Raw genomic sequence first — 133,024 nt, forward strand, 5'->3', positions numbered from 1 at the left:
CAAAGAGCACAAAACTTTGCAGTTGAATGTGGTTCACTGTTTTTCAGTAACTAACGTGGTCATTACAGCTCAAATTTACACACTTCTTTTCCCATTGGAATGACAGAAGTTTCTCTGAATTGGGACCTTATTCTTAGAGAAAGTAGATGCTGAAAGGCTCCATCTACCACACAAGCTGTCAGAAAACTACCAATGCAAAGCACCTTATTAATTCCTGCCAATGTAGCCACATTTGCACAAGGGTGCAATCAGAAGACCACAACTTAAAATATACATTTAAAGTATGTCCCTACTTATCTCACCTCATTCTTTACTTTTTTTTAACGCCCTATAGACAGAAAAGTTCTACCAAACAAAATTTTCTTCCTTTCCTATTTACTTATTAGCACATTTCCCCCTCACCCAGCCCTGCTTGGCCTATAAATTGTTTACTTTCTTAATTATTTGAGTCACATTCAGTGTTTTATAATTCTTATTATATCACTTTAGATTTTTTGGTTTTAAATTTTAATTCAGGTTTATTATATCATGTAAAATAACATGTCCAAAACTTATTGGTACAAAAAGTTAATATTGCTCAGTTAGGGAAATTGATTACTGATGATAGCTTTATGCAATCTGTTCTTCACTTTAATTGATCTAATACCAGAGTCCATACACCCATACCATAGTTGAAAGACTTGAGAAATATTTTCTTAACTACTTAAACAACCAAAACAAACCTTCTAAAGCCATTGTCTATTTTCATGTCTATAATTTAAGAGCATATTATAATACGGTGTAAAGGCTGGGGTCTGAAATGTCCCTCAGAGGCTTCTATGTTGAAAACTTGGTTCTCAACACAGTAATGTTCAGAGGTGGGGCCCCAGGGAAATGATTGTACTGATTGAGAGCTGATTGTACTGATTGTAATGATTGAGAGCTCTAACCTCATCAATGGATTGATTTATTGATAGGGTAATAGCTGTGGGCATTATTGAGAGGTGCGGAAACTAGGAGGCAGGACCTAGTTGAGGAAATAAGTCACAGGGGACCTACACTAAAGTATTTTTGTACCCAGCCCCTTTCTTGCTTTTTATCTCTCTGCTTCCCAGCTTCCATGAGGTTGAGCAGCTTCGCATCTCCACACCTTTTTGCCATGATGTTCTGCATCCTCTGAAGCCCAAAGCAATGGAACCAGCTGAATATGGACTGAAACCTCTGAAACTGAGTCAAACTAAATTTTTCTTCCTTCGAAATTGATTTTTATCATGCATTTTGTCACAGCAACAAAAAGCTAACTAATAGATATTGCATGGAGGCATGGATTCATTACTTTCTCCAAGGAAATTTTTTTTTCTTTTAAAATATAAGTACTGAGAGTATCATGAATAACCTAAATAAAAAATTGTTTCTAATATTTTTATTTTAACCACATCTGTAATGCTTTTAGTAGTTATCTGGAAAATAGAAATGTAATTAAGATTTTCAAATGTCAAAATAAAAATTTATGTTTCGTTTCAGAGAAGGATTTTCAATTCTAATAGCAATATATTTATGAATGTATGCTTAAGTATGAAATGTTGAAGTACAATGTTCTTACCATTAAGCTAGTGAATTAAGGATATTTACATACATATATGTACATAGACAGATCAAAACATTAGGAAGAAATCCTAATATCACTTCTAGTATCAAAACATTAGGAAGAAATCTTTTTAACTATAGTGAAAATATTTTATCTTGATCCTTAAGATTTTTATAGATATCATAATAAAAATATATTTCTATTAATTTTAGAAGTATATTTTTCATGTTACAAAAGTTTTAAAAGCTTTAAATGAAAGTGGTTTTTATTAACATCTTTCATATTAATTTTTAATTTTTTTCTCAGTAAAAAAATGGGCAAAAACGAGATGTAATATTGATATAAAAATACTCATTTACTACAATCTATATTATCTTTGGAGGTTTGATTTGGCAAGATTTCTTTGTATTTTTTTTAATGCAAAAATCATTTAGAATGTACATCCGGACACCACCATCTCCACTTAGAGAAATACAAACAAGTGACCACCAGAGTGATCCTCTGTGTGTTCTGACTTTGGTGGCAAAAGTTCAAAAGCAGCAGGACTCTCCCATCTGTTTGCAAGCTGTCCTGGACCATTTGATTCACAGAAATACCATTTTTATTCAAAAACGGGCATGTTTCTCTAAGGTTTGAAGAGAAATTTCAGGGGTGGTCAGAAAGAGAATGGGTACAAAATATAAACCTAGGAATACTTAATTTGTTAATAATAAGAATATGCTGAAAACAAATACAAACATTGCTATATAGTAAGTAATTTATCCAAGACCCCAGAGTAAAGAAATAAAAAAGAAAGAATTTGCAATTATTTGAAAGCAGAGCATCCACATGAGGAAATGTATTACAAAATGTATAGAGGATTCAATCAATCATTGACAAATATTGCATGTGTGTGCACACATGCGCGCACGCGCGCGCGCGCACACACACACACACACACACACACACACACATTTCCCGTTCACAATGGAAACATTGCTCTTGTATTTAGTACCCAGTTTTATCCCATTGTTTTTGAAGACCAGGATGTGATTCACTCTAAAAATAGCTTTCTCCAGTATAAAGTGTCTGAACAAAAATAGTTTGTTGTTGCACTATTCAGGAAAGTCTAAAGACCTTGTATTTGTGTATGTGTGTGTGCGTGTGTGCCCACATACATGTGTTATCATTTAGCAACCTCATAGCATTTCTACAGGATTACAGTGTAGTTGAGTTCCATACATTGCTTTGTTAGTGTCTGAAATATTGAGAACATAAAAGAATATATTTATTTTTAGATATAATGATCATCTAACTTAAAGAACATTCTTTTAACAAATATTTTCATCATTTTATAGAATTTATTTTAACCATTTATCACATATTTAGGTAAACTTTTTAAAATTCCTAATTTTCCTCTTTTGCTATACACTACATTCTGTATATTTTAGGTGAGCCAACATCTCATCTCTTTTTTAATGAAAAAGAACTATGACTTTATGACAAAAAAGACTAGTAAAATAAGAACTTGCTTCTTTGTAAATACTTGGGTTTGGTTTTTGTTATACTTGTTTATTTGGTTTTAAATGAGATTATATTTAATTTTATATAACATCAACAGTTTGTTTGGGAGTTGTTTTCTGTTCGTTTGTTTTTGTTTCTTTGCTATTTTGTGTGTTTATAGCTTTCTTTTTCTGAATTCGACAGTACTGTTACCCCAAAGCTCAATGACTTTAGGTACTATACCCATGCAGCAGGAATTTTTTAAAAGCTTACCATCTCACACAGTAATCATAATCTATCTGGAGACTCTTCAGCAGAGAAAATGAAAACATTAATGTCATTTAGATCTGGGGTGTTGAAAATGAAGCACATCCTAATTTCAATAAATAAGACTATACTATTCTAACAGTTTCTTCTGCTAAAGTTCAAAGTGAACATTCCTGTAGTCCATTTCAGAAACCTTCAAGATAAATGTTTTTAAGATAAATGCAAACTAATCTGAATGTGATATGCTGTTTTATGAGTCACATGCAATTCCAGAATAAACAAAATATTCTTTGACACTATATAATATATTAAATTGAATTCTTAAGTCACTTTTAAAATTATACCAGTTTATGCCTCTTTAACCAATTTTTCTTCCTCCCCTTTGCCGGGGAGTTTTCTTTCATTAATTCCCTACAAGTATAATTAAATGTTTAAAAACAGGAAGCTATCATTAGGAGTGAGACAAACTCTGTTATGTATTGAAAGAACTGAGAGTTTTTCTTGTCATCCTATCTTTGCAAATGGTGATGAATATTCATTAAGCTAAGAAAAGATCTGCCAGCTGCAAATCTTTGCAAGGTGCCTCAGTTCTTCATGTCAAAAGGAAACAAAATAAAGCCTCTATTTATGTTCGTCATGATAGATGAAGAAAATAAACTAGTGAAAGTATTCCTAGGAGAAAAAATGTTCTATTTCATACACTTTAGAGGAATATGTGCATTAAAAAAACCTGATTTTCAGATGTTTCCAAAATTATTTAAAAATGATTAAAAGTAAAAATATTTCATAATTATACAAATTATAAATTTTATTTCCTTTCTGCTGCACTATAGATATCTGAATAAAGACAAAAGAATTCACCACACTGCTTTCCAGAGTGGCTGCAACAATTTGCAACTCCACCAGCAATATACAAGTGTGCCTTTTCCCTCACATCCACACCAACATCTATTATTGTTCGTGTTCTTGATAATAGTCATTCTAATTGGAGTAAGATGAAATCTTAAGAGTTGTTTTAATTTGCATTTCTCTAATTATGCAGTCTGTAAAAAAATTAAAAAATAAATAAATTAAAAAAAAAAAAAAAGACTAAAGGATAGGAGGGAAACATCAGAGACAGTGTTCGGGAAGACTGTTCTGAAAGTATGACATTTGCCCTAGACCATGGTGTGTCAGTCAATGAATTGTGTGGGTAACAAAAATCCAGCTTTCTCCTGAGGTCTTGAAGAAAATTATTAACCATTTAAAACACACCTGTATATTTTCCTCAAAAAATAAAAATAAACACACCTGAAGGATATGTTTTAATTATCATTCAGTTATCTCACATATTATGATGTGTCAATAAACCCTAATAGTCATAAATAATAAATTTAGAAGTATTAATTTATTAAATAAGAGGTGAAAATATTTTCATTTCTTCAGAATTGTTGCAGAGAATGTAAGAGATCTTCTTGGCATTGGTCTGAAAATGATACCGACAAGAGATAAGCTCCATACAACTGTAGATTTTAGGAGATAGAAATGGATGAGAGGTGAAAGAGAGAAAGAATTACTCTTCACATAAAGCACAGATACTGTTATCAGCTTCTTGATGACTCCCCTTCCCTTCCCTTCCTTTCCCTTCTCTTCCTCCCATTTTTGGTGTTTCCCTGATAGCCATGTTAACATTCATAGAAAAAAATACATTTTCTTGGATGTGGAGAGCTAAGAAAAAAGGATGCTGTCATCATCATTTCCAGAATACACTTTGCATAATGGTCATGTGGAAAGTCTAGGAGACAGAAAGACTAGTAACTGCCACAAGTGGAATAACTTTAATTGAAGTACATGGAATTAATGTTATGAACAAAACTTGTCACAATGCCTAAGTCCAGGAAGAATTGAATGGTGTGAGCTGTTGCTTTGTCCAGTATTTGCACCCTAAGTATTAACACTAGATAAAAGTCTGAATTTTATCCAGGAGGTGTCCACTCTATCAGTCTATTTTCATCAGAAAATTTTTTATGAGGTCTGTGTCACTTTTTGGTTTTATTTTATTGATGGGGGATAGGTATAACCAGAAATGTGGCTCCTTGTCTTGTTTTTATTTTTCAGTTTCTTAACATGGGGAATATCATCTCTGCTCTGACCTTGGAAGGTTTCTAAAATCATGGTGGGTTTGCCAGTTAGTATGTGAACTTGTTCAAGTTAGTGCAGTGTCCTGACTAGGAGGACAGGCTCTCAGAGGCGAAATGCCTCCCTGTATCCTGTGTCCCTGCTACTCATCTCAGTAACCTTCTGGAAATTGCCTTTTTTCACTCATCAAATTTATTTTTTTCACTTATCAGTCAAATGAAGACCATATTATGACATCTCTTCATAGTGTCACTGGCAGAATGGACTGAGTTGGTGTATGTGATATACTCAGAATAGTCCTGGCATATACATGCCTTACTCAAAGTAGCAGTCATTAGTGTTGTCACTTTGCTTCATCTAAAGGGGAAAAAAAAAAAAAAACCCTACACTTCGTATCCGACTTTTGGTTTTGAGATCCTGGGTAATATAAAGACAAGCGTGGGAGTGAAATTATAACATCAGAGAAGTCAGGAAGATTGAATGGCAAAGGATTTTGGTAAGTACCTGAGATATAGAACCTATTAAATATATCTACTCACCTAACTTTATCTTTTCCTCAGTTCATAGAATTCATACATTATTTTATTCATTTATTTTTTAACAGGATATAGTGCTACATGCAAATTGAGTGACTACGGAATTTGAGTTTTGTCACTGCTTCAGAAAGTTTCCTTAGCTATTATTGAGGTAGACCCTTTTAATAAATGAAGTGGTTCTATCCTGCTATGTTTGAGATGAATGCTAGTTCTGTTGTTTCCCAACTGTGTGATCTTGGGCAGGTTTCAAAAGCTCTGTGAGTCTCAGTTTTCTTATTTGCACAATGGAAACAAAACATCCTGTCTGAAAAAAAAATATTGTAAAGATTTAAAAAAAAAAATAGAAAATATAGCATCCAGAGCATAAAGTAGCACTAAATAAACTACATTAAGATGGTCACTATTTTTTTTAAAGGTATATATTATAATTTACTACTTGGTTGACCTCAGCATTTCTTCTTCTTAAATCTCTGTACCTCTTCCCTATCAAGCCAAATGGGGCATCATGTACAGGAAAACAGAGGAGACAGAAAATGCATGATATACATGTTATGATTGTCTAAGGAGCATTAATAACCTGTAACTGTGGCATATTTGACCTTAGCCCATCTGTTTTCCTTTAAATGTTCTCACACTCTCCCTTTTCTTGTATGATTTCAACTATCATCTTTCCAGGCCCTTAGGCATGAAATTTCAGTCTTCCCTGTCTCCTCCTCTTTTCACTCTTTTCAGAATCAAAATCTTGCAAAATATTCCTTAGTATTCCTTTGAGAGAAAATTGATTTCATTTGTCCCCTCTTATCTGCCCTGTTAGATGATTCCCTGGCGAAAGCATTAGTCACATTATGCAGTTTTTTTTTTCACATGGATGCTCCTTTAATTAAAAAATAAATCCTCCACCTAAACTCTGTATTCTCTTGTACTTGAAACTTGAAATTCCTTGCTGAAGACTCAAGTTCCTCGTATTTCTTCTTATATGTATGGTTTTTCTATTTTTCTCTGTTTTAGCATACAACCTCTTTTTTTTATTTTCTCCCTTTTATAGATTGAATAATTTTAATATACATTGAAGTTATTGACCATTTTGGACAGTAACATTATGTAAATATGATTTAAATTCATATTATTGAATTAAAAATATTGTTTCAAAATAGGCCAATAAAAAGCAATCTTTTGTATTTGTTCAATCTAGGAAAATTCTAACTTACACAAAATTATTATAATCTTACTTAAACATGTCCTTGAAATTCCTATCCAGTATAGGTATACATATATATGTATAATAACACAATAACCACAGTGTTTAAGCAAAAAAAAAAAAAAAATCACATTATTTTAATACAGATGAAATGCCACATATACAAAAGAAAAGATGTTTTCTAGCTACATATGTGTTTGTTTAACTCACTGGACAAACAGTGGCTGGGAAAGTACAATTCTCTCTCTGATTTCTTTAAAGTTGGGAGTGAATCCAATTTGATGAAACAAGAAAGGGGGATGGGCAAAAAGGAAGGATTTGAAAGGAATGCATTTGTCTTCATTGTTCATCTTATGCTTTACTCTAACAGATCTATAAACTTATAAAATCCTAAGTTGGATTGAATTCAGCTGTTTAGAGGAGAGTAATTATAATTATTGTCCCCAAGCCAAGATAACAACACACCAATTGTGACGAGCCAAGAAGCTTGGAATTCACAAACCGCCTTATATTTATTTATTTCTTCATGTTGGCTGTTTATCAGGAAGTGACTTCAGTAAAGAAGAGCTGTAATTCTTGCTAAGTAAACTCTGAAGCCCCTAAATGGTAGTGAATAGGCTATATTCAAAAATTACTCCTTCGAAATATTTCTGTGCAAACATTCATTATATTTAATTTGACTAACACTATTTCTGATTATTTGCGGAAATAAGGTCATGAAAATGGGTGAATTTGGTTTTTAATTTATTGGATTTTTTTTAATGAAGCACAGCATTGATCTGTGTATAGTATCTAAGAGCAAGGTGTGTGTGTGTGTGTGTATGTGTGTGTGTTGTATAATTTTTAAAAGTAATTTTTCCTCAATTGTAAATTCAATGATACACAGAGTACAAATGACAGTTTTAGGCATCCTAAAAGAAGAATTCAATGCAAAGTGTATAAAAATAAATATAAGGCTACTCCTGATTTAGATGATTTTGATAGGTGTATCTTTAGAAATTCTTTTCCCAAAATAGTTGGTAGCAACTGTTAGAATATCTAAATTAGAAACATTCTCTGTTTCAATTACCCTAATTCAAAACACTAAACAAAATACTTAGCAATATTTTTGAGAGCTATTTAAGTTTTTAAACGTACTGTTTTGTTTTATACCTTTTCTGTTTTTTAAAACTTGGACCCTCAAAAATACTCTTCATTATTGCCATGGAGTTATTTCATTTTTCATCTCATTCATTCTCATTCTCCCTCCTCTTCCACCTGCCCCCTTCCACACACACCTACTCCCTGCTTTTTGGATTCTTAAATGTAAGGGATTTTGGGTTCTTTTGAAAAAACTTGATGATTGTTATTTATTCTCTCAGCACTTAAAAAATGTTGCAAATCATTTCATGTCTTAAAGTCCATTCATGATGCACACATTAAGAACCTTGCTTTTCTATCCCATTCTTGGTTCTTTTTCTAGACACTTAAAGACATTATATGTTAGAGACAAAGTCAATTAATCATAGGAAACACAGGATTAAGAGGCATGATGATCATGCTCATTGGAATTGACCTGAAAACCATGCTTTTTGTTTGTTTTTTGTTTTTTGTTAAGGGCTTCATGTCACAGAACTTTTATTGTTTTTGGTTAAAGAATAAGAAAAAGCCCCTTTTCTGCATTTCAAAAAAGTTTCTTGAATTTGTGAAATGTTCACTTACTTCAGGATAGATCTTCTGGTAACAAAATTGTGTAAATAATATTTTTCAAATTTGTATACTCTTTAAAATCTTTTAACCACACTTATTAATTAACTAATTAATTAATTTCCTTTTCTTCATGATACTCAGTATCAGGATTTCTCTTTCACTTAAAATATAATTTGTTTATTATTGTAATTTATTTACAATGTGTTTGTAGTAACTTTTTGCTTTACAGATTTCTTGCCCAATATAGACTTGTATTAGAAAAGTAAATTTTGTGAAAGCAAGTGAACTTCCTCTTCACTAGCATGTATAATCTTATTCATTTGAAGAATCTAAAAAAGGTTGAGTTCATAGAAGCTCAGAGTAGAGTAACAGTAGCTAGATATTGGGGAGTGTAGGAGAGGAGCCAGGGGTGATGTTGAGTAACAGGTGTAGGGTTACAGTTAGACAGGAGAAATAGGTTCTGGTGTTCTATTGCACAACAGGGTAAAGATAGTTGGTAAAAATGCATTGTGCACCTCAAAAGATCTAGGAGAGATTTTGAATGTACTCACCATAAAGAAATGATAAAGATTAAGGTGACAGACATACTAATTACTCAGAGTTGATCATTACCCAATGCATACATGAATAAAAACATCACATTATGCCTCATAAATATGTACACTATTTTGTGTCAATCAAAAAAACTAATTTTTAAAAAGAAAGACTAGAATGCAAATTGTAATTCTGGCATATTCTACAATAGCCTAGTTACTTAACTTAGGTTTTGTTTCTTTAATGCTTCAGGAATGAGTCAATAATGTTTAGGATTATTTTTTATTTTTGAGATGTGTCACCCAGGGTGGTATCAATTCCCAGGCTCAAGCCATTCACCAGTTTCAGCTTTTCTAATAGCTGCTGGCTGCAGGCAGGCTTCACCATTGCCCAACTCTTTTAGGACTTTTTTATGAACTGAGTTAGTTTAGGTAATTATAACACTTTGAAGGATATTAAGAACTGAAGGACATTTCAATGAAAACTTTAAGATGAGGTGTATTAAATAGCTGCTTTGTATTTCTTTATCTTCATAGGTACTTTATCTTGTATTAAATAATCACTATCAAAAGTTTTTTTGTTTTTTGTTTTTTTTTTTTGCCACTCTCCTTCTTAACTAATTCTTAGCTATCAGTTCATTTCCTCTTAATTCATAACTCTTCAAGGAAGGTATTATAATTGCTGTTTACTTATGTAACCTACATTAAAGTCTCTAGGAGTCACATAGCCAAAGTGAAAATGTGAGATTATATCTGAGGCTAGAGTTTTGCATTGAAAATTATTGGATATGTCATTTGTTTTTTAAGAGTTACTAATTAAAATATTCAGGAAGTGTTTTTTTGAAACTGACAGATTTAAAAGTTCATTTGCACAATTCCTGTTGAATCCAAGGTTTTTAGATAATGATGTGTGGCTGTTTATAATGTGTGGGGAGTGGGGATAATTGGCAAATTTTTCAGTAGACATTTCACTAACTGAATATTCACTAGCTAAATAGTTAGTAAATATTTTGACAAAGATCCATATTTGGTACTTGTCTTTGATTTATTAAAGGGAGGACCAGAAAGTGATAGATGCCTTGGGAAAGGTATCCTTGATAGAAACATAATTCTTAGGAGAAGATTGCAGTGGAAAGGCTGAATGTAACCCACAGTCTTTCCATAATGCACTATTTTCTAGCAAAACTTTGAGTACATTTGACTTTATTTTACTGCAGCATACATAATGATATTCATTGTTTATATTTCTCTCATAAGGCAAAGCACAAGGACAACATTTATAACGCTTGCTGAATAAATAAATTAATGAATTAATTCAAATCTTTCACATTTACTTCACGTACCAACGCCACCAATGTTCCCTTACTTTTAAGTCTATGCAAAAATTTGCAAAGTTAAACAACTTGACATTTTTTTCCTTTTGATAGTTCTGGGCATTGTATGCAGGGCCTTGTACATGCTAGTCAAGTGCTCTTCCACTGGGCCACAGTACCAGCCCACAACTTAACTTCTTTAAACCCTTCTCCTTAACTTCCATGACACACTGAATGATTTTTCCGTTTTCTACTCTTAAACTTTTTTTATTTGTTCTTTTTTAGATATATATGATGATAGAGTGTATTTTGACATATTATACATATATGGTGTTTTAGTCAGTTTTTTCACTACTGTGACTAAAAGACCCAGGCAGAACAATTGTAGAGGAGGAAAAGTTTATTTATTTAAGGGCTCATGGTTTCAGAGGTCTTAGTCCATAGAAAGTCAGCTCCATTCCTCAGTGCTTAGGGTGAGGCAGAATATCAGGGCTGGAAGCAGCTCACACGGTGATCAGGAAGCAGAGAGAAAGACTTCACTCTCCAGATACAAAATATATACCCCATAGCCACACCCCCAATGAACTACTTCCTCCAGCCACAAGGAAGCCATCTGCTTCCAGTTACCTCTCAGTTAATCCCATGAGGGATTAATTCACTGATTAGGTTAAGGCTATAGTTCCAAAATTTCTCCTCCAAACCTTCTTGCATTGTCTCACGCAGGAACTTTTGCGGGACATCACATCTAGACCATAACACATGGAGTATCATTTGCTCTAATTAGGATACCATTCTTGTGATGCATGATGTGGAGTTTTGCTAATGATCTCCTGTAAGAATGGCAGTTTTCAAGAATACAAGTAACAATGTTTGGGAGGATGTGGGGGAAGTTTCACTCATACATTGCTGGTGGGAATGCAAATTCCTTTTCTACTTTTATAATAATTTTGTCTTTGTCATCTTATTGACTGTTTTTGTTTGTTTGTTTGTTTGTTTGTTTTTTAAAATTATTTCCTAAGTTCAAGTTATTTGCTGGATGCCCTTGGTCCCCTCCTCAAATATAGTCACTCTCTCTGGGTGATCTCAATCAGTGTCAAGGCCTCAGTTATCACTTATGTTGAGGAAAAAGAAAGGTGGGAGAGTTGAGGAAGAGGAAGGAAGGAAGGGAAAAAGGATGAGAAAATTGGCTACTGGAAATAACAAGTTAATATCACAGTATCATCATATTAATATGTCTAATGTAGAATAATCCTGATCTTCCCCTGCATTCTCTATTTAATGAGAGTCGCCATCTTCCATCTTTGCTTATGCCCAAACTTTAGGAATCCTTTTGTACACCTCCCTTTTTGACACTACCTGTGTTCACTCTTCATCCCGTATTATTAACACAACTGTGCACTGCATGACCCAGCCTGCTTCTCCTTTGAAACTTCTGCTTACCTCCCCCCATCCTCCACATTCTGATACATTTTTTTCTTGTCTTTTGCATATCCCATAAATTGTTACCAGGCATCCAGAAAAGCAATTGGTGTTTTTGAAACTCCTTTAGGACGTACTTGTTCCCAAAATCAGTTACTTGAGAAGTCTTAGCTTATAGCTGCACATTGAGAAAGTGCACTATAAAATCTCTCCAGGGGTATCAAAATCTCTGTTAGATTTCTTAGGACTTGATATCTATCAGTTCAAAATATTTTCACTAACATGAAGATTTTCTTCCTTCGTGAAAAGATACAATGAGGTTATTGTTGTTGTTGTTGTTGTTTAACTTCATTGAAAGTAATCACTCTAAAAAGTAGATCTAATGGGCAGGAAAATGAGGGGAAAATTATAATTAAAACAACTGTTAATGTACATTTCATAGCAACATTGTCATCTTCTGACCTTTCATGTAAAAGAGAACAGTATCAAATTAAGCAAGTTATGGATGTTATTGGTTAACTATTTAATAACTGTTTATCCTCCTGTGTACACTTGAAAGGGTAGCAATAACAAACATTCAACTAGTACCTTCCAAACAACTTATTTTCTAAGCTAGAATAAATCTTGGAATGTCTTAACGATCTTGGATGCTAATAAAAGTTTTAATTTATTTTTATGCAAAAACTAAGAAGTTTATAATTTCTTTATATGCTTTAGAGTTTAGCATCTGTATTTCAGTTATTCTCCCTGCTCTTTCTTTTGTCAGTTAAAAAATAAGTTTTAACCGTGAGATGATCCAGACCTTATCCTTTGAGAAATCAAAGTGGCTTTTTATTTGGATTCTCAAATTCTAAAAGCCTGCAGTCAAATTTGGCAGGACTAACTTGAACTTCATGAACCTGTTTTGATTGCTGATTTTCCCATATACTTAAAAACGTAGCTGCCCTCTGACCTCTGGCAGCTGTCCACTATCCTGGGAATATTTTTTGAGTATCAAAATTTCCTTTTACCTAGCACAAATTAATGCTTGTTCCTCAAAATTTTTTCACTTTCATGCCCTCTGTGTTCAGAAAAATATTCCTTCTTCGTGGAACATGTCCAATGAGCCTGAGAGGAATGGAAAAGAAAATGTGTACATTCATCCAGAAGAATGGAATGTTTAGGATTCTGAGCTGGACATAAATTTTAGAACTGAACATGCAAAGATCATCACATATATTTGATCGATATTCACACCAACTCTTTCTTTAAACTTTATGCTTTGTCTCTTCCTTTTACTAGAAGAGTTACTAAATATGTAATCAAATCCATTAACACTCACAAATATAATTCAAGAACTAATAGTAATTAAAACCCCACATTCACAGGAAGGAAAGTCTATAAAACAAGGGTTTATCACCACACAACTTTTTTTTTTTTTTATATCCTTTTCTGAGAAGAAATAAATACGCTCAAGAGGAGATGAAAGATCCCAGAGGCAGCTAATCTAATTTGGAGCAGAACTAATGAAATTATGAATGTGAAGTCAGTCCTCAGAATTTAAATCAATTATGGATGTAAAGAGTCACTGTTTACCAATTCACATTAAGATCTCAACAAGAGAATTTAAAATTTTTTTCTACCTTGGGCAGGTTTCTGAAGAGTGTCCTGGGTAGGAATAAAAGGAATAGAATGAGTTCTCTAATATACCTGCACACTTACAGGGAGTGAGTTTTGAAGACACATTTACTCAGGTTTGATTTCTTGAATATAGTCCCCTAACTCCTTGCAAATTTCTCTCCTTGATCAATGTAAAATTGTGTTTATACTCAATAAACACAATTTTGTTTTTTTATCAATTTCTATTGTTACCATTATGAGAAGAGAACATACTTTTGAGATATAAATCTTTCTACAATGAATATGTCTCTCTGATAATAAAAAGAAAAAGAATCATTTGATCATTTTTTATTGCATATGATCTCCAAATTTTTCTAAATGAATTCTTGGCTTGCTGATTCCATAATATTTTAAACAATTCTAGGTCTCGATTTTAAGAACTGCCCATTCTTTTTGTCAAACAATGCTGTTGCAGTCGTTTTCAAGGTATAGGCCCTAGACCATCGAGACGAATTAGGATAATCTAGGAATCTTTGAAATCCCAGTTCCCAAGTCCTCCCAAGACTGACAGAATCAGAACCTCTGGAGATGGGCTCACTAATCAGTTTCCTAAAAGTTCTCCAGGAGATACTGATGAGTGTTCAAGTTTGAGAACCAATACTCTTCTGAACTGTGGCTCTTACTATTTTGTATATATTGGTCCCCTCTGGCAATATGATGAAGCCTCTGTACTTTTATCAAAATAATGTTTAAATATCTAAAATAACAAAGATATATTACTAAGGAAATGGTTTATATTAAAATTCTAAATAAAAACAAATTCATGTACAGTAATATATGAGCTTTATTGAAAGACATGTAATGAACAAGATGAATGAGTGAGTCTAATACCTGTCAGTTTTGAAGTATTAATTAGAGGATCAAAAAGTTAATTTCCAGATACCTTCAACCATCCCAATGTGATATGACTATATCTAATTACAATGCTCACTATTCAGATATTACTAATATTATTGTGGGGTTTTTTTCTGTATTTATAATGAAGGGGATACTAGATTTCAGTTAATAGGTAATGAAAATAAAGGTATGAAGTTTCTTTGCGTCAGGTTCATGGATGCCCTGAATTCTATCCACAGACCCCTAAGGGAAAAGAATCTTACAAGATCAGTGGCTTGCAGCTCATATATAAAAATGCTTATCTTGTAATCTGATATGTATGAGATACTGTAGAACAACGTGAGCGACAGGATGTGAATCAAATGTGTTCTGGAAGACAGAATGAATTGTTCTTCCCCAGGGTCTCATCGTCTAACACCTATGACAGTTAAGGCACAGTTGATCCAGTCGTTTACTGGAAATTACTAACAGCACTACATATTTTCCTGCGTCAGCATATAAAACCTTTGAGTTCACTGTATTTTAAATCTTTTTCTGTATGCTTTATGACTGTTTAATTCTTAATGTATTAATTGACACTGTTAAATTCTTTAGAACTCCAGAAATGGCAACGTTTACAGGCGTTCTATTCATGTAGTCACTGCCAGCCCCATTTTAGGAAAGGGATATTCAAAGTTCTAAAAAACAAATCCAGGTCATGGAGCATAGTCAGGGCAGTGGCTTCCATTCAGTTCCATGTTTTTGGTTCTGAGTTCTGACCTTGTTGCCCATGGCTAAAGACTCGGGGAGCCAATGAGACCTGGCTGCCATTTGAGAAATCCATGTCATGATATCAGTTGAATGGAAAGGACACAGAAAGGGTTCTTTCAATTTCAATCACTGTGGACAGACTATTCAACTAGGAAATAATCAGAATACAAAAGGATGAGCTACTTTCATCACATGATAAAAGAGACAATAGACTCAGAAGAGGAGCATATTCATATTTCGTAGAAGGAATTCACACAATAAGAATTTTTGCTAATTCCTTCCTTAAGAAGTCATTATTTTAAAATGATGCTTTAGCTTTACGGTTCTTTTATTTGCTGGTCTCTTTCCTAAGACTCTGATTATCAAGGGACAATAGAAAGTCCTTTGCAGAGCTTTATTATATATTATTCTTTATTCTCTCTTGTTGGTATGTATAGTGTGATAACCTCAAGTGGACACTAATTTCAATCTTAATTTTATAACTTGGTAACAGTGTGACAGAGTTTTGTTATTTATCATTTGAGGATTACATTTGTCCTATTGATTCGAATATCTTATTTTTGACAGATAAGAGGAATAGATGTTCATTGAGTGCCTACTATGTGTAAAGCTCTCATCAAACAGCGAAGAGGAAGGAAACACAACTATTTGGGCAGGAAGAGCTAGAGGAAAGGAAAATAAGCCTTGAAAGATCTTATAGCTGTCCAGGAACAACATGCCACAGTGAGCAGGAGCAGAACAATGAGATTATAATACAGGAAGAATCTGTGAGTCTCTTGGTGGGGTGTAAGTATCTAAAAAAAAAAAAAATCAATGGTTGCAGGAATCAACAAAAACTTCTGTTATGCAGAGAGTCGAGTATTCCCTGTTAGCTTTTGCTGGGGGCATAAACATGTTTGTAGGCAGCTGCAGATAGAAAATTTATGAAAGATGGAAGACAAGGCAAATCTGTCTAATATGGAACAGAACTGACTGCATTTTTATAGGAGAAAGTAAGGACACTTGTGGTTTCTGTTAGAATCTGTATATCATGCATAATGTCTGCAGTTGGATAGCAAGACAAAGGCAGAGAGAAAAAGAGCTTACATAGATTCTGTGCAGAAGGGAGTAAGAGGACCCTTTGAGTGAGGGGATTCTACATGAGAATCAGTGTCTCCAGAGGAAGAAATACTGTCCAACAAAATCTGATATTTAATTCAATATTTAAGGATGCAACTAATATTTATTATTATTTTAATGTCAGTAAATAAGGGATTTGAAGTGATCTTTAGAACAACAGTGAAATTGGACTTTAAAATATCTCAGTGGAAGAAGCTTATGACTTCTGGAGGAGCTTCAGTATGATTTCATTTAACAAATCCAACGTTATTAGTTACTTTAAGGAATACTCCATATATCACAGACCATGAAGACCATAATATATAGAATATAGAGAATATAATATAGAATATAGATAATTTTATATTATATATAATTCTATATTATATAAGATATATATTTGTTTGAATAATGTGGGTAGAATACTTGGTGTTTTCAAAATCACTGATAAGATTATTAAATTGTGACCTGTTAAAAATAGCAGGTGTGAGGTTTAATATGCATAATGAAAGCATGAAATAGAAATATGATAAAGAAAGAAAAAAGAAAGAAAGAAAGAAAGAAGACTTAACTATTTAACATGTATTTTTTTCAATAAGGAACCAGAAAGGATTAGATACTAATACAGGAACACGTCTATTATCCAAAGCAAGATGCATTTAGGTAGCACAAATATTTGGGCTCTTCCCCAATATTTTGGGGGTCTATTTTCAGAGTCCAAGTGGGAACTTGTATATTTGACATAGTTCATGTATATAAAGGAAGCCATAAAACAATTACTCTCTGTGTTTGTCAAATAATTATATAAGAACAATTGGTTTCAAATTCTGACAAATCTCATAATTCTTGGAGATTTGGTCATAAACATGCTTGTATTGGATGAAATGGTGTTTTGGATCCATTCCCAGCTTCTCCTTGCACTGGTGGGGCCCTTGTATATATACTTAAATACACATGTCAGCCTGTACTTCTGAGTTCTCTCCACCTACCTGTATAAACAGCTATCCCACGGCCACTCATTAATGCTAATGTACACAGAAGTGCTATGGTCCATCATTGGGAAGGGGAATCCAGAGAAGAAAACAAACAAATAAGCAAAAGATCATAAAGTTCCTGGATATATGGATAAACCATTTACTTTGGAAGTTCCAGGGACCTAGATGCCCAGGATAAGGTTATAAGAGTAGGCTTAAGTTCTAGGTGGACATTTTTCTTGGCTCAAATAGCTCCTCATCATAGGACAGGAGGTCAAGCTAGAATAAGGCCAGAGCTGAAATGTCTAGTGCAGAGATAAAAAGAGGTCCCTTTTCATGGATCTGAGGCTATTATTGCAAATAGCGAATAGTGAGTTGGAATTCATGCCAGGACAGCAAGAAACACACCTAGACTTTTGAGCAAACTGAATGAATGATCATCCTGAGTTCATGGAACACTTGCTGGAGTGTAAATTGCAATCTTGGAAGTGTCTTGGGTGTGTAGACCTGGATCAAGTAGGATTTTGTGTGTTTGTTTTTTGTTGTTGTCATTATTTTTAAATAAAGAGAAGATGTTTTATGTACTCAGAGGTGATGATCATCTCAATATTAATTGGGTTCAGGCAAGGTTGTTCATTATCTCACCACACTTAAAAAAAAAAAATAAGAATAAAAGAAAAAAATGCCTGGTGTTTGAATTGCTTGTTCACTAGATGTTTCTTGCCTTCGTGTAGCTTGGATGTGTAGCCAGAAGTATGGAGTCCTGAAACACTCTGGAATTGGCAGACATGTGCTCCTCTATGAGTTTCACAGTGCTCTGGCCACACAGTACATATGGGGACAAGCTGACACAGAAGTGACTTTCTCTCTTGCTATTCTGTTTTCATCCTTTGTTCCTTGCGTGCTGTAAGCTGAGGTAAATGTTTCAAGCTAGTTAGCAGACTGTTTACAACACTTTTGGAAAATTAACCATGGTAATTTTGATCCAAGGGAAGAGTTGTCTCTGGGTCAACTCAGATTTTCTTTTATGTAATCTCCAGTTGAAACATAGAAAAATCTCATTTTGTAATTGGGAGCAATGATATCCAATTTAATTCAACAATTTTTATAACCACATCTGTTTCTGTGTTGTAAGATTATTTGCGTAGTTTTGAATTGTAGTTTGCATAGATTCAAAACAAAATTGCAGTCTGTCTTGGTGGCATACACCTGTAATACCGCTACTTGGGAGGCTGAGGCAGAAGTTTCACAAAATTAAGGTCAGACCGTGCAACTTAGTGAGACCCTGTTGAAAATAAAACTTAAAAAGGGATAGGGATGTAGCTCAGAGACAGTGCTCCTGGGTTCATGCCCACTGTCACAAAATTTAAAAAAAAATGTTGCTTAAAGGATTAAATCCTTAAAGGATTTAGTTCAGAAATGTTGTTTTGAAAGTAAACTGGAATGTGTTACAAATACCATTTTAAATTGTAAAATATGTATGGAGGAACTTCATTTTATACTATGATATTCTCCATGTTATGCTTTTTGAAGACTACACGTTTTATAACCTAACATCTATTTCAAGATAACATCATTAGCTCAATATTGTGAATTTATCTGTGTTTTTAAATATATACCACACTCAGTGATTTTTGACAAAATGACATAGCTTAAGGGCTAACTGTCTGAAAACACAGTGGGAGCATGTGTTCTGCCTTGTTGGTATACAATATTATTAAATATTTTTACTTTTCACCTCTGAATGACTTGAAATTTTTGTGTTTTGTGTTGGTTTCTTTATTTCCCTGGTTTAGTTTTATTGTTTTTGGAGTTTTAAAAATAACTATAAGTACTTTGTTTTTAAAACTGTTTCCCTGATGTTGTTTTTATTATATATCCATATTAGCATAGCATGTTAATATTATTCTTGTCTCATCCAAATGCATAAAGTCTAGCTATAATTATATTTAATTCCTTGCTCATTTTATAGAGATGTGTGTTTACCATTCTTGAAGACAGTGCAGGCTAAATTTTTCCTGAATATTGAAAATTCTAATTATCTTGATATAACCATGGTGTTTATCTTAAAAATTAATGTCCAAATTCATTTTCATAGATCATTATGATATTCACATTATTTTCTGCTGTTTTTCCAAATTAACATTGAAGGCAGTATTTTTTCAGATTTATTTCTTTAGTTTTTTAAAAAAAATATTTTTAGTTATAGATGAACACAATACCTTTATTTTATTTATTTATTTTTATGTGGTGCTGACGATTGAACCCAGTGCCTCACATGTGCTAGGCAAGCACTCTGCCACTAAGGCACAAGCCCAGCCCTTCTTCAGTTTTTGATATTATGACATCACATGACTCTCTTTTTAACTAGATGATGTTGTATTTTAGGAGTTATCTTTAAAGGAAAAAAAGGACATCAATCATAGCAGATATGAATAACTCAAAGTGGACCAATGACTTAACTATAAATGCAAAAACTATAAATCCCTTAGAAGCAATTGCAGGGATATGTCTTCGTGACCTTGAGTTTGGTAAAAGACTTTCAGATATGATACCAATAGATGGATTGTACTTCATAGACATTGTAAACTTGTGTGCTACAAAGGACAGTCAAGAAAGTGAAAAACCACAGAATGAGAGAAATATTTATTGGATAAGGGAACTGTATCAGTCATATATAAAAAAAATTAAGATTCAGTAATAAAAAGGCAACCAGATTAAAAATGCACAAGCATTTGAATAGGCATTTCTTCATTATTTGACTAGATAAAGAAGATATGCAAATGGCCAATAAACACATTAAAAGAGGTTCCAAATTTTTAGCTATCAGGAAGATGCAAATCAAAACCACAGGATACCATTTCCCATACATTAAACTGACAGGTAATAAAATGTACTGGAAAGCATGTGGAATAATCAAAATCCTGCTGTGATACACACTGCTCTAGGAATATAAAATTGTGTAGCTGTATGAGAAAACAGTCTGGCAGTTGCTCAAAAAATTCAGTTCAGTTATCAGATGCCCCAGAATTTCTACTCCTAGATAAATGCTCAAGAGCAATAAAACTTTATGTCCAAAGAAAAACTTTAACATAAATGTTTATAACAGCATTATTGCTAATAACCAAATTTGGAAACAACACAGATGTCAATCAACAATCAATTGGATAAATAAAATATGGTATAGCCATACAGTGGAATAATATTCAGACACAAAAATAAAATATGGATGCAAAAAATATAAATGGATGCTAAAATATGGATGAACTTTGGAAGAAGTCAGTCAAAAAGATACATGATATGGTTTTATTTCCAGAGGAGGGAAGTCTATTGAGGCAGAAAGATTTGTGGTGCATCAGGGCTGATGTAGAAGTAGGAATAGAGGAACAGATAAGGACTAGATAAAGAATATGTTTTTTTCTGGAGGTCATAAAAATCTAATAGAATTTTGGTGGTGGTAACATGTATCTGTGACTATACTAAAACCTACTAATACACTAATAACCACTCTATATGGATGAGTTATGTGGTTTGTGACCAATATTTCAATGAAGCTGTTAAAAATGCAGTGTAGTTCTGGATTTATGAAACAAACTTAGAAAGTCTGTATTAACATAGACTTTACATAACTCAGTTATGTAAATAATCAAGTCAACTCCTATGAAATTAGCAGTATTTTGAATCAAGAATATTGTTTCTTTGAGATTATTGAAAACACAGGGAGGGGAGATTATAAGACAAAAATTCAGAAGTGTTTGAAGTGGATGTTCATGTATACATGTACATAAGCTCTCTATCTCTCTGTCTCTCTGTCTCTCTGTCTCTCTGTCTCTCTCTCTCTCTCTCTCTCACACACACACACACACACACACAAATTAAATCCAGATTTATCAAGTGATCCAGAAATTATGATTTTCTTATATATGAGTTAATAGAGTGTCTTTTCTAGTGCTTACTGGTGTGCATTCCTGAGTTATATCCAACTTTGATAATTTTGAGCTATTAATAAAAAAGCTCAAACATGTTACTTACAGAAAACTGATAAAATGGATATTATTCTCGATCACAGAAATAGAAATTTTTCAGTAAAAAGCAACTGCTAGAGCAGTTTTGCATTTATTTGTAAATTCATTGCAGCATTTAAAAATTCTCAAATACATATGATAATTTGAATTGTTCTTCAGATGATTGTAACTTGTTACTAGTTTCATCATTTATTAATGAGTTGAGCAAAAGCTCTCATACATTTTCTAGTCCATTTGTGAGAATTATGATTATGCCTTCTTAAGTTGAAAAATCTTTTAATAGTTCTTTTCCTTTTCTTCTTTTCTAGTATTAAATACAAAGTCACATGGTGAAATATAGTGGAGAAAGGAGAATAATTCCCTACACATTTTCCTGTTTCTGGGCATCTTACTCCTTCCTATGGCATAAGAACGAATTTGAATAAATCGTAGTTCGTTTGCCACTTCTTAACTTGAATATAAATTCATATTTCTTTCTGAATTGGTTTATTAAGTTCACTTACTGGTTTATTGAAGACTTTAAGGAGCCATAATAGAGATACATCTGTTGATTTGAAGAAGTATTCCACAAATCGCTCTGAAAAGTATTTTTCTAAATTGGATTATTTAGCACTCCATTATATATAAGTGGAAGTCAACTTTAACTGATAATGTTAATATTTTCATAAGGTCAAGGTAGAGACATTTTAAGTTGGTATAACATGAGTTGTTTTAATTGATCATTATACCTTGAATATTTTTACAGATAATGTTTCTATTAGCAGATTAAAACCAAGAGAAAATTAAAATAAATTCACATTAGAAATTATGATCAATACATACAGCACTACAGTCAGAATTTCCATGTACATTGCATTACATTTGAAAAAATATTAAATTCCAGACTGGATATTTTGTTAATAAGTTCACTACAAAATAACTTTTGAAAAAAATGACAAAATAGAATTTTTAGAAAATTAAAATATGACTTTCACAATTGCAGAAAAATTTCAGATCTATTTTTTAAAAGCTAGAAATTCCCGACATTAGTTATTAGATACCAAAAAAGTTTGCATCTAAAAAGTATCAGATTCATTTTTCTTTACAAATAAGATACAAAGATCTTAACAGTTCAGTTCAGCTTTAGAGAAATCTATCATTTAAAAATATTACTCTTAAAATATTTGAGTATAAAACTAATACTGATTAATCACAGATTGAATGGTACACCTGAGGACTGTATATCAGATGAACCTTGGCAATAAAAGAAATCTCATCCACACTCAACAAGATCAAAGCACAATAAAAATACTCCAAAATTACAATATTGTTTTAACATACTCTCTGACAATTCAACATTTTCCACTGCCATTTATGCCTGAAACTGACAGATTGTCTAGAAGATTGCTGAAATACACGAACACTGTCAGCAAAGGATATGAATCTGTGTCTTTGACAATAAATAGCTAAAATTGAATTTATTAAGAGGAAATTTTTTTATAATTTAGGCAGTTGAAAGTTCAGAACAGCCTGCGTTCCTTTTTATGACAGCTTACTATGAAATCCATAAATCTGAAACTAACTTAATGATACCTTTACATGTATAGATAAATTATAAATGCATTTACCAGACCATTTAATATGTAAATTCTTACTAATTTATAAAATTTTCCTTGATAATTTCAAATGACATCTGAACTCAACATTATTGATGACTTAAGAAATAACTTATGATGATTATTTCAATTCATCTTAAGCTGACACTTCAAAAACACATGTATGCAATGACTTCTAAAATTGATGTTCACTAATTGAAGTCATTCTTGTTCTTTGGAGATTTTAGTGAAAAATAACATTAGAAAAACCAAATCCTATTTAAATGTCAGTTTAATTCATTAGCAAGGTTTTTACCATCTTAATTATTGAAAAAATGTCTGACAATTGTTCCTCAATGATATATTCAAGTCTCTCACTGACTTGTACTATCATACACAGTAGTCCTCTAAAATATTAAAACATTGTAATATATATATGCATACATTTATATTTTCCCTCTAGTTTCTTTTTTTTTCTTTAATAATCTGGGACATATTATCAGCCACATATAATCAGCCACATATCATCATATAGTAAAAGTCGGTAAAGTAGTACTTTAATGTGGTAAAACCCATATGAATAGTAGATAGGCATTTATTACAGAAGTTGTTGAAAATTTCTAGATTAGAATGTGAGTTCATCATCGAAATGGAAGGAAAATTATGTCAAGCACACCTACTATTAGGGTATGAATTATTGAAGCTAATATGTCAAAAAGATAATGGCCTTGCATTTTTCAAATAAATATTTTATATTTTATCATAGATGTTTCTGTTTTATTTTTTAGCTCTCAAACTTCTGATGCAGGTATCTGGTTGTCCTTAAAATATTTACCAAATATAGAATACCAGACTCTATTTTATTATAAAGTCAGCCCAGACACAGTATCAGATATTAACATGTATACATTGTTGCAGTTTTTGTTTTTTTAAAAAGAATTAACCTAGGCTGTGTGCATTTGAGACTATAAAATAAAATACTGACGTATTTACAAGCACATTTTTCACAATTCTTTTTTTTTTTTTTTTTACAAACTTCCAAGATAATAAGAAATCCTTCATTGATTTCCTTCATCTAAAATGATTGCTAATTTGTCTACACAGTAGAAATGGAAGGGGCAAAGTTTTCTATTTACAGATTCAGGGAAACTGATTCCCTCCTACTTGTATAGCAAGACGGGAAAGTAGCTGCTAGGTGTTTTGTAGAGTCAACCAGGATGTCTCCCTGATAATACAGAAGTAGGAGCACATATCATATAGCCTGTTCACCAAGTCTCAGAAAAGGACATGTCATGGACTATAACGGTGATGTGTCAGCAAACGAGTAGCTCACAGAAATTCTGCTGTTACTTTTTTAGGGCATAGAGGGTAAGCCAACAGGGATAATTAACTCTGTCTGGTCTGTTTGAAAAGGTATTATAAAAAAAAAAAGAGAGTGCTTTCTGGGCAAGTAAACATCAACTGCACCTGTGACACTGGGGTAAAGATTTTTCCCAGCCAACATGTAAAAAAATAACTTTTTCTTCAACATGTAAAAAACTTAGCTAGGTCTCGTTAGGTGACAAGAGTAGAGTTATACCCATTCTGTATGTGAACCTTTGGTCTTATTCATCTGTAGGTTCTTGCAGTGTTGTGCTGCAGCTGACCCACATCAGCTCATGAAAGTTGATTGTGCTTATCATTTTTCCCAGTTCCACCTTCAGTGATGTCAAGTTGGTAGTTTAAAATCTGCCACAGGGAGAGTATTTACTGGCAAATAGTATAAATCAGGGCTTTCTTCCCCACATAGAGCTATTTGTAAAACATTTATCAACACAATTCTCCTTTAAGTTGAAGACTGTCTTTATGGCATTTGAGAAATTCATTTAATATTGAAGTTTTCTGCTACAAAACCACAGGTCCAAATCCTTGAGTTAAGATTGGCATGAAGCAGGTGATGACGCCTCCATTTTCATATAACTATATCACTTAATTTTTCTGGTTTCAAGACAACATTTTCAATATCATGGATGCTTTTTCCATTTAAGTGTTCACTAGGACATTCATGAGTATCACTGATAGTGGACACTGTGTAAGATGCACTACGGAGAGCATCTGAGTGGGAAAAGCTGTTTCCAAACTGGATTTTGTATTGATTCCAGTTTCTTCTCAGAATTGCTTGAACCTATCAATCAAAAAGAAATGAGGAATCCATTAATTGAAATGAAGATATTGCTTTTAAAACACAGTGAAATAAGCTGTAGAAAAGTTGTTTTTGAAAAAACCTTGATGTTAGTAAATAATATTGCTTCATTTTCTTATTTATTTAAAAATTAAATAAATTGTGTTTACATCAGGAAACATTGTTATGCTTTAACACTCTTCTAATTTTTTTATTTCATGCCTTGTCTTTGCATCATTAATAATGTATATGTGTGTATTGGCTATCAAATAAAAAATAAATTATAATAAATTAAATATAAAAATAAAAACAGCAATCTTTTATTGAATGATACCAGATGCCAGAAATTGGACTATATTCTGAAAGTGAAAGAGCAGGGTATTCATTCCACATAAAGCTTACTTCTTAGAGGCATAAAAAGTATTAAACAAATAGTTGTAGAAGGGATGAATATTTTTGAAAAAAGTATTTAAGAATTTTACATCTCCACTCCCATGTATTTGGATCCTCCTTTCCCTGAATGAATTTTTAATTTAGTGATCTTTCTTTTCTGATTTGAGTTAGAGATTGGGTCTGGATAAGTCATACACAGTGATTTTGTGTTTTAATTAATATTAAGGCCCTAAAAGTCTATACTTTATTTATTTATTTATTTTGTACTGGGGTTGGACCTGGGGATGCTTTACTACTGAACTACATACCCAGTTCTTTTTTATTGATTTATTTTAAGACAAGGTCTCAATAAGTTGCTGAGGAAGGCCTTCAACTTGCTTCTGCCTCAGACTCCTGAGTCTCTGGGATTACAGGAATGTACCACCAAGCTTGGCCAGTAATTTTCATATTGAGTCAGTGAGCCCAAAGGAGAATATTAAAATACACCTTGAACTCAATGAGTTTGACATTCCAGGCCTGATATGTGTGTAGATTGGCTTGGGGCAGCCAGCTTTTAGGTTAGGAGCCCATTCCCTGTGTCCCTGTGTACTTTTGCCTTAAGTGCGCATTGTTTGATCTTCCCCAAGCTCTCTACGGTCCTTTAACCCTGTGATTATTTCCCCAGAGGAACTGTGAGCATCTTAAAGTAATTTTCCAGTAATGTACTATTAATATGCTTATTCAGTAATTATTTAATCCAATTTTCTTTATATATAGTTCTTCAATTTGCTATTCACTACATTCATATATAAAAATCATAATTAAATCTTTATAAAGGTATTTCTTATTTCTTTGTATTTCCTTCTCCAAGTTACATTCTGTAACAAATAGGGATCACCAGGATGTCTTCAAAGTCCTATTAAAGTCTCCTATATTGTCACTTAAAAGGAACACAAAGTTTTTCTGTCCTGTTATGTTTTAGCATGTAGAAAATAAAAAGTAAAAGTCAAATACAGAGTGAACAATTAATGAATCAATGCTATAACTTGGTTTAAAAAATCATATTATTATGAAGCTCAGTAACTGTAGGACTTTTAAGGTCATTTCTTTCTATATGATAAACAAAAATGAGGAAGTAATTTATTTTCATATAAATGTGCTTGGAAAATAAAAGCATTTTAGACAATAAATGTATTCATCTTGCAGAAAAAATACTTTGTTCTAGGTTTAAGTTATTCTAAATCCTCCAAAGAAAATATTCAAATAAATTTTAAAAATAATATCCATTTTATTCAATATCTTCAAAAACATAATCAAATGACAAATGGGATAGTTTTAGATTGTGAATTTTTAGATAAGTATTCAGAGATTTAAAACAAAAAATACTTTCATCTCTCTAAATATTCTGATGATGTTTTAGTCAGCTTTTTTGATGTTCTAACCAAAAAGCCTGACAAGAATAATGTAGAGGATGAAAAGTTTATTTGGGCTCATGGTTTCAGAAGTCTCAGTCCATTGCTTTGGACAGAAGGTAAGGCAGCATATCATGGCAGAAGGGAGTAGTATAGGAGAGCAGGTCTGGAAATAGCATCAGGAAGCAGAGAAGCATACTGGGCTCACCAAGGACAAAATATATACCCCAAAGCCATGCCCTCAGTGATCTACCCTGCCTATGGTTCCCACCCAGTTAATCCATTCAACTGGATTAATGCACTGATTAGGTTATGGCTCTCATAACCCAATTGGTCAATCTCTGAATGTTCTAGTATTGTTTAACACATGAACTTTTGGGAGATGCCTCATATCTAAACAATAACAGACAAAAATTTTTTATCATGATTCTTTTTATACTTAATAAATTCCTCCTCACTTTATTGCTATTGTTGGACCGACTGAATACAGAAACATAACTTCAGGTGGAAAGGATATAGAGCACACCTTTGCCAAAAAGATTCCACATAAATGTGAGAAGCAGCTGACCACAAGAAATATATTAGCTGCGAGCCTATTACTTATAACCCTTAACAGGAAAGCTTAAATTCAATTCTAAAAGACAAAATAGCTTTTGAAATATTTGCCTGTTTCCCCTTGAAATGTATTTGATAAAGGCCATCCTTTTATTTCTTCTTTGCAACTAAATTATCACAAAAACCATGGGAGGTCAGTGTCTTGGAGTATGAGTTCTTATTTACTGAAGTTAAAAATAAACCTAATTAGAGACCCACAGGCCTTGTAGTCTTCTGGTTGTTTATATTATTCTGTATGAGGATGTTACATTTTTATCTACTTCCTCTAACATGAGATCACACTGGCTCAATGGAACATTAAAGTGGTCACTCCATAAATTTAAATTAAGTAAAGATGACCTGGTGTTATTAAATATTTGAGTATGTTTTTCATTGTTTTACTTATTAGCTTTATGCAAATAGTATGGTTAAATATTTAGAATATAACATTACAATCTTATATGCTTGTTAATACCTGATAAGGATCTAAGTCTCTACTCCTTAATCTAATCAACTAAAAAATTTAATAGAGGTTCACACAGAAATTCTACTTGTTCTCATTATAAAATGTGAGTTCAGTTATTGTCAGAAAATGTTTTTGTTCACTTTATAAAAATATCTACCTTCCATTGTCTGATGGCCAGAGTCTCTCATTTATGTTAGCAGTGCATGTTTTTGTCTGTGTGGATTAAGGATGAGAGGAAAGAGACCAGAGCACCTCTAAAGCCACTGCTGTTAACTATTGAGAAATAGCAATAGGAAGATGTTGGCTAAAAATAAGTTAAGGTGGAAGAAAAAAAACAAACCAGCAATATTAGGCTAAAGGCAAGCCACTTGACCTAATGTGGAAAGCAAGGAGGGAACTAAGCCTGAGTAAATGATTTTATGAACATGACATAGTTGGAACTAGACAAAGCAGATTTGGCACTGTTTCTTCATGCTATGAAAGTGGGAAAAACTAAGAGGCAAAGAGATAAAAAGGAGGGATTATAGTATTTCTTAAGATGAGAGATGAATCATATGCAACAGGGTTTGTATCTCCAGAGATAAAGAAAAGGGGACAGATATTACAGATGTTGTGAAGAACCAAAGGATTTGGCAAGAACCTGGTTCAAAGGCTTATTATTATTGTAATTTTCCAATGCCAAAATGTTCTCAGTTTTAGGATATGGCAGAAGATCAAGGGCCTGTGTCTCTTTTGCTTATACAGATAAAGTGTAACAGGAGTGTCAGGCATTAGTTTGATATTCTCTGGGCACCCTTTTTAAATAAAAGAGCCAATTTGAGAGTCTGATTCCAATATGATTAATGTTACCACTTTGTACATGTATTTTTGAAAAATAAGTTGTTTGACAAAATTAAGGGATCTATAATAGACTAACAATTTAGTGAGGGTGGAATATTGCACAAAAATCTTTACATTCCTTAGTTTACATTAATCCTTGTGAAATTAATGTATAAAGGACTTGTTTTTACTTCCCTTTAATAAAGATAGGCACATACTCTCAAACTCTGAGCATTTCCTAAAATAGAGCAACCATCAGGTTTTTAATGCATTGTTGTGTTTATTCTATGTTGTCGCCTATCACAGAACATTTTGCTAGTGATTATTTCAAATTTTAAAAATTACACATTATAAAAATAAAATCTGCTTCTGTAGATACAGAGGTATACCTTTTATGTTTTAAGCACATTCATTGGCATTGTCCCTATCACTCTCATCTCTATCTAAATGTAACATCCTATATTGACAGCATATAGGATTGTCTAAATCCATGTGTACTGTAGTACATTTACAGATGTACCTAACAAAGACTTTTTGAATTTTATTATCAAAACAAATCATGTATCTGTTCCTCCTAATAGTGCTCCATCTATACTTCTCATTGACTTAGAGAAAATAGCAACATCTTGTTTTCCATGTAGAAGAATCATAAATACTACTTAATATGTGTTGATAATTCCACACACAATTATTAGTAAGTGGATGTACACAATAAATATGTATATTTTAAAATTAAATATATTTTAATTTTTAATCTATAAGCAATGAATTGCATTATATACCAAGAGAAAGATATAAAATATTATTTAAGCCAGGAAAAACAATATTTCATGGTTTTATATGACATGTACCGTGAGTTCCAATGTTGTGTTTTAGGACTGATTCCCATAAGGTTAATGCCATTTGGTTTCCCATTCAAAGCTTTATGATAAGCTTTTCAGTTATCAATTTTCGTGTCTCACTCAGTTACTGTCTGGATTTCTAAACTTTGCTCAATTTTGCCAAAATCTTCCAGGTTAAAATTTGTCAAGTAAATTAGAAACATATGAAAAACTAAGTCAATATAGCTCAAACCACTGAGTTACAACAATATCCATATGTATAAGTAATATAGCAACAGATTTTAAATTCTTCAAACCTCCCAAGTAGGAAAGCCTTGGATAAAAATCTAGAGGAATTCAGAACACATTGCCATGTTATGAACTACAGCAATTATAGCATTCTATTCTAAATTTCTCAACCACTGCACCTTTCCCCTGTATAACTGAGAGTTTAGTTTGTTTACATCTTTTTGTATTCACTGTAAAGCTTTTTCCAAAAGCTACATTGTGAAATGGGGCAGGCAGAGTGGGGGGTTGGGGAATGTGCAGATTCTATTTCTTGTTACAATCCATGTTCTATGAAGGTAAGAATCACCTAGTGTCATGCCTGGGGTAAAGTCCAGAATTAATAGGATCCAGTGGTAGGTCAAAAGACTAGATGAATAAAAGTCACTGATGGAATATTTTAAAGTGTGGCTGATTTTCCCCTAACCCTTAAACTCCAATATGACTTGAGCTTTAGAGAAGGAAATTTTCACTTATGAAAAGAGATGTTATGACTCTTTTCTGTGATAGAAATGGAATTTGGAATGATTGTTCCAAGGGAATTTATAACTCAATCTCACTTTTAAGGGAAAAATAAATATCAAATGATAACAGGAATAAAATCAACTGACATACCTCTCCATTGAAAAAGCAGAAAATTGTAGAGACCAAAAGACCCTGTAAGAGAAAAATAGAACTCTACTTGAATCCCAATGAAAAAGATACATGTATTTATAACCAACTTGACCCATCAGTAGTCAAGAATGAAACCAAAGCTATATTCAAATTTCATACCAAATTTCTCAAGCTGCCTTACTGATGTCAAGAATGCCATACCTGGAAGTGCATCAGGATGTGAATGATGTAGTCAAATACTTCTTCTGCAATCCTTCCTTCAGGTCTCCAAGGAATAAGCACGAATTCAATGCCAAGCAATGGCACCAGGATAAGAGTAGCTCTCACAGCTTTCATGTAGAGATTGGACTCTGCCTGGTGTGTGACTTTTAACTTGGTGATGAGCACACGTACAATATTTAATAGGAAGAAAAGATTCACCTAAAAAAACCAAAATGACACATAAAAACCACTTCATATTTAGCATAAAGAAGCATTATTGGAGCTCCAGTTTTATAAATGTTACAATATTTACAATATTAGCTGGGTGTGGTGGCATGTCTGTAACCCCAGCTCCCTCGGAGGCTAAGGAAGGAAGATGGCAGTTTCAAGGCCAGCCTGGGCAATGTAGCAAGACCCTGTCTTAAAATGAAAGAAAAAATAAAAAATAAAAAGAGCTGGGATTTTAGCTCAGTGTTAGAGCACCCCTTGGTTCAATTCCTAGTACTGCAAAAAAAAAAAAAAAAAAAAAAAATTTACAACATAGGAAAAGATCTGCTATTTGTCTAAGATATTAATTTGTGATTTCTCAAGATGTGACTTACAAGCACATCAATTTCAATCAATTAAACGTTAAAGCTAAAGCACATGATTGAATCATTGTGGAACACATTCAGTTGTGAAATATTTGAGTGTTTTATCTTAGTTTTTCTAATGCAGTGTTTTTTGAATTTTTTCTGTGGTCCAAAAACTAAAGATTTTTAACATTTCAAATTAAATGAGAAATTATTTTTAACAGATGTTGATTTTTTTTTTGTACTGGTGACTGAACCCAGGGGACTTAACTCCTGAGCGACAGCCCCAGTCCTTTTTAACAATTTTTTTTTTTTTTTTGAGATAGGGTCACACTAAGTTGTTTAGGGCCTTGCTAATTTGCTGGGGCTGGCTTTAAACTTGCGATCCCTCTGCCTCAGCCTCCTGAGTCTCTGGGATCACATGTGTGTGCCACCATACCTGGCATAAATGTTAATTTTTAAAAGAATCACCTATTTGTCAGTGTCCATGTTACCTATTTTCCAAATAAACACCATAATAATGATCTTCAGATTTTTAGGTTTTTTTTCCTTTCTTTTTGTCATAATAATCTTTATAATATCCTTTTGTGACAATAATTATTAAAACAACTCTCCAAGGTAGTACTATTGTCTTCTCTATCCTTATGAGGAGGCTGAGTCATGCAGGTGGACCAGCTGCTATGAGCCCCAGATCATCCTAGAAATAAGAGCAGTTGGCATCCCCTGGGACCTTCTAATAATTACTATCTCTAGTTGCATATTTACTGTCTCCTATGCCTCAATAACTTCCCCAAGAGATAACACTCCCTTTGAAAGGGAGACATAAAACTTTGAGAATATAAGGTGAATCAGGAAAGAATCTTGGGAAACACAACCCTCCTCCAATTCCACTTTTCTCTTTGTTTTATTCATGCAAGTCAATATTGTTTACTTTTGTCCTTTTGCTCTAGTCCCATCCTTTATGCTTTTCATAGGATTATGAATATTAACTTTGGAAAAGCCTCATAGGGGCTAATTTCTTTTCTCTTTCCTTTTTTCCTCACCCTGATTTCAATCATCTCCCCTTTGTTTTACAATCTTAAACTTTCAAACTACAGACCAGTATATAATTTATATCCATGTACCTTAATTTTTAAAATTTGAAAAATAAAGGTAGTATTTCATTTAGTGTGGAAAAGAATAACATAACAATTACTAATTTAAGACAACGGTTACAAAAATAATCAGGCATAAAAATATTCTACTACTATTAGAGAATTCAATGTAATATGTACTTTGAAAATGCACAACTCACTAGAATCCTGATGATGACACATCTATGAAAAAGAACGTGTTTGGAGACACAGGAAAAGACAAAAGGCAGAATAAAGACAAAAGCAGGATAAGCCAATTGAACAGGTGTAACAATGAAACATGACAAATTGGCAAGCCAGCTGCCCCTCTGCTCCTCCTCCTACAGTCTCTTCCAAGCATCCATTGGTGTTTAAAAGTTTTCACTAAATAGAAATCACTATCAGTTCGAAGAAGAAAAGAAAACAATGTTTTTTAAATCTACTTATATATTATAGACTTTTAAAATCTTAATATATAAATTCATAAATTACAAATAAAACATGGAAGAACGGTTGCAATTTAGATCCATGTTACATGAAAGCTCTTTAAACACCAAGACTTGTCTAACGTGGCAAGTCTGATTTAAAACATGAAATTAGAAACAAGAATTGACAGTGGAGTTAATCTTTACGTTAGAAAGAATAGTTATCTTTCTTGAATAGTTATCTTACAGTGAATTAGACACTTCTCCACACCATTTTCCACATAATTATCATATCCTATTTTATTTTCTGGAAATATTTCCATATTTCCATTGTTAACAAAAATGGAACAAGAATTTCAAATTTAAGATGAACTGTTTCTGAATTTTACCCAACTTGGAATCAACCTAGTTATAAAGAGAAGCCTGTTTCTGTTTTGATAACCATAAAGTTCAAGAGTTGATAAGGACAAGACATTTTCATATTGGCAAACCACCCTAGGGTCATGAAAGAAAGCAGGGTGAATCTTCACAGTATCTATAGAAAGGTTCCTGGAAGCCATTCTCATACAAGGATGGTCAGCAATTCCTCAACCATGCCCTGAAGTGACCTAAATATCTCCTACTGAACTCAAATTAAATGTATCCTCTCTCAGCTTCCCCTTGGCAGGATCTAAAAGTGTTGCAATCACTCCAATACCACCCTGCTCAAGGGAAATGTGATAGAGGAAGTCTGAGTGGAAAGAAAATGATTGTGGTTAAAATATCTTATTTTTAAAAGTTGTACAAAGACATTCAGCCATATGAACAGTTACTAAAGCCCCGCCCAGGACCTTGGAATTGGCAGGAGCAGTGGGGGCCCTGCAGTTTAAACAAGGGCAGAATAATTTAAACTGGTAGAAAAACAGGCTCCCAGTCTTGTCTTCGGCCAACAAGATGGAAAAATTTTATACAAATAGAGTGGATTTTCACTTCCTCTCTTGCTGAGCAGCTTGATAGGCTAAATCCTTATATTTACTGTGGCTATGCTATCTATTCTCTCCTGGAGTTGATGTGAACAGGCTTTTCTGAGGATTGGGTTAGCTGTTATCACATTTTGCATTTGCTAGGTATTTTTACTTCTTGAAAATCTCTCTGGTTTAGGAGTTTGGATCACATAATTCTCTGTACAGTCAGATCTTTGGAATAAAATGTTTCCTTGTATTTGTTCTGGAAGCTCATGGGTGGCCCTAACAACCCATTTAATTTCTTTGAGCTCTGCTCAGAACAGAATGATGATAACATGCAGAAATTACAAACGAAGAAACTTTGTGAAGAGTTTTTCCTGTTTATTGTATTTGGGGCATTGTGCTAATCACTTATCAGAAAGTGTCTTATTTAATCCTTGCAAGACCCTGTGAAGCATGCTTCTTATTCCCTCAGTATAGATGAGAAAATAGTCACCGAGAGGTTAAAAACGAAACAAAGCAGAACTTGCCCTGAGATACACGGCCAGCAGGGATAGTCAGGAATGGAGAGCTGGCTGTTTGAGTTCAAAGCATACAAAGCCAGGCAGCCTCAGAGTACACTTCAACTCAGTGAGCACGCATGTCCCCAGCATGTGGGGGGTGCAAGAAACAGAAGTGCACCTTTCCTTGAGATTTTCATTAGAATCTATATTGTCATGTTAAAATTTTCATAAAGAACATTAAAATAATGTGTTGGTTTTTGAACGGGCTGTCTTGTGGGACGAGGCACAAACACGGAACTTGACACTTGCTATGTGCTCTCTACATACCAGGCTAAGCATATTTTATACACAAACACATTTAATACTTACTTCTAAAAACTTTAAAAATCACTGCTTATTAATATTTTAAAATTGATAAGTAACATTTTTACATTAATTGTGGTACATTATCATAATTTGAAAACATGTAATGATCAAATCAGAGTGATTAACAGTTCCAGTTTCTGAAATATCATCATTTCTGTGTGCTGGGAACCTCCAAACTCTTCTCTATTTTTTTTTAAGTCTATAATTAATCTATACAGACTCTTGATATCCTGCAGTGCATAGAACATGGGAACTACTTTCCTTCCTCTATATTTCAATGTTCATAATCCACTCTCTCACTATTCCCCCTACTCACCCCTCCTAACCATTCTACTCTCTCCTTCTGTGGGATCAACTTTTTATTTCCCACTAATGAGTGAGAACATGCAGTATTTGTTTTCCTGTGCCTGGCTGATTTCACTTAGCATAATGTCCTCTGTGCCATCCAAGTTGCAGCGAATGACAGGATTTCATCATCTTTCTATGGTGAATAATATTCTATTGTGAATATAAGCCACATTATTTTTCATCCATTCATCTTTGGGTGAACACTTTGATTAATTTTTTAGATTATTTTTTATTTTTACAGACTGCATTTTGATTCATTGTACACAAATGGGGTACATCTTTTCATTCTATGGTTGTGCATGATGTAGATACAAACCATTCATGTAATCATACATGTAGATAGGATAATGATGTCTGTCTCATTCCACCATTTTTCATACCCCCCTGATTTCCCTCTATGTAATCTAAAGTTCCTCCATTCTTCTTTCATCCCCCCACCACATGAATGCAAATACCGTGTGAGTGCAGGTGTAGCCCACTGATTTCATTCTCTTTGGATATATGCCCAAAATTACAACTGCCAAATGAAATGAGAATTCTTCCTCAGTTTTTGAGAAATCTCCATATTCTTTTCCACATGGTACCAATGGTGTATGAGATTCCCTTTCTCTACATCCTTATCAGCATTTGTAATTTTTTGTCTTTTTGATGATAGTCATTCTTACTAGGGTAAGATGATGTCTCATGTCGTTTTGATTTTCATTTCCCTGATGATTAGTGATGTTGAATTTTTTTCATTCATATGCCCACTGGTCATTTGTATATCTTCTTTAGAGGAATATCTATTCAGATAATTTGCCCTCGATTAGACTTTTATTTTTTTTCTGCTGAGTTAATAGTTCCTTATCTATCCTGGATATTAATCTTTATCAAATGAATGTTTGCAAGTATTTTCTTCCATTCTGTAGGTTGTTTTTAAATTCATCAACTGCTCTATTTGACATGCAGAAACTTCTTAGATGTAATTCTATGTGTAGTTTGCTTTTGTTGCTTATTCTTTAGTGGAAATATGTATTTACCTATGCCAATATCTTTAAGTGTTTCCCCCATTTTTTTCCTGATCTTTCAAAGCTTTGGGTTTTACAAGAGGTCTTCAATATATTTTTAGTTGATTTATGCCTATGGTGAGAGGTAGGGGTCTAGTTTCATTCTTCTGCATTTGTTTATCCTCTTTCCTCAGCTCTGTTTATTGATAAAATTGTCATTTCTCCAACTTATACTCCTGGCAGCTTTGTAGAAAATAATTTGACTGTAAAAATTAAGGGTTAAAACCTGGATTCCATTCTGTTCCATTGGTCTTTGTGTCTGTTTTTATGCCATTAACATCTGTTTCAATTGTTATAACTTTGTATTGCTTTAAAGTTCAGAATTATTATGCCTCCAAATATTGTTCTTTTTTGCTTAGAATTGCTTTATCTATTATTTGTGTGTGTGTATGTGTGAGGGTTTGTATGAATTTTGTGATCATATTCTAGGTTTGTTAAGAATGTTGTTTTTATTTTGATGAGGAATGCAATGAATCTGTAGGTTACTTTAGGAAGAATGGACATTTTAACAACATTAATTCTTCCAATCCATGAACATGGGGTATCTTTCAATTGTGTGTGTGTGTGTCCTCTATGCTTTATTTCTTTTATCAGTTTTATAATTTTCATTAGAGAATATTGAACTTCCTTCATTAAATTTATTCCTAGGTATTTATGTGTATGTGTGCTTATACACATCACAAACTGGATATTAACTGTCCTTTTCAGATAGTTAACCATTGGTATAAAAGTCACCACTTTTTCAGTTCTTATAATGACAGACTTGAGGTACAGAATAATTAGTTTAATTGCCTTAGGTCACACAGCAAATAGAGGTGCAAGTGGAATTTAAATCCAGGCAATCAGTTACCCTCTTAATTAAGATACACTTTTGAGAATGCCTTTTTCTTGGTTGCCCTCCTCATTTATCAGATCCATCCTCCTTCTTGTTCTGTGTCCCAGGATGTGACATCTGAGGATGACATCCTCATTCAGACTTTCTTGCCCTCTGACATTTGCTATATTTGGCCAAAGGAAGATCAGACTATAGGAAGAGGGAGAAGCTTGAGTATTTCTTCTATTGCTGCTTCTCAGGAACCTGTGGTTTTATGCTGTTTTTTTTCCTGTACTCACATGAGTTCCTCTGTCTTTTCTGCCCACACCTCAAAGAGAAGGCCTCCAGTGGAGCCTAGTCAGTTAAGCATTGCAAGAACATCATTTCCATTCCGACAATGGAGACACTGAAGAATGTAACACAGCCAGAAGATTCACAAATATGAGCAATGTCAAGAAAAAGAAAATTTTAATTACCTACCAGTAAGGCAGCACAAATCGGACCATGAATAATGTAGAGGAGATGTGTATCAGAACTGATCCAGCAACTAAGGGAAAAAATAAAGATGTTATGTTGAAGATTTATTTTCTACTTAATTCTAATAGAAATTGTAAAGAGAGAGACTCTCTTACTTGTCATTGTAATATAAACTTCTGGCAATGGCATGTATGCAGGCAGGAATCAGTGGAAATCCTATAGACACAAGAGAACAAAATTTAAAATATGCAGTTTTCTTTGTAGATGCAACTCCTAAAATAGTCATAAAGTATGAAAGTCAGAGATATTTTAGGAGCTAAAAAAACTGGTCAGCATATGTTTATTGAGTAAATAGTACCTGTATGGTCAAGCAATAAGTATGATAAACTTTTATGTATTTTTATTTTTGTGTTTGTGTGTATGTAAGTGTAAATTTTCTTCTCATATAAGTCATTTTGAACTAGGGGACCCCAGAGCTAAGACCATAAATGTGCTGTCTGAGAGCCAAAGTCTAGAAGAAATTCAGCATTTATACACTTTTTGTTTTTACTTTCATACTGTTTGTTAGATGGAATTGGCTAATATTTTGTAGACAATCAAAAATGGGAAATTGACAACAATTTCTACTATGAGAGACAAAATAACAGTAAGCCATTTTCTGATGAAGACAAGGAAGAGAAAGAAGTGTTTTTGCACCAGAAGTTTAGCATATTTTTAACTTTCTAAATCATATCTTTACAAAATTAGACAAAGAAATGCTGATAAAGGTATCTAGCTGTTCTAAAAATTGTTTATGTACATACATATCTCTTTATAACTACATCTATTATATACCTTGATCTAGACAGATGATAAGTAAAATTATAGCTTCATTTTTGAAAACTAGTCTTGTTGAATTCAGTTTGTGCATTTTATACATTTTGCATTATTTCAATTGCTTTTAAAAATACACCAGAGGATGTCAGTGTTTTGTTTTGTGAATAATACCACATCAAGAGTTCATGTGGGAAACAAATAGATTTTTTTTTTTTGCATGACTTTATTCAATTACTGACACTAAGCAAAGACTAGATCCCTAATTCATAATTCATTTTATTTTTTAGTCACTACCTATCCCATCAACCTAAACTATTTGTTGGCATATTAAATATAAAAAAGACACTGAATTATTATTCAACCTGTGAGTACTGAAAACAATGGGCCAGTGATCCTTTGGTTTAAACATTTCAATATACAGCAACAAGGAAAAGTTAATCACCTGACATTCTTTAAAAATAATTAAAATAATTATATTTTTATTGCAAAAATGCCTCACATCTCTCAAACCTTTGTTAAAGAGTTGAATCAGCAGAGGTATGTAGGGGCACTTACCCCAGCCAAGAAAATAATACCACATCAAATGCTGCTTCTCAGCAAACACGGCCACCACGATGAGTGTGTGCAGGTAAATGCCTTCACAGAGCATCCAGAAGTAGTTACAGCCCATCAGGTAAAGATGGATGAACTGTGACACCTTACAACTAATCTGTGGGAAAAGAAAATGATCTTCTGTCTTTATTCACGATTCCACTCTATGCAAAATTTTATATGTTAATGACTAAGATTTGTAAATGGCTAGTCTTCATATTTTATGGTGCCTCTAAAATTTTTATCCACAGACTCTGAAGACAGGTAATGGTATGTCTCCCAGAAAATTCTGTAAACTCCATTTGACTTTATTTAGAGGATTTGTGTTTGTCTAGTGCACTCTGGTCATTATGTAATTAAAAGTACAAGCATTTCACCCACACATAACTTTACATCTATTTTAATCATGAATATCTTGATTGTTGCAATTTGTCAGAAAAATATTTAAGAATTTTAAAAACATAAAAAATATTTATAAATTTTGCATATTACCAGTGAAAATACTTAGTAAATAATACTATAATGAGGTCATTGGCGACCCTATAAATACAAAACATGAGAGCTTTGTGTGGGCATAAAGAAGAAAAAACTATGGTTTCTCTTCCTCTTTTCCTGAAGTTTCCACTTTCTCTTCTCTACTTTTACAGAGACAGGAAAAGGGAGGTTCAAGTATTGGATAATGAAAACACAAAAGAGTAAGAGAGAGTTTACTCCCTTGATGAAGGAAATAAACAAATGTCTCTCAGAAATATATGGCAAATTAATTACCCCTATCAACTCTGATTTCCAATCTGAAAGTCAATAAATATTAAGAGGCAACTATCATAATTTTTGAAATAAACATCTTTCTTTAAAAAGAAAATTAGAATTAAAAGCAGTGGAAAATAAATATTGAGTATCATAGAACAGTATTAATAACATTTACATAGGAATTATCTTAAAATATTTTACATATTTTGTTTTATTTAATCTTTGTAACAATTTTGTGAGGTATACATTATCCTTAGGCATATTTTTATTGATAAAAGACTGAGTACAGGAAAATTAAAATGATTTGCTAATATTCATATAACCTCAATCAAAACTACATACAAAATACAATTCTTATAATTGCAATTTTACTTTGACTATTGTATACAATTCACCTGTTACATGAATTTATAAAACCCATTTCTTTATTAAGTATATGTGCAGAATGCATGACATCACATTTTAAATAATGCAACTTTTTGTGAAATACTATACTATGTAAAATTCTCAAAGTAAAAATGAGTTATTCAACTATATCTATAGAATGATGTACCTCAACTTCAAATTTTTATCTTTATGGTTTTTAGATATTCATTTTAAATTGAGTTTCTTGATTTCAACAAAATGTTAATCTATAAACTATTTTTAATGAAAATAATTTAGAATATGCTTCAGAAAAATATATTTCTACACAGGGCATTGGTGATATAAGCAAATAATACATCCTCCCAAGAAGGTATTAAAATAATTATACTGTACTTTATGTTTCATGGATTAAAAAAAAAACATTCTTGTAAAAAAAAATACAAGATTTAGAAACTTGCTTTACAACTTTGTGACAAAACTCTGAATCTCCTTGTCCTAGAAAAATGCACTCTAAAATGACAGGATGTTAGCCAGTTTTTCATATTGCTAATTATACCCTGGTGTGTTTCCTAACCCAGTGACTTTAGGGTGGAACATACACAAGATTAAACAATCCGGATGCACATGAGCAAACAATGAAGGGAATTTTAGAACTTTGGAAATTACCCTAAAAACACACATAAAACACATATGAGAGTTGTTTATTGACCCATTGGGCAAAAATCCCTTTCCTTCTCTGATTTCAGTAACTAGATACTCTAAAAAAAAAAAAGAAAGAAAGAAAAAACTACATTATAAACACACACACACACACACACACACACACACACACACACACAAATCCATGTCCAAAACTATAGTATAAACTACAAACATTATGAAAGCAGATAATCATAAAAATTTAATATACATCATAATTGCAGGTATTTTAATTAAAATATACCATACACAAGCACATAGGGTGCATAAAATATATACAATTATATAACTCAATTTTAACTTATGTGTTAAAAATAGACAAAATTAAAGGAAACAATCTCAGAATGTTTGAGACAATGACGTTTTGCTCGATCTTTTAAAAATTTTATGTTAATTGAAATAGGAGGTGTATAAATTGTTATTTTCCTCATTTATATTCTTTTTAATGTAAGCCTGATACAAAAAGTAAAGTTTAAATCGAAGTTCACATTTTCAAATACTGTTTTTTATAGTTACACAGAATTAGTCACATTGTTTTTTCACATTGGATGGAGTAAATGTCATATAGTCTTCATCCCACTGATGATAGCAATAAAATGAACTCATATTCTATATAATATGTATAAATAATTGAAATAGATATATTCCTCCTTTTACTATTTGCTTTTTATATCTTAGGGAACATTGAGAAACAAGTTATCTTTCTTGTAATACAGCTCCATATGCGCTGTATGTCAGACCTGAAAACATACATGCACGTGTACTTCCACACGTTCTACTTGCATCAAACACCCCATCCCCACATCGATTCTCCCTCTCTTCCCCACCAGCCCCTTGAACCTAAAAGGTAGGCCATGTTTTACTCACAGGATTTGTGGCCACTAAGGCTTGGTTGTTGGCCACTGCAGTGAAGTGAATGATTGTTACAACAGAGTTACAAACAAAAGAGAAGAATAGATTTTTGTGCAAGGTAATCCTTTGGCAACTTAGACTCCTACAAGGCAAGAGAAACAAAGTGTTTGGACATCATAAAATGTTTCCACACGTTTTATTAAACATCATTCAAATAGGATACGTTTCCAATTCAGAGAAGCTGCTCTAATTTTAGAATCTCCCCAAGGTTCACTCATGATAAAATCTTTATTAGGGTAAACCAATAATTGCCTAAAACCTAGAGGCAAAAGTGTTACTTAGCAAAGTTAGGCATGTGTAGGGATTGGAAATTTGCCATACAGGACCTGTACCTAAGTTTCTTCTGTTAATATGGGAGCATGATTAGCATATAAATTCACTTTCCAAAGGCAGAAACTGAGATTCAAGTGCAGTTAAATAATCAAAACTTACACAACTAATTAATTTGAACACTTTGGATGTCTGCCAGATTCTCACACAGATAATGTGCTTTTCATTGCAGCACATAGGCTGTTTGTTCTGCTTGTTTTATTGTGATGGTATTGATCATGCTGACCAAGGAGAAAGATATTATTGCATTTAGACTACATGAATTGATAAAAATGTACACTTAGCAACCAATGAGGTTTTCTGTGCTTTGATGATTTTTTTTTTTTTGCATTGCTCCAGATAAACATAAGTTTTAAAAATAGCACCACCTTTTACTGAAGTTTCTCTTAAATAAAATAAAGAAGAAGAACTGGCCACGTTCATGTAGAAACAGATTTCAGGATAAATGTTATCATTAATGATAAGCAATGATGGTTTTTAGCTTAGATCCTCATCCACCCCAAGGTTGTCTGTACATGACTATCATACCCACATTCAAGGGCAGACTCAAGCACTTCATGAGGCATCCCTTGAAGGCTTGTTACAGGTAACATTTTAAGAAAATAGACTGGAACCCACTTGAAGCTGAATACTTAATGTCAAGTCTAAACATATATATAGGATAGGTGAAGAATCATTTCACATAGAATTTCATATTGTATATTTTACTGAATTATACAGTGAATGTGGTCCTCCTAGATAATGCATTTTGTACAATTCAGGTAAAAAATTCCTACTTTCAAGTCTTTAAGGAAATTTCACCTAAATTTATCACTGTATTCCTTTATCCTAAAAGGGGTACACACTCAGGATGTCAGAATGAGAGATCAAGGTGTTGCATATTTAAAAACACAAAGTTTAGGCTATATTACCTCTGGAATTTTTTCCAGTTTATAGATCTGTAATTCTATATAGAATTATAATATTTTAAAGACTACGGAAGCAAATGCAATCAAAATCAGGATTATGAATTGACAATACATGCTTTCCACAATGTTGGATGATATTAATGGAGAATTCTTAGAAAGAGTCGAAAGACAAGATGGCTCTTAGAATAATTATCAAGGTAGTTAGTACAGTCATATATAACAGCAAGTGTATGAAACCTAGCTGAAGTCCATCAAAATAGAAAGAGTTGAGAACTGCTGGTATCATGTTAAAGAGTCATTTACTTTTACTTCCGTTTGAAGGGCATAGGACTAATAGGCAGGTGGGGATCAAGTTTGTACTACAGAGTATTGACATTCTATAGTAAAGAAAAATCTTTGAAAACTTTGAACAAAAAGTAGCAGAATTTTTGCTGTTGCTGAAGGAAATGCAACAATGAAAGAAAGAATGAAATTTTCTTCCCCAAGAGTGAAAAGAAACAAGGAATAGTAGAAAAGTTCTAGTAAAAACTATACTTTCCAAATCATTTATGTTATGTGTGGCTTACCATCTTCTATGATGGATGTTGTTAGCATAAAATTTGCTCATGTGACCTTATTTTTAAATACCTGCTTTGAGCTTACTCTATGTCTATGGAGTGCCAAGTATTATTTAGGAACGAACTGCTTGCCCATTCAAATATGCATATATATATATATATATATATATATATATATATTTTTTTTTTTTTTTTTTTTTTTTTTTTTTTTTTTGCACCAGCATATAAGCAGCTCAGCTACCATCATGAGGAAAAAATGTTTTCTTTAACTGGTTATTTTGCCCTTTTCTGCTGAACACCATTATATCTAGGTCCATTGGTTAAGGGGTGTGTGTGGGTGTGTGTGTGTGTGTGTGTGTGTGTGCGTGCAAACAAAAATTTCATAAATTTCAATTTATAACTGAAAGACTAGAAAATTGCCCAGGCAGCAAATCTGAAATATTTGTAAGGAATAAATTGGAATGAAGAAAAACAAACATAAAAATAGAGGAAAACAAACATAAAAGTAGCAATACATGAACACAGAACAAAGAAAGATACAGACTGAGAAATATAATGTAACCATGTCTTTTGAATTGTCTTTTGGAATGATTAGAAGCAGGTAGTATCAAGTCATGGCTTGTGATTCAGAGTGGGTTTTGCCTGATCTGAGAGTAAATCAGAACCCTGACCCCTACTTACAGAATAAATTTGAATCATGTAAGATCTTTAATCCTCAGTTTCCTTATCTAAAATGTAGGGAATCTTCATAGGATTAGCTTGAAGGTTAAGGGACATAAATCACACCATTTGCTAAGTATAACTTTCAGCCTAGAGAGAGCACTCCATGTCAACTTAGCTATTATTTTTTTAACATCATTATTATATGAATGATTTTAATCAAGTACTCTAATCATTTGCTGTCACATATATTAAAATAACATTAAGTAATATAAAATACTGCCTCTACACTAAAACATGTATGTTTTAAGTAACTCCCAACAAAGAACCTGTGATTTTTTTTGTTACAAAGCACAATACTTCAGTATTAGGAAGATAATTTCCACATAATGAAACAGATCTAGCACATAAGTAACTTTCTGCAAAGAATTTCATCCCTTCCATGGTTGTCTCCAAATTACTACATTTGCTATCATTATGACCCCTAACAATATACCATTTCATCTTCAAAATTTTTGCCACTATCAATGACAAAAAAAATCCCATTTATTTATTTTTTAAGTTGTAAATGGACACAATACCTTTATTTATCTTTATGTGGTGCTGAGGATTGAACCCAGTGCCTCACACGTGCTAGGCAAGTGCTCTACCACTGAGCCACGACCACAGCCCTCCCATTTGGTTTTGAGAGGAGCTAAAAATTTCCAAACTACTTTTCTCAACACTAATTATGAGCAAAATAAATCATGGAAGGAGTGAATACGGGCAATGTAAATATATCCCAGTTTACAACGTACTGCTTTCTTATTCTAGTTGATCTGATTTAATATATAATCCCCAAAAAGCACAAATCATATATTTGAAAGAAAAGTTCATATCAACCTGAACGCTACCAGAAATAAAGGCAGAAAACAACAAAGTTAATAAAATAGTAAAATCAGCATTTTTATCCTTTGTCTACTGAATGGAAGCTGGAGTTGATAGTCATCTGACTAATGAGGAGTAGACATGAGCTCTTCCCAATTGCTGTCTTTTGGAGGCTGCTTGTGATCGGACAAATTAGAAAGAGCATGAGTGTTTCTACCAGGGTGCTAAATGACAGGCCCTCTGGAGAAATGGCAGCTCTTCCCTGTCATGCCCCCTTGTTCCCTGTCCTTGCAGGGCTTCTTATTCAATGTAAATGAGAGTTCAGGGCTGCATGTGTGACCAACTGCTGTCCTTCCATTTATGAACTGCCCTGGTACCAGTGCTCTTTCTGATTTCCCAATGGACAGTAAACTGAGAAAAGAGGAAACAGTCAGTCTCATGATTCTTATACCATAAAAACAACCAAATGAACACCCTAGTAGAGGCAAAATTTAGAATAATAGGAGCCATCATTTCTTGAGTCCTTAATACAATCCAGGCACAGAGATAAACACTTTAAAGTCTCTATCTTATCTCATAACCCCATAAAATATCATTATCCTTTAATAAAATTGAGGTAAGTTGCTCAAGATCATACTCTTATTAGGTGATCTGTTTAATTTGAATATTGATGTTTTTAAAGAAGCCATAAGGCTTTTATCTTCTTAATTATTCCTTTAGTTACTATTTACTGTTGCGCACTTATCTACTGGAAACTGTTACTAGATTCTGGGGAAACAGTCATGAATGATCCAGTTCAAGACCCTGATACATTATTCTTATTACAGTGGAAGAGAAATAGACATATAAATTTAATAGTATGATTCCCAGTATTGGTATGTGCTTTTAAGAAATCAAACAGGATTGATTATCAGAGAGCTAGTCTGATCATCTGACAAAGTCTGACAAAGTCTGAGGCCTGGTGGCAGGGGCCATACTCAAGATAGAACTAAAATGAGAGAAAATTATTACAGAGGAAACACCCTGAGTCAAGTTCTGAGCTCAATGTTTTTGAGGGTTCTGACAAAGTGGACAAGTGACAGAAGACAAAGCTAAAGTCCAAATTGTTTCCCCCACCCACATATTCTATAGATGAAGGGAATTAAATTTAAAGAACCTAATTTATTCTGCAGTCCACGTTGTTTTGGGTTACATCTTTTTTTCCTGCCTACCACTGGAACACTGTTTTGTATTCTTTATTTTTCTTATATCTCCATCTCCTCAATTTAAGACCTTCTCAGTTTTTGACATATTAACTTCCCATCTGCAAAGGTTAGCAGCCCAATATCCAGCCATTCCTAGGTTTTGTCCATCCTAAATGCTAACAGGATGCTACAGTCTTGAGGACTTACTTTGACTTCTTTTCTTACATGGGGTCATATCTGTGAACATGAGGAATAAACTATATATGCAAAACTAAAAAAACAGATTGGTAAACATAACTTTTGGGATGGTGCTTCTTTTTATTCTCTCCTTAAAAGTATAAAGTTTTGAAGCAAAAAGTATACAATTTCTGTGTCAAGAAATAGACTAACAGCTTTGTTAAAATGATTTGTTGCCATTCTACTCCCATGAAAACTTAGGCACACTTTTATTATTTATGTCTGCTTATTTGTTCATGGAACCCAACCAAATGAACACCCTATTAGAGGCAAAATTTAGAACCCAGGGGCACTCTATCACTGAATTATATCCCTAGTCCTTTATGTTTTGAGAGAGGTCTCACTAACTTGCTTAGGGCCTTGCTAAATTGCTGAGGTTAACCTTGAACTTGATATTCTCTTGCTTCAGGCTCCTCAGTTGCCAAGATTATAGGCATGTGCCCCTGAGACTATAGCACTCGTGTTTTAATTTGATCAATAAAAATAGATGAAATATACTATAAATAATTTGCATATTATGAAAATATCAATAAAATGGATATATGTAATTTTTAACATGTACTTATAGCTTTAAATTATACATTTATTGTTTAAAGTAAGTCCAATTTCTCTAAAGCAATTTCTATTTTATATTTCCATACTTGAGACTGTCCTCTATTGGCCAGTAATACCAATTAATTAACTTATAACAGAAATGGGTTTTGTTTTGAAGCAAATCCATTACTTATTGCCCTCCTCTGTCATTTCAAATCTGATACTCTAATGGGAAAATTAAATAAATTTCAGTTTAAAAGTTTTCCAACCAGTACTCTCATTACTTAATAGAAATGTTTTCAACTCTTATTACATTCAGTGTGAAAAGGATGACTTTTGCAGTACATTGATTACAAATAACAAATTTGGAGATAGAATAAGTATGATTTAACAAACTATTATAAGAAAACTATATTTAAGTAAACAACACCCATGTTAAGCTAATGGACACCTGGGGAGGCATGCACACAACAGAATAGGATGTTCTTCAGGATCTCAGTGCGTAAGGAAGGTCTAAGTGAAAAATCACACCATAGAGTTAAGAAAACAAGGGTAATGGTGGGCAGGCTTTGAAACACTCGATGTCTACTTTTGAACTCAGCCCTGTCAGACTCCTGACAGTGCAGATCTCCAGGGTTAGCAGTAAAGTAATTAAGTGAAGGATCTGAATTACCAAAACAGGCACATCAGAGTGATTTGTATAGTGAGATTCAATGTAGGATTCCTTTAACTAGTCAAAGGCTGAATCATGCATAGTTTTCAGGAGAAAAATTATAGCTTTGAGAAAAAAACTATACTGGCTTTAATTAAAGATATACATAAAAGTAGAACTGAGATTAAAGTTCAAAATATTGATGAAATATATTCAGATATAATCTAAGAAAAAAGGTGAGAATTTGTATCATTTGTCTTGAAGAGCATAATGCAAGTCCTTAAGGGTTATTTCAGTAATTAAGTTGAGAATGCTCTGGCCTACAAGCTGGATAATTTTTTTTGGCTGAATTTTATTTGAGATCTTTGGTAACTGCCTAGAAAAGATATTATGAATTCTGTAGGTGCAAGTATGAAACTTGACTTTAAAGTTGTTTAGAGTCAGTATCTGAACTGTCTGCAAAGATGTCTGTAGCTCAGTGGTAAAGTGCTTATTTAGAATGTGCAAGGTTTGGGTCCAAACCACAGGGAGCATCACAAAAATTAAAAATAAAATAAATTAAATAAATTTTTAAAAAGAATGAATGAAGTGTCAGCAATGATGTTCTTTCACAAAAAAAAAAAAAAGAGAAAAGAAAAAGAACCTCTTTTCCTCTTTTTTTCCCATGCAAATCAAATATCATATGCTCTCTTTTACATGAAAGAAGATAGAAACTTTTGTCTGACTTGAAAGAGAAAGGCTTGCTATGCTTTCAGATTTTAAACAGTAATTAAAACATAATTTGTAACTAATTCCAGTAAAGTTTATTCATTTATTTTATCTAAAGGGTTCTGCTTTGTTTTTCCAAGGATCATTATGAGTAAGAGTCATTGCCTCTCAGGGCTTGGCAAACCCCAAAGTTATGTCTCTCTCTCTCTCTCCTTCCCTCCCTTTCTGTTCTCTTTCTTTTTATCTCCTGCTCTGACTCTTTCCTTTAATTGGCTGTAATATAAAACAAGTATATCTGGTGAATAGCGCTTCATGTTCTCTGTTTCTAATTTGAAGCATGGATGAGTAGTAGATTTTTCTCTTCCCTTTCTAAACACAAAATAACAAACAGTACCCTAAGTCAACATTTTGTATAGTTCTTGCTTTTTTATTAGGGTGGATCAGTGACCCTTAATTACCACAGGGAGAAAAAAATTTCTTCTACCAAAGACTAACCAAGGATGACTGCAGCATGAGGAACTGGATTAAGAAACAGAAAGAAGATGCTGATAGATTTTTCTTTGTATATACAAAAACTATGCGAAACATATGCTCATCTAGGAATTGCTTCCAGGTAGACTGGAAGAAAACTAATGATTACTATTGCCCTTGGGTTATTTTTGGGTTCTGGTGTGTCCAAAGTCTATTGTATTAAAAGATTGGTCCTAATGCTGCAATGTGCAGAAGTAGGGCTTTGGGAAAGTGATTGGAACATGACTGCTCTGACTTCCTCAGTGGATTAATCCACTGACAGAATAATAATTTGATGTCATTATGGGAAGTTGTGGAAATTTTAGAAGATGGGTCTAGTTTGAGGAAGTAGGTCACTGGGGATGTGCCCTGGAAGGGTAAATGTATTTCTTACGTGTCTGATGTCTGTCTGTCTGTCTGTCTCTCTCTCTCTCTCTCTGTTTCTCTCTCTTTCCTTTCTTTCTTCCAGGAGCTGAGCAGTTTCCTCCACCACACCCTTCTGCCATAGGTCCCTTGGAGCCAGCCAACCATAGACTGAAACCTCTGAAACCATGAGCCCAAATCAATCTTTTCTCCTCTAAGTTGTTTCTCTCAGGTATTTATCACTGTGACGAAAAGCAGACCAACATACCCTGGCTCTACAAGAGCAAGCTTAATGAGCCATTCATTTTGAGCACTTACTGGCATGGCTCTGATCCTTCAGTTTAGCTGCGGTCTCCCGGCTTGTTTCACTCAATCACTTCTGATTAGAATTTTAGAGTCTTAGTCTAAATCTTGTTGTTGTAGATAACAAAGGCCAGACAAACTCAAAGGTTTTATTGAAGGTCACAGAGAAGGCATGAGAAAGTCAGTTCTAGAAATCATCTTCAAAGCCAGTGCATGTCTTCATTCCTCAAAAACCTGAGTGTGTCTACTAAGTTGAAGGTACTATGCTAAACCCTAGGACATATAAAGAGGCAAAACTCTCTTGGAGCTAACTTTGTGAAGTTCTTCCTATTCAACCTTATAGCTTTCCTCATTTTAGGAGATAGTTCTGTGCATTAAGAATTAGAAAGTTCTAAATTCAAAGACTACAAATTCTCTAATGTGAATTCCACCATAGGGTCTGCTGTATGATATTTTGTGGTCATAAATAAGTTTTATTAACTTGTCTGATTCTCTTCTGACATATTGCCAATTCAGTTCACAAAAAGTTTTCTTTAATATTCACTTATTTTTTACATGATCATTATAACAATTTATAAATGTGGTGCATTTATAACTAAATACACCTTAATTTTGTTTTTAAAATACAATTAACATAATATGCCTGCCAGGGCTAAATATCTATTTTAAAACAGTTCAATTGAGTAACAAGAAAGAGTGATAACAATGCCAATAGTAGATAACTTTTTTTTAATAAATCTTTTTTTTGTTTTTCTATTTTATTTTTTATTTTATTTTTACAGACTGCATTTTGATTCCCTGTACACAAATGGAGTACAAGTTTTTATTTCTATGATTGTACACGATGTAGATTCACACCATTTGTGTAATCATACATGTACATAGGGTAATGATGTCTGTCTCATTTGGTGGGCTTTTTGTTTGTTTGGTTTTTCAGTGGTACTAGAGATTGAATGCAGGACCTCATGCATGGTAGGCAAGTACACTACCACTGAGCTATACCCTCAGCCCTATAGATAGCTTTTTCTGAACCAGACACTGCTTAGCACTGCATTGCACTGATTATACTGCTATTATATCAACACTTATAACAAACCTATGAGGTAGATACTAACATTATCTGCATTGTAAAGATTCTAAATTTGGGTTTAGAGAAGGAAAAAAAAAAAAAATGTGCTTCATATGAAGCAAGTAAATGGCCAAGGCAGGAGCTAGGAGCAGTTGTGCCTTTAGAGAACACACTTTCTGGCAGGGGTATCTAGACACATAGAAAGCATTTTAAATGCCATTCATTAGTCTGCCCTAAAGAGGGTTCCTGATGTCTTTCCTAAGGCCTGAGAGTATATAATAAAAAAGAAAATAATTTGTAGCTTTGATTCTTTCTGTTGAAGTTATTCATTTTTAAAAGACAATTTATTCAAGTAAAATGACAAAGCCAAATAGAAAGATTGGAAGGGGCTCTGGAAAAGTCAGTTAATTACTTAGGAAATAATTTAAATTAGGTATTAGACTAGATAATCTTTTCATGACTTAAGGTTTACAATTTCTACTTGTTGAAATTCTACCCCATCAAAGCACTTGTTTCAATGATAGAATCCTCTCAGGAATTCTCTGATTCTGTGAGTCAGAATCAGTCTTTCTTTCCTCTGTGTTCCTCTTTGTAGCTCCATAATAGCACTTGGGTCTTTGTTTATTTGCTTTAGCTTGCATTACTATCATATAGAGGTAATGCTGAATTGACTACCTAAATGTAGTTCAAATGCCCAGATGATTGATGCAGACTAATGAGGACATTAGGAAAGCCTACCATTTATTGAACAGTTCCTACATGCCAGGGACTGTGTAAGTCTACTTTGTCCAATAATTTTAGAAACATCATGACCCATTATTAAAAAAAAATTAAGCTCACTTAAAAGCAGAATCAGGTTAAGATCACTATTAGTAAGTGATGATAACAAGATTCAAATATATCTCATGGTTCTAATCTGGTCTTAAAATAAGCATCAAAATTGTTATGCCAAATTCAAGTGTGTACTTGTACTAGCTCATCATTCAAAGATTCCAGTTTTTATTCCACTGTACAGAATGAACAATGTACTTTCAGTATAAACTTTAAGATAAACAAGGTGATTGAAACTCTATGCTTTATTTCATATGGAAGTCAAGGAACACATTTTCTTCATTGGTAAGACTTCCATATGTTTTTACAAGGTTTTGCTTATGTAGCATGCTATATACATGATTTTTAAGATAGGAAAACTTAGTAAATAACAAATATATGTAGTTTTTGCATACAGGAATCTTTACCTTATTTTGAAAAAAACTTGTTCTTTTTCTAAATAGCAAGATATGTGGAACACATGGACAACATTTGGAATGACACTAAATTTTTGGACTCTTTTTTGGAACAAGCAATGTGTATATAGATTGTATCTTTAATATACTTTTTAGGTATATAAACAAAGATTTTTTAAAAACAAATTTCCATAGCTAAAGTAATTCTGGGATTTCAAGTTTTTAGCCTTAAAACTTAAAATTCCTTGTGAATATTATTTGAATAGCATTCATGTTTTGAATAAACTGTCTATAAATACAGATATAAAAATATTGAACCAGTCAGGCATGGTGACACAAGCCAGTAATTATAGCTACTCAAGAGGCTGAGGCAGAAGGATTGCTAGTTTGAGGCCAGTTGAGTAATTTAGCAAACCCCACCATCCTATCTCACCATCCCCTCTCTCTATATATGGATATCTCCAGATTTTCCTTTAACTTCTAATAAATAGTGTTTACCTATATAAAAATTTACTTATGTAAATTGATTTTAGCTTGAAAAATACTTTCACAAATACAAGATTCCCTGTTACTGAGACTATATTTTGATTTTAAGAAATAACTCATAATGAATTCTAAATTACTGCTTCATTCATAGACTCTTGAGCTTCAGAGGATCTTTGTAGACCATCAAATGTAGCTATGAATCCAGTATAGAAATAACCCACTTCAACACTTCTAACAGGCTGGCATATAATTTCTGTCATTGTATTTTGTTTAGCTGTTAGATTTTACTTTTCTTTTCTTTTTAACTGAGCCAAAAATTTTCATCTCTCTTTGTTATTATGCAAACTTCATTCCCAATCAAAGTCGTTTGGATTCTTGAAGTCATATGTTGTGCCCTTTGTATGCTGTGATCAGCTTATATTATTTTCTTCAATTTCTTCAGCACCCTAATAAGCCAATTTCTATGAACAGTGTTTTCCTATTACAGTGAGAACTGGGTGATTGAATGTTATGATTAGAAATTTAGAATTGAACATCATATGTGTCTGGTACAGTTTGGTAGCATTGTTTCATTGGCAGTTCACGATTGTCTTGCTTGTTCACAGCAGTGTTTATTTCATTAAAGTCTAGAATCTTTCCAATAAAGAAACACTATTAATTTTGCATTACACCCCGGAATTAGTCAGGACTTTATTCCTATGTTTACTAAATTCAAACTTGTCTGGGGACATACCACAGGGAGTTCTAGGAGACCATTGTTTCCTGACTACTGGTTTTGGCATGCAATATAATTGCTATCCTTTGTAAATTTATCTTTCAGAAATTTAATTTACTTGGATATTTGTCTTATTACATGCAAAATAAAAAGAGATCATTTAATCTGAAGAATCTTAGTTATAAATGCTTTTAATTGGAAGAGATGGTTATCTCCCAAATGGTATTAGAATCTTGCCCCAGGTCCACTGTAATTATTTGCAATTTTGGAAATACTATAATAAGAAACTCAAGATTTTGAGAAAATGATGCTAAAGATTAGCATCATCTTAGCATCATTTAAAGTTTAGCATCAGTTTAGCATCATTTAACTGCATCAGGGAGCAGGCACAAAGGAAATCAGGGTATGTTGGTGATTCTGATTTTATAAGAATTGTAATAGGATATTGAAAATTTTAAAGTATAAATGACAATATGAGATCTACTTTTAATCTAAATCTTTGAAAATATTCTGGATCCATTGCTTGGACTTGAATAAAAGCTACCTAGGACAAGACTGGTGGTGATTGCCATAGAGATGAATTTCAGCAAGCTTGTTAGATTGGAGGGATTTCAAAAGGTCTAGGAAGAGGATTTTAGGGAGAAGAAAGGAGGGAAAGGCATTACCAATTATTCCTAAATTTCCAGTAAATGCAACTGGCTTTCTTGTAGTGTCATTGTTGAAGACGGGTCACTCTGGAAGAAAGCCAACTTGGATTTGGAGGAGGTAGATATTATAAATTTCTTTTGAACATGTTGATTTTGAGATACTTTTGAGATGATGTATTTCAAGTCATAAAAAGATATATACCCTTTGACCAAGAAATTCCCAAACTCTGGAACATAGCCTAAAAAAATATTGCAAAATATGGGAAAGTTATGGCTGAAAATGTCCATTGCAGTGTTTTTTATTAACTTATTACTGCAGAACTGAAGATTCTGAAGTTCTGCAGAACTGAGAAAGTTTTTTTCCATTCTTTAGAACAGATATTTTAAATATTTGAGAAAATCATAAAAACTTTTCCTACTCCAAACATAGCATTAATTTTAAAAAAATTAAAGGAATAAAATTTTAATAAGCTGTTCATATGCAACTGATATGACATACTAATTATAAAATTTGCAATTGAGAACCAGCAGTCTGTTTTGAGCAAAAAAAACCTTTCAATAATTTGTAAAATATAATATAGTAATCTCTAAGAAATATTTTTCGTATTTTAGGATTTAAAAACTCTTTTCAACTTTAATACAATTTTATACAATTGCTAAATTAAATGTCACATTTAAACAAGAATACAAATGTTTAATTGGTTTTATTGAGAGAAGAGTCATTTTTCAGTTTTAAGTGGTGCCTAAATACTGCTATTGAAAGTATTCTTATACAACTGACGTTAAAGATACTGAAGAAGGTGCTTATTTACAAATCTGGTGATTCTGATGCAATCTCTAGATGCCTCAACATTGATCCCAAGAGGCATAATCATAATCATTCATTGTTAGTTTTTTATTCAATATAGTTCAAATATTTGATGGACACATGGTCTTAAGACTGGGGGTGCAGCTACATATATATATATATATATATATCATATCATATTTTTGATATATATATCAAAAATCAAACCATCTGATAATTTCTAAATTTGTCTTATTCTGGTGTACTGCTACTCCAGATACCTTTGTAGCTGCTAATGTTCCAAGGTGGTCATTGATGCTTGTGATGATAAAGGGAGAAAGAAGAGAAAGAAGGCCATGATGACAACAATGGAGATGAAAACACGGTGAAACACAGCTACTGACTCTTATCACACTGCATTCTGCAATCACCAGCGGTGATCAAAATTATGAAGAATGTGGTAAAGGTATAATGTAATACATGCAAGTAAAGGTATAGAAGTTACCTTATTATAAACTTAAATTTAATTATCGATTTAAGAAATTGGAGCTACTGTGTCTTTCCCCCTCAAAAGCAATGCAAGTAAACTGAAAGTATAATTTAACTATTTTAATGATGATCCCCCAAACTAAGAAAAATAACTAAAGCATAATATGGTTATATTTTATTTTCAATAATATATATTAAATACTACTACCAGTATTCACAGGAAATTCTGGTTGCTGTTCTACGCATGTATACTGATGCTAAAACTGCCTGAGAAGCTGAACAATCAACTAGAAACCTATGATATTTGGCAATTCTTAGGACAAAATCCAGTTGGTTGTGACTCCCTTCACAGTACTTTACTTGATTCTTATATAACTAATTTCATTTTGTAAAATTAGGGTTAAGATATTTCCTCAATCTCCTCTCTTTATATTTTATAAAATCAAAATAAATTCAATTTATTTCAATTTATATTAAACATTCAATTTTTTAAAACATGAGGAGACAGCTATATTTTATATATCTTGTCAACATGTGACATAATCATACACATGACTTGAATTCACTGAGGACATTAGTAAATTATAAAAGAATTATTAATGTACTTACTTGAAATAAAAGAATATGCCAAGTGAGATAAGAAGTGATGCAATAGATAATCCATGTCCAATTATGGTCAGGTAAAACAAATTCAGTGCAGTCTATAATTTATATGAATAAAAAAGTATACAGATATTAACACCATGTAAGCATGTATAATCCTATATGTGTATGCACTTGAATTTTATCAAATAGATTCTGTTTTTGAAAGCATGTGATCTAATAGCCTTATGATGATTGCTTGCAAGCCAATAGATACTTACAAACATCTGGAATAAAGAATATCTATAAAAATTTATCAAGTAACTTATCAAAATTTATAAATAATACACACTTTATTTAAGAAGTTAGATGCCACATTTTAAGTCTATAAAGTAATACTTCTATTGATCTAGGTCATATAGTACATGAAACGAGCATTTTATATTTAAAATCAAATGCTACTAGGTAATTCGGTTTATTCAGACTTAAATGCCAGAAAAAAGCTTTCTTTTCCAATTGAGTTTCTCTTTTTTCTTTTTAAAGTTGAGGTTGAGAGGCAAATTTTAATATGGCAGCTTATAAGATCTTATGATCTGTACAATTTTTTTAACTTTTGTTTTTTTTTACATTTTCTTCTTTTTCTGTTTTCCATTGACTTTAACCTACCATCTTATATTATATTTTTATGATTCCCTTTGAACACTTCTTGGAATAACAGGGAATACATGTCATAAATATAATAATAGCTGGCAGCTGTTGAATGCTTACTATATTCTAGTCTTTGAAGTGTTTTCCTTGCACTAAGTCTTCTGAAAGACATTAGGAGAAATCTATTGTCATCTAATTTCATACTTGGGGTACTGAGGCAGAGAGACATGAACTGGCTTTCCCAAGGTCATTCAGTAGGCAAAGGGCAGAAAAAGAAAAGATATCAGAACTCACTGTTTTAATCACAGTGACAAATTGCCTTTATACAAACATGCCAGTGTAAATTATTTAGGCACTTTCTATCAAGTTTTATTATTAGGACAAACACAAATTAACATTGGTCTTAATGCACAGTGCTCAAAGTAGGAGCCAGAGTGAGGGTGGCCTACCAGCCAGTCAGAAAGAAAGTCTCTGCTGAGGGACCAGGACTGTTTAAAACATGCTGGGCTTATCCTGTTTACTTAAGCACAATTTCTGAGGTACTTCTAGTATTTCACCTCAAATGAGAGCTCTCCCCATTTAAAAAAATCTCCTTCAGGTATGTTATCTTTGGAAAACTTGAAACTCCAACACTTAGACATTGACTTGTAAATACACCATTACCTAATAGGACTGCTTCCTCAGCGTAATGACAGAATCAATAATAATTCTTTCCACAGGTATCATTTTTTTTTTCACTGTTCTTCTCAAATTTTATTATGAAATGGCTTTATAATGGAATGGAACACTGGGTAAATTTTCTCCAGAGCTGTATTAGACAACTAACTGTTTAGATTGCCAGCGCGAATTTCAATTCATGAGCATTACCTACCTTCACTTTCTCGTGTGTATTGACATTACACTGGGTATAATTTGTCCAGGTTCTGTTGCTCGCTGGATGTCTGAACCAGTTTCCATCTTGGTCACAAATCTTTGTAACTTTTTCTTTAAAATTGAAAAGGAAAAACAAAAGAAAGCAACAGTTTAATTAATGTAGGGTTTATTAGATAGATATCAAGGAGATTTGTATGTAAGTTTCTGCTTTTACCTGAAGGATCAAAATCCTGAAAGTAATCAGGGCAGTGTTGCATTGATTCAGTTCCTGCTGCAACATCATTCCAGCATAGCCAGCCATCCCAGGTTCTGTTGCAGTAAATGCCTGGAAGGGGACATAAAATTAGAGACAACTAGTTCCTAGTTACACCGAAGACACAAAGCCTCAAGCATGGTCTCTCACTGATGGGGGAAAAAAGCTTGTCTATGGAAAATAAAAATACATGAATTTCACAACAATTAATTAACTTTTTCACTAAGTAATTATAGGAAAAAGTAATTTCTAAATGAGATTTAGAAATAAGTGTTTATGCATCTCTTAATTTGAAATTTTTAAAAAATGTGAAATCAGGAAAATGTATTATTTTACAATTGTATTCATAGGAAAAGTTTTTAGTATTTCTTGAAGCAAACAAATTAATTAATCCAATATTCTTGCTTCATCATTTTTGCCCCATAAAGTACTGATGTAGGCCCTTCTTCCAAATTCTAGTTTTTTCTTCCTTGCACTTTCAAATGGAGCAGAATGTTTAATGATCTCACATTTTCTCCATTGTGAAGAGGAAGAGCCTCTAACATTAAAAATACATAGATATTTTAAAGGCATAGAAAAATCAACTGGTCAAAGTTTCAATGTTATAACACTATGTAATTAAAAAAAGAGTTTTTCTGAATTGTCAGATATAGGTAGAATCCTGAAAATTGCATTAGATATTTATTAATTTTAACAGACTTGCACAGCAATCTTGAAAGTAATCTAGCTATCAAGAAAGTAGAAAAATTCTGATGGCCTGAGAGTCTAAAAGATAGCAATTTCTAAGAAAAGCAACTTGGATGAACACAGTTCTCTCTTCTGTTATTTTAAATAGTCTGCAAACATATATTTCTAACTAAATATATTTTATAGCATATCAAAGAAATTTTTCATGATATAATTTTAGAAAACATCTCAAACATGCCGATGTCACTGCTATAGGAGTCTATCTAATTAACTACAATACTGGCAGCATGATAAATGGAATGGTCTAGAATTTTAGTGTGTTCGATGGCATCTGAGTGAGATATGAGTAGGTTTTTCCAGTGAAAAAGTTTTTGTGGCCAAATGGATTTTAGAAATACAAAGTTAAAAGAAAGATGCTTCTTTATTGCAAGGCTTTCTATTTTTCACAAATTACAGAATGCATTGTGAAGTCCTAATATGAATTAGTCAGTGATCTTGAATTCATTATCTGACATAATCAGATAATTTGTCATTGGCATATTTTAAAACATACTTTTTACTGAAAAGAATAATATATATAAAAAGAATACTGGTACAGCTATAACACCCCAATACTTCTCCAAAGATTAATAAATTATGTTGTTCAGTTACATTGACTCTAAAAGTTTTTCAACATGAAAAATGCCTTCTTTTCTTTTTTAAGAAAATTAATATGACAATTATGAATGTTAATATTTTACTTTGAACAACTCATTCATATATAAACATAATGCATTATAACATTAAAAATGTTGGAATCTTTGTTTCCCCTGAGAGTTTCAAAAATTTTGAATTTTCTAAAGAGATTACATTTTGCTTTGTTCCACTGTGAGTTTTGTATTGTATATTTTGGAGATAACCCTTTATGCCTGCCAGAAAAAACATAGGGTCTGTTTTTGTTTTTCTAATTATGGCAACTATATTTATGTTACTTATCTTTACATCTTCAGATCTAGACAAATGTCTGGTGCTTAGTAGACCCTCTGTGAGTTACTAAAAAAGCAAAAGAATATCCTAAGGAAACAAAAGCTCTTAGACTTCATTAGATTTGCTAGCATAATATTACACAAAGTGTGTCTATTATGAAAAATACCCTTCTGTACTCATCATTTTGTTATGCAAGTTCCTGTCAAGCAGGTTACAAAAAAAAAAAAAAAAAAAATACAAATTACATGAACTAAAGGTGAATTGTAATGATTTGTATTGTATTACTATTTATATATTTGGTATTTTAAATATCCTTAAACTATAAAAAAGATGGTTCTAAAAAGATCACATATATTTTGATTATGAGATTTTTCTAAAAGAATGTATTATGAAATATTTTCATAAATAAATAGTTAAAATTGCACATATATTAGAAAAACAAGCAACGAAGTCATTTTAATAATAGATGCAGAATGATATAACAGGGGAGTTTTCTTTTAAAAATTCATCAAATGCATTTAGAATGAAATAGGGTTACCTTCTGCTTGTTGAATGGGGTCTTGCATAATTTTTTGGTAACATTCATACTGAGCTGTCATGATTTTATTTCTAGTAACCCCCAAATGAATTAAGTAATCAGAGACTTCTTCTTCAACTTCTGCTGTGACAAGAATCTGAGGAATTAAAACAAAACAACTTCAAAATTGTGAAAATATTTTTGTAGTGCAAAACAGCAAGTGAGTGCAGTGATGTCCTGAATGACAAACAGCCTCTCTGGAAGCAAACTCCCAATTTTTAGTGTTTGTCACTTTCCATGGTATTTGCATTTTCACCATGTACAGTTTCAAACAATCAAGATGGCACCAATGGCAGAGTTGGGAAGCAGAGTTGGCTTGGAGAAGCCTGTTGGAGCTGACTGCAGGACAGCCTAAACGTGTGTTCTGAAATGCAGACAGCTATGTTCAACATCCCCTCCACTCTCTACCTGTGCCGTGAATGCAGGCAAGATACATCCCCTCATCTCCCAACCTCTGCTCCTTATTGTAAAAGAGGATAAATAGCTTCAATGTAACAGAAGGACATACAAGCACATGGAAAATATTCAAAATTTGTTGCTAGTTGTTATATTTTCACAAACTAATGACAAATTTATTTGATATTGATAGAGTTTTTTAACTTAAACACATCAATAAAAGATTTGAACTATATATATATCTTTAAATATACATACATATATACGTACATATAACATACATACATAGATATAGATATTTTATTTAAAGAGACATTTAAAATAGTAAAACCTAGCAAAGTGGAAATAATAATATTCTCTCACTGGGTGGCATCACTCAAGTTTCACCAAAACGGGCCATTGTTTCTCATTCACTCTTTCACTGTTTATAAAACGATTTTATTTGTCTTAATTTAACAATTGTTAATAAAACTGCTGTAGTATAAACAGTTGTGCTATAGAAGAAATAAGTGGGAATTTTTAACATCAAGATAATAATCTTGAAGTTTTGCCTCTTTTCTTTTTGCAATGCTGGGAATCAAATTCAGAGCCTCACAAATACTAGGCAAGTGCTCTGCCACTAAGCTTTATCCCCAACTGGAGACAATATTTGTTTTTTTAAAAACCAAATAACTCATTCTTCTCAAGAAGTCTGTAGAAATTGCCTAGATCAATATCATTTTTATTCATTCTTAAAATAAAAATCAGGTTTACACACTGTTTGTGGTCAAATACAAAAGAAAGGGTCATAAGTCATTAATTTACAGTAATCAGATGGTTAGAGAATTGCCTGCAGATAACCAGTGTTGGCCTGTGCAGCTCTCTGGCAGCTCAATGGAAGGTGTGAGCTGAGGAAACAGAGTCCTTTCTCTTGAATTCTAGTTAGTTTACCCAAGATAACATCTGAGAAGTGCAGAATTTAGAAAGCTCTAGACTTGAGAATGTTTTGAAATGCAAACGCTAAGAATGTAGCATTGAGAAAATGAGGTTTTCTGTATTCTTCTTGAGTTTCTTTTAAGTCTCTGTAAGGTTTGCTTGGAAACACCACAGGAAATTCTTTGTTGGCATAGTTACATGAGATTATGTAGCTTGGTTTGTCATACACATAATGAGATAAGAGCTGAGTCATTGTTTTAATTTGAAGCAGAGAAAAATATAAATAAAGCATTTCTATAAATAAATAAGTGTATGAAGTCTATGAGTCTTTTAGGACAACAACTGAGTTTTTGTCATCTATTGTATACTTCCACCTCTGGCCCCACATCCTCAGCACATATATTGAAAGGTGCACAAAAGTATGTGCGTACACACACACACACACACACACACACACACACACACACATACCTGCCCCAAATGATTGCTAATTTGAGTGGATGAATGAGGAAAATAAAATACAATGCATGGTTCTAAATTGTCTTTCAATCATTATTTCAATCAACTGACAGAATGAAGAGAAATCAATGAACTGGAATATGCTTTTTAAAAGATCTAACTCAATGCACAAATCTGATTAAAAATATTTTATACACTATGCACATCTGAACTGTATAGAGCCATTCCATTTTTTTTTTCCCAAATCTAATAACTTTCTCTGGTATTTGACACATTTGTAACTTTGATCTTGCAAATTCTACCCCCTGGACCCAGGGTTGAATCATCCTATACCTGTCATTAGAACTAAAAAAACACATGGAAAGGGAGTAAATAATCACTCTATTGATTGGATGGAAAATGTAATTAATTTATGCATTAAGTACTAGCTTTAATTTTGTTATTGAATGTTATTAATTATAATTATGTTGGAAGTAAAATAGGGAGATTAAATCAGAGGAATTTATACTTACCATAAAACAAGGCAAGAGAAACAGAAAATACTGGATATACTTTTTCTCCATTATCAGAGCCCAAATTAAATATGCTATGTAATATGAATCAAACTACAATGGAAAATGAAAGAAATAAAATTCATCAACATTATGAAATAAATATAGAGGGTTCTCAAAAGATTTACTTTATAGTTGCATAATTTTACTTTGGTTTGATTAATAGTATTGTTTATTACAAATGTTTAAGAATACCATGATTTAAAGTACTAACTTACAAACAGGAAAGCTTCTTACATATATATTTTTGAGTAATTAAAAAACATCTTGCCTTTTTTGTTTCAACTAAAATTGGAATAAAATTATTAAAGTATCAAAATAAAGAACTTCAAGTGAACATTGTAACATAAATTTTGATAGCACATTTTATTATAAGAGTTTGACTTTATTTTCTATAAGTATTAGTCTAATTTATAATTTACTTATTTTATTGATTTAAGGATGAAATTACTCTTGAGAATTAACATCCATATGTCATTAAAATGTCCTTATGATTAGTAGAAGTTATTCTTCACTATAGAAAACTAATTCTTTTTTAATCAGGAAATAAAAGTTTCCCTAAGTCATCTACATTATTGAAATAAGGTTACAATAGATGGACTATATCAAATAAAAGTATTTGTAATGGTAGGGACAATTATGAGCTAATGAAAAATGACCTTTCAAATACCACCACCAGCTTACTTCTAAGACAGATGTTGCTGAGATGTGATTCCCTATGTTTACTCCTCACAAGATTCAGGAGCAGCATACTATTTTTTAATGAAAAACAAATTGTCCTGGTACAGCTATGGAATATAATATTCATTTAACCAAATATGTGAAAACTATTTTCAGGTTGAAAAAATTTCCTCAATAGACATTTAACATTCAACTATAAGCTTAGACTTAATTCTGTTAGGAAACCAGTCATGAGTTTTATTACAAGTCTAGGATCAAAATAAAAATTTAAAAACCTTTCCCATGTGGTCCTATGTTTTATTATTTTTATCACATGCAATAAGTATACAACACTAATCAGCACATAGAATCTATGCCATTGGTCACCCACACCAACACTCACCTAGAAGTAACTTTTCTTCTTAATTGTAGCAAATTCCAAATATTTTGTATTCTTTTATCAGCTATCCTTGGTTTTTATTATTAAGTGATCTTAAAAAATATATAACCAAAAAGTCAGGTAACATTTTATTAATCTCAAATATAAAAAAATAGTGACATAATATATGAAAAACTATAAATCAAAGATTATGCAATTCAATAATTGATGAGTTGTTGTTTTAGTTTTTATTACATCTTACCATGAGAAAAATGTAATTTCCCAATACTTACGTGCACAATTGTCTCCAGACTCAAATCACATTTTCTCTTGGATCGTATTCGACATTGTCCTGAAGACTTCTTTAAATCTGAGGGTCATGACCTAAAATATTGATTGATATTATAATAATTTACTATTATGTTAATGAACCAAACTTATTTCCATGATGGTTTGAATACTTCAAAGTAAATACTACTAAAATGATATTTTATTAACCTGTTCTAATTCCTAAAAATGTTTCACAATATATTTGCATTACTATAAAATAACATATTCATTTTATGTAATTAATACCTCAGTATGATTTATAAAATATATAAGAATACATTTGATCTGGAAGTGTACATATTTCTAGAGGTAAATTATTTTAAGAATGGTTATGCTCTTTTCAAAAAAAAATTATCAAATTTTAGCATTTACATTTTTTCTTTTTTCATAGGATTCCTAAAATTTTTTTCCTCCAGGAATTTATAATTTAGGAGAATATACCTATATTCATTATATTTTTATCTATATGATTCTCAATAATCTTACATCATATTGTTTTAAAAATAAATTTTGTTATGCAATTTTCTTAGTAGAGCTTTAATTGTCATCCCATATTAATAAAAATGCTAATTTCCCAATCCTTACAAGGGATTTTTGTTTGTTTTTGGTTTTTTGCATGTTTTTTATTGAAGAGAGTTTAACAGATATCACTCCTAACACTCTCATTAGCATGTGAGTGATAACATATTAGGACTTTTGTAAAAGAATTATAAATTAAAGCTATTTGCAATCCCTGATTAAATTCCACTCTTAAATGCATGTTTTCACCTGGAACTAAGGAATGATATTGAACACCATAATTTTGTGATCATTAAAAACTTGAACTCTGTCATGAAATCCTGGCAGCTTTTGACTTATGGTTTGTCTTCAGTTATGTTCTATTTCTCTTGCAATATTATCAAATAAAGTATCAAGTTATTTATCTTTATTTGATAGCTCAACATAAAAATATACTTTATAAATTCTGTGTACAAATCTCTTCTATCTCTTTATCTCTATGCACAGATATATTTGATTTTAAACTGATTATTTAAAATACTATCACATTCTTTATACTTACTCATTTTGCAAAACTGTATAATTTAATCCATATAAAAGTATATTTATTTAAGGATTCAAATAAGACATAAACAAATGTTACTATTTGGAAATCATGTTTTACTAATGATTGATAATTTACACATAAGTTGGGACTAAATTACTTTTAATAGGCACAAGGGCTCAAAAAATTCAAGGGGAAAGTGCTTCAAAAATCATATTTGGAAGTCTCCCAAACACAACATATTTGAAAAATTTTACCCATATTTGAGAAAAATTTTTTGCCTATCTATTAGATTTTAAAATCAGTGTTCCGAAAGTATCTTAGTGAAATGTGTCTTAGTCACTCATCATCCTGGCACCAATAGTTGAAAAAGAAGTTATCAACTCACAAAGTATATATCCTACGAATACTTCAATATATGTAGCTTTCTTTCTTCCCCATCCCATAGTGATCCCGAAAATGTGCTACGCAGAGCAAGGTTGTATTTTGCACTATGTGCTGCATTTCTAATCAGGAGGGCAGATCTATAGCTCCTGAGTTTATCAAGGATAGAGCAGCAAATTTGGATGATAGTCATTCCAACACAGAGTGGAACACCTGTACTCTCCATGAGATCCAGCAACATCCAATTCTCAACATCCAATTCTCTAGGTGATCCTATACTATTCTCTTAACTCATCTACTCTAAAAAGGATGTATCAAAGTTTCCCTCCTAGCAGACACTTGTAGTAAGTGGTCATTACGAAGGAATCTCCCCTTTCACCAGGGGCTCTCTAGGCCAGTTTTGGATGGATGATGACTGGGCATGTGGATGATACCATTGTAAATAGAGCTGAAAGTCTACTTAGACTGAGTCTCATGGTAGTAGAAATAATGCCAGGATTATTCTCAGAAGTATGTTTAACTGTATTCCTAAGTTTAAGTCATTGGCTCTTTGCATACTTCCTCTAAATGGTTCATTCTGTAAGTGGTTCTCTCTTCTACTTCAGCTTATTACAAATGTATCTTCACTAGAATACATTTGATATTAACAAACTAAAGCCAAGAAACAAATGATTCTCAATCAATCTCAGATGTTAAATTATTTACTGACAATTTACGTGCATGATACTTCATGAAATCTAGTAGTTTCCATTTAATTTTTGGAAGAGGTCAAGTGAATAATGAAGTCATTAAGTTATTTAGTCTGCCAGTAGAGTTTTCCAGGGGTGCTAACATTTATTTAGTATGAAAAGAAACTTCTCAGAGCCGAGAAAATTCTAATTTATACTCCTAAGTGAATTTGTAATTGCAATGGTACTAGTAGTAGTTTACTTTTATCTTGCTAGCTGCTAGTCTCACGGATTCTGTAAATTTTATTTTCCCTTCCCAAGTTTAATAAAGTGGAAGAGTTGATTCTACTGCTAAAAATAGGATCAGTTTCTTTATTGCACAAACAGAATAAAATAAATATTCTTATTTGTAAACATGCTCTATACTTTCACACAAAATCTTCAACATCAGCATTTAAAAAATTATTTATTTCATCATCACAAAAACTACTTTGAGAAATGAAAAATGTCTCAAAAACTGAAAGAACTTTTGAGTCAGAACTACATAGACAGGGGATGTAGCTTGGTGGAAGTATATTCATTAATATGTACAAGGTCCTGGGTGTTCCATCCCTAGCAGAGGGGGAAAGAGAGAGAGAGAGAGAGAGAGAGAGAGAGAGAGAGAGAGAGAGAGAGAGAGAGAGAGAGAGAGAGACAGAACTGCCTAACTCAAAACATTTTTTTATTATCATTTCCTCAAACTACTATGATTCACCCTACAAGATTATTTTTTTATGGATTTAGTTTTTAAATTAAGAAGTTTTAAGAGAGCAATCTTTTGGTTCAATACAGTGTAACAGTATGTTTTATTCTACACAAAAACTTAGCTGTTGTGATACTAATTTATCAGGATGTTGTGATACTAACATCAGGAAACAAAAATATAAGTCCTGTACATGCATACCAGAATACACGTTCCATTAAATTATTTTTCTTTATAATAATTATTTTTATTTGCCACCTAACCCTTATATTTAAAAGTTCACTCTAAGACTAAGAGAAAGAAAATTTTCATCTTCCACTCTTCCATTTCTGAAATGTCAGAATTTTATCGGCCCCAAGCCATGTACTTTATTCCATGTATTTATCCTGTCACTATAAATTTGGCTAACAGAAGCATTTCCCACACATACTAGTTTGCCATAGTATCCTGAACTTTCATGAGCAAAGTTGAGGTATGCCTATCTAGTGCATGCCTTCCTTTACTTATGGCTTATTTATTCAGGAGAAGCTACATTTCTCCTGAAACAAAACAAAACAAAGAAAAGACAATCTTTTCTTATCCCCATATTCCACACCTGTATTGCAAACAACAATTGCTTTTTTCTATGCAATCTATCATAGGAAGAAAAAAATGTCAAGGTGCAACAATCTGGTTCCTTTTCATTTTATCCTCCCTGTTTATTTTTGGGAAAACCTCATTCTTTGTGGTAGAATTATTATTGCAAGTTACTAGCTGACTTTACTTCCAATAGAGTCTCTGAAAAAGAAATGACAGTGTAAAGTTTTGATGCCTCGAACATGGCCTGTGGTGTCCCTCACACTTTTAAGAAAGGCAAAATATGAACAGGCTTTTTTTTCTAAAGATCTGTTACTGATCAAAACAACAACAACAACAACAATAAAAAAACCCTCAAACTATATTTCTTTTTTTTTAATGTTGTTTGAAACTTACATTGTTTTAGGCTAGACAATTGTTTCTCAAAATGCGACGTCATGGGCCACTTGAGTTAGAATCACCACACTCAAACCCCTCGGAATCAGATTATTTAGGAGAAAAACTTGGGAGTACACATTTTTACTATGTATGCAAGGAAATCCGTGGCCCGTCAGAAAGCATAACAAGAATACATCATCCTTACTGCATCATTCTGAAACCTGAATGTACTTACAATGATCTGTCTGTAGGTATTGACCAGACTATATTAAAAAGGAATATCTAGAATGAATCCACGAATCAATGCTCCAGGTAGGACTACTGTCCTAGAACTCCCAGAGCAAGTTATTTAAATATCTAGTTAAAAGCATATCATATAATCACATAATTATTTATTTAGGTGACTGTTTTGCCATTAGACTGTGAACATTGAAAGAATAGGGCTGACATCATATTCTTATCTGTGGCTCCAAATCCTGGCAGAGTGATTGCAGAAAGAGGGCATAAAGAAAGTGTTTTTGAGTGGATTATTTATCAAATGGATTTAATCAAACTGTAGAAACCTGATGTCTTTAGGTATTATTAACTCTCCCAAGCATATTATAATTTTCTGAGTCATCAACAAAACAAAAAACAAAACAAACGAACAAAAAAACACAAATAATGCCTGGATTCCACTCCCAGAAATCCTGATTCAGTTCATTTTGTTTGGGGTCCAGGGGTAAGCAAGTTTTTTCAAGTGTCCCTGGTGATTTCATTATGTAACTCAGGTTAAGTAGCAGTGGTAGAATTAGCAGAATCCTTAGGTAGGCAGAATAGTGGATGCTCCAATACTTGAGATCTTAAAGTTAGAAGCAGACCTGGGAGGAGTCCTTCAGAAAGATGCAACAGAATAAGAGGAGGCAGAAGAGATTTGGAAACATGAGAAAACATGAATCCATTGTTAATCATTCTGTGACATGCAAAGGCCCAAATGAGTCCTACAGTGCTTCCAACCTGACAGCCAACAAGGACGTGGGGACCTCCATCCTACAACCACAAGAACCGAATTCTGCCATCAACCTGAATGAATCTGTAGGTAGAGTCTCCCCCAGAACGGCCTAAGAGAAGGGAGCTCTGTCAATATTTTGATGTGGGCCTTGTTACACTTGAAACAGTATTGATCTGGAAAACAAAACTTCTGATCCATAGAACTGTGAGATAATTAGTGTTTGTTGCTTTCAGCTACTAAATTCATGGTAATTTGTTGTGACTGGGAGAAAAAACAAACACAAATTCTTATCTAATCAAAGTTATATTTTCCCATCAAATCTAAGGGGTGTCTTTCTGCTTCCCACCTAACCAGTCGTTTCTCTGAACTTTTAGATTATATTCTGTTCAGTGTAAGACAATCCCACAAACTAGCAGCGGTTATTCCAAGCTGGGTGTTTTGATAAAATCAACTCAATTTTATCTTGCTTGATTTACTCAATGAGAAAAATGATAATTGAATTTGATCTTTAATAGGATTCTTTCTTTATTTTGATACTTGTTAGATGATGTACGCTAAAATCAAAGAAACATAGCTTCAAATTCCAGGTCTTATGACACTTAGACTATCTAAGCTGACTTCATAACCTGAAAATGGGTCTAAAAGTACTGACTATTTTAGAAATTTGATGTGACTCATAAATGAGATAAAGTCAATGTCTTGCTCAGTCGATACTGCCTATGGTTTTTGTCATAACTCATCTTGCTGAATTGTTTTAGATATTAAATTACATGCTAGATATAAAGAACTTTTCTCCTAATAAGGACAAAATAAGCACTAGCTTATTATTTGTATCATTCTATAATTCTGTTAGTCATTATGATGGCAATCTCCAGTGAATGAGACAGACAGGTCCAACATGCAAATATAAGTGATTTGGTCTTGGTCACAAAGATGTTAATGGCTGACTCCAATTTCAAAACTCAGATTCTCTGACCTTTTGCCTTGTGTTTTGGAGCATGGAGATAGTTTTTGGATAATCAAGGTTATTCAAAATATTGGATACATTCTACTTTACTTATTCAATAAGTTTTACTTATCCATTTTCTCATTTAATTGTACTTTAATTCATTACATAAATTTATACTTCTTCCTGCACAATTTATTTTAATTCCTTTCCTTATTGATGTGGTCATGTGTGATGGTTTTGTTGTTGTTTTGTTTTGTTTTGCATTTAACTTCCATTGGTAAGTGCCTTGAAAACTCAGACTTGCCATTCTGGTAAAGTACCAAAACAAAATTTGCATATATTGTTTCAACTTTGAATGCATAAAAGTACATTTAAATATTTTAAAAAATTCAATTAGTCATCCTACACTATTTATTGAGCATGCACTTTCTAGATTTTCAGTGAAATAGAAGTGAAGTCATGTTTAGCAGGGTAAAATGTAAATTACAGTTTCTTTTCTCAAAAATATCATATTGGAAAGATGATCTTACGCTGATTTTATTGGCTTACTTCACTACTTTTAAATGCTGTCCATAGAATGTATTCATAGGTTTTAATTAGGAATAGTTTCACCTACACCTAAAACATGAAATTGGTGTTGGGACTCAGTCATTCTATCAACTCTTAACAATACTCCCCAAAAGACTTGTTTTTGAGAAGACACTTGAATTTAATTCCAAGTATTAAGGTTCACATGCTAAAAATATTAATATTGTTCCACAGATTAATGGTTGCTTTTTTAAGATAGAGGGTTGGTGCATGATACCAGTTACAAGTAGGGGCAGTATTTGTATTTCAAATACTAATTAGACTTTCTGATTTTTAAAATCCAACTCACCATATATTAGCAAGTCAGGCAACTTCTATATGAATATATTTTTCATCTATAAAACAGTTCCTGAACTTGAAAACTACTGAGAAAATGAGATAATGTCCATAACCTTCTTAGGACTCAGAAAATGCTAGCTATATTGTTGTAACACATTAAAATTTGTAGAAATATGTGTTAGTCAGCTTTCCTTTACTGTGACAAAATATCTGAGATAAATAATGTAAAAAAATTATTTAGGTTTTCATTTTCAAGGATTTCAGCCCATTTTACTTAGCCCAATGACTTTGGATAAATGGTAAAGCTAAATATTATGACAGGAAACATATGGTGGGACAAAGTGGCTCACATCATGGCAGCAGGAAATGAAAGAGACAGAAGAGAGAGAGAAAAAGAGGCTAAATTCCCACTCTCCCCTTCAAGGACTTATCCTTAATGACCTCACTTCCTAAAGGTTGAACCACCTCCCCAAAGTCCCACAAGCTGGCAACTGAGTTTTTAACACACAACCTTTGGGAAGTGTTTAAAATCAAAACCATAACAAAATATAAGTAAGCTAATACATGTTCTCATTTACCTGCCATATTTTCGATAGCATTGTAGTGAAAAATTAATGCTTTATTTCAAGAAGGTGATCATTTTACATTTGTAGTTTTTTTTTATCTTTTGCAGAAATAATATGGCAGTTTACCATTCTTTCATTTACATAGTTATAAAACAATGAAATAGAGCAGACATTAAGCATATTCCCAGATATGATATCAATGTGGTTAATATAGCTACACATTTCCTAATATTAAGCCTACATAAACTGAAGCATTAGCAAATTTTTGTTCATATTATAATCAAATTGTGACAGTTTAAATAATAAAGCATGGTAATCCTATTAAAAATAAGACACAAACCCTCCAAGATTTGACTTTAATTTAAAATGGACTACAATAACATTTACTAACACTACTGGAACAACGAAAAGCTCACATTGACTCCATTGCTGATTTGTTATCTAATGAGCATTCCAGGTTGGATAGTTGAATAACTATTAAAGAGAGATAACTTTGTGATTAAGTTTGGGATTTCATTTTACACTCTGAAGTACTTACTCATGGGAATAATTTTCCCATTGTGGGCATAATTAGCCATTTTCCGGTGATTTTGGTCACTCCTTTTATTTGAAAGAGGCAAGTGTCCAAATATCAGCCCAATTACCTAACGGTGGGAGGGAACTTGAAAAAAAATTCTTTGTACTTGATGAAACACTCTCCCTCCAGGAGATCTAATATGGAAAGAATTAATTGCTCATAAAACATAGAAACAAAACACATCTTTCCAGTTCTTTGGACTAAAAGTTTGTACATATTTCCCTTCCACAAAGTCAGGTATAAAACTCTAGGTGGGAAACCTATTTTCTTCCACCAACAATAATTTTAGAAAAAAAAAAATTAAATTTTTAAATTTTTATTCTAACTGAAACAAAAATCATGCATATTTAGAGGGTACCCTGTGATATTTTTCTTTATGTATACATTGTGTAATGTTCAAATCAGGGTAACATATCTGTCTCCTGAAATGTTTATCATTTCCTTTAGGTGCAAACATTTAAAATTCTTCTCTTTTTAAAATATATATACCATACGCTATCATTATTTATATTCATACTGTGCAACAAAACTCCAGAGTTTGCTCCTATCTAAACATAACAGTGATAACTGTTCGTACCTGATGATCAAACTTACACAGCGTCTCCATAGCACCTGCTCGCCCAGTCTCTGGTAACCACTATTCTATGAGATCAACATTTTAAGTTCTACATGTGAATGAGCTCATGTGGTACAAGTCTTTCTATGCCAGTCTCCTTTCATGTAACATAGGGAATTCCAGAGAAAATGTACAATTCTGCTAGAATTTTAATTTAAATCTATGATCTAAGTTTAATTTTAGTCTATGATCAAAGCTATGATATTCCTGTCACATGGAGCTTTTCAATCACTTTCAAAAGAAAATTTATACTTACTAGTACATTTTAACATACATAAGAAAATACAGGAATTCTGTTGGTACATCTATTTTTCCCTGGTTAAAAAAAAAAATTATTTTCCTATGGGGAATCTGTTCCCTCAGGTTCAAGTGAGACCACCTTCCTGGTCATTGAAGTGGGAAGTGACTTAAGTCTGGTCAGACTAACACACTTCTCTGATTTAGACTGGTTTAGTCATGGACATGTAGTTTGAGCTACACCATGGGAACTGTCCCTGGGATATTTCTATCAGTGTTATCAAGGGTGATTTTCTCTTTCTCCTGGGGTTGCAAAGTAAGTAGTGCATGGTTATCAGGTTATTCATCCCTCTTATCATATGTAAAAAACCTATTTAAAAAATGGAGCCAAACAGAACAATTAGCTGAGATTTGAGGATTGGTAGACATTTGTATGACATTATTAGAGCTCTTGAATGTGTCCATATTTGAAGTCAACTACAACTCTGGAATTCCTCATCAATATAACTGTTAAATTTCATTTTGTAGCCAAAACATTCATGACTAACATTTGAGGAGCGCTGGTGTATTGATTTGGGTTCAATCCCAAAAGTGTGAGGCTTTAGGTTCAACCACCAGTAAAAAAAAAAAACACACACACACACAGACACACACACACACACACACACACATTCACACAAAAACAAATTAGAAAGCCACTACAAAAATACTAATGACGTCAATGAAAGTGAAAGAAATTGTCCCATTTTTAAAAGTATCTCTACCCTTGGACCTGGGATGTAGCTAAGTGGTGCAGAGTTTGCCTAACATTCAGGAGAGCCCGGGTTTTGATCCAGAAAACTGGAAATAGAATAATTTGCTCAATGGGAGAAAATATTTGCAAATCACATATTTGATATGGATATTTATCTAGACCATACAAAGAACTCTTACTACTCAATAATAAGAAGTTAAACAACACAATTAAAAATGGGCAAAGGATCTGACAAATGACCCATAAGCACTTGAAAAAAGACTCAACAATATTAATCATCAGGAAAATACAATTCAAAACCACAATATGATACTACTTCATACTCACTAGAGGGTTATGATTAAAAAAATACAATAAGAAGTGTAAGAAAGGATGTGGGGAAACTATAACCTTCATACATTGCTGGCAGAAATGTAAAATATTGCAGCAACTTTGGAAATCACCTCAGCTATTTGACTAAATATTAGTTATAATATGACCCAGAAATGTACCTCTAAAAATACACTCAAGAAAAAATTAAAACATATATCCAAACAAACTCTTGTACATGAAAGTTCTTAGAATCACTGTTCTTAATAGTTGAAAAGTGGGAATAACTCAAATGTCCATCGGTTGGTGAAAGGATAAATAATATGTGATACATCCATACAATGGGAATATTATTTGGCAATAAAAGAAAGGATTATTAATGCCTGCTACAGAATGGATAAACTTTGTTAATATGCTAAAAGCCAGTCAAGAAAACCAATATACTTTATTGTGAAATGTCCAGAGTACACAAATCTATGTAAATGGAGATTATACTAGTAATTGCCTGGGACTGAGGGAGGATGGCCATGGGTGATTGCTAATGGGCACACGGATCCTTCTCTGGGTGATGCACTGTTATAAAAATAGATTGTGGTGTTAATTGCACATCCCCATGAATAGACTAAAACCATTGGGCTGTGCACTCTTTTACAAAATGAGTGAAATATGTTATGTGATTTATATATTAACAAAGCTGTTTAAAAATCAATTAATGCAAAAGAGGCATGTATATCTAAGGAAGAATTAAGCTGATCAGAATATCCAGTCCCTTCTCCACTCTCCTTTGTTTGAGACAGGTAATATTCATGTTATAAAATAGTACTGATGGATCAAAATATTTGCTAAACTTAAGTACAGCATATCATGAATATAAAAGCTGAATTTTCCCTTCAGTTGGATGTATTATTCCATGCTTAACAACAACAAAAAATAACGAATTTTACATGTATAAAATTGTATGGATTTGTGAAGAAAACTTTTCCACATTGGATGTATTATTCCATGCTTAACAACAACAAAAATTAATGAATTTTACATGTATGAAATTGTATGGATTCACGAAGAAAACTTTTCCACAAAATTTGTTTTTTCAGAACCTATTTTTCATTCATGGGCAAAATATTATATTTTCTTTTACAAATAAACTTACATTTGTAAAAAAAAAACCATTGCATTTTGTTGAGGCAAAATTGCTAATTATATACTTTAAAAATTCCCCTTAGGCTTACACAGGATCTGTCATTGCTTATCTTTTTCTTCTGCCAACGCTTTCATTTTTCACACTTTTAGAGTTCATTTAATTCTCATACTACAGTGGGAAAACTGATAACTTATGTGCAAATTGTAGATTTGTCATTACATTGGTGATAATTTAATTGTTATTATGAACAACAATATATTGTCATAGGAGAAATATGAGCAAGAAGGAAAAGAGAAAATATTGAATTTTGCTTCATTGTTGGAAATTAACCCAGGTTAGAAATTTTGCATCCCAATAATTTCTTTTCTCTGGAGTTATTACAAGACAAGAAGGGAGGTCAGAAGTAAAAAAAAAAAAAAAAAAAAAAAAATCAAGAAATCAAGGAAGGAAGAAAAGAGGAGGGAGGAAGAGAAAGGGAGAGGGTAGTAGGAGGCAAGGAGAAGCAGAGAGAAGGAAGGAAGAGAGTGGGGATGGAGGAAGGGAGAAGAAAAAGCAATGCATTTCCATGGTAAACGCACACTTTATTTAAAATAATACCTGCTATTTTTATTAAAAAGCCAACAAAATGATAGTATCGAATTTGTTCTTCAATAGTGTGAGGAATAGAAAGTCCAGTGGTCCATTTCCAGAATATAGTATTTAGCCTTAAATGAAAAATTGGGATGTAAGAAAGGCAGCCAGAGGACAAATCGAGCAGAAAGGACAGTTACAATAACAACATAGCTTGTGGATGTGGCAGATCTGAAGTGCAGGCACCTGAACAGCCCCTTGACATTGAGGAGTTGGGGGAAGTGGTTGGCCTGACCATAAGAGAGAGAAATCTCTCCATTAAGAAAAATGCATTCTGCTATCATGTATAAATAAAGAGAACAAACAATAAAAAAATAAATAAAATTTAAAAAATAAAAATATTTCAAAACACTCCCCCCCCAAAACAAAAGAAGCAGAAACTTAGGTAAAGAAGTAGATCTGCATTCACACCAAGAAGACTTGCCCACCACAAGAGAACAAAGGGAGGCGGGAAAAACTGAAGGCATATTTCTTTAAATAATCCATTATGAGACAGTAACATTCAGGAAGACTGTAAACCCTAAGTACTCAGTTAAAGAGGAACCACAGGGGAGGGACATTGTACTCTAGAGGATGTTATACCTAATCTGTGTGTGTCTGCTCCCTCTCAACACTGGGTCTTGCAGGACAAGTGACGTTGCAAGACCACCACTAAAGCAAAGCCTGGTTTTTTGCTATATCTTGTGTCTTTTAGTCTATTCTTTGGGTTTGGACAGATAAGTGTGTTTCTCAAAATAGTGACTCATCTTTTTACATCTTTTGAACATAATTCTTAGTATTTTCAAATATAGTTGTGTATTGATTCATTTATCAAAATAAATTTATATAGAACCCAGTATGTTCCAAAGGTTAGTTAATAACAGGGATCCAGAAATCCCATGATTTCTGCTTCAGTTACAACATTGCAGGGGGATAAATAGGTGTCAGTATGAATAACAAAGTTTTACAGGTTGTCAAGAAATATTTTTAGGGTCTAATTGATTATATGAAACGATGCATTTTATGTAGGTTACATACATGAGTGAGTGTGGGGGGCAGTAAGAAAGAGGGGGAGAGAGAAAGATGAGTGTGTGAGAAAGATCTTTATAGAGAACATGACGTTACGTGGAGTCTGGAAGTGCTAGGTGTCGAGAGATTCAGGATGAGACTTCCCAGGAAGGTGGGAGCTATTTAATGATGAAATCTTCTGTCATAGAGAAGAGTTTTGATTTAATGTTCTAGTTCAGAAATTTATATTTGAATGACTACTCTGACTTACTGGTAGTGGTAACTAGAACTGTTGTGTGCAGTGTTAAAGTTGGTCTGGATACAATGAGAAAGAGTCCCTGATGCAATGATGTCTGCCAGGGACACCATCTACAGAAGGGATGATATGTAGCTTATAGGTTCGCTAACCTATTGCAAAAAGATGAAAAATAATCATAGGATATTTTATATATATATCATATATTAAATATATAATAATAAATCATAGAATATATGAATAATAATTATGGGATATTATACATATTGTATATAATATAATAATATATTTTAATATATAATATATATAATAGAGCAACATGATAAGATATTCATTTTAGAAACAAAGGGGGATTAATTCAAAGACGGAGGTAAGAACTGTTGTAGAGAGAGTAGAAGTCTTCTGCAAGTAATTGTAAGTATATAAGGCAAAGAAATAATCGTGAGGACTAAAAGTAGGAGAGTTCTTTGGACTGACTATTTGTGTTTCCCCACTCCATTTATATGGCAAAGCCCTAATACTGACTGAATGTTTGTGTTCTTCCCATTTACATGTTAAAGCTGTAAGTCTTGATATGATATGCTGGTATTTGAAGATGGAGCCTTTGAGAGGTAATTAGTAGATGAAGTCATGAGAATGGTGCAACCATGATAGGATCAATGACCTTAAAGAAGAGGAAAAGACAAGAGATTGTGTGTGTGAGTATGAGTGGGTGGGTGTGCACTACCAAGGAAAGATCACAGAGGACATAACCTTGTCCTTAGCAAGAAACCAGTCATGATGTCACCCTAATCTCACATTGGTTGCCTCTAGAAATTCATTGTTAGTCTATGATAATTTATTTTAGCAACCCAAACTAAGACAGAAAAGCAGATTTAAAGACAGAATTATTAAAACTTTTTCATTTACAAGAATGTGAGAACTTGGTAACTGTAGGAAATGTAAAGAGGCTCCCAACTCTATCATGATGTGTGTCTGGGTGGATTCCATCACTCATATAGCAGAAGAAAATGCTAGGGCGTACTACCTGAGTGCCATTCAGACATCCTGAAGAAAAGCTATGCAGGAGTGTTTGTCTTCATAGTTCTAGAGATCAGCAAAGGAGTACCCTGACATGGGAAGTTCATGCTCATCACCTTATACTAGAATATTAAAGAAAGGTGACATTTTGCCCATAAAGACCTGTTGCATTGAGTAGGGACAAAAGTGTACATGTGAATGAAATTAGAGCACATCTCAAAACATTCGTGTTTAAAAATTCAAAGTCGGAATGTGTATTGGCAGAGAACAGAAAGTTGGAGCTTTCTAGGGATGAAGAACTAGAAATACAAAGGCATGGCTTCAGGAACAAGTGAGGCTGTGTGAAAGGTAATGGCATTAGCCCTTGAGGAACTTGAGATTCTTTGGGGAATTAAGGAGTAGAAACCTGTGTGTGTGACTTCAGGCATTTGCTAGACACTGTCCCATGACGCACTCTGTGGACGGCTGTAATTAAGCACATACCAAACACAGCATATTTTTAATTATTTACTCCTGTGACTAAGTCTGGGTTGTAATTTAAAAATAGATTTTCCAGTGCAAAAGGAGTTGCACAGGAAGGTGCTCCTTGCTGAATTAAGCTATGTTTAAGTGAGAACTGCCGCTTAAGGACAACACGTTCCCTGTGAAAAGGATGGCAAACCCATTTCGGAGAGTCCAACCTTTACGGAGTGCTATTATCAACTCAATTGTATGTTTTTTCCTGTTGCACAAACATGTTCCCAAAAGACATTTAAAATAGCTTTCTTTCCTGCTAAACTGTTGTGCCAAGCACTTTTTCTGATTCTCAGCCTTAACTGGAGCAGGATGTGTTAAATAAAAAAAATGCCCTGTCACGCTTGACAGGGTTTAATAGGCTTTAACAACAACAGGGAAACATTTTCCTAATCTGACTGTCCCCTCCCTTGCTGAATGTTAAGACAGTGCATTTTCCTCAAAATGCAAATTATCCTGAAGAAACTAAAGAAGCAACACCTTTCCCCAAAGAAACCATGCTAAATGGAGACATCTAGTGAAAATCTGTCCAGCAAAGTAGATTTTTTTTCTAAGTATAAGAGAAAAATTACAACAGAAAATAAATATTTTTAGTAACAGTAAAACAAAACAAAACAAACCTTAAAGAAATTAAATTATGCCATGCCTCTAAGTCCTAGCTACTCAGGAAACTGATAGGGAAGTATCATTTGAACCCAGGATTTTGAGACCAGCCTGGACAATACAACTAGACCCTATTTTATTAAAAAATAAATTAATTAATCATATGGAATTTCCCCCTAGGATCTAAAAAGTTCTCTCTCTCCATCTCTTCTCTCTCTCTTTCTCTCTCTCTCTCTCTCTGTATGTGTGTGTAAGAGCAAATACATAATACAATATCCTAAGGTTTGTGTTGATCATGTCAAAATGTAACCCAAGTATTGCTGGGTTATTTCTGAAACTGCAGAAATGTGTAGCTTATAGTACAATGTGGGTCTGTCTTTCCAGTAAAACATTTTCTTGACAAAAGCCTTTCAGACTTGCAGAAACAATGGAAAGAGAGAGAGAGAACGACCATCTGATAGATGCTTTGATGGAGTCTGGCTGGAAAATTCACATGAAGCTTTCTGCAGCAGGAGTCAGTACAGTTGTCTGAATATTATGCTACTTGCAGCAGCAGATAATGATAATCTAAATGATAACAGTAGGGGACTTATACTTGGGGAAAAAGACAGGAAAACAGTAGAAAGTGAAATGCAGGACAGAGAGCACAGATTTTGCACAGAACGGCTCTTGTTTTGGATGCCAGTGAAGGTTCTTGCTAACTGGGAATGAAAATAGACAGTAACCTAACCTGCAACCTTTACCTTGGTTTCTTAAGCTCTAGGATGTGAATAGGCATGGTACATGTATGTAGTTATGATGTGAGGGTAGATGTGATAACCTCCACGCTCACCTCTCACAATGTTTGGGACATGATAACTGCTCAATACTAAGTGCTGTCTCTCCCCACAGAAGAAAAGGAACATCTTGAATTGCTTTAATTGGTCCCAGTTACAAGACTTATAATTTTGAGTAAATGCATGAATGTTTAACAATGCCAACTTTAAAGGAAAGGCTTTAAAGGAAGACTTTATGGCAAAGGGACGGAGATACAACATAATCAAGAATGAGTTAGGATGGCATTGTCTCTCTTATCACTTCTTTTTTGACCAAAACAATGTTGTTCTGTACACATAACACTGCTGAGGTGAAGTCTTCTATGCTCAGGCACAAACACAGCCTCTAAGAAAATTTTTACATTTCCTTTAACTTTTGTTTTTATTTAAATAGCTTAATCAGCTTCTGGATGGAAAAAAAAAGTCAGTGAAACTGAAGGTGCTAGATACATTATTACCTGCAAATAGCAGGGGGTTATTAGTTGGACACAATTTGGTGGAAAGAGCTAAAATGCAAACAGTCAAGGAGAAAGAAAAAGAATCTGCAGTAGTTAAGCATGGGGGAAAGGCCAACAGGTTAGAGGAATGACTGCCAAGTTCCTGAGCATGTGAGAAATGGGGAATAACCTGAGATAATTTGTTCGTACAATGCGCATACTCCTAATTAGGCTATTTAAGTACTATGTGTGTCTGTATATAGGTGTGTGGGTGTGTGTGTGTCCATCCGTGTGCACGCTGTGTTTGTGTGCATATACTTGAATCATGTAGCATGTTAATATAAAATAGTATCTACATGTGGCTGTGAAGTCCTGGGCTTTATCACCTACATGGAATGTCTGGTCAAAACTTGAACTAGATTACCCCACCACCATGCCCAGCAAGGAAAGCAACAGCACCAGCAGAACCCATGTGTGTGAAAACCACCAGTTTGCCACCTCAGATGACTTGTCAAGATCAAGAAAGACTCAATATCTTGTTCAACAATATTCTTTATATTTTGGTGTAGCTGCCACTATTCCATGAAAATTATTTGTAAGAAAACATGCACCTTTAAAAATTGGAAACGAATTCTTTAAGCAGTAAAGGTGTACAGAATAATCAATTCACATTTTAAATTTAAATTTCCTGTGAAAAATCTTCATCAAGAAATATTCAGAGAATTCTCATTTTCTAGGAGGTGAGGTACCAGTTAGGAAAAGAGAGGCAAATTAAAAAATAAACATTCGGTAAAGGAGGAAGTATTGAGAACCTAACCTTTATTTATTTATTTTTATGTATGGCCTTTAAACTAATCATTGCGTATAGTGACACAGTTGGTATTTAAAAGACCAATAAATGTCTGGGTAAAGATGTGGTTTATTGACATTTGTGGTGTGTGTTCTTATTGTGTTTGTGTTTGTAGATGAGAAAAAGCAGGACTAAACTGTTAAAACAGGACAGTTTGACCAAGTTTATTTCCTATAAGAGAAGGAGTAATAGAATCAATGTCTAAAATGCATAAATTTGCCATTCAACATAAAATCTTTAGCCATTCAATATCAAATCTTTTTGAGGGGGTGGGTAATGGGGATTGAACACAGGGACACTTTAACACTGAGCTGCATTCCCTACTTCTTTTTTTTTTTTTTTTAGGCAGGTTCTAGCTAAGTTGCCCAGACTGGATTTGAACTTGCCATTCTCCTGCCTCAGCCTCCCAAGGAGCTGGGATCACAGGTATGTGTCATTATGCCCAACTGACAAATCTTTAGATGGATGTATGAAAAGAACATTTTGGCAAATAGAACTATTCTGTACAATCATGTTAATAATGCTCTGTAAAAACTCTGAAAATTGCCTGCCTTTTAAAAACTTAGCTTTGACTTTATCTGCCCCAGGAAACCTTATTGGAACTACTCATTTCTTCAGTTTCACTCAACATTTTGCCTACATTACATACAGGCTGAATGCATCTTCACCATGCACCCTCTCTGTACAGTATCACACAAGATGATTATGATAACAGCTGCTTTAAAATTTTTTATCTGTTGATGGCATTTGCTGTGTTACCTTACTAGTCACTGTCCCCAGGGAATCACTTACTAAGCATTATTATTACTACATTTTAAGTGAATAAATAAATGAAATAATTATACTTTTACAAAATATGTGTGCACAATCATAATAATTAACATTGTTTAAATACTTTACAAAAAATGACCACAATAATTCATAGGTATTCGTGGTGACTGAAGACTAGTTAAGATGATTCCTTTTGTACATGTATAAAATACAGAAAAACTACTTAAACTTCTCAAAAGAAAGGCTTTGTCATACTTGTGAAGAACATAAAAAAATTAGAAGATAATATCATAACAATCATAATGGGAAGATTCTGAACATTTTCAGATGAACATTTTCAGATGAACTATCTCTTTTAATTCATCATAGTACACATTTCAAAACTTTTGTTGCATATTTTTACCTATTAATCCTAAAAAAAAATTTTTTGACTTTGACCTTTATGTTATGAGAGGAAAAAAAAATCCAATTTTAAAAATAAAACAAAAAGTCTTTGGATATAAGGTAAGAACTAAGTTGCTGAAGAATATAAATACACAAAGCTTTGACATTAAAGCTTTCTTTAGCAACAGACGTGTATTTAAGTAACATGTTACATTTTAAAAATTCAAACAGCATTACATTGAATATGCATAAATCCAGGTTCTAATTTTAACCAAACCTGGGGATTACAGAGGAGACAGAAGGGAGTCTATTCTAGCAACAACAGGTGTGATCTTAAGGCTTCTTGCCCATGCTACATTAAGTTTTCTAATATCCCCACCTCCACATATTATTTTGGTTTGTTACCAAGCAAGCTCTATATAACTTGAGCAAAACTACATATCTTGATTTTTTTTAATTGTAATCATAAGGGTGTTACACTAGATTCCCTTTTTCTTCTTTAATTCTATTTTCTAAGAAAAAAATATATATCTGTCCCATCTAAGATGTGTGTATTAATGCAAATTTATTAAGTACTGAAGTCCAAACTAAAAGGAACATTTCCCATAAATTTACTTCAGATTATACATGCAACATATTACACTGTACAACAGATTGCTGTTTTCATGTTTAGAAAACTTATCTTGGCTAAACTGAGTTTTGCCTTTCTCCTCCCAATGCCTTAATTAATAAGTAAAGTGACACTCCTAATAAGCAGGATGGTATATTTTAAAAATCACTTAGAACATTACTAAAGAAATAGAGTATCTAAAAATAAAACACAAAGATGTTGAATATGATTTCCATAAAATAATAATAATTATCATTTTGTTACAGCACTGGGGATTCAACCCAGGGCTTTATGCCTATGCTCTACCACTGAGCTATGGACCACCCCTAAATTACATTTTGTATGTATCTTTCTTTTAAAAAGTGAGGATACAGAAGCTCAAGAACCTATTCCAGAAGTAAATAAACGAGTTCACTATAACCTTGTGCTGCAGTCCTTTGTGCTATATACAGATGGGAAACAAAACAAAACAAACCAAAAAAAAAAAAAAAAAAAAAAAAAAACCCAAATTTAAAACAAACAAACAAAAATCCCAAAATGTAAAAACTACCTTCTACAGCTATTTAGCTTCTGCTCATGGGATGATCCAGAATGACTTTGGCTTTATTGCAATGCTTGTATAAAATTCTACACTTTAGAGAAGGTACTAGCAAAATTTTAGTCCAAGAAATAAAATAATTTACTCACCGTATACTAGGGGAAAGAGATAATTAATTACATTCCTATGACACCTAAGGAATAGCCAGGCCAAGGAAAATAAAATTTATAAGTGCAGTTTTTCTTTGCCATTTTTATCCCATTCTCTCTTATTCCATACCGTAGGTAGTTAGTAATTAGAACAATACTTCATAGAAGTATAGGATTTACTTCTAAAAACAAGTAGCAATTGCATTTTAAGGGGAGCACAAATAAGTTAATTCAGATCACATACAAGGTTCACGGCTCTCTTGGTTAGAGGACTGACTTCTTTCCTCCTCCCCTCTTTCCTTCCTTTTTCCCAAAGACTGTTAGAGTCCTTCTAAACTTTTTGTAAAGGAATGTTTTACATGTGAATGCCTCTAATTGACTCTGTTTACCAAATAATGATGGATAATAGCCCTGATCTCCCTGGGAAAGTGTTTACAACATCAAGTCCTTTTTTTCTCTCTCCATTGGGTCAGCTTTTCAAACTTATTTGTTTTGATTCAGGGAACAACCCTAGAAGAGTGTAGGGTCTCCTCTCTAGACCAGTAAATAAGATGTCATTGTAATGTAAGCATCTGTCAGAAAACAAGCAAGTTATAACATTTTCTTTCTAAAATATCAGGTACAAATAATTTTAAACAAAGGCAACTTTTTAGGAAATATTTGACTTTGAAGTAGTATAAATTAAGTGTAGTGATTGCGTACATGGTGAGGACAGCAGCTGTCCAAAGCAAAATCTACACATTACTGGATGACATTCTGTACTCTGGAGGACTTCGACTTATTCACACATTCAACAGATGTATTTTGAGCCTCTAATACGTGCCTGGGTTAGGATGTGATGCTAATATGTGACCCTGAATTAGGTGGCACTTAAAGGGAGAGTAGGCCAGGTGCAGTAACGCATGTCTGCAATGCTAGGTACTGGTTGGGTGCGGGGTGGGGAGAGGCAGGCAGAAGATGGAAGTTCCAGCCTAGCCTGAGCAACTTAATGAGGCCCTGTCTCAGAAATAAATAAATAAATAAATAAATAAATAAATAAATAAATAAATAAATAAATATTAAGTGAAAGTCCTTAGAAAGTCATAGTAGGGGAGAGAGGAATCAATCAAGCATACACACAAATTTGTAAAATTACAAAACACAAACACAAGACCTATGAAGGGAGAAAATGATCTAATAAGGAAGATGGGGGTGATTTCCCAGAGGAAGTGGTATTTTACTTAAATCTGAAGTTGACATTGTCACTGACTAGGCAGCAGGTAGGGAGGTCTGAGGGGGTGGGGAGCATTGTGGGAAACAGGCAGAGGGAATGCTCTCCTTGGGCAAAGGGCAGTGTGAGATGAGGCTGCTGCCGAAGCGGGCAGAACCACAGACTGCTTCACTGGGAGTTAGATAACTTCTTAAAGACTCTGCTCTTTGTCCTCTAACACCTACAAACATGTTTCTGTAATGCACTGACAAGAAATGAGTTGGATTAGTGCTGAGGAACAAAAGACCGAGGGAGTTGGGTTAGGAGGAAACGATAAGAACAAAGAATTATTTTGAGAAGTTCAGCTTTTTAAAAGGAGAAGAGGCTTAGTGGTGGATGTGGGAGAACCTGTGGAATAAGAGTGCTATTTTTAGATGAGACCAACTTCAACATTTTAATATATTAAGGGGACCCATTTTGTGGAAGAGTTTGAATATACAAAAGACATCAGAAATATTAAAATTACCCTCAAATGACAGGAAACAGAACGCAAAGCGGCATTGGTAATCTACCTTGGAAAAGGGAAGGGATGATACCTGCCCTAATTTGAATGTTTTGAAAGAGGAAAATACAGGACCCTCATTTTGATAAGAAAATGTGTAGCAATATTAAAGTAGGAGAGCTGTACTCTGTGTACTTCTGTTTCCTTTTTCAACACAGACTGTTGAGAGATAAGGAAGTCAAGAGGGTGATGGAAAAGAATGGAAAGTGCAAAAAATTTGTAAAACTCTTTTAGACACAGGAAGAAAGCATTGACTAATAAACCAAGTAGAATTTCTGCACAAGGAAGAATCTGGTTCAAGCTAAGGTAAAAGTTTGCTAGTTGTAGGAGGGACATCGGTTTCATAGCTCACATGGCAATGATTTTAGGAGTGAAGAAGTGGAGGGGAATTACTACAGGCTGAGAAGAGAGGTCCAGGTGGGCACTGATAGTTTGGTTCATGACATGGGGATGAGAACACCACAGATGTCTCAACAGTCTTTTTATTTTGTTTTGTTTTGTGTGTATGATAGGTGAGGCCACAGAGTTTAATGGCACCAAAATATTTTTTCTGATGCATCATTTTACAAATTCATAGGTAAAAGATTGACTAAGTAAAAATATTTGTGGATCAATTGTAGTGACACCTGTATGTAATCCCAGCAACTTGGGAAGCCAAAGCAGGGGGATCATAAACCTAAGGTCTGCCTGGACAACTTGGAAGACCCTGCCTCAGAAAACAATATAAAAAGTGTTGAGAATGTAGCTCAGTGGTAGAACCTCTCAAGTTCAACCCCCAGTACCAATAATAATAATAAAAATTAAAAAACTAATGTTTTGTTTTTTTGGAGTACAATAAGAGAACAGACGGCATGAAAGTATAAACTTGAAGTACTGATGAAAATTCAAAGATCATGCTCTTGTTTGTAATTGGAATCATTTTCCTTTTTAAATAGTTCCCTTTTCACTTCCTATATGTAACTATATCTGGAAGTACTAAAGTAATGTACTAAAAGCACATAAAGGAAAAAAGGCAGTTCAGGTAATCTTAAAGTGATTGAGATAAACCCTATAAAAACTATAATAGCTTAGCATTATGGAATTTCTACAAATAACTGTAAATAAAACATTGCTATAAAGGCTGGTGATGTAGCTCAGTGGTAGAACACATGCTTTGCATCACCACACACACACACACAAAATCATGATCTATTGAACTGATTCTCATTCGTGAGTGTGTGTACCAGCCTCGTTGATAACAGTGTCTGTGAGACTAAAGCGTTTCCAGGTGAAATGACTTCTCCCACTAACTGCAATTGCTTGACCAGACAAGACACCTTACTCAAACCATCTACAAGGTAGAAAATGAGCCATAATATAATCTAGTGTTAAAAGGATGAGTTGATTCAATTTAAATCTCTCAAATTTTTAATTAAGAGAGAATTGATTATTCAATGGTGGATAATGAAGTGGAAATGATATCTAGAGAAAAGTCAAGATGTGGAATCAGTGCCAAACCTCAGGAAAAAGAATATGGGACGGGCAATAAAATATCATGGGGTATTGTGACAGACATGGGCAGGAGGAAGCAGAGGTGAGGGAGGGTTAGCCATGGGACTATGGTAGATAACAATATCTTGGGCAGAGAGAAAGACTCAGCACCCTTCTAAAGAGAGGCCCTGATAGACAAAGATACAACAGGAAGCAGATAACTGAGACAGTATTGGCAGATTCAACTATAGTGAATTACAAAGATTCACATGCTGAAACTTGTGAAAGTTACCCTGGAACCTTCCAGTTTTAAAGCTGCATTTCAATCGGTGTGAGATATAACCCTATATCTTTCCTGGATTCCGGACATATCTCTGTACTTCTTATCAGTCAGAATAGCTTGAGCAGGTGTTATTTCTTGAAAACCAAAGTCTTAGTGAGATGTGAATGACTTTCCTCTTAAGACATCCTAAAGGTAAGAGAGAGGCCACAGGGTAAACATGGAGGAGTCCTGAATGGGTGACTCTGGAGCATAGCACTATTATCACTTGGTGTCCAAGTTGGGCAACTTGTTCCCCTGACTTCTTCTTTTTTCATTAGTGAGATTGAATATCTAAGTTAATCCCTGTTTAACACTTTCAAATGCTTTCTAGCTTCAGATGAAAATATTGCTTTGAGCAGATCATCATAAAAGACATGACTATAACTGTAAATTAAATCATGCACTAGTATCTGAATTATTAAAGCCGAAGACAACCTCTGATATGTTCTTGTAAAGTACTTTGTTTTGTGGTAGGAATGAGGAGGAAGATGCCTATTATAAAAATAAGACATTACTGAAACTTTAAGATCCTAATAGAAAACACAATGTGATATTTATATAATGTAAATAACCTTCAGATTTTAAAGTCTGGGTCATCTTCAAATGTTTGTTGCTTGGTAAGTAACATTTAGTAATTCTACATATTTCAATAGCTAACTAGTTTTTGTTGATTGTTTTCTCTCAGTTAGTACTATTATAGTTGCAATAAATGATAAACACTCTATCTGTGACAATTTACAATCTAGGCAAAAGGCAAAATATACACAGTAAATATCCAGTTACAGTAGTTCCCTCGTATATGCCTGGAATGTGTCCCAGCACCTGGAGGGGATGCCTTAAACTATCCACAGCACTGAAATACTATGCTTTTTCCTACACACATACCTATGATTGAGTTTAATGTGTAAGGAAGGCACAATAAGAGGTTAACAATAGTATATTATAACAGTGCACTGCAATAAAACTGGCAGCATCACTACACTTTAAGACCAGTATGAAGTAAAATAAGGATTACTGGAACACAAGCACTGAAGAACTAAGACAGTCATCCTGATAACCAACATGGTTCGTAAGTGACTCATGGGTCACTAGTGGGCAAGTAGCATAGACATCCTAAATGAGCTGGACAAAGGAACAACCCACGTTGATCCACATCCTGGGCCAGATGAAGCAGGATAGTGAGAGATTCCATCATGCTACTCAGAATGTCACACAATTTAAAAACATGAAGAGTTTAATTCTGGAATTTTCCGTTTAGCTTGGCTATGTGTAACTGGAACTGTGGAAACTGAAACTATGGATAAGAAGGGACTACTGCATCTTGATATGTGCTAAAAAGGTTAATCGCTAAGATTCAGGGAAAGAGTTATCCACGATAGACAGATCTGGAGGTTTCTGAAGTGGAAGCTGCAGGGAAGGGGGAAATCTAAGTTTGGTCTTGGGGAATAAGTAGGAGAAACAGAGAGGAAAATCGAAATAAGGAAACCATTATGGGCAAAGACAAAAAACAGGGAGAAAGCTTGTTATATTATTATGTATGATTATTGTCAGGTATTATACTTTAAGACTTGTAAGTGGATTACTTTATTTATTTGATTATTGCTTTCTTACAATTGATATACATTTATAATTTAAATGATTTAAATAACATAAATACATATGAAATCATACAATTTATATCTATACATATACAAAAAGTATATATGTATATGCATATTTGCCAGTTAATTTAATATATATACTTTTGTCAGTTAATATATATAAATTGTACATTTATTTTATATAGTTATTTTATGTATATATTACTTAAATAACATATGTATATACACATATACGTGTGTGTGTGTGTGTATAATATACACTTTTTACCAGATAATGTAACTCTGTTTTCCCTCCCACGTGAGGAAAGCAAGAGAATATTAAGATTGCTGCAATATTTAAGACCTTGTTATTAACATATCAGAAAGACAAAAATAGATTTGGGGCAGACAAAGTCTCCACAAAATAAGGGAAATTATTCTATCAATAAGGAATTCTGACATGAAAACCATGCAAAGAAATTGTCAATGACCTGATCTTTAAACACATGTTTTTATTCAAGGTATGGCTTGTGTGTTGACAATATGTGGTCTGCCACAAAAAGCAAAACAAAACAAAACAAAAACACCCTGTGATTTCTGTTTCAGTCGATGTAAAATACAAGACAGGGTAATTCAAAGTTGCTCTGCTCACATTTACATAGATAAAGTGAGAGTTACTTGGCATTTGCCAGGAATGGAAAGTGGCATCTAATATGGAGTTAGGCATTGATTGAGGTTGTACTGTGTTGAGCTCTAATCTAAACTGGTATTCTCTAGGTATCTTTGTGGTGGGCAAATTATTTTATTCCTCTAAGTTCAAGATATACATTAATAAAATGTAGAAAATGACGTTATATTCTATGAAGTATAGATATGTCAGTTACATGAGAAGTAGTACATAGAGAGCTAAGAACATTTTCTGCACATAGTAAAAACTTAATAAATGTGTTATTATTTTAATACAAATTTAATATTGGACATAGTTAATAGTTTCCACACAAAAGGAAAAGTAAAAATCATATCTAAATTGGAAGAGCAGCATAACAAATATTTTATTTATATGCAAATTTTGCTTATGGGAAGAAAGCTTTATTCTACCAAGTTTTGAGTACGGAAAAGTCATGTGACTGTAGCTGAATAAGAAAGTCACTAACATATTTTTATCTAAGAAAGTTTTGAATTTTAAAATTAGTTACCCATATTTCTTTCCTAAATTTAAAAGTAACTTTAAATAATAAAATTATAAATATATGGTGACATTTTAAACTCATTGTCCATATCTTTATGTAGACAGCAGCCATGTCAAAATGGACTCATTGGAGATTTATTTTGCATTAAAAGGGGCCATAATTACCAGCAACTACACCTTTGGGAGATCGAAATACAGTTTTTCTTTCTTCTTTATAGAATACATTATGCCTAAAATCAAGGTGCATATGTGAATATAAGCTAAAAATCACATCTGATTGGCAGTCTATAAGGCAGTCTATTCTTTTCCCACTTCAAACATATCCATCTAAGAATTTATTTTCCAGATAATATGAAATGGAAGTTTTTTTGATTGATTGGTTTGGTCATGAGTGAACCCTGCTGCTTTCACAATATCTTTGGAATTAAATGTTAACTTCAAAAATAAAGCTCTATGAGCAAAGAATATGACAGCAGAGTTCTGGTAGCAATATTTAGAGAAAGAAGATTTTGTGAATTCTGTTGGTTAAAGTGTGAGCACATCAGATGGTAGGATATGAGATATGGGATAGGAGACAATTCCACACTAGGCATATCTAGATAAATGCTTCCCAAGTGTTGGGACATTGAGTTATGCTTACATGCCTGTTTTTGAAAAGGTGTTTTGATGGAACCCTAAAGAACAGTGAGCATACCCGAAGTCAGTTCACAAAATATGTCTAGTGGCATTCATCTATCAACAGTGATTATCACACACATTAAAACAAAATTAAAAAGTGGCATGCTTGGAAATTGTTGAGAAACAAACCATTTTGAAGAATCTGAAGAACAACATAGATCTGAACTATATTTTATAATACCCAAACTTTTTTGTGGGGAAGAATACTAGGGATTGAATTTAGGCATGCTCTACCACTGAGCTATATCCCCAGTTCATTTTATTTTTAATTTTGGCATAGGTTCTTACTGAGAGTCTCACTCAGTTTCTGAGGTTAGCCTTGAACTGGCAATCTTTCCACTTCAGCCTCCCAAGTCACTGGGATTATCAGCACGTACCACAGTACTGGATTACACAAACTTTTTGTAACTTGTGCAGCATCTAATAGTGTCTCTGTCCAGGAAAGTAGTAGTTATCTGACATCACTTTGACATTAGACTATCAAAAGTTTTATAAACATTTCATAAAATATGTGACTAAAAATTATTTTAGAAGTTCTGATATATCAATAAAATATAGCATCACTGACTCTAGTGACCATGCTGCACAATAGATCTCTGAGTTTATTGTTCTTATCTAACTGTAATTTTGTATCCTTTGCTCGACCTCTCCCTAACCCTGCCCAACAATGAGATGTCATCTCACACCTGTTAGAATCACTGTGAAAGATAACAAGTGTTGGTGATGATATCGTAAAGAAAACCCTTGCACACTCTTAGGGGAAAAAACATAGCCAATATAGAAAACAGCACTTCCTCAAAAGTTAAAAATACACTACCATATGATCCAGTTATCCCACTATTGGATACATATCCAAAGGAAATAAAACCCACATGTTGAAGAGATATTGCCCATGTTCACTGCAGCATCACTCAAAATAACCAAAATACTGAATCAGTTCAAGTGTCATCAACTGATGACTGGATAAAGAAAATGTGACCCGTGTACATAATGGAACACACACGATTCAGCCATAATATTGTGCCAACCTGGATAAACCTGGAGGACGTTGTGTTGGTGAAATATTCCAGGCACAGAAAGACAAATACCACATTATCTTGCTGATATCTGAAATCTAAAAAAGTTGATCTCATAGAACCAGAGAATAGACAGTGGTAACTAGGGACCTTAGTAGTTGATAGGATGAAAACTGGGGAGATTTTGGTCAAAGAATAAAAAATTATTCAGATAACAGCAATAGGTTCAAAAGATCTACTGTGCAAAGATTGTGAACATAATTAATAATGATACTGTATTCTTGAGGGATTCTAGAACAGTGGCTATTAAATGTTCTCCACACAAAAATGAAAATTATGTGAGGTGATGTATATGTTAACTAGCTAAATTTTACGATTTGATTGGTCTAAGAAATAATGCAGCAGTAATGGGTAGTTAATTAAGTAATAGTTAAGCAAAACATTCAGCCCTTATCATTTCTGTAACATTCAAAATTGTTTCATCTTGAATGACAGAGAATTGCCATGGTGTATTAAATGACATAAAATATTTCCTGTATTCCCAACTTCCCTATTTCCCTGGTAATAAGCCCAATAAGGGTATGCATCTGTTTCTTTGACCTAAACAAAACTCACTAACACAAGAAGTTTGACCTACATGAAGAGGCAAAAGAAAATAAATAGAAGGGTTGACATGGAGAGGAGCTAGGAATAGGACAATGTCATGTATTTCATAAACAAAACTCTACTTGTTAGGGATGGTCTATAATTTTCATTCTAACCATTTTAACAGATCAAGTTACCAAGTACACCCTCCGTTGGATGGTAATTAACCAATGGCTAGGGAAAAGTGCTATTATACTCTGAACTAACTGCTCGCAGGACTTCTAGGATCCTTGCAAGGAGGACATTCTGTATTGTAACATACATGCTTCTCATCTAACTCCAACAGTGTGAAATTTGACAATTTTCCAAGGAATGTTTCTCATCACTTTCATCAATAAAATGTCTTCAATATAAATTTAATATGATATGGTCCTTTAATCCAATAATTTGACTTCAGCTAGGAATAGATTTTGAGTTATCTGAGGGATGAAAAGCACTAAATATAGTTTAAGTAATCCTCTCTTCATTCTCTTAAAGGAGACTTTTAAACAATATGTATTTGATAAACATTTTTATTGAAAAATATTGGACAAAAAACTCTCTTATTAGTTCAGAGTTGAATTTTCTTGTACCTAAAATAAAGGCCAATTATTTTCTAAACTCAAATGGATTTTTTAAAAAGTACTCTCAAAGCAACATTTTTGGAAACTAATATATAGTTTAAGGCATAATTGATGCTCCAAGATCTATTTAAAGTAACATAGCTACAATACTTAAAAAAAAAAGAAGAAGAAAAAGAAAAGAAAAGAAAGCATAAATGGAACCCAGTAATACCACTTTCTGGAATATCTTTCAGAAAAAACAACACATGAAATTTATGTCAGAGAAATTCTATTGTTGTATTGGATTTCATTCCAAAAGAAATCAATATTTGAAATATTTTGTGAGATATATGCCTATGCTATAGATAATGGAAGTTTCTTTTTGCCCCTACTACACAGATGTTTAAATAACTAATTTCTCTTACCTGTGAAGAACAACTACAGAACTTGAGATTGTTAATGAATAAGTAATCATATAATAATGCTTATTCTAAAATTCTGATTCTAAAATAATATCAACTATAATGAAATCTGCTTCAGTAGGTCACAGAGCAGGGTGGACACAAGGAAGTTTAATTATACACTTTCCACTTTTATATTTCAATCTCTGTTATTTTTATTTATTTATTTTTCTTTCTTTCTTGCAGTCCTTAGGATGGAACCCAGGGTCATTGTACCACTGAAGTACATCCCCAGGCCTTTTTTTAATTTTTTTTTTATTTTGAGTCAGCGTCTCACTAAGTTGCCCAAGCTGGAATTGAATTTGTAATCCTCCTGCTTCAGCCTCCCAAATGGCTGGGATGATTGGCCTGAGCCACTGTGCCTGGCATACTGTGATAAACTTTATTTTAAATTATGAAGCATAAAACCACGATAGAAAAGAGGATGTGTCCATAGTTATTTGTTAATGTAATGATTTGTAAAATATAAAGCAACCCATATGACAGACTTTTTTTATATTTTCAAAGTGTCTACAGGGTTTACTTCCTTATCAATATCACCTACATTTCTACTGTTTAGTATCTTGGCTAGCCAGGCATAGTGGTGTATGCCTATGGTCCCAGCTACTTGGGATGCTGAGACTAGAAGATCACTTGAGCCCAGGAGTTAGGAACAAACCTGGGCAATACAAGATCCTCTCTCTTGAACAAACCAACAAACAAACCCCCAATAGTATCCTTCCCAGTCTCCACTGTGATCAAACATGCTTCTGTGCAGTCAAGGTCATGACTCAACTTAGTTCATCTGAGGTCAAATGTTGTAGGACTGGGTTTGGCTCGTCAGGTTCTCAGAGAATCCCTATTTTCCCCAGCACTTTCATTCACTAAAAATTTGGAAGCATCCATGTGAATTCTGGGATTCTGGTCATTTAAAAATGTCTTGATTTTTATTGCCTGCATCACTCCCCAAAGTTATTCCCCACACCAAAATTAAGACAGGTAGTAGAAAAAATAAATAAAATTGAGCATGTAATTTCATGGACAATTCCAAAAAGAAGAGATGAGAATCATGTGAAATCCAACGATTTTTTCTTTTTTTTAATTTTTAAAATTTGTTCTTTTTAGATATACATGACAGTAGAGTGTATTTTAACATATTATACATACATGGAGTATGACTTTCCATTCTTGTGATTGTACATGATGTGGAGGTACACTGGATGTGTATTCATATATGAACCTAGAAAAAGTTATGTCCAATTCATTCCACTGTCTTTAGTATTTCTATCCCTCCTTCCTTCCCCTCATTTCCCTCTATTTAATCCAATTTACTTTTATAGTTCCTTCCTTTCCCTCCCCCTTATTGTATGTTAGCATCCTCATATCAGAGAGAATGTTCTGCCTTGGTTTTGGGGGACTGGCTTATTTCTCTTAGCATGATATTCTCCAGCTCCAACTATTTACCGGCAAATGCCAAAATTTCATTCTTCTTTATGGTTGAGTAATATTCCATTGTATACATGGTCTACATTTTCTTCATCTGTTGAAAGCACCTAGGTTGATTCCATACCTTAGCTGCTGTGAGTGGAACTGCTATGAACATTGATGTGGCTGCATCACTATACTATGCTGATTTTAAGACCTTTGGGTACATGCCAGGGAGTGGGTTAAATGGTGGTTCCATTCCAAGTTTTCTGAGGAATCTCCATACTGTTTTCCAGAGTGGCTGCACCAATTTGTAATCCCATCAGCAATGTATGAGTGTACCTTTCCCCCACATCCTTGACATTATTTATTCCAATCCTTTTTTAAAAATCTATAAAATAATATGAACTTTTAATTTCCCTTATATATTCCTATTATGTTTACTAATAACATTGTTATGTTTTGACTCTCCTTTTTCCTTCATTAGCCTATAAGTTCTTTATGAGAGTAAATGAAACTAATCATGACTTAAATATCTACTTCCATTAGTATATAAACATTTCCAAACATATAAACCAATGTTTATTCATCCTTCCTTTCTCCTCTAGCATTTAAGACAACTTATAGCAAACATTTGGAAAATCAGTATTCAGTTGATCTGGAATTGGAATGATCAGGTAATGCTAACCTATGTAAAGTTTACTTATAGTTGTGTATTCTTACTTAATCTCATTAAGTAAGGTAAGGTTTAGAGACGTGTTTTCTTTTTATACTTTCCTTCAGTTTTGCTAATATTCTAGAACATTCCATGTTCTTTAAAATAATTTCTTACAAATTATTGGTGTTAGGAACTAAATTCTGTTCCTCCAAACTTTGTATATTTAAATTTTAACCCCTAGTGTGGTTGTGTTTGGAGAAAGCACCTTTAAAGAAATAATTAATAATAAATGAAGTCATAGGGTAAGGCTCAATCCAATGTGATTGATGTCTCTATAAGAAGACGAAGAGACATCAGCAACAGAACTCATAGGATAGGCCATGCGAGTATGTAGCAATAAGATATCCAATAGCAAACCAAGTGAGGTATGAGGAGAAACCAAACCAGCCAACACATTCTTAGACTTGTAATCTCCAGAACTGGGGGAGAAAATACATTTCTGTTATCTAAACCCTTTCTTCAGAGGCATCTTATTATGGCAGCCTACAGTAAACTAAAACCACTGGATTGGGCCAGCTCTGAGAGCTTGGCTTTAAAGTAAAAGCTGGTGAAAAAATTTCAAGAATTTTATAAATGCTTTTTATAAATCATATTTCAAACATTTTCTCACTTTAAGTTCTTTCTTATCCATTAGTAGGTCATTTTATTTAGTCAAAGATGAGAACAAAGACATGCATTTTAGTTTGCAGAAGCACAATCTATGCTCACAAAAGAAAATATTTTGTTATGTGAAGTTAAAATAAAGTATGTTTAAAAAAACTTTCCTGAGCTCATATGTTTAGGGTATAAAACTGCCTCTAAAGATTCCATGATGTCTGCCTAAACACATAATGAAGATACATTACATAATATTGTCATTATTCACAGTAGTTTTAAAAGCTATGATTAATAACTTAGTTTTGGAGCACACATGCTCATCTTTCTGGAAGCAGAAGCTGGCTCATGTACTAACTTAACCTCTGTTTGCCCTACGAATCATTCAGCCCGAAGTTGCTACTGTCAAACTAAACTACAAATTCCTAATAGAAAGAACTCGAAAATGCATAAAACAAAACATATCCCAACATTGCTAGGAGAGTCTTCAGAATAAGAACATGAAAAATCATTTTTATGTAGAGGTTTAAGTAAACAAAGGTACTAGTATTTCATGTGTTTAAAAAGATCATTCCCAGATAATGAACATAAGAGAAGCTTCTGTCTTTCATGTCAAAATCAGTTTGATTAAAAGAATCATTTAGTTATCATTTAATCACCTAGTTCTGAAACAGATCCTAGTTCTTTCATAAGATTATAACCTAATATTTGCAATCCATACCACAGAAAAATCTGTCATTTTTAACTATGCTTTCATATTTCAAGTGGAAGTATAACGATACTTGTTGAAGGTATAGCTCAAATAGGCTGATAATCATAATCACATTTTTTCTTAGAAATTAAAAAAAGTAGAGGACCTCACCCTAATGTGAAGATCACTATAGAAAATAGTGCCTATGCAATCTTCATGTGTTTGACTACAGCTACAGTCAAACTCAGGGCAGGCGAAGAAAAAAGAAATCTATTAAAGGAACACATTTAAACCAGATAAACCAGATATAGTCTTGACAACTTGTGCCAGGAGGAAAATAAATCATTAGGGCCTCACACAACTTAGGAGTCTAAAATCAATGAGAGGTAACATTGATTTACATTTCAGGAATATATATCTGTAAGTGGCATCTCAAGTGAAAAGGAGAAGGAATTTTTAAATATATAAATAAGGGATATAAGAAAGTCGAGCCGGGCATGGTGGTGCAGGCCTGTAATCCCAGCAGCTTGGGAGCTGAGGCAGGAGGATTGTGAGTTCAAAGCCAGCCTCAGCAAAAGTGAGGTGCTAAGCAACTCAGTGAGACAGTGTCTCTACATAAAAGACAAAATAGGGCTGGGGATCTAGCTCAGTGATGATTGAGTGCCCCTGAGTTCAATCTCTGGTTCTCCCACACCAAAAAAAAAAAAAAAAAAAAAAAAAAGATTTGAGGTGTAAAGGAAGGCTAGTGTTCAGATCAGAAGATGAGAGAGTTAGTTTCTAATATCTTATCTTGGATTACCTAAGAATAAATAGAGTATAATACAGGTCTAGAGTCTTGTTTTTAGGCAGACTTTATGCATCTAAATATTGAATGCTCTGCAAGGATTTTGAGATTGTGGATTGTGTTAAGGTTTTCAAGCCATTTGACAATTTCCCCTAAACACACTAAAGGTTACCTGAATATGGATTTATTATATCATGGTTGACTTGAAAGAATTCACATGTTGCCTTTCGAAGCCAGAAACAGATTAATTCTTAGCATTACATAGATCTGCAGGAAGACCACACACGTGGAAGTAACTATATTTACTTTTTCCCATCTAAAAATAACTTCATTAGGAAAGATCACATACATTCCTGTTGCCAGGTGACTCATGTGTAAACAAAAGAACTCAAATCAGCCATGTACTCCTATAGTTCACATAATGTTTTCATAAATTCAAACACTTTAAGTCCTATTCTCAATTCTGTACTCTGTAAATATTTATCTTTATTTCATCTAAACAAACTCTTCCTGATTCTTTCTGTGACTAAACCTTGTTAGGTTCCGTCAGCCTCTGAATATTAAGTCATATTATCAATAATTCACAAATTCCTTCTTTCACATGCACCTTGGAGCGCAAGACCTCCTGCATCTTACAGAATCCTGAGTATTTCTTGGAAGGGCTGGTTCACAAGCCATTCTTTTTTCTAGGATCACTAAGCATTATTTTCTCTATTGTCTGACCTTGTTTGTCTATGTTTTCTGCCCTTGTTGTCCATTGAAGTGACTTCACCTTTGCAAGGTCTTCTACTTTATTCTGACATTATCTCCCATGGCTCCCCAAGTCATCAACTCTCAGGATGCCAGAGGTTTGCGTGGAATTGGTGGAAAATTTCCTTTGACTTTAGTCTTTACTAAACTGCCCCTACACCAACATAATTCTTCTCCAGAGTTTTACTAATTCTCTCTTAAAAATAGCTCCTTCATCTTCCTCTCCCTAGAAGCTCCAAATCAGTTAAAGTGTCCCATGGGGGACCGATGCCATGCCACCCTTTATGTCCACATCATCACAGGTGAGGCCCCACAAAACAATTTCCTTTCTTGCAGCAAAACGAAGAGCATTTTACATACATACAAATGCTGGTGGAAGGGTAGCAGGAAGTGGACAAAAGGAAGGATAGTTTGATGAAGCATCCCATCCTGTTTTCACCTTATGTATAAGAGGAAAGTCAGGTGCATTGAGTTCTGATTCAAAAATCTATTACCAACACAGCAAAAGTACACAGTAAATAAAAATGGTGTACAGCCAACTCTATCCACAGTTCAAGTATTCTTCATTACTGCAATTCAATTGAAAGCATTTCAAATAATATATATTTATATATAATTTATATATAAGGGTTCAAGCACACTTAAAAACTATTTATTGAAAGAATTACATTTAACAAGCAGTCTGTACTTTATCACCAATGCAAAACTAGCTGATGCGCCTTCTAACAAGTCCAGCTTCATTTTGGGTAATAGAATAGATGTATCCTCAATCCTTTTTAAATACAAACATTGATTATTTGATTGGTTTCTTTTTTGTTCTTTTATTTGTTCTGTTTAGATATATGTTGGCAATAGAGTGTATTCTGACATATTATAAATAACACAGAGTATAACTTCCCATTCTTGTGGTTGTTTCTGATATGGAGTTACACTGGTCATGTGTTCATAAAATAACATGGAAACATGGACTGATTCATTCCACTGTCTTTCCTATCCCCATGTTCTCTCCCTTCCTTTCATTCCTCCTTGTCTAATCCACTTATTTGGTTGGTTTCTTAAGGCTCTAGTGCTAAAAAAGAAAATTAGTACAACTTGCTGCATAAAGAGAGAAACACAACAAAATGGGAATTGAAAGACCTGGTATATGCAAAGTGTCCATAAAGTGTATAAGCACATGTATCAGCTATGCTAATTGCGTGACACCCTTGTTTTCTCAGGATATAGAGAGCAATTTCAAAATGTTTTTTGATAGGGTAAAAAACTTTCAATATAAATGTCAACCATATTTCTTATTGAAGTAGGAATTGTACAATACTCCATGGGAGATCTTGCAGCAATAAGTATTTTGCAATTTAAGATGAAATCAACATTTTTTTTATGTACTCAATTTAGGAAACAACTTGATAAATTCAATGGACAATGAAGTGGACGTGAATCCAAATGGGATGGTTTCCTGAAGTATAGACTTAATAGTATATGACATTTGTGAAATTTCTGAAATTCCTTCAGAGGATTTTACAGTAAATGTCAGAGATTGTTTTGTTGAGTTCCAAGTTCAATATATAAGAAAATGTACAGAAGAACATGGTGAAAAATTAAATTTGAAGAATGGAGTGTTGCTTATAAATATCTTCTAGGAGACATGATTAGTTTGTGGACAATTTATAGAATAGTCAATATGAATAAAATGAAAATAAATGGATACTAATTCTAGTTGTGACCCCAAGTGTTAGTTTGTCTCTTTTAATGTCTTTTAATTTTTCTGCTTCCCAGGTTTTTATCTTACAAATGATGTGAGTTGTATCAAACTATGATAAGTTTCCTTCTAGCTCCAAGACCCTAAAAAGCTAATATATTAGAAGATGTGAATATAGGGATTTTGGAAGCTCCGTGCCAAGAGATGACACCAAAGCAACAGATTTCCAATAGAAAATATAGAGATTACAATTTGTATTATGATATTTAAATAGGACTGTGAAATAAGTAAGTGGCTTTCTTGTTTCAGTATTAAAAATTTTCAAAGATGCATTTGAACTTCAAAGATATAAGACTGAAAAATAATAACAAAATGTCATAAAAATTGTTTTGACTGTAAAGAAATATTTTTCCAAACAACCACTACAAAATGTGAACCAGAACATGTAATTTGGCAGGTCCATTTACCAGGCTTACGGAATCGTAACTTTCCTTTCCTTTAAACCCATGGTCTGTTTCTCCTGGGCAGAAATGCTTTAGATTCAGCATATTAAAAGCTGCAAATGTTTGTGCTGAGTTTTCCTTTGTGAGGTATCTACAGCAGTCTGAGAGAGCAAAGAGCATTTAGTCACAGCAGGAACTTCCTGTAAAAATACAGTAAATGACTGAGCCTTCCTTCTAAGCCACACCCTTTGCTTCTTCATAGATCCTAGGCATTTCTTGAATGATTTAGGTAGAAGTTTATTCATCTGAACATGAATGCATAAATGCAAATTTGTTTTCATTATTATTTTATTTATTATTTTTTGTACCAGGGATTGAACCCAGGGGTGCTTAAACACTGAGCCACATCCCCAGCCTTTTTTTCATTTTACTTAGAGACAGGGTCTTGCTGAGTTGCTAAGTGCTGAGACTGTTTTTAAACTTGAGATCCTCCTGGCTCAGCCTCCCGAGTTGCTGGGATCACAGGCATGTGTCACTGTGCCCAGTTTGTCTTCATTATTTTTTAATAAGCAACAGAAACATAAATAATATATTTATTATTAAACATATTAGTAGGCCTCTATGTATCAGAGCAATAAGACAATAGGCATCTGGTCATACATAAGAACCTGAAGACTAATGGAGTAATATGGACAGAAAATTGGATAATGTTGGAAAGAATAAAGATGATCAGTGCAGAAGAGCTGGTTGGAAATTAAGAACTGTCAGATTGGTAACTCTGATAGATATGAATGAATAGTGGCACAGGTAGTGGCGTAGCTCTAGCAAAGTCCTGCTTAGCAGGTGTGAGGTCTTGATTTCAATCTCCAGCAATAAGAGAGAGAGAGAGAGAGAGAAAGAGAGAGAGAGAGAGAGATCAGAAAAAAAGAAAGAAAATTCCACTTTACTGTATTCACAATGAGTCTATGCATTTTAGGAACAGAAAATAGCTTGTCAAAATTGATATATTCCATAAAAGATAAGTAACTTGCTTTGAAAAGAAGCTTAAGTCAAGTCAGGCCTGGGGACACAATTAAAAACAAAAAAGACAAAAATAAAATATTTAAGCACAACAAATAAAGTGTTTTTATTTGTTTGTTTTAATGTGGATTTTCCTATGTAGGGAAAATCTGCACTATTAGATTTATTTACTAATTGACTATTAGATTTATTTATTAATTGACTATTAGAATTCACTTGGGGTCTAACGCACCTTGACTGAAATTTGGCCTCAGGTCAGATTCTTAATGGAGGACTGAATGAGACCTACATAGCAAAATGTGGAATTTGATAAAATTGTTTTACTAAATTTTTTGGGTTGAACTGAATGTTTATTTAATGGGCCAATCCAGCTTGGAAAAGAGATTATGGAGGTTTCTCACATTTTATAACAATATACATGTTAACAGTTTATGTTTGTGCACATGTATGATTTATTATCAAAAATAAAAACAAGATAAATGCTGATAGTCATATCACAAAATTATCACACATGGTATTACACATCCCCAGTTGCAGTTGGTCTTTCTTAACTTCCTTATAATTTATTATCCTTAATATCAAAAGTGAAACCCTTTTGATGTTTTCAGCCCATCACTTTCAAGGTCATATTTATTTCTTTTCTTGTAGCACCAACAGATTTATACATGTTGTGCTGAAATTGCATTATCCTGTAATTAAGTTAAATTGAAAGGGGAAGTTAGTTGTTCTGGTAAAATATATGATATCTTGAAATTCATGATATTAGTACTCATTGTATTTCCATGATAAGAAAATTTATATACATGATATTGATGAACTTATTTTAATTTTGTTCCTCATGGGGGAGAAAGTAAAAAGATGAATGAAACCCTCCAGTCTAAAGCAATATTCTTCAATTTTTTATTGATACATTTTATAAAATAACTTTGGAAGAGCTTTACCCATTTCAATTGACAGCTCAGTTGCAAAGCATGTAATTTTTGGCACATTTTTAAAAGTTGACATTTGAAACTATAACATATCATTCTTTTAAATGTTCCAAATAAAATATAAATTCACAAAGAGTTTAATACCTACTACATTCATTAAAACAAGTGAATGTGCTTGCTCTTCTTCACATTTGGAAATTATACTTTACTTCTCTCCTTGAAATCATATTCTACTTTACTCTCCACCCTTCCCCCACAGAATTTTATTCTATTGAAATATGTTTTTACATTGAGTTATTTAAGATGTCCCTTGGAAAAAAGTAAGGAAAACTCATGGTGCATAAAAAGAAGGGATTGAAGGACAAGTATATCCAGAAAGAGAAGGTAGAAAGAAATCACTATGTGAATAGATGACTTTTTAGTTTTTATTTTTATTACCAGGGACTGAACCCAGGAGGGTTTAACCACTGAGCAACATCCCCAACCCTTTTTAATATTTTACTTAGAGACAGGGTCTCCCTGAATTGCTTCCTAAGTTGCTGAGACTGGATTTGAACTCGAGATCCTCCTGCCTCAGCATCCTGAGCCACTAGGATTACAGGCATGCACCCAGTGAGCAGGTGACATTTTAAAATCTGTGCTGTGATGTCTAGGTTTTCTTTGCAGTTATCTTCATTGTTACTATGTAAACCTATTCTAATCTTTCATTAAATTCTTCCCCTCTGCTTAAAAACTTCTATGCAATGAAATATGAACATAGATCAAAATTTTAGTCTAAAACTTTCCTGCCCAATGGCTGTAAATTAATATTTTCATAAAATTCTTTCAGACTGCATTATCATTATATTTATTAGAATTAATAAAGTGATGATGATGATATTGATAACCATAGTGATCACTTTTGGAAGACTTACTAAATTCAAAACACTAAGCATTAACTACTTACACCTCTACTTTTATCTATCAATATACAGAGTAGCCACCAAATCTAGAAATGAAAAGGCAAATAATATCATATTATAATACACAAAAAAGTAATACTAAACTTCCTCAACATACAAGGTAAATACTATGATTATCAAAGTTTTACCTCTGAGGAAACTGAGGCAATCAGGTTAATAATATAACCAAGTGATTGGTCTGAGCTCAGATCAGGAATGAACAGTAGAATCTGCTCATTTTATAAACCTACAGATTAGGAGTTAAGGAAGATTCAGTGAATTGCCATATATTCCATAGCCATGGTAGATGACCTTAGAACAAGAATCCTGTCTCTTTAGTCTCAGTTCTGTGCTCCTTTGCAATGGCAAATTGATCCTCCTTCTCAGTTACATTTTTAATCTTTGTCAGAACAATTTTCCCAACCTCCTCCTAGCTTGAGTTTAGATTCATTTACACTTTAAACTGCACTCATTAGCAATAAAAAAAGAATTATGATGTTAGCAATTCACTTCTCACAACAAAATCTTATCAAAGCTCTGCAAATTCTGTGAAAGAAGCTAATAAAGGGAAAGCAGTAGAAATAAGCACTTTTTACTTTTAAGCCACTTCCAATTCATTTCTTTCAAATTATCAAATATAGATCGGAATTATGCATTGGGAAGGTACTCTAAAAATACTGTATAATCCTCTTAATTTGCACATGAAGAAATGACTGGTACATACAGTGGGAGGCCAAAACCAGTTCTTCCTAGTAAATGAATTTTCTTCCATTATAAGTTCTTTCCTCTATAATTTTCACTAAGCAAAATGGGGACCTTATAAAATTTGATTTGGCACCACATCACATAAAAAACTTCAGGAAGAAAAATCCAGCTGTCAGATATAAGTAGGCATTTTGAGCATTCAAACCTTGCACTAAGGAACAGTGAGTCATGTGAAGTGTAATATACAAAGGAAGCTGACACATAAAAGGATAGAACAGCAGTGATGAGTTCCCAAAGACATGCTGTGGGACAAAGAACAATTACACACAGTCTATTTTTGGGTCCAGCAGTATGACTTGGGGATTGAAAATCACAGCTTAAGTTCAGAAGAAAGAATTATGTCACACAGCTTTGAATGTACGATAACTTAGTAGTCTTTATTTTCATTAATGTTATTATGATTTATCAGGACAATAAACTATTGACTTGTTAAACACTTCCCAGTCTAAAACTAAGTTTGGGCAAGAAATCTACTTTAATTTTGTAGGGAAGAGGAGCAATGAAGTATAATAAAAGCTGAATAATTAATATTTTATTTGCCATTACACTATAATGCCCACAAATCTGTTTGCAACAGCAGTTTAATGCCCTGAAGCCTGCAGTTCATGCCAAGGACTGAAATTGAAACTGCTTTTCCAGGGAGTACTAAAATAGTATAGACAGGAATTTAAATTTTTTAAAACAACTCACACTCCATTTTCCTATTCCCTTCTAATAAATAAGGTATACTCTTATATTCCAATTTTGAAAAAGTGCTAACCACATTTACAGAAGTATAATATTGACTGTGTGAGGCAGAAAACGAAGAACTCTACAGAGGAAAGAAATATACCTCAAATGAACAACCTAGCTCTATTATCTTATAACACTGAATATAATTTTTTCCTCTTTTCATATATATATGTATACATATGGTTATATCTACAAGTTATATATATATATAATATACATATACACGATGTATGTGACTAATATTACTTCATTACTAGTATTACAAAATCTGGTAGGATATAGTCAAATTAATTTAACACTCTGAGTCATCTGGCCAAAGGAACAAGAACATGGGGCTAATTCTTTTCTCCAATGTCCCAAGAAAATAATTTTGAAAGTTTGACAGATGTTCATAATTCAACTTTTTTAGTATTTTGGTGGATTGCTTTTCAAAGTTCCCTTTTATTCAGAAGCTAACTACATGCCATTCTTTGAAATTTCTCTATTACTAAGGTGTTCTTAATATCCTTATTTGAAATCCAACAAATTACTTTCATTAGCCATGAGTATTCTTTGGAACATATGCGATACCTGAAAGTAGGGTCATCCAAACTTTTGACAGGTAGCAGCACAAGTGGTTGGTGTATCATCGTAGGGCCCTAGATGACAAGAGAACATGGCTGTGAATTTGATAATATTACCAGTGGATAGGGGAGTTTTACAACTTAAGGGTATAACCAATATGTCTCTTTGCTAAAACCATAAACATCTATTTTAAATGCTGCATTTGAATGGGAACTTAGGAAAAGATATAGCAGTCATATTTAGGTTACCATTAAGCTAGTCAGTAAGAAATCAAAAACTTTATTCTTGGCATCTTATCTTTTAAGAATGGCAATTCTCCAATTCCATACACTTATTTGCAAATGCCAGACTGCATTTTGATTCATTGTACACAAGTGAGTTATATCATTTTGTTTCTATGGTTGTACATGATGTAGATTCATACTATTTTGTGTAATCATACCCATACATAGGGTAATGATATCTGTGTCATGCCATGATTTTTCATATCCCTCCTCCCTCTCATTTCCTTCTACATAATCTAAAGTTCCTCCATTTGTCTCTCATTCCCCACCCCACCCCCATTATATATCATCATCCAAAAATAAAAAAAAAAAAATCATTGAAAAATCCATTAAAAAAAAAAGAATGACAATTCTATGGGTCACAAATGTGAAGGCAGATGTTTTCTGTTCAAGATCTAAGTGCTAGAAAGAAATGTAATCTATGCAAAACCTTTGGAGGGAAGGTGGACTAATGAAGGCAAAGCATGGTCAGAGGTCTGGTCCAAGAAGGAGTCAGAGGGTAGAGTCAGAAATGAGCTTTAACTTTCCTTACACATAGGGTGTGAGCAACAAGTTAAATTCATCTACTTTTAAACAAAGACTGAATTTATATAAATGTGATTTGCTTACATCTCTCTAGGTCCAAACTAATATGGAAAACAAGGTATTGCTACAAATTAATTTACCTTGCTTACAGTTAAAAGGTAATTGGACTTATATCACTTCAAAAATGGCAAATTTGTAGCATAAACTATTTATCTCAATTAACTCATATTGTAATTTGAATTTTCATTGACTTCACCCTTATGGAAGCACCAATTTGTGCTATGCCTAAGATAATCTGCGCTATTGCCAGGGATTTCTAGTTAAAAGGAACATTTATGTAGATACTCAAAAATATTAAGAAACATTCTTAAAAGCAATTTCTGCAATAAAATCTTTTAAGAATCTTTAATTCTTACATCTTTTAATTACCTCGTAAGTTTTACACCTTCATGCATTTTAATAATTTATTATATATAATTATAAACTAAAATATGCTGCAATTAGGATCAAGATCTGGTCATATTGAAGAGATATGTATTTGTAAATTAACATAAAATATATTTAGAAGTTGGATTATCTAAAAGCTATTTTGGAAAAAAATAAAAACACTTGTCAGTCTCAGACTATTGGCATACATATGGAATTTAGCTGGTTCAAAGTTGAAGTTTATTTTTAGTACTTTCCCAATTTCCTAGAAAATGTCACTAGAAATAGAAATTGACAAAAGGACACAAATTTTTTCTGCATGATTTTAAAGATTTCATTTTTCATCCCAGACAAAAATGGTATGAAAGAATTTTTCCTGCCCTTTTGATGTTTTAGACATACAAATGATCACTTCTGGTTATCAGAAAATTTATTAAAGAGTTCATTTTGGTCAGTAACTGTGTCACATGTATTAAAAATATTATAGCCTATATGTTAGCATATACTAATACTTTTTTTCTAAAAATATCAGTATTTTTAATATCAAACCACATAAATGAGAGATTAACACCAAATAAGAGAGCTCATAAAGAAATATTATTAAAACTGTGATGAAAATCATAAAGATAACCAGATAAAACTTGAAAGAGTTAATTTTGTTCAAGTAGTGTCCTTGACTAAACTGATTAGATGATATAATGTAAAAAATCCTGAGAACACAGAAAATAGAGCAAACGAGAACAGATAAGACTTCTTCATGTAATGTTTCCATAGTGAAGCACAATAATTAAGCTAAGGAAAAAAATAAATACACAAGTATATTTATTGAGGAAATCATAACCTCAAAGAAATACATTGGCTAAATTAAGTTGGTAGCTATAAAGGTGGTTAAATGGGTACCAAATGAAGAATTATGTGAAAGATAAGCTTTAATGTCTTCTACAATGTTTTGATATATAAGGAATAATTTTGATAGTAAGAAGAAAGACACAGTCATATACAGATTTGTAGGCTCCATAAATTCTTTTAAGTACTTTTAAAAGTGATACACACACACACACACACACACACACGAATTATTCATTTTCTTTTTCTCTTTATTTTTAGAGGAGATTTTGATAGATATTTGATGAAGTTTTTGAATAAAGGGAAATGGAAAGTTAGAGCTGATAATGCTTTAGGCATTATTTATCTTTACCCATGTGTGTTCTTGTTCATGATGAGAAATGCTATTCTTAAATTCCCACTTTTCGAAACAACAAAATATATTCTTTCCTTTTCCTGGACCAACTAACCAAAGAGCTCATCCTTCTCTTAAATAATTATAAGCAAAAAGTGACTTGACCATAATTCCACTTCAATTCATTACTACTCAATTAGAAACAAATGTTTCTTTTGGAGGAAAATTTTAATTCACTTTACATACAAAATCACTGTGATTCATAATCAGGGAAATGAAAATTAAAACCACAATGAGATACTATGTTACGCCCACCAGACTGACAAATATTAGAAAGTTTGACAATAATACACAACATTGGAAATTATGGTGCAATGGAAACCTCATGTACTGTTGGTGGGAAGATACATTGGTACAAGCACAATGAATAGCTGGGATTCTGAGATTCCTTTTGCACATATATTCCCTAAAGAAATTCAGAGACCTGAGTACCCAGAGAAATGCAGAAAATGTTTGTGGTGCCCTCGTTTCTAATAGCCAAGTGGTATAAGCAATCCAAATGTCCCTCAGCAGGACAAAGGACAATTACATTCCAATACATTCATACAAGGGAACACAGCAACAGTGTGAAGAGAGGAACTACAGCTACACACTTTGACCATGACATGTCTCAAAAATATAAAACTGAATGAAGTAAGAAAAGCCTCCAAAGAATATATTCCGGATGGCTCCACTTTTGTAAAAGGAACAATAAAAATAGTAAAGTTATATAATATTTTGTTTAGAGACACATACATATGTGGTAAAGTCATAAAATAAAGCAAGGGAATAATTAATGTAAGTTTAGTTTAATGGTTTACGTCTGTGTATGTATGTGTGAGTCAGTCAGAGAAGAACAGGATGTATGAGCTGAGTTCTGCTCAAACGAGTGCTTAAGCAGTGTATTCATGCTACACATATTGCATATATAATAAGAGATGTAATAAATAAGAATAAATTTATTTTATGAGAAAGGTATGTAGAGTATGAGTTCTTACTCTATAATCAAATATTTGCTTTGAATCCATGGATCAAAATGTATGAAAATGTAACATTTAGGACAGGTTGGGGAATCTGGGTGGGAGACAGAGCTGGCTCACACAGTACTGAAAGTTTACTTCCTTTTGTGAGAATATTAAAAAGAGAACCCTTACACGATTTCGGAGTTATTGCCACATGAACAATTTATACACTTAAGAGATTACAAATATAATTTAGGTGGGTAAATTCTATTTTATTCCAGGTTACTTTCCTAGTTACATGAATGAAATTTAATGACGCCAATTGTGACAGATACTTGAATCAAAGCATACGTATGAGTCTGTATGATTCTGTGTGTGTGTGGGTGGGTGGGTGGGTGGGTGTATGTGTGTGTGTGTTTACTCCCAAGTCCAGTGAAAGTGACAAAAGTTTGTCTTAAAGTTGTATTTTGGACCATTAGCAAGTTCCTAAGACTTTTAGATTGAAATGATTCAGACAGGGAAAATATGCCCCCAAATCACAAACTAATAATAGTAAGAGCAAGTATTACATATGTCTTATTATTTATGGGCAGTTCAATGAGAATGAATACTTAGTATTGAGTCATTTTATAAAACCATCACTTGATTTTAAACACATGCCTTGTTCACTTGTTTATTTTGTCATTCTGTGTTTGAACCTAAATGTCTTATCCTTACAATATACAGAGTTCAGTAAAGAGAAAACTGTTTTAGGGCTCCCATTGATTATTTGAGTGTCACCTCCATCTGTGTGCCCAAGACTGATTTGGTTGGTTTAGAATGAAGGATTTTCATTTTACCAAACAGCTTTAATCCTTTTTATGTGATAGGATTAAAGTAGCTCAATTTCTGGGCTGACTGTTAAGAAACTGTTCTGAAAGACTAAGGCTTGCCATTAAGTTAAAATCTATGACCCCTCCCCTTAAAGTAGAGTCATTATCTTGAGCAACTGGGTTCAATCTTTAGAACATGAAGGCAGTGATTACCACCCAAGAGGTGATGTTTGCTTCCCATGACTTCTTAATAAACACTTCTCAGCTCTTGATACAATGAGTGACTCTTGGGATTAACACTCAACCCCATTTCCCAAACAAAAGAGCAGATGAAGTTATTCATCCCAAATGTTAGAGTAAGCAACTGAAAGACTTTTATATATCAATAAGCAAAGTTTACTAAGCAAATTTTATTCTTAGAATCAAATCTTTCTATTCTCTAGGTGAGAATTTTTTGAAACCTTCTCAGTTTTTCTGGTTGGTGCTTCACTCCCTAATCTTGTTCCTTTAATTTTTACTTCTGTGTGAATCTCCAAGCCCTAACCCTTGCCATCTTCCAAAGTCTCCATAACCACAGCTGCAACAAAATGTGGTGTTCTAGAATTTTCTTGAAGGGAGGAAAATGTAGGGTGTCTAAAACTTTCAAATATTTGCTTTAAAGTATGTGAGCAAAAATGTGATACATGTAAAGTTTTCTTTAGAAGTATCTAAAGTGAGGAATGAGTTAAGAGTAGGAATTAGTTAAAATGGGACTTATAAAAATTTTTGTTGGCATAATTATGAATTTACAAATTGAATTTCAGGTCCTATTTCATGGTAAAGGCTAGTTAGTCATGTTTCCATTCCTTCTACCAATTTCCTGGAATAGAATGCTGACATAGTCCTGGTGAGCCAGCACACCTAAGAGCTGAAAGATCACTGAAACAAAATCCATGAAAAGAGGAGCGAATTGCAATAGTTAGTGAAACTATTAAAAATTTACAGCAAATTTTGTATGCTTAAATTAGTGTTACAATTATAATAATAGACTATTCAACCTACAAGTAGTATTCTGTTAGAGAAGACTCTCAAGAATATTTGCTTCCTGTGCTGAATCTTGATGAGAGGGAACAAATATTTTGGCATTGCCTTTTTCTAAACAGGAATACTGAGAGCACCCATTTGTCACTGTAGGTACCAGTACTGACTTGAGAGAGTGTGGAGTGCTTTGCAAACTGAGAAATTAGTCATCTTTTCCCTCAAATTTTAAGGGTAAAGTATTTGACCTGAAAATTTGTGAAGGATTTATTTACATGAAATTTATTTTTGCATATATTTTCGACCATTTCACTAAACCCACTGAAATTAATAATTGTCACACTTCTTTTAAAATTATAATTGGACCCAAGTTTATTTTTTATTGTTATTTTCTATTTTCAGCTACTTGGGACAAAGACTATGTGCTGTACAATATTAGGTTGTTTTGCTCCATATATACATGGAGTCACCTCTACAGGACTTTAGGATATATTCATGAAAAAAATAACAAAAACAAACAGAAATCCTTGCACACCAGGAACAAATCATGTAGACTAATTCTTAAAAAGGATACATCATTTTTTAGGACACAGTTTTCTTTCTTTTGCGATAGTAACTTTATCACAGACATATTATTTGATATTGATAAATGAATGATTGGAATTCTGTTTTAAAATAAAACAATAAAGTTAGTTCTTTGATTTTAAAAAAGAGGAATCTAAATTACTAAAGAAGATGTCTATTGTGATAACTTGTGAGTTGTGTCAATTCACAAAATATATCTTGTGAAAGTTTATCATAAGAATCTCAAACAAATCATGATTGTATTTAATCACAAATACGTACATTCAAATTTATAAATTAGTCCTTTGGCCTTGAAGTTTAAAAACTTACAAAACTATTCAGTGATAAAAGGCCATTAGCAGCATTCTTTTTAGAATTATTTTTCAATTATTTAGTAATCGACCACTTAACAAACATATGTATAATTTTTTCATTAAATAGAACTTGTCTTCTACCATATATGCATTTTAAACACTTGATTTACTTCTTTCAATTCCACTGCTAAAGTTTTTTTTCTTTTTCCTTTTATAGATTCTTCGTGCTACTGTCCAGGAGGCAATACATAATAGAGCATGGTTTTTGTTAGGAGGCAACAGTTGGCAAGATTTCCAGTTTCAACAAGAAATTCTGCCAGTTCCAGCCATTGTTTGGTCATTTGTGGAAAGGTTTCAACGTTTTGTGTTAAAATACTGAGCAACATTGCCATTTATACTAGTTGGAAAAGTCACTCTTACAAAGACAGTGCAGGGATAAATATGGAATTGGTCTAAGAATTATAAAATGGCAATTTGTGACAATTTTAGATTTAGAAATGTGCAATGATTCTAGCACCTTCAGGACTGCACCTGCAGCATCTATTGTGTGCTGCATAGAAAATGACATAAAGCAAATATTCAGCTGTCTGTGAAGTAGAGACTGCTATAAAGAAACACCCACTCATCCATTTAATTATTTATTAAGCAAATTTTAAGCACCTACAATGTACAGGCACTTATATCAGTACTTAGAATAAATTAATAAAAAAACACAGGTGGAAATATGTACACCTGTAAAACTTACATGTTAGTGGAATGGAAAGAAAATAAGCAATTACATAATAAATATGTATATTGTAGTAAATGAATTGCAGCAAGGTGATTAAGCTCATTAGCATAATAAAAAGAATTTAGGACAAACTAAAATCCATGAAGAGGGCAAGAGGATTGTGGCAGTGCCAGTGGAGGCTGATTTTAAGAGGTGGGTCATGTAAGCCCTATAGAAATGGTTACGTCTGGGCAACACTGTGGGGAGGTGAGTAGGTATGTTGATCTCTGTGAGAAGGATATTTTATGCTCACTCAAAGAAACCTCTTTTAGATAATATGTTCACCTTCCTTTAAATTTGTGCCAATTTATCAGAAGTCCTAGCAAGAAGGAAATTTGTCTAGAGCTGAGGAACTCAACAAAGAGGAAGAAGAGACTCTAATATTGTAATCTAGGAAGTACAGGCCCATGAATAAGGAAGATTAGAATTTTTTTCTTATTCAAATGCTATAATGATAATATGTGATGGATAGTAGAGAAGGTAGCAGGATAAACTTGGAAACGTACTCAGGTACTTCATTCAAATTTGTACTTCCTTACTGACATCTATTGTACTCTTTTAAAATTGTTTTTTGGTTATACTCTTATGTAAGTGAGGTGATACACAATGATCTTTGTTGCTTATTGAAAATTTATTTTATTCCAAATAATTTTCACAACTGGAATTGATACACTGTGATAGAAATCCAGATAGAAAAGTTTGTATATTAACTGTTTACCTTTCATGGTTGTAACATTCTGTAATTATTTCCAAATTCCTCTTCCTCTAACCAAATTAATACCTGTTATCATTCTGATGACAACAATGAAAATGTAGACAACAATGGAGGGCAATACCTGCAAAGTCTAAATTATTTGGGGTAATTACAGCTGAGTGTTGCCCAAATGTTAACAGCTAACATTTTTATTCCATTTTAACGCACATGCCATTACAAGACCTACATCATGATTAAATCTTTTGAGGATATATCGAGCTGGAGTCTACTATTTCTAAATAGGGGACTATTAAATAGATTTTGAAAACATATCCAGGTCTCTAGCTTCAGCGACTATATGTAACCTCAAATGTCCTAAACATGTACTCTTCATAGTACTAGAGTTGAGGCTGTTGAGAACTCAGTAAACAAACAGCTTTCAAGGTTTGTCTGAAAAATTATACACTTAATGGATGTTTTTGAAGGATACTTGTGTTATATAAAAATCAAAATATAAACTCATTAATTTTGATACATTAATTTCGAACCAAATAGGCTGGATAGAATTTGGTTTGTTAAATATGAATATATCAATTTAATAAGAAATTGTAAATTATTAAAACAAAATGAATGCGGTTACAAAGTGCTTTTTCCCAAGAATAAAGCTTTGGGAATGTCTGGCTACATTAATTTGAACAGGAATGCCTTCAAATGAGATAAGATCAAATATGGAATTCTATAATATCCAGACAGCACTGAAATCTTCAAAATAGTTTTTCTCCAATATATTTCATTTTTAATTAATTGAATTCCTAACAACAGCTATACTCCTTAATTTTATAACTGCCAAAAGGATTTACCAGACTGTGTTCCATGTTATCAGTTTGAAGATTATCAGAAGAGACTGTCTTTTTGTTCATCAAATTAATATATATTCATATTTAATGAACCAGGTTCCACCCAGCCTTTGTCCTTCAAAATAAATATGCCCAAATTTACAAAGAGTTTATGAGCATGAGTCTCAGTTTCACAAGCACTTGTGATGTTCCTGGCCCTTCCCTGCTGGTGAAGTAATCAGGACCAGATTCTGCTCTAGAAGACATCACCTCCCTCCATGGTGCATGCCAAGACCGCAATCCAGGTAGGAATTCAACCCATACTGCTGTCTGCCACTCAACTTTGTCAACTCGTCATAAGATCAGTAGTCAGCGTATTAACTAGAGTGTTGTCTGAAGTGTCAACAACTGACAAATCAGATATTTTCTCTATTTATACTTTGAACAAACCTTTAAAAATCTTCTGAAATAAAAAGCAATCTAATGAATCCTACTTGGCTCACAGTTATATGTGCCTTGGTTAAGATATTCTGAAATGTCTTTTCTATTGCTTCTAAGACAACTCTGATTTTTCATACTATAAGAGATGATTTCCTTGAACTTGTACCCATTATAAATGCCATGATGTTTAATCCTAGCACCTTTGAATAGAAATAACTGCTTAATCATATAAGTTAAAATATAGGTGTTCTTTGACAGAATTAAATTATAACAGGAACAGAAATCAGAATGATGACAGATATTAATTTGGTTAGAGGAAGAGAAATTTGGAAAACCTTATAAGAATGACATGCAGAGAACACACAGATCCATCAAAAAGGAAGATCCCAAGAAACTCATGCAACTACTCACAAAATGTGAGTCTCTCTGAATGTAGTTTGTTATTTCTTGAGAAAGAATTTATAGTTTTTGTTACATTCCCAAAGTGAATCAAATTCATAAATATTCAAAAACAAATAGAGTAAATTGTCTTCCAAACCTAACTGTACTTTTGTTATTCTATTGCACAGGTCCTTTTTCTTTACACTTTTGAAAAATAATAAATAAGAAAATATGTGTTTGCCACTAGGCAGTAGTAAGAAGTAAGAGGTTCCTTTAATAAAGACATTTTCACCAAAAAAAAAAAAAAAAAAAAAAAAAGGAAAAGAATAGAAAAAGAAAAACACAAGAAAAACTTGGAACTCTAAAAATTGAGTATATTGGATCATTCCAATGTTTTGGTTTTGAGCTTCCACAGCTATTACAGTAATCACAACATAAATGTCTTGTCAGTCTTCTAAATTGACATCTAATATACTATTTAATACAAAATTCAAATAAATAAATAAAAGTAACTCATTTTAACAAAGATTAAATTTGGTGAATCAGTATCAGGAAATGACTTCTTATAATATCAGTAATAAGAGGTCTAATAATAGAAAATAGACAACAGTTGTACAAAATGTTTAGAATTTAGAGTTACTAGACTAGGTCACAACCAGAGTTTTGCCCATGATGCTTGACTTTGGGCATGTGCTTCACTGGGTTTCATGCATACAAGTAGAAAACACAATAATGTCTGCATAATATACCATCTAAAATTGTTAATATGAAGGTATTGTCTAATGCTTAATTTCTGTAGAAATAGTAATTAACAGCATCAGTTTTATCATGCATTGGGCATGTTTTATACCATAGAAAAAGGTTGACCATTCTGAATCTGTAGTTATAAACCACACTTGTTCATTCTTTGTCTTATGAATAGATTGTATTCTAATTTCTGTATGTTTCTTTTTAGGAATAAACTTTGGTATAGAAAAAAATTATAGTCCCAGTCTTATTCACAGAAGTTTTAGAATTATTACTAAAATTTATTGATACCTACTAATTGCTAAGTCTCTGCTAAACATGTTTCATGTATGATTTCACGTATTACATATGGAATCTTATGAAGCAGTCTGATTATCATTTTTATTTGTACATGTGAAAGGGGAGCTATTATGTGGTGAATTTGGGGTTCAAATTGGAATGACCCTAACCCAAAGTCCAGTAAGTTATACTTTTATAAATAACATATACCTGAATTTCTAAACAAACATATAAGCTTTTCTTTCCTTAGCTAACAAAGTATATTGGCATATTTATTGAAATAAAATTTTAAAAGAGACATGCAGATTTATTAATAAAACATTAAACATGTTACTCTAATATTAGGTTCCCATTAATTAAGTTAAAGTAAGCGTCCCATTTTGCCTCACATAATGAAAAATAATCTGGGGAATTATGAACAAAAATTATAGTTTTGTATTCATGATACTTTTTAATCCTCATTTCCTATTAAAAAGCAATGTATTCTTTCATGATACTTACCAAAGCTCCAATTCGCCCCTCCAATTCACCTTAGAATGGAGGCAAAATTGAGGTTTATATGCAAAATATCTCCATAACAATTGGTTTCAGGTTGATCAATGAACATGGGTTCAAATTAGGATTCATTCATGAAAGTTTTGAAGTCAGTACTTGGATTAAGATATTTATATAACTTTTAATTGATAAAACCAAAGTTAAGTGTTTAAGAATGTGCTATTGATCCTTCATGTGACTAAGATGGAATGAGAGGAGCACTTTTCTAAACCATTCAGTTGCCATATTACCACATCACTGATCTTGAATTCACAATGATACACACATACAAATCACTGTAATTTATTTGAGAAATACAACTGAGCTCACATTAAGCTAAATATGAATGGAGAAATGGCGACAGGTTCATACAAAAGTTTATACCATATAAAGATTTTTTTATAATGGGAATAAGGTTTCTCTGAAAACTGGGCTCTATTCAACCATCTTAATAAAATAAAAAATTATAATCTCACTATCGTAGAAGTTATTTATTATTTATTTACTTTGGTTTATGTTGGGTTCAGATTTTTGTCCTTTTAATTGATGAAAAGATATAAAAGGAATACACTTAATTAAAATCATAGGAGACTAAAAAGATAAAACTTGTTTTACATATAAAAAATAAGTGTATTATTTTGACCATTTTTGCCAGCAATAATATATTAGTATGTTAGTTTTGCATAAAACTCTCTGTTAAGAAACTAATTGAAGAAAAATACAGAAGATACATGTTCTAGGAAAATATTTATGACTTATAATCTGATAGTGATTCTATTCAGTAAACTGGGAAAAATATCCTTACTCAGTTCACATCCAGAGATAATATTTTATTTTTTAATAATAAAGAGTAAGAATTTTGGTGTCCTTAAAATTAAATACATTTCTTCATTTTCAGTAAAACAGATTATTAAATTAAAAGTAAAATAACAATGTTAAGATCACTCAAATATGAAACATTCAGAGGTTATTTGATCTAAACTGATTTAACAAAAAAATATAATACTAATTAGACAGGAAAAATTATAATTTATTAAGAACTTTTTGTTTAAATTAGAATTGCTATGAACATAAAAATGTTTCCTATTAGTTTAATGAGTTTTAGTGATACAATTAGCACATATCTCATCTAAATGTTCTTTTTCCCTAAATCATGCTTGCTTCACATTTATATCCCAAATTTTACTAGTAGTTGTATCCTACCTGTTACCTTTCCAATTTTATGCTGAAATTATATATCATACCAATTTAGAAGTAGATAAACTAAAATCATGGTGTGAAAACCATCTAGCTATCTTTGAGTTATGTAACTGTTCTTGATGAAAGAATTTGGGTGGAATGGCGTCCATGTGAGTAAATGAGAAAGAACTGAGGTATCTGGTTAGTATGCAGAATTTATATTTCTTATAAAATTTTATTTCTACACAACTGCATCAGAAATTTTTCATATATTAAATGAGATGATTTCTTGACATAATTCAACAATATTGCATAGTACAAGTACTTTGGTAGAAAAAGAGTATATTCCTGAATAATTATGGTTTGTAATTTACCCACAGATTTCAAAACCAGATACAGAGAAATGTTTTAAATAACTGTGTACTATTCACTCATTTCATTAAGTGTATTCTCTAACATTCTAATGAAGTCAAGAACTAAGGCATACCACAAACTTGATTTTCTGAGTGTTTTTCATTAAAACTGTTGCAATAATATGGTTATGTTTATGCATCTAAAACATCTTTAATTCTAAACAAAGATAAGAAAAGCTGAAGACTACAAAAATGGGATTTGAATATATCTGTATTCTGAAAAGTTGACATCACAGTCATTACAACTCTATAAGCAGGATTATTTTTTCCAAGAACCATTCGAAGTCATAAAGTATGACATAAGTTTTGTTTAGTGAGTAACTATTTTGATCCTTTAAAATTATTTTAAGGTAAAGGTCCAAAATGATCCACAAAGGTTTTGACTATCAAAATTTAAACATAGAGGTAAAATTGATAACAAATTGTTGCTATATGGGTTCCAAATATGATCTAAATTAGAAGTATATAATAATGTTGTTAGCTAAAGTTGTTAGTTTTGTACTTATCGAATAAATTTTCAACATCAATATGAAGTATCTAAAGTAATCTTTTGTCTTAATAGTATTTTTAATTTTTTACTGACATTTATTTCCAACTTGCATTAAAATTATAGTGTGGTATACACAGGTGCATGTAAATGTTCTTATAAATATGCTAAAATGTAGACTCCATTTAAACCCGAATATAATTTTTAGAAATTACCAGTGAATAAAGTGCACATACCTTGGCCATTCACTTAAAATAATTTTTAGAAGTTCAGATCCAGTTATAATTTTTTTTCATATTTTTCAGTTTTCTGCTTTCTTTCAAAGTAAATGAATCTTGATATTTTAACTTATAAAATAATGATTTGGCATGTGATAAAGTACGTTAGAAAAAAATCTTGAAACAATAAGAAAAACCTATCTCTCTCAAAAATAGAATATTTAGATTAAACCTATCTTTTTTTATCATATAACTTCTCATTTCTGTGCTTCATTTTACATATCTAGAACTGGTAGTAGACTCTACGCATTGATTTTATGATATCATAGGAAAATACCATCTAGAAAAGTAAATTAACTTTATGGATAGAACCATGCACTGATACTCTGACATTCATTTTAAAAAACCAAACTTTATTATATGAAAATATGAATGCTTATTTTAAACTTCCAGCTATTTACTCAAATAATAAATCTTTTCCTAATGACTCTCAGTGTTCATTGCCTATGTTTTTCAATAATATTTTGCAAAGATTATGACTATACTATTAGTAGAAATGTGAATAATTTAATTATGCAAGGTTCATTATGTGTTTGGGGCTAGTAGTTAAAAAATAATTAGAAAAGTTGAGGAGTTACTCATTGCAAAATATAGTATTAATATAATACCACCTTTTAAGAATATAATCAGACTTAAAATAATGTTTTAATTTTTGTAGCTAACCACTAACATTGGTTTATTTCATGTGTTGTTTCCAGTTCCTTTTCTAATTATCTAAAGACTACAAAATCATATTCTAAAAAACACTTTTTTTTCCCATTTCTACACGTGTCAGGGAACTTTGTAGTAGAATTAAAGACTGAAAAGAGAAATTAGCCACAATATTTTTAGAAATCATAAATATAAAATTAATTAAAGATTTCAATATGTTGAGAAATCTGTGGGAAAATCAAGTAAAAAGTCATTAAGAAGTTAGTCAGGATGAATCTATTGTCTACTGTTACTGTGCCAAACTATGAGTGATTGAGCCTAGGATGCTTCCAGTGAAGGACATCTTGTGGAGCATAATTCACTAAGGTAAGAATACATATTACTTAAAAATATGCTAATCAACATAATTCAGTCCCAAATCTGACATCTCCCTTTCTTTCTCAACAAATTTGTGAAATCTCTATACCAACAGCTTACTACATAGACATTAGTTTCTTAAATTGACCAGGACAGTCTGTACTGTTGGAAAGAGCATTAACAGATGTTTCATCTCAACATTTCAGTAAGTTTTATTCTGGAAGTTCTTTTTTAATACATAATTTAATTCTCTGTTTAATGACCTAATAAATTCATTTGGGAAAGCTTTGTTAAGCTTCTTTATCCACGGATATCTTGATATCCTGCACTTCCCCCAAAATCTTATAGAGGAATACCGGTAAAATTAAGAACTAATATCTACATTTAATTAACTCTAGGGTGCTGTTTCTCCTCTTTGCATTTCTCCCTTGATCCAAATACAACAGAAACAGTTCAGGGTTAGCAAAAGAGATTTAAACACATCTGGCAACAACGAACAATGAAAATTCCATTAGTTCAATACTTAGAGATACATGTTTAAATAGAAGTGAAAGGCAAATAGAAGGTAAATATAATGAATCCAAATTGATTACTTTTAACTCCACCTGGTGTTTAAGCAGAGTGAGACTCACCCCATGGGCAGTTATTCTTTTGCCCCTTTCTTAGAACTCTGATTATATGGAAAGTTTAAAGACCCTTCCTGGGGGAGAAATGCTTTCCAGCTGTCACGATTCAAGTTCAGCTCATAGTAGAGCTAATTTTAAAAAGGCATTGTTCCTGAACAAGGTATTTGTTCAGGAATATGCTTTTTAATCCACTTAGATTTTTATTATTTGGTGAATTTATTTTCTAGAATATCCCTGTAAATAACAATATGCAGTAGTAATAGATTTTATATGCACTTTTGGTTAATGTGCTGTGGTTTCTCTAACATGTAAAATAAATGAGACAGTTTCAACATTATTTCAATGCCACTTAGTAAATTCTTGGTAGAAACATTGTGAAACTATTTGAGAACACTACTCAGAATAAATATATTTATGTTGAATAATGCACTTACCCCCGCACAGCTCCTAAGGAAATTCTTGGTGAAATAGCCTCAGGATGGAATTTGATTTTCTGAGATTCCGCAGAAGAGATTTACCCCCAAGCAAGGTGAGAAAGGTGAGAGCCTTGCAATGTGATCCTGCAGGCAGGGTGAGCTCTGGTTAGCAGAGCCTGATGGTCCAAGGCAGGAGGTGACACTCTCTGCTGGAGAGAGAGGGGCTGTTCTGAGTAGATTGGAAGTGTTGTCAGATTGTAAGTGATCAGCAGCAGAAGGGAAACATCAGAGCTTCCTGTTACATCACTCTGACCCCGCCTGCAGTTAGTGTTAGGTTACTTTCTTTCTCAAATAGCATACCCCAGGAAAGGAGTGTTGCTCCTTTTCTGAGACAAGAGCAAGAAGCAGCCTGAACAGACAGAGATCATATGCTGTATGAATACATTGTTACCAGCAAAAGCTGGCTGGCTTTCACCTTGAGTGAGTTCTGTTAGAACTTGCCAAACAAAGCTGCCTGTGATTTGAAGGAAATCTGAATATAAAAGAATCAAAGGAGTTAGGGGGGAGAGAGAGAGAGAGAGAGAGAGAGACACAGAGAGAGAGACAGAGAGAGAGAGAGACAGAGAGAGAGAGAGAGAGAGAGAGAGAGAGTTTCTAGATTGAATTAGAGTTTACAAAGCATCCAAGAAAAACTTCTATCTAAGACATCTTTCTTCATAAGTAAGCATGGGAAAAAATCCTACATTCATCAGAATTAATTCTGTGATCCAATTCACTAACTTGGAGCCCTGATAAGCAATCTTACTTCTCAATATTCCCCAATTATATCAAGAAATTTAACCTTGCAGCTTTTTAAACTTTTAAAAACATTTTTCATAACGTAAATATGACATAAAACCAATGTGTGTATAGTATGCCTTATTTTTTCATAATATATATAAATAAATACCAGAGAAAATCCTTTTTTTATATTTTATATTTTTTAAATTTTAAAATAATTGCACATACTTTAAAATATTTGCTATAACTTAATGTCTGTAATGGAAAAAAATACAATTTTTAAACTTTAAAATAGCTTTAGAGAAAATGTGGATATTTTATCATATAATATTATCAGTAATGCAAAATATGTAATGAATTTAATTTTTAAGAAAAAAAATTTATCCTAAACATACTTGTGCCCTGAATATGTTTAATAAATTGTTGAATAAGATCTGGAGAGAAAGTTGTGAACTTGAAATGCACTTGTCAGTTTTTACAATATAATCAAGCATAAGATGCAATAAGAATTATAATTCCTAAAACCCCAACAGTACTAAAAGTTAATTAATTTTGGCATCTTTTTCATCTATAAACTAGAAAAAATGGATTGAATAATAGGAAAAAATCCTTTCTATCTCTAAAATTTTCAATCAACAAATTTTATAACATTTAGAAATATATAAGATGCTATGATGATCATTCAAATTTTATTTAATCGAGAAAAGAGGAACAGAAAAATAGGAAAGTTACTGCAATTAAGGATCAAAATGAGGTGCCCAGACTACTCGTAGACTAAGAATGGAAGCAAAGGCAACCAGAATTAAAGATCATGTTTCTGAGATGAAGTATTCCTACTGACATATTTGTTACCTGGATCCATGTGAGAAAATTATTACAGAATCTGCTAAATTTTTTTTGGCCTATGTGATCATAATTTGATTTAAAAATACAGACAAAAAACCAGGATAAATACATGTAAAATAGGACATATAATTGATAATTGCTGTCAATTATAATGAAGAGAGAAGACTTATGAAACTGTGTTTATGCTGCTAGTGTGGATACTGGGATATACAAAATAACCAGGTAAGTTAAATGATCAAGTTATAGAGTATTATATTTTAAGAACTTAGTTTTGCTTTGCTTTGGAGAGTCATTGAGCTATATTTCTTTCTGAACGGTTTTCCTCAGCTAATGAGGAGAAAATTCAGTGCTGTGAATTATTACTGACAGCACCAGGACTCCTCAATCAGAACACCAACGTGGATAATCCTGGGTGAAAGCTTCAGCGTGCTCTGATGTGGAGCTAGCACACTGCTCAGGGAATCACTAAGGAAGAAGTAGAAACGCTGGGGTTGGACTAAAGGACACAAAATTCCAGTACTGGGTCTGATCCTTTCTGGTGTGGTCTTGATAAAGTCTCATAGGTTTGGTGTTCCCACATTAAGATTCACAGCAACATCAAATACTAGGTTTTAACATCCACGTGATCATAGTCCATGTCTTTGCATCTTCCACAGTAAGTATGATATCTGAACCCCTGCGAAGAGATCAATGTGTACTTTTAGAAATTGTTTTAAAAAGCTAAAAAAATTTTCCAGTTAATATGTAAAATCAGTAATTTTTTTGTTCTTTCATTATATTTGCCCAAAAGTAGCAAAATCTAATATAAAATCCATGCTTAGAGCCTAAGTTGTTAAGATTCATAATCCCGTGCTCTTTCTCCTTTACTATTAATCAAGTGCTATTCACAATGGTTGTAGTCCATGAAGAATCTTGGAACTTTTTTTATCAAAATCATCCATATGCCTTCTTAGAAACAACAGGAAAATGGCATCTTAATAATCAGATTATTAAGAGTTGGCATTGTACAAACTTCAGAAAAAATAATGGTAGGCGGACTTTCAGAGAGCTCATATGCATACACCAAGTTAGGTAGGGGCAAGTGAAAAGATATATGTAGAAAACTTTTCATATATACACGTAAACATGACTAGTATTTAAAAAGCTGGCACAACTAAGAGAAAACATTTCTATGATCAATGCGGTGATTCTGAGCCAATGTGGCATTATGTAATACATTAATTCAGCTTTATGTAGTATACATATATTTATATATTATCATATTTCCCCAGAACACACTGAAGCCACTTGAAATAATTTAATAAGTAGTGACTGAGTCTGTATTTTGAGCCAGACCCTCTACTAGTTGTGCTTTAGGAAGTTAAGGAAAAACAGACTATGTCCTGCTATTTAGTCATTTACAGTGCACTTGACGGGCTCAGGAGGAATCAAACACCAGATTCTCTGCAATTAGCAAATGATGCTGCCAACAGAGTCTTAGTGTAATCATGCAGAGAACTGTCAATAAGGTTTCCTGTGGAAGTGAAGAATTATGCACACAACAATCAGATGTTTCCATTTCAGAATCCCATGCACAAGATTTATGCCTACCCTCATTGTCCTGTATAGATCTACAAGTGCCATCATTCCCCAACAGGGAATGCAGGCTACCATGTGAAAGGCACTTTGCCTTACAGTCAGAAGGATGCTAACTCAAAATCTCTGGATTACTGTTTGTATTTAATCAAATTAAACCAAAAATATGGTTTGATAACCTAGTTTTCTATTGACTAAGCTGACCACTTATTTGGAATCCATATGGCATAGTTGTGTGAAAACAAGCAAACCAAAAAAGAAAACAAAAATGAAACACTTCTACATGAAATATATTGTGGACAGATCACCCCTATGAACATGCAAGAATAAGAAGCCAAGAAAGCATTTAAAACAGAATTGTTACTAAGGTTTGGGGTCATGATTTTGTGAGTTAATAATTCATTTGGATTCTAAATAGTCTGAAAATCAGTACTTACATTGGGATAATAAATATCCCGATTATTAAAAATTCAGCAATAGAGCTGAAGATGTGATTTTTTGGTAGAGAGTTTGCCTAGCTTGTACAATGCCCTGAGTTCAATTCCAAGCAACACACACACACACACACACACACACTCCCACACATACACACTCCAATGATTTGAAGAGAAACACGTAATTCTTATAATCTTTACATCAAAAAATTATTCTAGCTAGGAAACAAGTTGACCTGATCTTTTAACATTTTACCTATCAATTGATAATAGCAGTTTTCCAATTATTTCTCAAAACAAAGGTAAATTAATTGCATTTGGTAAAGAATCTGTATCTAATGGTTGGGCCATTGAGTGTAACTGTTCTTTTGTCTATTACTAAAATCGAAGTGCTGATTTTCACTTTAATTATGTATACAACTTATCATTTTAAGAAAAATAATAATGTTGTTTTAAAAAATTCACTATAAAATGAGAATTTGAAATAAGCAGTTCAACCAGGCACAGTAGTGCACATCTGTAATCAGTGACTTGAGAGGCTGAGGCAGTTCAAAGGCTGAACTCAAGTTCAAAGTCAACCATGGCAACTAGCAAGACTTGGTCTTTAGAAAGTGTTAGGGATATAGCTCAGTGATAAAGTGCCTTTAGGTTTAATCCCAACACAAGAAAGAAAGGAAGGAAGGAAAGAAAGAAGGGAGAAAGGGAAGGGAAATCAATATATCCAGTCCTTATGTAGATAAATAGAACTACTTTACTTATCTATATGTAGTATTTATTTTAGTATTTTATGTGGTTCCTCAACAGAGTCAAGTAACATCAAAAAATTGATTAAATATTGCCTATTTTTAAAAAATGGTTCTTGTTAATTTCTGATGACTTTGTGTCTTCTGGGGAAATCAGCATACAGATATTCTGAATGTTTGAAAGTTGACTACTGGTTGAATAAAGAACTAGTACCAGCAAATAAAATATGTAAATACATCAATTAAAATGGGATTTAAATACAACAAAATTATAAATGCTTATTTTAAATGAACTTTCTGAGGTTAAATACTCTTTGGGAGAGTGACTGTTAATCTTGGTTCCTAGGGCAGTCCCAATTTGTACTTTCACGCTCCAAAGAGTTCTGGTTTGGACAAAACTATGTATACGGTCACCTTATTTATCCTTAGTGACAAGTGGTAAATAAGCACTTAGAGTGAGGGAGTAATTCATCTTGGAAGACTTTAATCTCCTTTGTCAATAGAGTTTAAAGTAATTCTTCCTATTTCTAGGATAGTTTCAGTTCACATTTAAAAAAATGCTTTTTCATCTCTGGGTTTGAATTTTCCATGAATTGTTTCTGAAATCTCTTATTTGCTGTATATTGATCTTGTTTTTGAAGACTAAAGGTTGATTTAAATTTGCATTTAACACCTTCACTTAAGTAGCATTTAATTGACCAAGTCATAGTTTTATTTAACAATTTAACACTTAGATTCAAAAGATGTCAAATGGTATTAATCTTGTTCCAAAGTAATAACTTTATTTAACTATTGTCATAATATTTATATAACTTGTGAAAGGATTAGCCATTTGTATTTTCTCTATTTTATTCAAAAACTCATCCATATCATTTAACAACACTCTTACATTTTATTAATTTCATTATAGACAATGTGAGTTTTAAATATCAAAGAATGCAAAACTATATATGATGCATATATGAAAGAATAATGGTGTGTGTTTGCCTCAGAAAAGTCTTAAGACCTTTGAGAAAGTGTCAGATCCTTGTTATACTTATCTTTGAAGAGTTGAATATATATAGTCTCATTCTGCCATCTAGTGTCAAATATTCTCAAATTACAAAGTGTTGCTCTCTAAAAGAAATAAAAATGAAATTCTCTTTTTCTATAATAAAAACATCCCAACAAGTAGGGAAGAAGTCCAAGAAAACATTTCAATACATTTGATAGCTAGAGTTACAATAGATGGTATTTATTGCTGACCATATAATTAAAACATTAGTTTATTTGCAGTGAAAATAGGTACTTCACACAATATTGCAAAGGCAAACAATAGTTAACTAGTAAAACATGGTGTAAAAACAAAGATAGAAATGAAAATGGCATCGTATTTTGCTGTATACATGACAAATGGAAGCTGCTAGAAGCTAATTATCCTGTCAACTAGGAGCTAAGGGCACCCAGTCTCAAACAAAGATTGCTATAGGTAACCAAGTATGTTCAAGTGCTGCATCTGGATTTTTCTAGAGCTTTGAGTCCATTGAGCAAGACAAGAGTCCCATATGGATGAGAGGACATAGAATGTTGGGCAATGTGAACTATAGTAAGGAATTTGTTTTTCTTAGTGTCTGGGTTACATAATCTAAAGCAAGTTTTAAGAGTATACATTATGGTTAAGCTAGGTAGGATTAAGGTAAGGAAGCAAGTACAAAAACTTTTCTGGAGAAATATTTTCAGGTCTTATCATAAAGTATTAGTTGAAGTTAATGTCCACACTGTTAATCATAGTCCCTTATATGTGATATACTTAAAATTAATTTCTAATGGCACTTGTTGTTCAGAAAATAAAAACAATGAAGTCAGAATACTTTCACCTATTTGGATTAATTAAATGGAATCACAAAAAAAGAATTTAATTGTGTGTTATATTAATTAGTATATTTTAAGTATCTAATAATATCTAATACAAATATTGGGTCTGTTTTATTTTAAGGGAAGTTGAGGCAGAATAGTAATCATGTCGATGACTGGTATTTTTCCAGAAATATGCTATATGATTTAGGTATTTTCTTTATTTAATTCTGTGAAAGTCCTATTTTCACTTTTCAGGTGAGGGGATGGAATTTTAGAGAGTTGACACAATTGGAAGCTGGTAGAACTGCCACTTGTTTGTAAAGCATTGAGTTACTAAACCTGTCCTTTACAGCATGCTACTACTCATCCCATTATTTACAAAAATATTAAATCTGGCAAACTATATCAGATACTTTTAGAAGAAAACTGTATAGATGACAAACCAGATAATAAGATTGTGGGGCTCCAGGTAGAAAATTCCACATTAAGAAAAGGAAAGTAGTTCTATGAGCAAATAAGAAAACACCACAATATTGTTAAAACATCAACACGCACTTGACTAGCTTTCTATTTTGTATTCTGGTTTCCTATACTATTCATACATGAACAGAAAGCTTCAAAATATTTGGAAAGATAACACAAGAAATAGAGGTCAGTTTTCAAACGTTAAAATTCTTTTAGAACTGGGCAATTTAGGAGTCTGAGGCAGGAGGATCACAGATTTGGGACCAGCCCCTGCAATTTAGTGAGACCCTGTTCCAAAATAAAAATAAATAAATAATAAATAAACAAAAAAGGGCTGGGGATGTAGCTCAGTGGTAAAACGCTCCTAGTTTCAATTTCCAATTAAAAGAAAATATTTTAGGGACATGGAACACATTGTGTTTTAAAATGAATTTTGCATAGTTTATTAGAAAAATAAAAAGAATAGTCCACCGATTTTTACCCTTGTTATTTTTTCATATTAAAAATATTACACCGAGCACAGTGACACAAGCCTGTAATCCAGGGAGCTCCTGGAGGCTGAGACAGGAGGATTGTGAGTTCAAAGCCAGCCTCAGCAAAAGCAAGGCTCTAAGCAATTCACTGAGACACTGTCTCTAAATAAAATACAAAATAGGGCTGGGGATGTGGCTTAGTGTTAGGTGCCCCTGAGTTCAATTTCCAGTACCCACCCTGCCCCCCCAAAATGTTACTACTAACTCTTAGGCAATTATCTCAAAAGGAAATATAAAATGTTTTAATTCTCTAAAGTATAATTTTTTTTTACACTTTCTTCAGCTAATCTTGTTAAGAGTAAAACTTCATAAATATTCCCATTTCTCATTTTGTAAAATTATCTTAACAAATAAAAATTGTCTAAATTTCCTATTTCAACTTTTAATTGCTTAGATTATTTGAGTATTGATTGTTATAGCTTAAAGAGACTATTCTAAAATTTTGAACCATTAAGCATTAAGTAACTTGTAATAGCAACAGTGACCATTTCATCTAATGCCTGGGATGTAGTGGACAGCATGCTAAGCACTTCCCATGTGTGCTGTTGGTTTTTTCCTGAGTCATTTTGCCCACAAAGAATGGAGATTTAAAAGATACAAAGGCTGCTTTTTGTTACTGTAGTATGCTAATCTTAAATCCTTTGGGTATAAACTGAGGAGTGGGATAACTGGGTCAAAAGGTGGGTCCATTCCAAGTTTTCTGAGGATTCTCCACACTGCTTTCCAGAGTGGCTGCACCAATTTGCAACTCCAACCAGCAACATATGACTGTGCCTTTTTCCCCACATCCATGCCAACACTTATTATTGCTTGTGTTCTTGATAATAGCCATTCTAATTGGAGTAAGATAAAATCTTAGGGTGGTTTTAATTTGCATTTCTCTAATTACTAGAAATGTTGAACACTTTTTCCTATATTTATTAATCACCTATATATCTTCTGTAAAGTGTCTGTCCCGTTCCTTGGCCCATTTAGTGATTGGGTTCTTTGTATTTTTGGTGTAATGCCTTTCAACAGATGAATGGATAAAGAAACTGTGGTATATATACACAGTGGAATATCATTCAGCCATAAAGAAGAATAATATTATGGCATTTGCAGATAAATGAATGGAATTGGAGAATATCATGCTACATTAAATTAGCCAATCCCCAAAAGCCAAAGGCCAAATGTTTTCCCTGATAAGTGGATGATGATATGTAATGGAGGTGAGGGGGTGAGAGGTGAGAGAAGAATGGAGGAACTTTAGATTATGTAGAGGGAAATGAGAGGGAGGAGGGGGCAGGGATATGAAAAATGGTGGAATGAGACAGACATCATTACGCTATGTACATGTTTGATAACACAAATGGTATGAATCTACAGTGTGCACAACCATAGAAATGAAAAGGTATACTCCATTTGTGCACAGTGAATCAAAATGCAGTTTGTAAAATTAAAAAATAATAATAATAAAAAAATAAAAGATACAAAGATCTGTGTTATGGCCTGGATATTTGGTATCCCCCAAAATCTCCTGTGTGATACAATATGAGAACATTCAGAGGTGAAATGATTGTATAATAAGAGCTATCAACTAATCAGCGGATTTATCCATTCATGTAGATTAACTGGGTGGTAACTGAATTCAGGCAGGTAGGATACAGCTGGAAGAGGTAGGTCATTGGACACATATCTTTGGAATTTATGTTTTGTCCCTGGTGTGCAGAACTCCCTTTCTGCTTCTTGCCATGTCCTGAACTGTTTTCCTTCTCCAAGTCCATCTTGCAAGATGTTCTGCCTCCCCTTGGGCCCAGAGCTATGGAGTTGACCCTCTATGGACTGAGACCTCTGAAACTGTGAGCCAAATAAACTTTTCCTCCTTTAATGGTTCTTGTCAGGTTCTTAGGTCATACAGACAAAAATAAAAAACTGACTAAATCAGCCTGTTAGCTCAAATTCAAGTTGATTTGAATCCAGATCCTATGTGCTTTATGTCTGATTTGGGTTTTTGTTTTTTTTTTCTTCCATTCTTCATTTGTGTCTGAGTTCATTGACAGAATAGAGATGAGGCAAGATGTGGATGACTGGATTTTGAAGATCTCACTAATTAAATGACTGTGTGTATATAACTTGTGAAAAAGTAAACAAAATATATAAACAGCTAAAAGTTTTCTAACATACTTATTTAGCTTTATAATTTTAAACACTTTTTCATTGAACAGTGGCAGGCATTTTCAGTAAAAATGGTAATTGTTTATTTCTTCATCTCTGGAGTAGCAATTTCTTGGCAAGATGGATGGTTTAGGTAGCTCACAGCTGTTCATATTTTGAAACTCTTTGGACATTTCCCTAGAGTGATTTACAAATTTTGTGGAACATTCTGTTGAGAGTTGGAATAATGTTAAAAATGAAAGACTATTGGAAAGTCAAAGTTCTAAACTTTCTGATTCAAGAACTTGACTAAGAAGAGGGAAGTAGGGGTCTCCTCTGCCTTCCAACTTGAGAGTTCCTGCCACTTAGAAGGAGAGTTTAGTAAAACTGAATTACACCCTTTGAAAAATACAGATTAAAATTGGATTACAACCTCCAAGACATTCAGGTTCATAGATGACTAGGTTGATGTTTAACAATGAATGAAGAACAGCAATTCATCACTAATTTTGGAAGGAATTGGCTCAATTCAGCTACAAATTTGGTTTGTTTAAAACTTATTAGGACAAATTACAGATCAAAATAAAAGATTTTACTATTAGAAAAGTCTGGTTTTCATTAATTTATTCTTAATTAAATTTGTTTATTTCTTTTAACAATGGTTTAAGAAGAGACTCAGCGCTTTTAAAATTGTTTAAAAAATTTTCATGAGCCTGAAATGCTTTGATCAATTGGTGTAAATCAGCGGCACATGAATTGTTTTCTCTAGAATATATAATGGGCTGGTGGAAATATTAACTGTTTCAGAAAATGTTTTTCGGTAGTAAACAAAGCCCCAAAATTAAGGCATTAGGAATCTGTCAAAGTGAGTTAAGTAGTATCATGGGAGCTTCTGACATTATCTTTTGATGTTTGAGAATTAATCAGGGTCCAAAAAGATACATTGCAAGTATAATCACTTTATAGATGGCAAACTGTATCAACCTGGGTTGCTTTTGAAGATATATATTGCTAAAAATGACTCCCTTAGTCTAGGATGTGGAATATCAACATTGGCCATCACAGAACATTTTGGGGAATTGTCAAATATCGATATTGGATGCTTTAAAATAACATTCTCATAAAATTGCACAACATTCAAACTGGAAGAACTTTTATTTGTAGGCAGTATAGTCCAAAGTACTCATTCTACTGTGAGTAAATGCAGGGACAGGGAAATTAGAACATTTTCATTCACAAAGTTAGTATCAGTATTGGTACAAGAAACAACTCTCTTAGTTCACACTGCAGAATTTTCCCCCAAAGTCTGTGGTGGAAGTAAAAACATTCAACACCTTTATATTTAATGAATTTTGTCTTTCAGCAAAGCGTCCCATAAATATAATTGAAAGGTTAATTTGTATGAAAGGAGTTCTCACAACAGCGTAGGGCTATTAGCTAAAGGAATTCTAACAATAGATTTTAACAACTATTCCTTACACTTTATAGTTCCTCATAGAAACATCTCGTGGCTTTCTTTTATTTTTGTCACTGAGATGTAGAATTTCTTTGTATTTCTATTTCTGTATTTAAATTATTCTTCTTTATTCTTCTTTTGTAGGAACTTTCTTTTTGTTGTTAGAATTGAAATTTGTGTGTGTGTGTATGTGTTTATGATTGGGATGTGCTGAGTGGGATTTCATTTGCTGGTTATAATAGACCATTTTAATAACTGGAACAAATTAGTGTCCTTTTGTTCTATACAATTCTCCTATTTTTTCTCTTCTATTTTCTAGGAAATTTTGCAACTTCACAGGTGTGCTACTGAATTGATTGCCTATCCCATTTTTCCATCTCTATGGCTTTTTCATTCTATATCTTGAGTATTTTTAAAATTTTGTTTCACTTCTTTATTTTTAAAAATTGTTTATTATATTTGAACTACCAAGTTTCTTCATAATCTAGTATTACTGATGACTAATTTACCGTTGAATACTAATTATAAAGATTATAGTTAATAGGAAAATATTTACATTTTTATATCTTTCAATAACGTATTTAAATTTTCTCTCAGTATTTTTTCCCTGAAAGTTTTAGAAATCCTCTTTTATGGAATTTATTGTTAGGTGCATTTGAGTTCTTTCTATTGTGACTGTAAAATTTTTTCTACTTCTTAATCAAATATATAGAAATACTTTTGATTTCATAGGTTGAACTTACATACAGCAATCTTGCTGAACACTGGGATTATCTTTATTTTTTCCTTTTCTTAGTGCATTATAATTATACATAATAGTTGGATTCATTTCGACAAAATTACATGTGCATGAAATTTAGTTTACTCCATTTCCTTTCCTGGTGCCTACACTTTTCTTTTCCTGCTCCCTCCACCTTGTCTCCTTCCTCTACTCTACTGATATCCCTTTCACTCATTTATTTATTTTAGATTGGTGTTTCATGATATACATAAATGTGGAAGTCTCTGTGTTATATTTTAATATACACATAAAGTAACTTTTTCAAATTCATCCCACATTTTCACCCCTTTCCTGTACCTCCTCTTTCTTTCCATTTCCTCCTACCCTGCTGAACTACTCTATATCTTTATGATATCTTCCCTTACTTTCCTTATTTTGTTCTAGCTTCTGAATATGAAAGAAAACATTTAACCATTAATTTTATGAGTCTGACTTATTTCGCTTAGCCTGATGCTTTCCAGTTCCATCTGCTTACAGGTAAATGCCATTGTTTCATTCTTCTTTATGGCTAAGAAGTCTTTATGCATATATATATATATATATATATATATATATATGCACATGTATATATGCAATATAGATAAATGGATTACAATATCATGGGTATCTGAATTGGTTACATAACTTAGCTATTGTAAGTTGCACTGCAATAATCATTGACATTGCTGCATCACTACAGTATGCTTAATTTAGTTCCTTTGAATAATTACCAAGGAGTGGGATAACTAGATAGTATCATTGTTCCATTCCTATATTTTTAAGAAATCTCCATACTGCTTTCCAGAGTAGTTGTACCAATTTCCAGTTCCATGAGCAATGTATGACTGTGCTATTTTCCCACATCCTCATCAGCATTTATTATTATTTATATTGTTGATAATTGCTGGACTAAACAGAGTAAGATGAAATCTGTGTAGTTTTGATTTACAGACTTCTCTGATTGCTAGAGATATTGAATGCTTCTTCTATATATTTGTTGGACGTTTGCATTTCTTCTTTTGAGAGATGTCTGTTTAGTTCTTTTACCCATTTATTGATTGGTTGATTTGGTTTCTTGGCTGTTAAGCTTTTTGAGTTCTTCATATGTTCTAGATATTAATCCCCAGTTACTGGAGTAGCTGGCAAAGATTTTCTCCCATTCTGTAGGTTCTCTTTTCATGCTCTTAAGTGTTTCCATTGCTGCACAGAAGCTTTTTAATTGGATGGCATCCCACTTACTGATCCTTGGTTTTATTTCTTGAGCTTTAGGGGTTTTGTTAAGTAAGTCATTGCCTGTCTCAATTGTGCAGCATTGACCCTCTGTTTTCTTCTAGCAGTTGCAAAATTTCTGGTTTAAGTCTTTAGTCTTTAATTAATTTTGATTTGACTTTTGTGCAGGTAGAGATAGGTTATTAGCTTTATTCTTCTACATACAGATTCAGTTTTACCAGAACCATTTGTTAAAGAGGCATCTCTTTTTTTTCCAATATATATTTTGGTACCTTTTTCTAGTATGAGTTAACTGTTAAGTATGTGTTTGTCTCTGTGTCTTTTATTCTATTCCATTGATCTTCATGTCTGTTTTGGTGTCAATACCATACTGGTTTCTTTCCTATAGCTCTGTAGTATAATTTGAGATCAGGTATTGTGATGTCTTCCAGCAGCATTGCTCTTCCTGCTCAGGATTGCTTTGGCTATTTTGGGCCTCTATTTCTTCAAATGAATTTTAGGACTGTTTTTTCTAGTTCTATCAAGAATGTTGATTGGTATTTTGATGGGGATTGTATTGAATCTGTACAGCATTCTTGGTAATATGGCCATTTTGACAATATAAATTCTTCCTATGAGAGGTCTTTGAATCTTCTCAGGTTTCCTTCTATTTTTTTCTTCAGTGTTATCTAATTTTCATTGTACAGATCTTTCACCTCCTTGGTTAGATTAATTCCCAATTTCTTTGTTTTGTTTTATTTACTATAAGGTTATTATAAGTGAAATAGCTTTTTTGACATCTTTCTGAGCAGAATCACTATTGGAATATAGAAAAACTATTGATTTGTGTATATTGATCTTGGAACCTAATATTTTCATGAATTCATTTATCTCTAACCATTTTCTGGGTATTCTAGTATAAGATCCCATCAGCAGAGAAAATTTTACTTCTTATTTTCTTCTT

General features: G+C 32.9%; 1 protein-coding gene across 4 annotated transcripts; it reads right to left on the reverse strand.

The window, feature by feature from the left end:
• Positions 1-23,987: 23,987 nt before the first annotated feature.
• Positions 23,988-119,591, reverse strand: CALCRL (calcitonin receptor like receptor). 4 transcript variants are annotated; one of them, XM_079134567.1, is made up of 16 exons: positions 119,309-119,589; positions 104,086-104,153; positions 62,998-63,088; positions 62,729-62,817; positions 61,627-61,719; positions 59,306-59,441; positions 57,076-57,186; positions 56,860-56,972; positions 55,368-55,459; positions 41,482-41,608; positions 38,764-38,917; positions 37,548-37,608; positions 37,396-37,462; positions 30,786-31,004; positions 30,585-30,626; positions 23,988-25,203 (listed from the first exon to the last, which is right to left on the reverse strand). In XM_079134567.1, the coding sequence occupies exons 5-16, from the start codon at positions 61,675-61,677 to the stop codon at positions 24,991-24,993; spliced, it is 1,386 nt and encodes a 461-aa protein (XP_078990693.1). In that variant the 5' UTR covers positions 61,678-61,719; positions 62,729-62,817; positions 62,998-63,088; positions 104,086-104,153; positions 119,309-119,589; the 3' UTR covers positions 23,988-24,990. The 4 variants fall into 4 exon arrangements, with proteins under 4 accessions (XP_078990693.1, XP_078990694.1, XP_078990695.1 ...); XM_079134568.1 differs by lacking the exon at positions 62,729-62,817 and having other exon boundaries at positions 119,309-119,591; XM_079134569.1 differs by lacking the exon at positions 104,086-104,153.
• Positions 119,592-133,024: the final 13,433 nt, after the last annotated feature.

This window comes from Sciurus vulgaris, assembly GCF_902686455.1.
Source record: "Sciurus vulgaris genome assembly, chromosome: 3".
NCBI classification, from domain to species: domain Eukaryota; kingdom Metazoa; phylum Chordata; class Mammalia; order Rodentia; family Sciuridae; genus Sciurus; species Sciurus vulgaris.

Coding starts and splice junctions, on each gene's coding strand:
- CALCRL (XM_079134570.1), bottom strand. CDS start 61,677: ATGGAGAAAAAGTATATCCAGTATTTTCTGTTTCTCTTGCCTTGTTTT. Junction 59,442..61,626: donor TTCTCTTGCCTTGTTTTATG/GTAAGTATAAAT, acceptor TTAATTCCTCAG/ATTCTTGTCACAGCAGAAGT. Junction 55,460..56,859: donor ATACACACGAGAAAGTGAAG/GTAGGTAATGCT, acceptor TATAAATTATAG/ACTGCACTGAATTTGTTTTA.